Consider the following 142,168-nt stretch of genomic DNA (forward strand, 5'->3'; position numbering starts at 1 on the left):
ACGGTTTGCTCTTTTTCTCCTCTGCATCCTGAGAAGGAAGGACGTTCTCCCCATTTCGCATATGGGGAGACTGAGGCTCAGAAAAGCAAAATGCTCTTTCCAAGGAAGGAGGGAGAGCCAGTGGCTGGTGTCTGCGCGGGGCAGGTGGGGGAGGGGGTGGAGCCGAGACACCCGTGGGGGGCGGGGCGCGCCGGGGCGGTGACACCCCCCCCTCCCCCAGGGGGCGGAGCGCGCGGGATGTTGCAATCCCCGGCTGGAGCGCATCAGGCGACGGCGGATTAGCGCAGGTTTGCATCACCCGGGCCCGGGCCGGAGCCGGCTCTGGAGCCGGGAGACACTCGCAGCGGAAGCGGCGGCGGCTCCACACGTGTCCGGCTGCGGGGCCCGGGGTCCCGAGCGCAGCCGCGTCGCAGAGGGCCCCCGGCCACGTGGGAGTGCCCTGGAGACTCAGGATCCCGCCGCACGCCCGGGCAAGGTACCCTGCGGGGCCGGAGAGGGGTCGGGCCGGGGGTCGGGGGCGGACGGGTTGGAGGGTGCGGACCCGCGAAGGTAGAGCATATCCTGGGGGCGGAGGGAGCAGGGGACAGAGGTGCGAGCGTGTGGCCCCGGGAGGTGAGCGTGGGGCGGGGGAGGCGTGTGTGTGAGGGGCCCGCGGGGGACGCTGGGGACCGCGTAGGGTCTGTGTCCCTCTGGGGTGTGTGTGCGGGATCCGCGTGGGCCTGCGGGGTTGGAGGGGATGTGTCTCGGCGCACGGTCAGAGCCTCGAGGAGCCGGTGGCAGGTGTGGGCTGTGCTGGGGCCGGGCTCGGGTACCTTGGGGGCAGGTGCAGGGGGAGAGGGAGCGAGGACGCAGCGCGCGGGGTGCGGGACCCCCGGAGCGTGCGGGGCGTCGGCCGCAGGTATGCACCTGGCGCTGCGGCTGCGGGTTGCGGGCTGCACCGTGCGCGCTTGCGTTTTGTCCCTGCAGACTCTGGGGCGTGAGGAGCGAGGAGGGCCCCGGTCCGCCCCTTCTCACAGCCCTGGGGCCCAGCCTCCTTTCCTCGCCTCTCCCCCTCCCGCTGCTCGGTTTCCGCTGAATCTTCTGCCTCGGGACACCCGCGGCCCGCCGCTTCCGCTCCCACGGGAGGAGCCCGGCGGCGGCAGGCGGGGCGGGGCCGTCTAGGGGGTGGGGCACGTGTCAGACCTTGCCTGTGACCTTACAGGTATCGGTCAGTGGTGAGTGGGAGAGTTGGGAGGGCTCTGCGTGTGTATGCCTGCCCACTTGCCCAAGGACGACGAGGTGTGTGTCCCTTAATGATGTGTGTGCCCCTCTCTGCCCTGGATGTGGTGTCGCAGCTGGCCGGCTTGGACAAACTGTGTTTTTGAGGGGCGTGTGTACAGCTGTCTGCTCTGGGTTCTGTGAGTGTTTGGTGTGACCTGCCCTTATTCCGCCAGAGGCGTCAGGGAACAGCAAGAGTTAGGTGTTAGGGGCCGCCTCCATTGCCCAGGGCTACCCCTGCCAGGCCGGGTCTGGGCCAGGATTCGAACCTGGGAATGTCTGACTACAGCCACCCGCTGTTGCATTCTTACTACGTTGGGATTATGGCCTTGCACGCCATTTGAAGTCTCCCTGCCTCCCTCCCAAGGCAGCCCACCGCTCGCTCGGACTTGGGAGTAGGTGGTCCTCAGTCTGAGAACGGACTCTGAGTGATGTTTCCCCATTGATCCTGGCTCAGACCTTCGGGAAGGTCTTTACCGGGGCTGAAGTCGATCTCCCTCTAATGTCTTATACCTTGGCTCCGTGTCCCTCATCTGGAGCCGGAATGGGTAGGCAGATAGATCCAGGAGAGAACCTCCCTGCTCTCGCATGCCATTGCCCTCTCCTCCACCCACCACACAGTTATACAGCTGTGTCCCCCCACCCCCCCACCCGCCGCCCCGGAGGGGAGGGGTGGCTTCCTCCATAACTGAATGAATGAATCTTACCGCCTTTGAGAGACATCCCCTCCTTGCCTTACTTCTTACCTGATGGTGAAACTGCACTGTCTATTGTTGACTAACTCTGGACCTGTGATTCTGATAGCTTTGAGTCATCAGGCAACAGTAAAGTTCACATTTGAAAAAAACAAAAAAAGAAATACACTCATTTTTGAAATACTCAAGCCATAAAGGAGTGCAGGATCTTTATTTTAAAATACTGAAATTGAGGGGCGCCTGGGTGGCTCAGTCGGTGGAGCGTCCGACTTCGGCTCAGGTCATGATCTCGCGGTCCGTGAGTTCGAGCCCCGCGTCGGACTCTGTGCTGAGGGCTCAGAGCCTGGAGCCTGTTTTGGATTCTGTGTCTCCCTCTTTCTCTCACCTCCCCGGCTCATGCTCTGTCTCTCTCTTCTCAAAAATAAATAAATGTTAAAGAATAAAATAAAAAATAATAATAAATGAATAAATAAAAATAAATAAAAATACTGAAATTGAAAATGCCCTTGCCTTTCTACCAAATCCCTTCCTCTCTTGGGCCTCCCAGGAGGCCAGGAGCTACTGTGGCCGGTTTAGTCTGGGTCCTTCCAAAACTTGTGCATTTACATACCGACCTATAAGCAAGTATGGAGATATTTTTTTGATATGCTGGTGGCGTTTTTTACATGAATGAAATCGTCTCAATCATCTCAGGGTATATCTGTCCTATAGCAGCTTGCTTTGTGCACTGGACAACATATCCATTCCAGAGCCCGCATTCATATGTACATTCATACCTTCCTCATTCATTCATCATCCCTCCCTCCCTGCCCCAGGTAATAGCTCCCTGCACTACACCACTCAGCAGATAGAGTGCAAAGTCTCTCTTCCTCTCACCGCCAAGGCCAATTCTCCACTTTGCTTTTTTAAAATTCCACTTAACCGTTCACTCTGGAGGTTTTTCTAATCAGCACATAAGGAGTTTCTCTTTCTTTCTTTTTTTTAGGTTTATTTATTTTATTTTTGAAAAAGAGCGTGAGCACAAGTTGGGGAGGGGCAGAGAGAAAGACAGAATCCCAAGCAGGCTCTGCACGGTCAGCACGGAGCCTGATGCGGGGCTCGAACTCACGAACTATGAGATCATGACCTGAGCTGAAATCAAGAGTCGGACACTTAACCGACTGAGCCACCCAGGCGCCCCTCTCTCTTCTTTCTTTCTTTCTTTCTTTCTTTCTTTCTTTCTTTCTTTCTCTCTTTCTTCCTCCTTCCTTCCTTCCTTCCTCTTTCTTTCTTTCTTTCTTTCTTTCTTTCTCTTTCTTTCCCTCTTCCTTCCTTCCTTGCTCGCTCTTTCTTTCTCCTTCCTTCCTTCCTTCCTTCCTTCCTTCCTTCCTTCCTTCCTCTTTCTTTCTTTCTTTCTTTCTTTCTCTTTCTTTCCCTCTTCCTTCCTTCCTTGCTCTTTCTTTCTTTCTTTCTTTCTTCCTCTCTTTCTTCCTCCTTCCTTCTTTTCTTTCTTTCTTTCTTTCTTTCTTTCTTTCTTTCTTTCTCTCAGTAAGCTTTTAAAATTTTAGGTCTTGAATTTACGACCCTGAGATCAAGAGTCACACGCAGGGCACTTGGGTGGCTTGGTCGGTTAAGCGTCCGACTCTTGGATTTGGTTCAGGTCATGATCTCATGGTTCAGGAGATGGACCCCCATGTTGGCCTCTATGCTGACAGCACGGAGCCTGCTTGAGAGTCTCTCTCTTTCTCTCTGCCTCTCTCTCTCTCTCTCTCAAAATAAAGAAATAAACTGAAAAAAAAAAAAAAGTCTCATGCTCTACCGACTGAGCCAGCCAGGTGCCCCTAAAGAGTTTTCTTAATCGTAAATGGCTACAGTTTTTTCGTGTACGGATGACATAGAATTGATTTAACCAGTTCCCCAATGATGGACATTTAGTGGTTTCTATCACGTGGGTGCAGGATAACCGTGTACCGACATCATTATATCGGTGTGTACAGGGCTTGCTGGTCCCTTTCCGGGGCTGTATAATATTCCACCATGTGGCTTGTATCATGACCTTTAACCAGCCCCATACTGCTGGACGTTTGGGGGTGTTTCCTGCCTTTTGCTATTGGGTGCAAGGCTCTGATGAACAGCCCTTGACATGTTTAATTTTTTGGTGGGCATTTTAATTGGAGGATAAATCCCCAGAAGCGGGACATGCAGTCAAGGTTAAGGGTGTTTGTCACTTTGATGCACACTGCCAAGTCCTCCTCCATAAAGGCTAGGGAAGGGGGGGGGCCACCAAACAGCCTCACTTCAGTGCTTTTTCCCTTCTTCGCAGATGCGAGCCACCCCTCTGGCTGCTGCTGCGGGTGCCCCCTCCAGGAGGAAGCGGTGGGAGTTGGACAATGACCTAGACACCGAGTGTCCCATCCGGAAACAAGCGCGAATCGGGCCCCAGCCCAGGCTGCCCTCCTGCCCGCTGCCCCCGAGCCCACTTCCTGCTCCAGCCCATGCCTGTGCTGGGACCACTGCCTCCCGTCTTGGGCCCTATGTCCTCCTGGAGCCTGAGGAGGGTGGCCGGGCCTACTGGGCCCTGCACTGCCCCTCAGGCACCGAGTACACCTGCAAGGTACGTTCCCCCAGGGTCATTCTCCCCCAGCATCACAGGGGGCCTGGAAAGGGCCTTGGCTCTAGAGGATTGCCAGGGCTGAGGGGTCCTTATATTACTTTATTCCTGTGTTTGTTGGGGAAGCAGCCAGTGAGCCTCCAGCTTTCCCCATCGCCTAGGCTTTTCTGGTCAGTGTGTAGAAGGATCATCGGCCTGTCTGTAGAGGATCACCTATTCATTCATTCAACAAACCTTCACTGAGCGTGCCATGCACCCTGCTGTGGCTCTAACATAGACCGAGTCCTGCTCTCATCAAGCCGATGCTTAAGTGGAGGATATGGACAGTAAACAAGAGAATAAGTAAAATACGTACCAGGGGATCGTAAGTGCTTTGGAGAGAAAGCTGGGAGCTGAAAGAGAGGGGGACAGGGATTATGGGGGAGCAGGTGATTTTAGTCCAGGAAGACCTCTCCGAGGAGGTGACATTCAAGCAGTGACTTAAGTGAATGGGGGGAGCCAGCCCTGTGGGTCTCTAGGAAAGAGCATTCCGGCGGCAGGACAGGCAAGTTCAAATGCACAGAGGCAGGAATGTTTACCCTGACTTAAAAAAAAGTAGTCTCTGTTTTTTGAATTCTTTCTTCCGTGACACCCAGCTCTTTGGTTTTCTTTTCTTTTCTTTTTTTTTTTAAACATATGCTTACTTTTTTTTTTCTTCATGAATTAAATATGTATGCGCTTTATTTATTTTTATTTTCTGTGTGGGCATGGCCAAAATAACATGGGAAGGGTTTAAAGGCAGACAAAGTCAGTATACCAGCTCTGCCTCTGGTCAGCTGTATGGCTTCCGACAGGTGACCTTCCTTCTCTGAACATCAGTTTCACCATTGGTAAAACGGAACACACCTTTCAGGGATGTGGGGAGGTTTCCATCTGATGTCCGTAGAGCCCCGAGCACATTTTCCAACACCCTCACCACACTCACCACTGCCCCCTTCCCTCCCCTGCCCCACTCCAGCTGAACTGATCTTGGGCTGGTTTTTCTGAAGTGGCTCAAACACTTTCTTGCCTCAGGGCCCTTGCACTGCCCATGTCCCCCACCTGGAAAGCTTATCCCGTGGGCATCTCTGAATCATTCAGGTCACTTCCCCAGAGTCCCTTTTAGACCACACCTTTCCGGGTAGGTGCCCCCTTCCAAAATATTCTCTCCTCCAACATCTTTCTGGAGGATGCTCATGAGAATTTGTAAATATGTTGTCTGTTGGCTTGTTTCCTTGTCTCCTGTATTGGACCGTGGGCATCAGGAGGGCAGGGGCCACGGCCGTCAGCCAGGTTGGATCCCCAAGGCAGGCACAGGCAGCCGCCAGTGTCTCCTTGTGGAGTGAATGAGAGGGCGGGCAGGCGGTGCATCCTAGGGAACGGTATAGCTATGAGTACGGGATGCTATGCGTAAAGTGACTCGTGGGCTATCTACTCTTCTGCATTTCCACGGCCTTGGGCTATTTCCGTTTGGGTTCCCTGTCATTTCCCAGTTGCCTGAAGTTTAAGGGCGTCTAAGGTAGCAGTTGAGGGCACAGACCGTGGAGCACGGATTCAGGTCTCAGGCCTGCCACCCGCTGGCTGTGCGGCCTCTCAGCTTCGTCCGGGTGGAGCGGCTTGCTGGAGCGCGTGGCACAGTGCCGAGCACACAGTGCCTGAATGGTTGGCCGTGACTGCTTCCAAGGCCAGGCCGGGCTCCGCCGGGCGGCCGCCACCTGCGCTCACGCCCCGCCCCGCCCCGCCCACAGGTGTATCCGGCCCACGAGGCCCAGGCGGTGCTGGAGCCCTACTCGCGGCTGCCCCCGCGGGGACACGTGGCGCGGCCCGCCGACGTCGTGGCGGGCCCCCGCCACCTCTACACTTTTTTCCCACGGCCCCACGGGGACATGCACAGCCTGGTGCGCCGCCGCCGCCGCCTCCCCGAGCCCGAAGCCGCCGCACTCTTCCGCCAGATGGCCGCCGCCCTGGCGCACTGTCACCAGCACGGCCTGGTCCTGCGCGATCTCAAGCTGCGGCGCTTTGTCTTCACCAACGAGGAGAGGTGAGTGTGGGCACAGAGACCCTGCGCGCAGACACGCCTGAGAGGTGAGCCATGCTGGGGAAACCGAGGCCCAGGAGGGTAAAGGAACTTACGCAAGGAATGGAGAAGCCTGGACGAGCACCTCCGCCCGGGTCCCAGGAAAAGGTTGACTCAGACTGAATGCAAAGCCCCTGAGGTGGAGCATTGCCTCTGTGACAGTCACAGTAGCCGACGGCGATGAGCAGCTTGGCTGCCCTGTCTGACTTGGCTGGGATCCTTACGAATAGGAGGCAGGGCTAGTATTGCTTCCTCTAGGTCAGGGGACCAAACAGGCCCAGAGAAGTCAAGTAAGGCCCAAGACCCCACAGCTAAATATATAGCAGAGCTGGGAACTGACCCCAGAGGTGACTCCAGAGAGGTCCTAATTCACCTTAAACTTGAGAGGCGGGAGTCTGGCTGGCCTTACCTGCTGACTCTGGGTGACCCGGAGTCTCTGGGCCTCAGTTTCCCCATTGGTAGGGGAAAGGGCCAGGTTGTCAAGATGCTTCCAGGATGTCAGGGCCACAGACAACAAGCCAAAACAGGCCCTGAAGCTCCTCACATGGGAACTATTTCTGTGACGCTGAGGATCAGTGATTTTTGGAGGGAGGGAACAGAAAGGCACCTGGCATTCTGTCCCCTCCCCTAGACTCCCCCGGGGGGTGTGCAGGACGTGTCAGGGAGCATGCCAAGCCAATCAGGTGCATGCGAACATCCATCAGGAGCATGAATTTCATTTCAAGATTTTTTTTGTGGGGGGGGAGTGGGGGGAAGGAGGGTGACCCCATCGTACCCTTTAAACTTTTTGAAATAGTTTTAGACTTGCAGAAAAGTTGCAAAAATAGTGCCAAGAGTTTTCATATTGTTTTCACCCAGTTTCCCCTAATATTAACTTCTCAACCACAGAACAGCCATCAAAACTAAGAAATTAACTTGGGTCTAGTACCTATTCACTGAACCACGGATTGATTTCAATTTCGCTAGTTTCCCGCTAATACTCATTTCCTGTCTGGCATCCAGTCCAGAAGCCCAGCTTGCATTCAGTTGTCATACTCCTTAGTCTCCCCGAGTCTGAAACTGTTCCTCAGTCTTTCCTTGTCTTCCTTGACCTTGACACTTTAGAAGAGTACCAGTCAGGGGGCTCCTGGGTGGCTCCGTCAGTTAAGTGTCCGACTTCCGCTCAGGTCATGATCTCGTGGTTCGTGAGTTCAAGCCCCGCGTCGGGCTCTGTGCTGACAGCTCAGAGCCTGGAGCCTGCTTCGGATTCTGTGTTTCCCTCCCTCTCTGCCCCTCCTGCGCTCATGCTCTGTCTCTCTCTCACTCTCCTTCAAAAATAAATAAACATTAAAATAAATAAATAAATATTTAGAAGAGCCTTAAGGCCCCCACCCATCTCAGCCCCCTCTCCAAGGGACTACTGGGAAATGTGCTCCTCTCAGAGTCCTAGTTCGAACTGAATTGCTCTGTGGCCTTGAGAAATGACTAATGTCTCTGAGCCTGGGCTTCCTCATGTGTAAAATGAGGTCAGTCAACCAGCCTCACAGGACTGGCTCAGTTCTTTTTTATTTTTATTTATTACTATTATTTTTTTTAATGTATTTATTTTGAGAGAGACAGCATGAGTGGGATAGGGGCAGGCAGGGAGAATCTCAAGCAGGCTCCATGCCGTCAGCAAAGAGCCCGACGCGGGGCTCGAACTCACGAACCATGAGCTCACGACCTGAGCCGAGGTCAAGAGTCGGCCATTTAACCAACTGAGCCCCCCGGGCGACCCAAGACTGGCTCAATTCTGCCAAATGCCAGCAGGCACTCAGGAAGTGGGTGCCATTAAGGGTGACAGCGTGGGGGCATGTGGGGGCACGGGGGGCCCAATAGGAGGTGACCCTTCTGTCTCTCCACCTGCCACAGGACAAAGCTGGTGCTGGAGAACCTGGAGGATGCCTGTGTGCTGAACGGGCCCGACGACTCCCTGTGGGACAAACACGCGTGCCCGGCCTACGTGGGACCTGAAATCCTCAGCTCCCGGGCATCCTACTCAGGCAAGGCGGCCGATGTGTGGAGCCTGGGCGTGGCGCTCTTCACCATGCTGGCTGGCCACTACCCCTTCCAAGACTCAGAGCCTGCCCTGCTCTTTGGCAAGATCCGCCGCGGTGCCTTTGCCCTGCCCGAGGGCCTCTCGGCTCCCGCTCGCTGCCTGGTCCGCTGTCTCCTTCGACGGGAGCCAGCCGAACGCCTCACGGCCACGGGCATCCTGCTGCATCCCTGGCTGCGGGAGAAGCCGATCCCCTCAGCTCCACCCCGATCCCACCTCTGGGAGGCCGATCAGGTGGTCCCTGAAGGGCCGGGGCTGGAGGAGGCCGAGGAAGAGGAGGGGGTAAGAGAAGCTGGTCTATATGGCTAGGTAGCCCTAGACTCGCAGCTGCAGCAGTGGAATTGAGTTTGGGGTATCTCCAAGCTCTCTCCTGCCTTTTTTTGTTTTTGCACTGAGCCAAACCTTAGTGCCTTCTAGAAGGGAGAAAGGAGGCATGTGTGGAGTGTGCTGTATGCACACCTGTGTGGTTCCGCACACCTGTGCACACAGGCTTGCGCATTTAACAAATCCTGGGAGCTCACTGCGCGCCGAGCCCTGTTCTCGGTGCTGGGAGCGCCGCAGTGAACAAAAGACGAAGCTCCTGCGGACGACACATCTCCAGCCCACGGTCAGTGTCCACACTGGGCCCTCTCAGCACAAGTGTCCGCATCCACTCGTGCTGGTGCCCAGGCACTTCCGACCTGGGACAGTGCCTCTCACAAATCCCTGTGCCAAACAAAGTCTGCTGGCCTCTCCCTTGCAACTCAGGACTCCAGAGCCCAGGCCGTGCTGGGAATTGGGCTCCCAGCCGCTCTCTTCTCCGAGCCAAGGACTGGGCTGGAGGAGCCCCAGTTCAGACTATGAGGCTGGTCCTCGCCTAACTCAAGGAGCGGTTTGGAGCGAGGGCCCGCGCCTGTCCACCTCTGGCCTGAGCACCAGAGTTGGGGGATGGAGGGGGCACGGTCGTCTCCCCCTGGCCTCCTGGAAAGTCCCAAGCCCTGTTCTGGGTTTTGGACCAATACTATGGGTTTTGGATGCCAGAAGAATCTATTTTTACCTTGTGCCTAATAAAGGAGTGGTGAGATAGTTTAATTTCTCCGGGACATTTCTTCTAGCCTCTCATGGAATGGCGGCACCTGGGTGGTTCAGTTGGTGGAGCGTTGGGCTCTTAACGTCTCGGCTCAGGTCATGATCCAGCCCTGAGTACGTGAGTTCCAGTCGCGAGTCAGGCTCTGCACTGACGGTGGGGAGCCTGTTTGGGATTCTCTTTCTCTCTCTCTCTCTCTCTCTCTCTCCCTCTCCTCCTCTCTGCCCCTTCCCCACTCACTCGTGCACATACTCTCTCTCTCTCCCTGTCTCAAAATAAATAAACTTCAGGGGCGCTTGGATGGCTCAGTCGGTAGAGCGTCTGACTTCGGCTCAGGTCATGATCTCACAGTCCGTGAGTTCGAGCCCCGGGTCGGGCTCTGTGCTGACGGCTCAGAGCCTGGAGCCTGTTTCAGATGCTGTGTCTCCCTCTCTCTCTGACCCTCCCCTGTTCATGCTCTGTCTCTCTCTGTCTCAAAAATAAATAAAACGTTAAAAAACAATTTTTAAAAATAAATAAACTTCAAAAAATAAATAAAGGAAGGGGGCGCCTGGGGGCTCAGTGGGTTAAGTGTCTCACTTCAGCTCAGGTCCCAATCTTATGGTTCGTGAGTTCAAGCCCTGCGTTGGGCTCTGTGCTGACAGCTCAGAGCCTGCAGCCTGCTTCGGATTTTGTGTCTCCCTCTCTCTCTGCCCCTCCCCTGCTTATGCTCTGTCTTTCTATCTCTCTCTCAAAAATAAACACAAAAAAATAATAGAAATAAAAGAAGGAAATGTATTTCACACAAAGCGAGAAGTCAGGAGATGGGATGGGCTTCTGGGCTGGTTGATTCAGCTCTCAGAACTGTCAGCAAGGACTCTGGCTCTCCAGGCTCATTCCGTCTCTGCTCTGTTGTCCCTGGTGACTACTGGCACAATGGCTACAGCAAGTCCCAGGTGTCACATAAGCGATCCACGACCAGGGGAGGCAGGAGGGCGGCACCGTAGTACCGAACAACTCAGTATTCTGGAGTCAGGTTGCCTGGAATTAAATCCTGACTCCCGCGCTCACTGGCGGTTTGACCCTCTGTTTCTTAACCACCCTATTCTATGCCTGAGATGATTCATCTCTGCGATGAGGGCAACAGTGCCTAACTCACGGGAGTTGAGTTATTTCACGTAAAGCACTTAAACCCTCCATAAGAGTTAGCTGTTCCTATGAGCCCCACAGCTCTCTCTCGGGACGGGCAAAGTTTTCCCAGAAGCGCGCCCAACAGACTTTCCCACATAGCTCATTGGCCAGAGCTGGGTCACCTGCCCTTTCCTGACCAATCACCAGCAAGGGAAATGCAGTCCCGCTAATTAACCACGCCAATCCCCCAGCTGTAGGTGGGTACAGCCTCCCCGAGGCTCACGCTACACGTGGGAGGGGAGATAGTGGGAGAAAGCACGAGCACTGAGGTCAAAAGCCTGCTGGCTGCAGACATGCCAGGAAAGCCATCCCGGGATCACCCGGCCACCAGTCCGCAAATGCAGAGATTGGTCAGGCCGATGGAGGCCGGAAGACTTGCCCAGCTGACCCACAGGATCATGAGTTAAATAAAGTGATCGTTGTTTTAAGCCTCTGAGTTTTGGGGTGTTTTGTTAGGCGGCGAAAGCTAACTGATAGACTGGGAGACGTCAGCCTCATCTCTGTGCAGCCAGCATTCCCCGGGGCAGGGCCCAGCTGTGTTTCGGGTCTCATGGGGCAGGCAGTCCCCCAAGCTTTCCTCTTTCCCCTCCCGGCTTACACCTAGAGACCCCCTTTAATTCTCAGGACGACCCTGTAAGGTAAATGCGCCGGTCACTTTACAGGTAAGAAAAATGCGGTTTAGAGAGCAGAAGACTCGTCCAAGACGACACAACAGACAAAAAGACTCACCTGGTTTTGCTGCGAAGCAGGAACTTTTCGACAAGGCTGCTCAGTCAACGGACAGGTAAAAATGTAAAATCCACTCTCCCCGAGTAACGCACATGGCCGCGATTACAGAGCACTTCCACGCTCCATTTATACCCAGATAATGATCATCATAAAACTTTTACAGAATCAAACGTAGTGCAAGTATAGTCTGAGTATATCGCGAGTGAGGGGCTCTAGGAAATCTAACTGGGGATTTTCTCTATAACTGGGGGCTAAATACAAACGACAGTATTGCGGCCTCGCGGTATTGTATTCGAATACAGTATTGTATTCGCTCGCTTAGCCCGCCATTCAACCACTCTTATGGACGGTGGCTACAGGCCGGGCATCGTGCCAGATGGACTCAGTCTAATGGAGAAGCCATCTGTGAAACACGTAACCACACAAATAAAAAACTAATGACATCTGCGGTTAGTGAGTTCTTTGTGGCTAAGGTAGGGCGGTGGGCGTCCCCAGTACTTCAAGGGCTCCCCTAGCTGCCCTGCCCCACCTTACAATCATGTGACCAGTTCTGACCAATGGGGGGCTGTGCGTGCTTGGAAACGCCCACTGTGAGGGCGCTGAGAGCTGGTGATCCTCCACTCCTCTTGTCCTTAACGCAGGCCACCTCGAGGCCCCGGTGCCCTTAGCTACAAGTTGGAGGAGGACCACCAGCTCCACACTGGATTTTACTGAGCAACACACGAGGCTTCCTGTGTGAGATCTTGGTGATCTCGAGTTTGTCTGTTGGGCAGTTAGTGTTAATGACCGCGACTAAGGACAGTTTGCCCCAAGTGAAGGGAGGAAATTTCCCCCGCGCCCCCCCCACCCCATTACTAGGCTGTCGCAGGTCTTTGCTGCATCGCAAACCCCAAAACTTAATGGTCCCTGATTCTCTGGCTCAGCAGTTTGGGCTGGGCTCAGCTGGCTTACTCGCGCTGTGGCAGGCTGCCAATGCTTTTAAAAAACAAACAAACATTTATTTATTTTGAGAGAGACAGAGAGAGCAGGGGAGGGGCAGAGAGAGAATCCCAAGCAGTCTCATGCTCAGCGCAGCCTGACATGGGGTTCGATCTCACAATGAGATCATGACCTGAGCCGAAATCAAGAGTCGGACACGTAACCAACTGAGCCACCCAGGTGCCCCAGGCAGCTGCTGCTTAGAGGGGTGCCCAGGCTCACTCACAGCCCCGTTGTCTGTCAGTCAGCAGGCTGTAGGGACGCCCACCTGGGTGGGTCACCTCTGCTCCAGGAAGTCTCAGCCTCCAACAGGCTTAGCCCTGGGCCCCCTCCTGTCGTGCTCTTGCGTTTCAAAAAAACAAGAGAGGGCAGGGGCCAAGGTGCTTGTTGTGTTTGTGTTGCATCAGCAAATGTCCCATTGGCCAAAGCGTGCCCCGAAGCCAGATTCGGGAGGTGGGAAAATAGATTCTCCCTCTTGCTGGGAGTCCCTGAAAAGAATTTATGGCTATTGATTGATGGATTGATTTAAATACACAACACGGGATATACTTGATCAACTGACTAAGCCGACCGCCGTGTGCTTCAAACCGCCCCTGCAGGCTGTGTGTCCCTGGACAAATTGCTCCGTGTCTTTGGGCTCCAGCCTGTTCCCCTCCTCTCTGTGTGGCTAAGCCCTACCCCTCCTTGGACGCTGGACCCTCCTTGGAGCAGGACTGGCCCTGCCCTGCATCACTGACTCACACAGAACAGAGTCTCAGAGGTGGTGGGTCAGTCGCCTGCATCGGTCCCCTGGGGTGCTTGTTTACAAGGCAGATCCCCAAACTCTCTCCTGACCTGTGAGTCAGACTGCCTCGGGTGTGCGCCTTAACAAGCTCCCCGGGGCGATGCGACTGAGCAGCCAATTTGGAGAACCTCTGTGTTTGGTGAAATCCTGAACTCCTTGGGGACTCAGAGCTCATTTCGGCTCCTCGCAGAGCTTGTTTGACCCCGGGCCCAGGTATAAAATGGGTCGAAGTCCCACCCGCCTGTGAAGCCAGTCATCATAGCACTTAGCCCTACGTGGCAGGACACTCTATGTCTGGGACTTTCATGAGGCCAGGGGCTATGTTCTGTTCACCGCAGTCTCCCCGGCTCCTAGAACAGTGCCTGGCGCACGGGGCTGCTCAATAAATGTTTGTTGAATGACTAAATGAAAGCGGTTGCTATATGCCCCGAACAAAGCAGGGCACTTGTTAGGGATGGTTAGTGTTTACTGAGGTCACATCACGTGTCAGGCATGGTTCTAAGCGCTTTACCCGCATTATCTCATTTGACATGTGATGGCTGGCCTCCAAGATGGCCTCCTATGATCCTTGACACATGGAATCCATGCCTTTGTGTAGTTCCCTCCCATCCTGAGCCGGGTCGATAGGTGTAACAAATAGGATATTATGAAAATGAAGGAATATGGCTTTTTTCTTTTTCTTTTTTTTTGCTTCCCACAAGAAGTGTATTATGTCTTTTTTTTTAATTTTTTTAAACTTTTTATTTATTTTTGGGACAGAGAGAGACAGAGCATGAACGGGGGAGGGGCAGAGAGAGAGGGAGACACAGAATCGGAAACAGGCTCCAGGCTCTGAGCCATCAGCCCAGAGCCCGACGCGGGGCTCGAACTCACGGACCGCGAGATCGTGACCTGAGCTGAAGTCGGCCGCTTAACCGACTGAGCCACCCAGGCGCCCCATGAAGTGTATTATGTCTTCAAGACACTACAATGTAGGCTCTTCTCCCAGAGAAGGATCTTTCCGGCCCAGGGAGCCATCACCCAGATGAGTGGCTCGTTTGTCATTCTCATAAGCAGCCGGATTCTTCCGCTTGGCTTTCACAAACTCCTGGGTCCCCCGTGTGTAGACAGGATAAAACGCTACAAATGGCAGCACGACATCCAGGATGCATGCCCGAGTGTGGCAACGCATGCTGGGGATGGCCTTGCCGTAGTGGTGCGGGAAGGCGGTGCTCGCAGGGCAACAAGGCTGTAGGTGGTCACGTGCTGCACCCGTGTCAGATCCCGGAACTCGTGGCCCAGGGTTGCGGCAATGCCTCAGTCCCGCACAGGGGTCACTCTGCCCTCCCCGGTCGTGGGGACCACTGTCCGTCTGAAGGAGGGAGGCTGGGCCATAAAACATACCATGGCTCCTGCCTTGCTCTCCAGGATCATCTGCTCTTGGGAAAGCCAGCAGCCATGTTTCAAGGACACTCAAGTAGCCCTTCCGGGAGGCACAGGTGGCAAGGAATTTAGACATCCCGCAAAGCAGCGCCAACCAGGTATAGGAGTAGCTTTCTCGAAGGCTGATCTTCCACCCTGGTCAAGCCTTCAGATGACTGAAGCCTCAGCTAACATCTTCACTAAAACCGCTGAGAGACTTTGATGAGCCAAAACCACCTAAGAAGCTCCTGAATTCTTAAACCCCGGACACTGTGTGAGATCTACATGTTTGTTGTTGTTCTGAGCCCCTAAATTTTGGGGTAACTTGTTAGACATCAATAACCAGGAACTGAGACAGATCCTCAAAAGAGCCTTACGAAGGAGGGACCATCACGATCACCGTTGTACAGAGAAGGAAGCTAAGGCCCAGAGAGGGGAGATCTTGTCCAGGGTCACGTACATCATGAACAGCGGGCCTGAACCCAGTTTTGAATGATCAAGGAGTTTCCCCACGGGGTTGAAGGATGTCCAAAGTGACTGCCAGCTCTGCCCTTGAAGGCCCAAGGGTAGGACAAGAACACCTGAAAGAAAATATCTGCCCTCAATACACATTTGTGCAGGTAACCTCAGGGCTGAAGGGACCACAACCATCAAAAGCCAGCAATGGTCACCAGAGGAAAACAAGGCAACAGAAGTGAAAATCAGCAGAAACAGACACTCAGAGTTCAGATGGCAATATTACCAGACACAGATCAGGGCACCTGGGTGGCTCAGTTGGTTAAGGGAAATCAAGAGTCAGCCACTCAACCAACTGAGGCACCCAGGCACCCCAGTAGTATATGCTTTAGAAAAAAAAAAAAAATGAAGCCAGGAAGGAGGATCTAAAATGCTGGAAGGGGGAATCTGGGTGGCTCAGTCAGTTAAGTGTCCAACCTCGACTCAGGTCACAATCTTGTGGCTGGTGGGTTTGAGCCCCACATTGGGCTCTGTGCTGACAACTCAGATTCGGATTCTGGAACCTGCTTCGGATTCTGTGTCTCCCTCTCTCTCTGCTCCTCCCCGCTCACACTCTGTCTTTGTCTGTCTCTCTCAGGAAATAAACATTAAAAAAAATTAAATGCTGGATGTATGTGGGTATATGAAATTTCAGATTGAGTGAACAGGGAAGAGTTTTGGGTAACGACTAAACTAAAGGGAGAGAGCAAGCCATGACGATACTGGGGTTATGGCACATGCAAAGATCCCGAGGTGGAGTGTGTCTGCCTTATTCCAGGACCTAGGAGGCCAGTGGGTTTGAGTGGAGTGAGCCATGGGTTGAACATTCCTCCCGGAAGTGGAGTGGGGAATCCAGGAAGGGGAGCTCTGACAGGTACCACTGCGGAGGTCTATTACGGGAAGAATTGTCAATTACATACCCCAACAGAGTCCTCAACAGGAAAGACTCAACTACAAGCCCAACAGGGAAAAGATGTGCATTGGATCTCCTACAAGAAATTCACTACTTCTGTAACTCAGCCAGTGAGAAAGTGTCATCACCCTGAACTCTTGCTTTTCTCCAATGGACTTTGGCTCAAAACATGCCTCCCAATTCCCTCCATCTCAGTAATGTTTCTATGCGTTGTTAGATTTGCCCATGGTTTTTCACAGCTTGAATGTCCCAAACTGCAACTCTTGGCTATTCCTGAATAACCCCCCCCCCTTTTTTTTTTTTGGAAAATAACTGGCTGTTTTATTTTTTAGGCTTAAAGTAGTAAGAGGAGGGGAGGCAGTTTGCAGCTGTGGAGAGGATCTCGGTTTTTACTTTGCTATGAGAGTGTTGGGAAGAACCGGGAGTGTTTTGAGGAGTGACGCGGTTTGATTTACACTCTAGGGACTGTCTGGCAGCGGGCTGGGGCCCTGTTGGGGCCAAAAGGAGAAGCAAGGAGCCTAATGCGGATAGAGCCTCGGTTTGTGTTTCGCAAACGGAGCTGAGGATGGGGCTGACCCTCCTGGGTGCCGGTGAGTATGCAGGGCTGAGCCCCGCCCCCATACCGTCCAATCCCCGCCCCCGGCGGCCACTGCCCCGCCCCTCCCCTCCAGACCCGCCCCCCGCCCCTTCCCGTGGCGGTGCGGGCGCGGCCTGCCGGGTGAGTGAGGGTCGGGGAGTCCCGGATCAGCCCAACAGGGGTCACCCCGGTCAAGGTCCTTGAGCACCACGGACCACCGCGACCCCGGCGCAGGGCGGGCGCCGCCGGGGACTGCGTAGGTGCCAGTCGCCGCCGGGTGTGCCGGGCGGTTGAGGGGGAGGGTGTCCGGATGTCCCGACAGTCTGCTGCCCCACTTCCGGGGCCTCCACTTTCACTTTCCCTTTCGCTGTAGCTGCTCTCCTCCCCTCCCGACTGTCTGGGGCCGCCCCGCCAGGGGAGGGAGTGTGGCTGCAATCCCCGGCGCCAGGGGTGTTCCCAGAAGCGAGAAGTTGGGGGGAGGGCCCTCCCCAGGGACTAACAGCGCCCGGCTGTGCGGCATCACCCTCATCCCTGCACCAGGTCTGTCCCGCTTCCTCTGTCGCCCATTGTGGGCTTGGCTCGGTGCCCTTTGCCCTTTCACCTCCCACGCAGGGTCCCAGCCCGTTCCCATACCCGGTCTCCGGTGCTTGTGATGTTACCCGATTCCATCCGGGGACACCAAGGCATAAAGAGGGTTCGGGCCGGGCCGGAGGCCAGCGGCCGGGACTGAATTACTTGTGGTCATCCGCCCTCTCCCAGGTGACCCAGGGATAGCATTTCTCCGGAGCTGCTGCCCCCGCCTGGGGGCATGGGCGCAACCACGCCAGATGGACGAGAAGACCAAGAAAGGTGGGCACAGCCTGGAAGCGGCTGGGAAACTTCCTTTAGGCGGTGGGCCCCGGCAGGACCTGGCCTCCCCTGCCCTGAAGGGTGGGAGAGGTGGCTTTAACCGCACCCTCCCTCTATCCACCTGCCCCTCAGTTTCCTTCTTTGGGGCCTGGTTGCTTCCAGGGGCTGGTCCTTCAACTATGGCGTGTCCCTGAGGCCACCACGAGCCAGCACTGTGTTGTGATGGGGGTGGAGAGCTCCCAGAGAACACAGGAGATCTCTCAGGCTGGTGCAGGAGACAGATCTCAGTTGACCTAAATACCAGGGGTCCTTGCGCCCCCTCTTGCCCCCTCCACCCAGCATTGTAGAACATGTCAGGTCATGTCATCACCCTGCTCAAAACCCACCCCGTGTCCCTCTGTGTTCTTAGGCCAGAGCCCTCGGTTAGCCCACAGTTCCCTTCTGGCTTCACTGACCTCACAGTCTTACCCCATTCACCCCCTTGTTCATTCTGATGGAGCCCCACTGGCTTCTTTCTGTTCCCATCCAATCATTTCTGGCTCAAGGCCTTTGCCCTGACCTTTCTCTCCACCAGGAATACTCTTCCCTAACCGGGTTTGGACACATCTGGCTTCTCCTGGTCTCAGCTTCAGTGTCCCCTCCTCCTAGAGGCCTTCCCTGATCTCCTTATGCTGTTTATTTCCTTGCCAGCGTGGATCACAACCTGAATTTTTTTCTGCTGTCTATCTCCTTGCTGGGCCGGGAGGTCTGTCAGCACAGGGACCCGTTTATCTTATTCACTGCCGAATCCCAGTTTCTGGGACAGCGGCTGGTACACAGTAGGAGCTCAGTAAATCCTTGTCACATAAATGAATGGAAGTTTGGGGGCCTGGGAGTCTGAAGGACAAATAGAACTACATGAACAGGGAGGGGGAATGGGGAGTATCAGAGAAAGGGATTTTTAAGCTGGGTGCTGAAGGATATGTAGGAGTTCACCAGGGAGACAGAGGAAGCAGTAGGTGCAAGGGACCACCACCTCCCTCTCCCTCAGCTCCTGGAAAATAAACCGTGTGCTAACCTGCTTCCATTGTACTGGATTTCAGCCGAGGAGATGGCCCTCAGACTCACCCGAGCAGTGGCAGGCGGGGATGAACACGTGGCAGTGCAGTGTGCCATCTGGCTGGCGGAGCAACGGGTGCCCCTGAGTGTGCAACTGAAGCCTGAGGTCTCCCCAACACAGGACATCAGGTGAGGAGGGCACGACTGGCCTAAGTCTTAGGGCTTCCTGGAACCCAGTGGGCCGCAGTATATTCTTGCCGGTTATTCTCCTTTTAAAAAATTTTTTAATGTTTATTCATCTTTGAGAGACAGAGCATGAGCGGGGGAGGGGCAGAGAGAGGGAGACACAGAATCTGAAACAGGCTCCAGGCTCTGAGCTGTCAGCACAGAGCCCAACACGGGGCTTGAACTCATGAAACCGTGAGATCATGACCTGAGCCGAAGTCGGACGCTCAACCGACTGAGCCACCCAGGCGCCCCTCTCGCCAGTTATTCTTTTTTTTTTTTTTTTTTTTTTAAATTTTTTTTTTTTCAACGTTTATTTATTTTTGGGACAGAGAGAGACAGAGCATGAACGGGGGAGGGGCAGAGAGAGAGGGAGACACAGAATCGGAAGCAGGCTCCAGGCTCTGAGCCATCAGCCCAGAGCCCGATGCGGGGCTCGAACTCACGGACCGCGAGATCATGACCTGGCTGAAGTCGGACGCTTAACCGACTGCGCCACCCAGGCGCCCCTCGCCAGTTATTCTTAATGGCAGGTTCTGGTGTCAGGAGACCTAGCTTCAAACCCGAGCTCTGTCTGTCATCCACTGTGAGATCTATAGCAAGTCACTTCACCTCTCAGAATTTCCAGAGGTTTTTTGATTTTAAAAATGAGGCAATAATAGTAAGCCATCTCATAGGATTATTAGAAGGTGTATTAGAATGTTAGTCCTCGGAGGGGCGCCTGGGTGGCGCAGTCGGTTAAGCGTCCGACTTCAGCCAGGTCACAATCTCGCGGTCCGTGAGTTCGAGCCCCGCGTCGGGCTCTGGGCTGATGGCTCGGAGCCTGGAGCCTGTTTCCGATTCTGTGTCTCCCTCTCTCTCTGCCCCTCGCCCGTTCATGCTCTGTCTCTCTCTGTCTCAAAAATAAAATAAAACGTTAAAAAAAAAAAAAAAAAAGAATGTTAGTCCTCGGGGCTCCCGGGTGGCTTAGTCGGTTAAGTGTCCGACTTCGGCTCAGGTCACAATCTCCTGGTTTGCGAGTTCGAGCCCGGTGTTGGGTTCTGTGCTGACAGCTCAGAGCCTGGAGCCTGCTGGGTATTCTGTGTCTCCCTCTCTCTCTGCCCTTCCCCTGCTCGTGCTCTGTCTCTCTCTCTTTTTCCAAAAATAAGTAAACATTAAAAAAAAAAAACAACACATATAGAATGTTAGTCCTCATATAACAGAAAAAACATAGTAATGGTGGCATAAATAAATTTGGTGGCAGGCAGTCTGTACGTGGGGGCTGTGCTTCCTGTAGGTCCCCGGAGACTCAGGCTTCTGTTTTGTTGCTCTGCCATTCATGGGCTCCATTCTGCGGTTCGCTTCATGGTCTAAAATGGCTGTTCCAGCTCCGGCCATCCCATCAGCATTCTTGCCGGTAGGGAGGAAGGTGTGGTGTCTCCCAGCCAGATGGGGGCCCCCAAATGTGGGGCGACCCAGTTGGGTAGAAGCTGGCTGTGCAGGCGCAGAACAAAAGAGATAGAACTGTATTGAAGACACCACCAGGGAGCGGTGGGCAGGACAGCAAAGCAGGGACTGTCTGTGGGGGGCTAGAGCTACAGGGGAGAATGAGAGAATATGGGGACGTTTGGAGTTTCCCCTTTTTTGGCCACTGTGCCTGGTGTGAGTGACCCCTTTGTCAGCGGGGGCTTAGGGATATTTCGAGGTGGGTCGCTTAATGAGCCTGTTTGCATTCAGCGCGGTGATGGTCGCTGTGGCCCCTTCTGTCTGTCTTAACTCAAGTTGCCGTTCAAGCCTGTTGGCCAAAAGCGGCCTCTGCAGAAGGGAAGAGGGACCCCCGCTCCCACCCTTGAGGGCACAGCTCAGAGAGTTGCACACACTTCTTCCACTCAATTCCTGCGGACCAGAAGGTATTCTCACAGCCACGCTCTGCTTGAAGGGAGGCTACGAAACACGACCAGGCATCCAACTAGAACTCAGGGTTTCTGTTAGCAAGTAGAGGCAAGGGAGAACGGAGGCTGGTCATCTTTCCCCAGGAGACTGAATTGCTCTCGGAATGCTTAGCACAATGCCTGGCACATGTCACTCACTCAGTGAATCGTGGTGCTTATCTTCCCCCCTCCCACCTGCTTTTTCACTGCTGCCTAGTAACTTTCCATCGCCTTGTAAAGGACCGCAGTCCGTGCTTTTATTTGTAGTCTCTGCTCGTCTCCCTCCCTTTCCCCAACCCCAGCCTTAGGCAGCCGCGAATCTACTTTTATCTCCAGGGACTTGCCTAGTCTGGACATTTCGCAGAAATGGAATCATACCGCATGTGGCCTCTTGTGTCCGGCTCCTTTCACTTAGCATCCTGTTTTCTCGATTCACCCGTGTGGTGGCGCGTATCAGAACTTTATTCCTTTCTGTTGCTCGATGATAATGTATTGTACGAATATACCACATTTTCTCTATTAATCATTTGATGGACATTTGGGGTTTTCCCGCTTGGGGGCTAACGTGAATAATGATGCTGTGAACATTCGTGCCCAATCTTCTTTTTGAGTTTTACCGAGTTATAATGGACACAGGACATTGTATTAGTTTAAGGTGTTGTGATCTTGTGAACTATAATAAGGAATATTTTCTTGGTCTTTGTCCTTTCCTGGCACAGAGCTCCTTGGAACTTCTTACGTTTTTTCGAGTGGTGAAGGTGCCTTTTGTTGTGCAAATGAGGTGACCTTTGGAACCTCCCTAGATCACCTAAGGATGGGGGCCGGATGGGGGCCGCTGCTCACCAGAGAAACCAGCCAGTGTGATTAGAGGGTTGGAGTGTTCAGTCCCATCCCCCTGACCTCCTGGGAGGGGACGGGGACTGGAGGTAGAATCAGTCCCCAGTGGCAATGGTTTCATCAGTCACGCCTATGTAATGAGATTTTCATAAAAACTGAAAAGGGCGGGGTTCACAGAGCTTCTGGGTTGGTGAACACGTGGAGATCTGGGGACGCTAGAGCACTCCAGAGGGCAGGGAAGCTACCACCCTTTCCCGGATGGTATGCCTCGCACTGTGCATCTCTTCCAGATTCTTCCATCGGGCTGTCCCCGAATTATGTCCTTCCATAACAAACCAGTGGTCTCGTAAGCAAAATGTTTGAGTTCTGTGAACTGCTCTAGCAAATTAACGGAATCCCAGGAGTGGGCTGTTGGAACTCCCGATTCTGTATCCCATGACGCAGTACCGGCTTACGACTGCCATTTGAGAGGGGGCGGTCTCGTAGGACTGAGTCCTCAAGCTGCGGGCACTGCTGCTGTTTCTGGGTAGATTGGGTCAGAATTGAGTTGAAATGGAGGACGCCCTGCTGGTGCCTGAGAATTGCAGGAGCCTGCCTCTTCCCATCCACACGTTGGAAATCGAGTCTCAGAACCAGTTTAGATGCACAACATAATGACTTGGTACATGTATGTAATTGTGCAGTGATGAACACAGTAAGTTAACATCCATTGCCTCACATACTTACGTATTATTTTTTTAAGTATTCTCTATACCCCACATGGGGTTTGAATTCACCACCCTGGGATCGAGAGTCACATGCTCTACCAACTGAGCCAGCCAGCCACCCTTATTATTATTATTTTTTGCAATGAGAGCTTTTAGGATTTATTGCCTGCAGTATTCAGATACATGAGGCAGAAATGTTAACGATAGTCACCATGCCTGTACATTACCTCCCTATGACTTGCTTATTAACCTCAATACCATTATCACATCTAAAAAATTAAGAATAATCCCTTAAAATCCCCTAATACAGTTTATAGTATAATTTCCCTGATTATCTCATTGACAGTTTTTATAGTTGGGTTATTCCAATTAGGAGCCAGAGAAGATCTACACGGATCCTTTCTTTCTTTCTTTCTTTCTTTCTTTTTTAAACATTTATTTATTTATTTATTTTTTTATTTAAAAAAAAAATTTTTTTTTTTCAGCGTTTATTTTTTTGGGGGACAGAGAGAGACAAAGCATGAACAGGGGAGGGGCAGAGAGAGAGGGAGACACAGAATCGGAAACAGGCTCCAGGCTCTGAGCCATCAGCCCAGAGCCTGATGCGGGGCTCGAACTCCCGGACCGCGAGATCGTGACCTGGCTGAAGTCGGACGCTTAACCGACTGCGCCACCCAGGCACCCCGACATTTATTTATTTTTGAGAGACAGAGCATGAGCAGGGGAGGGGGAGAGAGAGAGGGAGACACAGAATCCGAAGCAGGCTCCAGGCTCTGAGCTGTTTGTTAGCACAGAGCCCGATGCGGGGCTCGAACTCATGAACTGCGAGACCATGATCTGAGCCGGAGTTGGACGCTCAACCGACTGAGCCACCCAGGCGCCCCGACATGTATCCTTTCTTAATCTTGTCTTTTTAATTCCTCCTCTTTATTTTTATGCCATTAATTTAAGAACCTTGGTCTTGGACCTCCAGAATTCCCCCACATGCTGGATTTATTAACTGCCACCTCGGGGTGTCATTTAAGTATCTCCAGTTTTTCTTGTGAACTTGTAGTTGGATCTAAAGGTTAGGTTAGTCCGGAGTCACTTTGTACATTTCCAGGAACTCGTCCTCATTTACTGATTATTTCTTGCTGTTCTTGTTCTGTGCTCTGATGTGTCTGTGTCCTTTGGGATCCAGTTCTGGTTTTTTTCATCGTAGCCCTTCCCTTTCATGCTTTTGATCTTCCAGAAATGTTGAAGGGTCCTTCCTTGAGAAAGCTGGTGTTTCTCTGGAATAACACTGGGTTGAAGTCCTGCCTCTCACAGTCTCAGTGTTACTTGGTAGCCTCAGCGTAACCTGTCCGTGCCTCGTGCATTTATCTGTAAAACAGCAGTGACAATAGTATCTACCTCCTGGGTTTGTGGAGAGGATTAAATGGGCTAAAACATACTAAGTGCTGGGGCGCCTGGGTGGCTCAGTCGGTTAAGCGTCCGTCTTCGACTCAGGTCACGATCTCGCGGTTTGTGCGTTCAAGCCCCGCATCGGGTTCTGTGCTGACAGCTCGGAGCCCGGAGCCTGCTTCGGATTCTGTATCTCCTCCTCTCTCTGCCCCTCCCCGGCTCATGCTCTGTCTCTCAATAATAAATAAATGTTTAAAAAAATTTTAAAAAAGAAACATATTTAGTGCTTTGAAGCATCGTGGCATATAGTAAATAACAACGATTGGTGGTTTGGCTAAAGAGCAAAGGAGGGAATGACAGGAGGCTGGAGAGTAGGGAGGGGCCCGGATCACGGAGGCCCTCGTGTGCCGCAGTGAGTCCGGATTGGATTCTCAGAAGAGCGTGGAGCCACCGCAGGGGTTTAAGCAGCGGGTTCTGACTCAGGAGGAAGCACAGGGCTGCGGGAATCCAGGAAAGGCCTCCTAACCCAGGCTGGGCGTCTGTGGGCACGTGCGTGTGTATATGTACACGTGCAGCTGCGTGCACAAGCGTGCAGACAGGTACGTGCCAGCAGCTGGTGGCTGAGGTTGGACCTGTGACCTTCTCCGCAGGCTGTGGGTGAGTGTGGAGGATGCTCAGATGCACACAGTCACCATCTGGCTCACAGTGCGTCCGGACATGACAGTGGCTTCCCTCAAGGACATGGTGAGTTGGGGGGGGGGGTGCAGGCGGAAGTGGAGGGGGTACACGAAAGGGAAACATCAGGGCAGACGCTTCCCATTTTACGTCCGCTTTTCTTTACTCTGGTCCTCCCTTTCCCCTCTCCCTCTCTCCATGTCCCCGCCAGGTATTCCTGGACTACGGCTTTCCACCCGTCCTACAGCAGTGGGTCATTGGGCAGCGGCTGGCCCGGGACCAGGAAACCCTGCACTCCCATGGGGTGCGGCGGAATGGGGACAGCGCCTACCTCTACCTGCTGTCAGCCTGCAACACCTCACTTAACCCTCAGGAGCTGCAGCGGGAGAGGCAGTTGCGGATGCTGGAAGGTGAGACTCTGCCTCTGAGTGGCACGGGACTCATCTGAGGTCGCAGGGCAAGAGGGAGCAGAGTCCGTGGACTTTTGGTCAGGAACTCTCACCAGGAGGACCTTATCCATAGTGCACAAAGGACACCCCCCCGGAGGGAGCCATTTCTGGAGCCGGTGGTCTGGGGGAGAGGGGCTGAGTCCAGCCCCCGGCCCCAGCATTTATCAGCTGTGTGACCTTGGGCCAGGCCCTTCCTGTCTCCACTCCTCAGTTTCTAAATCTGTAAATTGGATACCATGATAATAATAGCATTTATTCTCAATTTTTAAAATTTTTATCTGGAAATAGTTCAGACACACAGAAAAGGTGCAAAGTTGTACAAAGAATTGCATAACAAATTCCCAAGGACCTTTCGCGTGTATTCCCCCAAATATTAACGTTTCACCACAACTGCTTTGCTTTATCATTCTCTATACACAACTGTTTTTATATGCATAAATACTTCTGTTTTCTGAACGGTTCTGAAGTGCAGACATGATGTATCCCTCTCCCCTAAAAATTTCAGTGTGCATTTTCTTTAAAATAGGGTCATTTTCTTACATTACCACATACAGCTACCAAATTTAGGAAACCAACAATGATAAAGTACTGTTATCTAATCCACACATGTTACCCAGATTTGACCAGTTGTCTCACTAATGTCCTTTATAGCAGGAGACCTGGCCATGGCGTCGTGTCTCCCAGGGTCTTTCAGTCTTTGGTGCCCTAGTCTTCCTGTGACTGTCCTGATACTTGAAGACTCCAGCCAGTTTTTTGTTTGTTTGTTTGTTTGTTTTTCCGCTTTTCTGTCCGATGGCCCTTCATGAATGGTGCAGATTCAGGATTTGGCAGGAGCAGGACAGAAGTGTTTGTTCTTCTAGGTGCATAACTTGAGCATAGGAGGCCTGTCTTTAGGCGGAGGGGTTTTAAGCCGGGAGCACGCGGGAGCATTCACGGGTGGAGGAGGGACTCTGACTTTGTGGGAGCCCGACACTCAGCCAGGTCTGGGCTCACCTGGGGAACCGAGCTGGAGACTCCCCCAGGGAGGAGGGAGAAGACGAAGGAGCGGAGCTGTGCGGGACGCGCGGCTGACACAGAATGTGCGCCAAGTGGGCTGCGTGGGTCTGGCACCCCCTAAATCCTCCTCCCTAGATCTGGGCTTCAAGGACCTCACGCTTCAGCCCCGGGGCCCCCTGGAGCCAGCCCCCACCAAGCCCGGAGCCCCCCAGGAGCCGGGGCGGGGCCAGCCCGAAGCCGCGCCCGAACCCCCGCCGGTAAGCCGCCCCCACCTCCGCGCGCGCCCTTGACCGCGCGCCCCGCCCCCGACTCCGCCTCCACGCTCCCGGACCCCTCCCCGCGCCGTGCTCAGCCCCACACCCTCCGACTCTGCCCCCAGGTGGGCTGGCAGTGCCCCGGCTGCACCTTCATTAACAAGCCCACGAGGCCTGGCTGCGAGATGTGCTGCCGGGCGCGGCCTGAGGCCTACCAGGTTCCCGCCTCGTACCAGCCGGACGAGGAGGAGAGAGCGCGCCTGGCGGGCGAGGAGGAGGCGCTGCGCCAGTACCAGCAGGTGGGCGCGGCGGCCTCGGACCAAACACCTGTGGACCGGGCGGGGAGGCGTACGGTGGGACGGGAGGCACCTCCGCATTGCCGCTCCAACCCCGTGGCTGCCTTGCCCCCTCCTGACCCCCCCGCTGCTGTTGACCCCGCACTTGACTGTGGCCCGCCCTCTCCTGGAGGTCTTAAGTGCTGAGACCCTGCTCCCAGGCTGTGATCACATGCCCCGCCCCCACTTCGGCTGTGGCTCCGCCCCTAGCTTTGACACACACCCACCGTGCACACGACTGCCCCAGGCTGTGACTCCCGCACCCTGTTTCCGACCACGCTCGTATCCACCTTCCCCTTATCCACCTGTGATAGTTACTGCTCCACTTAGACATGACCTCACCCTGGACCCTGCTACTCCCGACCCCCTCCCTCCCCGTTGGGGTTCACCCCTGGCTTCCTAGGAGCCTGGACCGGGCCCTTCACTGCTCCCTGTAAGATTGGCCCCGCCCTCTGTCCTGCCCCTTCCGTAGTTATGCCCCCCGATCCTGACACAAGCCCTGATTACACAGATGCCAGACCCTGAGTGTCCCCCATTCTGATTGGGTGCCCCCCACCTGCTTTCTCCTCGGACCCAGTGCTGCCCTTGCCCCACCCCAGCCATGACCTCATTCGTGGTCTTACCTACAACCTTGGCCCAGACCCCGTCCTCTCTCCGGTCTTGCTTTGCTCTCTAGCTTTATCACCACCCCCATACCCCTGACCCACTCTTTGACCTTGACGGGCTCCGACTCCACCACCCCCCGCCCTGCTTCTGGGCGGGGATGTGAACTCTCTTAAGACCCCCAGACTACCCCCTCAGACTCCTTCCCTTCACTATTGCCATCACTCCCTCTCGTGGCTTGACCCCTGGTTGCAGCTCCAACCTGCCTCTGCCTGGCCCGCCTCCTGTCACTGGCTTCCCCGCCTCCCCTCCTGCCCTGGCCCCATCCTTCCCATCATCTCGTCTCCCGCCCACTGCCAGGCCACCTCCACCCCCACCCAGGGATCCTGACTCTCCCCCAGCTTTGCCCCGCCTCCGGGGTCTGACCTGGCCCCCTGGTCCTGCCCCCTTCCTGGTCTGACCCTCCCCCGAGACCCTGACCCGCTCCGCGGCCCCGCCCCGTGTGCCCAGCGGAAGCAGCAGCAGCAGGAGGGAAACTACCTGCAACACGTCCAGCTGGATCAGAGGAGCCTGGTGCTGAACACCGAGCCCACCGAGTGCCCCGTGTGCTACTTGGTGCTGGCGCCCGGCGATGCCGTGGTGCTGCGTGAGTGTCTGCACGCCTTCTGCAGGTGCGGCCCCCAACCCCACCCCCAGCAACGCAGCGTTTGTCGCAGCCGCCGATTACCGGAGGGCTGAGAGTGGGTGGGGCCTGTGCGCTTACATCTCATTGGACGCTCACAAAAACCTGCGAGGTAGGCGCTGTCTCCCCATTTTGCAGAGGGGGAATGTGAGGTTCGGAGGCCAGCCGCTTGCTCAAGGCCACACTGCTCAGGCATTCTGGTTCCAGAGCCTGCGCCCTTTGCCGCTCTCTGCGGCAGGCCCAGCCAAGGGCACTGAGGCCCTAGCGCCGGCAGACTGAGCCAGCCCCGCTCTCCGCCTGGCTGGTGGGCAGACCGTCCTTCTCTGAGGCTCCGCCAGGCCACCGGTCCTGGGCTGTGCAGACCATGTCCGCCTTGACCACAGCGGACATTCGCACGGCCCCTGGGTGCCAGGGACTGTGCCAGGCCTGGGGATCCAGGAGGGAACAAAGCAGCTCAGTTCCTGCCTCCTTGGAGCTTACGTTCCGGTGGAGAGAGTCTGATATTAATCGAATAATCGCTGATGGAATTGTAAATTGTGTCAAATGCTAAGCACCAGCGGATTGTGATTAGTGGATTCTGATCAAAGAACAGGGGTCCTGCTCCAGGAGCGGGTCAGGAGAGCCCCTAAGGGGGTAGCATTTGAGCAGAGACCCGAGGGTCTGCTGCAGCGGTGTGCCTGGCCTGTCTGTGGCCAAGCAGGCATCGGTGTGGCTGGAGCAGAGATGGACCGAGAGATTAGTTAGAGAGGGCAAGTCCTCAGGGCTCTTGTGAGCCGTAGTGAGTCGAGCAGGTTTGTTCTGGGCGGATCCGGATGGGGGGCTGCTGGGGACTGTGAGGCCAGTGTGTTGGGAATGGTGTCGGAGGGCGAGGTGGGCCCAGGGATCCCGGGAAGGATGCTTCTGCTCTGCTCCAGGCAAGGAGTGATGGGGGCCTGGACCAGAGCAATGGGGGGTGGCTGTGGGGTGCACAGAAGTGGACGCTTTGGAGATGGGTTTATGGGAGGGATATGAAGGAAGAGGGGAATTGAAGAGAAGCCCACCTGGGGTCAGGCCTCACTACGTGAGGGGTGGAATCCAGGTGGATGGGGTTCAGGTGACCCTAACCTCCCCCTCCCGCCCTTCACCCCCTCCAGGGAGTGTCTGCAGGGCACCATCCGCAACAGCCAGGAGGCCGAGGTCTCCTGCCCCTTCATTGACAACACGTACTCGTGCTCGGGCAAGCTGCTGGAGAGGGAGATCCGGGCGGTAAGGCCAGGGGCGGAGGGCGCACCCTGAGCTGGCAGGTGGGGATGGGGTTGGGGGCACCGGTCTCAGCACACATTTATCCGGAGCCTTCTGTGTGGGCTGCTGAGGGCCAAGCAGTGAACAGGACGGGACTTGGGGGAAGTAGGCGGTAAAGAAAGCACTCCTGGGAAGGAAAGACAGCAGAGCCATTAAGAATGGGGAAATTCTGGGGCCATTGGCCTGGGTGACCTCCGGTCAGATCCTCACCCCGTGCCTTGGTGTTCTCATCTCAGCTAGGGTCGCAGTTAGCTTCTTCGAAGGTTGCAAAGAATATATAGTAGAGCGTGTGTGTAAAAGACTTCAGAGTAATGGGTGAGCCCTCACATCCGTTTGCTTTTGCCGCCTGACAAGTTGTCCCAGACGTAGTGTCTTCAAACAACCACTGTTTATTTAGTTCACGAATCTGCAAGTGAGTCATCGGGGTTGGACTTAGCCAGATGATTCTTCTAGCTCCAGCTGGGCCTGGCTGGTCCCATGTGGGTTTAGCCGGTGGATCAGCTGTCACGGGCTGATTTATGATGGCCTTATTTGCAATGGCGGGGCGGCTGGGCCTGTTTCCGCTTTGCTCTGTCACCCACCGGCAGGCTGGCCAGGGCCTGCTCCCGGGCTGGTGGCCTCCAGGGTCCCGGAGCAGCCAGCAGGGAGCTCCAGTGCAAGAGTGCTTGCCACGCGTCTGCTCTTTTTACTTGCTGCCATCCCCGTGAGCATGCTCGAGCCCGTAGTCCCCGCGAGGGCACCATCCAAGGGTGTGGAGTCAGGGAGACACGAATAAATCGGCGCCCTTTCTCCAGCAATCCATTCCGGTGTTGCACACATCGGCACGAGTGTGTTCGCTGTTACTATTATGATTATCATCAAGATCCCAGCCCTCTTGGAGTCTCCATTTCCCCACCTGGAAAATCGACTGCTGGGCCTGATTCGTGGTTCTTAAACTGCTCGGGACTGGCCTTCTCAGAATTGGGCATCTTGGGGTTCCCAGACCAAAACATGGAGGCAGGGTCAAAGTGGCTGAGGTCCAAATGGGAGACCCCCCCCCCCCCCCACAGGCACATCCGCAAGACCTCTGTACCTCCTGCCTCTCCCTTAGGATCCTGCTTCCCAGAACGTCCCTGACTGCACCAAGTATTTCCTGGAGCCCAAGGGGTCTACCTCTGCTCCAAAAGGGGAGGCAGAAAGGGTCGAACTTGGGGAGCTTCTCCCCACATCCAAGAACAGCCTCATTTTTATCTGTTGTCTGTGGGGCACCGGGGAAGGGTGGCTCTGGGTGGTTGCTGAGGCCTTCTCACTCGGGCCTGGAAAGGCCCCCAGACATAGAGTCCTTCCAGATGTCCCGGCACCCATGGTCATCATCCAGGGGTTTTTCCCTTGAGGTCCACCCCTGCCAAGGGCATTGTGATGGGGCCAGAGCTCCTTCCAGGGGGCCGCAGGGCCCTGTGCTTCCCCAGAGGCCTTGGGAGTTGACCCAAGACTCAGAATGCTCAGGTGTGGCAGAGGGAGAAAGGGGCAGAGATCAGCAGGGTGACGCAGTGGAGTTTATCTTTACAGAAAACCTGCCTAAACCACATAGAACCGACCGGAACAGAAATCAAAGAGAAAAGTCACCCACAGCCCCCGCATCCCAGAAAATCCCCGGATACATTTTTTCCGTTTCCCTGGGTGTCTGTGGGCAGACATGATTTTATTCCTTTTTAAATCAGCTTTACTAAGGTGAACTTTGCAGGCAATAAAAAGCACCCATTGTTAAGCATGCAGTTGGGTGAATTTTGACAGACGTAACTCTCGTAACCAGCCCGCAATCAACATGGGGAACGTAGGCATGATTTTTACTTGTGACCCGCATAGATACACCTTTTGCTATGTTGCTATAGAACCTTTCTGAGGATTATTATAAATCTCTATGGCATGTGTCCTGCTTATATCTCTTCTCTTAATAATTCCAGTTTCTCAGTTTGTAATGAATGCTTCAAGAACTTTTTGAATGGTGTCTCTTCTTGTACACTGTTTTCTTGGCATAAACCTGTAGATGGGGAGTGAGTCCTAAAGGGTCAGAGAAGTTTTGTTGAAACAATTGCCACACAGCTGTCTCCCAGTGTGATGTACCAGGATACTAGTTTAACCACATCTTCGCCAGCATTGCTGGTTATTATTTTTGTTCATTTTTACTTTTTTTTTTTTAAATTGTAGAATATACATAACAGAATTTCCCATTTTTACCATTTTTCTTTTCTTTTTTCCCCCCATTTTTACCATGTTAAGTGTACAGGTCTGTGGCATTAAGTACACTCACATTGTGCACCTATCACCACTGTCCATCTCCAGAACTTCTAATCCACTTTTTGAATGAGAGTTTTTATTTTTATTTAAAAAAAATTTTTTTTCAACGTTTTTTTATTTATTTTTGGGACAGAGAGAGACAGAGCATGAACGGGGGAGGGGCAGAGAGAGAGGGAGACACAGAATCGGAAACAGGCTCCAGGCTCCGAGCCATCAGCCCAGAGCCTGACGCGGGGCTCGAACTCACGGACCGCGAGATCGTGACCTGGCTGAAGTCGGACGCTTAACCGACTGCGCCACCCAGGGGCCCCGAAAGTTTTTATTTAAAAAAAATTTTTTTTTAATGCTTTTATTTTTGAGAGAGAAAGAGACAGAGTGCCAGCAGGGGAAGGGCAGAGAGAGAGAGGGGGAGACACAGAATCCGAAGCAGGCTCCAGGCTCTGAGCTGTTAGCACAGAGCCCGAGGCAGGGCTCAAACCCACGAACCGTGAGATCATGACCCGAGCCAAAGTTGGATGTTTAACCAACTGAGCCACCCAGGCGCCCCTTGAATGGAGTTTTTAAACACTGAGCAGGGCTGGGTTGGACTTCATGGTCGAGGGCTTCCTGGAGGATATTTGGTAGCTGGGAGGGCCCTCGTCAGCTGTTCTGAACCCCGAGCAAACAAGGTTGTGGCCTCTCGGCAGCTGCTGCCCCCCGAGGATTACCAGCGATTTCTGGACCTGGGCGTCTCCATCGCGGAAAACCGCAGTGCCTTCAGCTACCACTGCAAGACTCCGGACTGTAAGGGATGGTGCTTCTTTGAGGATGATGTCAACGAGTTTACCTGCCCAGTGTGCTTCCACGTCAACTGCCTGCTGTGTAAGGTGGGGACAGGGGCCCACGCTGTCCAGTCACCCTAGTCCTGCCAGGAGCTCACTGCACCTCGGTGCTTGTTCTCCTGGGAAGGAGCTGTGACCCCAGCCTGGTCGTTTCACCATGGACAGCCGCATGTCGATGGTGGGGCCTGGTCCGGGCCCCAAACTGAGCCTAACCCTTGGACCGAGCCCTGGCTTTCGGTGGAACCTCAGCCTAGCCTGAGCCTTGGCCCAAAACTGAGCCCTGATTCTGGCCTCCTGATAGAACCCCAGTCCCAGACCAACCCGCCCCTGGCCCCAAACTGATGCTCAACCCCTGTCCTGAATTGAGCCCGGACCCCAAACCCAGACAGTCTTGCCGGACCCTGACCTCAGGCCGCTCCCCGCCCTCATCGTCTCAGTGGTTGACCGCTAACGAGACTGGTCTCGAGACCAGACGAGACGATGCCCATCTCTGGTCTCTCCAGACTGGTCTGGAGCCTTCTCACATCGAGCCCCTCGCCCGCCACAGGCCATCCACGAGCAGATGAACTGCAAGGAGTACCAGGACGACCTGGCCCTGCGGGCCCAGAACGATGTGGCCGCCAGGCAGACAACAGAGATGCTCAGGGTGAGGCAGGGTCAAGGCTGAGGCCTGGGGATTTGGGTTCTGGGAGGGTTCGGTCCGCGGGTTGGGGGCTTCTCAGCTCTCAGAAAGGGCTGGTCACTGCCATCCAGAAGCGGGACTGGTTAGGACAAGCGGTCACGGGGTGAGCAGCGGGGAGCACGTCTACAAAAGGCAGAAGAGCGTAGGAGAGTGACCCCACACCCCCAGAGGGCCAGCCGGTTTGTCCCTGCGGTGGGCCAGGGGTCAGGGAGGGCTCCGGCCGGCAGCCGCCCCAGCCCGGCTGAAGGCTGGCACCTGCCGTGCCCCAGTCCATGCTGCAGCAGGGCGAGGCCATGCACTGCCCACAGTGCCGCATCGTGGTGCAGAAGAAGGACGGCTGTGACTGGATCCGCTGCACCGTCTGCCACACCGAAATCTGCTGGGTCACCAAGGGCCCACGCTGGGGGCCTGGGGTGAGTCTTGGGGGTGGGCGGGGGGAAGCAGAGGCTGGGGAGCATGACGGGGAGGCGCCCGTGGGCCTCCCCCCAGAGTGGGGAACAGCCCCTGGGCCAAATCCAACTCCCTGCCTGGATCCATCCAGTTTGTAAAGTGAGGACGGTTTTTACATTTTTTAAATGGTTGAAAAGTATGGAGAAAAGAAGTTGTTTGGTGTGACACGTGAAAATGATGCGAGACGCGAGTTTCACGTCCACAAGCAGCGTGTTCTGGGAGCACAGCCACGTGCATTCGTTGTGTACCGTCCGTGGCCGCTTTTGCACTACAAAGGCCGAGACCCGATGGCCCCAGACACCTGATGGAAGCGGCACTTTGCAGAAAAAGTTTGCTGACCGCACCCTAGAGGGCAGTGAGTGAGGATTCAGTCTGGGCTCAGAGGCAGAGCGGGTCCCCGGCTCTGGTGCACACCGGCTGTGTGGTTAGGCTGTTCTGAGCCTCGGTTTCTTCATCTGTGAAATGGAGATGATGGCAGGCGTGTTGCAGGCTTGTCCTCAAAACCAAATGAAAGCATGCAAGGGAAGGGCTCCGCCAAAGGCAGCTGTGTTTATCAGGGCTGAGTTCCTGGGGTCGGGGGCTCGTAGTTGCATCCAGGTGGACCCTGGGACGGACGGAGGCAGAGGGAGCGTCTCTCAAGCTGCCAATGTGCTGACCCACCCAGGATTTGCAGACAGCCATCACGTCCCTTGCCTGCTCTGGGTCTAGGGGAGCACAGACTGGGACCCTGTAATTAGGGGTGCTGCGGGAGCCCAGAAAGATCTTGACTGCCTCGGCCAGGTAGCTGAGGCCAAGAAAGCCATTCGTGGCAGGCGGCCCTGCCCGAGCGAAGGGCCAGAGTGGGGGTGTGCAGGGCTTTGAGGGTGTGATGGAGCAGCGGGGCGGGCTGGGGGCGGGGCACTGTTTTCACTGCCATGACCTTCTCTCCTCCCCATCCTCTAGGGCCCAGGAGACACCAGTGGGGGCTGCCGTTGCCGGGTGAATGGGATTCCTTGCCACCCCAGCTGTCAGAACTGCCACTAGCTGAGGATGGTCCGGTCCCCACGCTGACCCAGCCCCCCATCCATCCCCATGCTGCTGTGGGACAGGGCTGGTGCTTTGGCTCTCATTTGTGGCCTGGGAGATGCCCGTTGTGCTTGGCTGAGACGGAGGCCTTGTGGAGACCAAGGCCCCTGAGCTACGTGGATGGCTTTGTTTGCAAGGGATGTTGCAGCCTGAGCTCCCAGTGCGTGTTGTCCCTGGCTGCATCTGCCCCAGTGCCTTTGCCCTCCCTCTGGGGCTTGCTGGCCAGACCTCTCAGCTCTTCTCTGTGGCTCTTCGGAACTCTGCCTGACCCAGACTTAAACACGGCCCTGGCCAGAGGTCTTGCAGGATGGAATCTCTGAGAGCCTCGTGTGAGTCCACACTCGCTTCCACCACCCTCGTCTGCTGAACACGTGTAGCCCACCGCTTCGCCAGCGGCGTTGTGGGGCCGGCTTTTCCCTGCCTTTGCGGTCAGAGGCCTGGGGCCTCTTATAGAACTGCTGCTAGTCCTGTTCAGAGCCCCGAGAGAGACCTGGCGGTTTCTAAAGCACAGCCCATTGGGTTCATCGTCCACGGCTCCCTCTTTGCTGCTGTGTAAGCTAATTAAAATGGCTTTTCAGGAAGGGATGAGTATGATGTCGTGAGAGGGAGTGAAAGGGCGGTGGGCTGGGACCCTACACGCAGGCAGGATCCCCAGCCATCTGGGAATTGCAGCAGGAAATTGATAGGTTGGCCTCTGTCAGTGGTGGAGCGAAGGCGTGACGGAGCATTGGGGTCCTCGCTCCGTCTAGGCGCCCCTGTGCCCACCTTGAGGGGCAGGAAGCTCTTGGGCCAATCGCAACTGGACAGGCAGTTTGCAGGGTGGCAAGGGTGCACAGAGCAGAGTCTGACTGCAGCCAAGCAGAGAGGGTCAGGAGTACAAACGGAGGGGTGCGGGGCTGGCCCAGGTTCCGGCCTCCAGCACCTTCCGTGCCAGCGGGTGAAGGATCCTAGATGGGCAGGCTGCAAGTGCTCCCAACTGTGGGTCAAGTGCAGATGCCTCTACTCCCAAGGGGACAGCCCATTTCCGGGGGCCCTGACCACAGACAGCCCCGTGCCAGCTCACCAGGGCGGACTTGCAACCAAACCCCATGGGCTTTGGACTCGAGCCACCTGCCCGAGGACGCAGCAGGAGGCCCCGTGGACTTGTGGGACTTGCGGGACAGCCTGTCTCTCCCAGAGCAGGGGAAGACAAAAGGAAGCCCGCTGCTAAGAGCAGCTGCTGCTGGTATGGGCAGGAAGCGGAGGATGGGCTTCACAGCCCCTGCCGGAGGCGACACATCTTCCTTGAGGGTCTGGGGCGGGCATCAAAGCCACTCGCTTAAAAGGCAGGAAGCTGGAGGCAAGCCCACAGGCCTGCTGGCTCACAAAGGCTGCTGGGCAGATCCCAGCACATGGAAGTGTGGAGAAAACACTCCGAGCAACTGGAGGGCCTTTGTAAGGACAGAAATGAAGGCTGCAGGAGAAGGCGGGGCAGGGAAAGAAGATAAAGCCAGGCTGAGCCTCAGGCCCCATGGTCTCTTGGTCGGATTTGGCAAAAGCCTCCGGCCTGTTCTTCCCTGCAGGCACCGCCCGCTCCCTGGGTGAACTTGGGGGTCCTAGCTCCGGGCTGGCTAAAGGCGTTTATGGATCAATAAACGTTCACCCCCACCGAATTAAAACACTCCCAGCGCCTCACAGTTTGTACATTTCCACAAAGCTCGTCTCATTAAACCGCCCATGTGGGATGGGACTATCCCTATTTTACTGTTCTTGACATTGAGTCTCAGGGACGGTGCAACTCAGAGCAGCTCACACTGCCAGGAAGTGACACACCAGCCATCATGCCACCATTAGCTCTCTCACACCCAGTCCCAGCTCCCTTCTCTAGGGCTCAGAGCTGTCCCTGGCCTGAACCCCAAGTCCCCTTCCACTGGCATGACCTACTTCATCTCTATAAAACCACCACACTTTTTCCCAGTAAGCTCTACACCCGATGTGGGGCTCCAACTCACGACCCCTGAGATCAAGGGCGCACGTCCTCCAGCGGAGTCAGCCAGGCACCCCCACCCACACTTTAGTCGGTTGTTGTTTTTACACTATTTCCCCCTCTACTCGCCTATCACGTGGCATTTTCTGACACCGCTTCTCCAGTTCCCCAACACCAACTGGCCCAACAATACAACTCAATTCTGACACTACCTGGAGACCTCACAGGTTAACTCGGTCCCACTTCAGATGCAGCCGCAAATGGGGTGCCCAGGCTGCCCACACTTCTCTCCGGTCAACCACAAATTCAAGGGTTTCTACAACACCCCCTCGGGTTCAATACTTTGCTAGAAGGGCTCACAGAACACTTTACTTACATTTACCGACTATAAAGGATACAACTCCCCAAACTAAAATGGAAGAGACGCAGGGGGCAAGGCTTAGGGGAGGGAGGTGCATCGCCTCCTGGCACTGTGAGGTGTTCATCCAGAAGTTTTCCGAATCTCTGAATCCGGAGCTGGTATAGCCATGGCTCCCCAGCTACCGCCCCCTCCTTCCCCCCCCCCCCCCCCGCCAGTCCCTTCGCCTCCTTGGAAGTCAGTGGGAAGGGTAAAAGTCCCACCCTCCAAACCTGTCCATTCTGGAAACTCTAGTGATCCCACCTCATCTCCTCATTAGCAGAAACTCGCAGGGAATCAAATGGAATCACTGTGAACAAAAGACGCTCCTATCGGGAAATTCTAAGGCTTTTAGGGGACAAAACGCAGTTATTTCTTCTTATGCCACACATACGCTTCCTTCAATGTTGGAAGGACCAAAATTCTCCTCTTTATATTTAACCATCAACTCTCGGGGCGCCTGGGTGGCGCAGTCGGTTAAGCGTCCGACTTCAGCCGGGTCACGATCTCGCGGTCCGTGAGTTCGAGCCCCGCGTCGGGCTCTGGGCTGATGGCTCAGAGCCTGGAGCCTGTTTCCGATTCTGTGTCTCCCTCTCTCTCTGCCCCTCGCCCGTTCATGCTCTGTCTCTCTCTGTCCCAAAAATAAATAAACGTTGGAAAAAAAAAAAATTAAAAAAAAAAATTTAACCATCAACTCTGATGAAACGGACACCAAATCTGCCTCTCAAAACAAGCTGCTTGTTCAATGTAGCGGTCTGGTGCATGAGCTCCCGTGGGCGGGGCGGTTCCCAGCCAGCCCCGTGCTCCACATCGCGTCCGGTCAAGGTCCAAGAGCTGAGCGGTGCCTGCTCCGTCTCGGGTGCCCCTCCCCTCTGGGCCAGGGAAACGCTAACGAGCATCCCAGACAACTCAGATGCTTCCTCCAGGATGGCCCCATCCTCAAGGTGGAGGCCACAGGCACCTGGCACTGCCCTGGGCCCCCACTACCCAACGGCTGGGAGTGTTGAGGATGTTGGAGGAGCTTGGCAAGAATAGCTCTCGATGGCTCCTCTGTGGCTGGAAATCACATGTGGAAATAAAGTTACATTCACATCAGACTCCAATGAAGGTCCCAAACCAAATGTCAGCCTTGCCTTTAGAGCCAAAGGCATCTCCAGAAATATGTGGAGAATAGGCAAGACGACCCCAGACTAATACCCCACGTGGCCTGCGCTGCTCAGTGGTGACCAGTGCCCCCAGGCAGCACCTGGTGTGCGGCTGAAAGAGAACCGGCGGCAGGTAATCCCCAAGCTCCCCAGGCAAGTCAAGGCCAACCAAGAGTCTGCAGACTACAGCGCAGTCCCAGGCCCGAGGTGGAAGAAGGGGGCGCCCCAAGGCCAGGTGCGTAAGGCCAGAGTCTACTCCCCACAAGTGGTATGCAGGACACCATGTCAGGAGACTGATTAGTAACCACGTATGGCTATTTATTTTATACAGGGCTCTGTACAAAATATTTACATGTATTCTTTACAGAACAGTAAACCACCTGAAGGTAAAGGATAATGCTTTCCTCTCATTGGCAGGGGGAACCCTGATGTCAGCAAAGCCACAAAACAAACGAACCCCCTCCTTAGGCCACGGCGGGAGCATATGACATTTGCTTCCTGGCATCTGAAGGCCGTGGCCCTGGGACCCTGATCACATGCCCTCCTTCCCTCTTCCCCATCAATTCCTTCCAGGCCCCAGTGCCGGGGCAGGAGGCTCCCGTGCTGCCATCTGTCCGTAAAGATGACAGGGGACAAACTTGCTGGGGGGAGAAGACTGGGACTATCTGTCACATCACCACCTCAGGGTCCTGGAAGAATTTCCTTGGTCTTCACGAATCCCCCACTGTCTAGATTAACCCACCCACATTACACTCACCCCAAGTGGGGCTCCTGCTACAGAGAATGACCCATCACTTTGACCTTCTGTTTTAAAGTGCTTAGTGTCACTTCACGTGACTTGGCGTAGACACCACTCCCCACTGCTCTGGGCCCGCTGGCTGCCTGGCACACTAAATGCCCTCCACTCTGTGGTCTGGGTACGCCAAGGGAGAGGACTTCTGGCATGTTCACGTTAAGAAAACACCTGCCAAGAGAACAGTGCTCCAGAGACCAGGGAAATGAAAGGACATTGCTGCTTCATACCATACGCCTCAACTCTTCAGAGCAGCAGAAGGCACTTTTGTTTTCAAGCCAGAGTTAATCTCAAAGAAACTTGGCTTCGCTTACGGGAAAAGCCGTCCAGGAAGGACCGAACGATCCATCTTGTCCCTTAAGTCCTGGAGGGTCCCCAAGAAGCTCAGGGCGGGAGCTGGCTGCTCTCGGCTTCCCCCAACCTCTGCAGACTGCAGTGTGTCCCTTTCTGGTTGCTGACGAGTTTCCAGTGACATCTCCAACCAGGAAGGAGAGACCAGCAGTCGAGGGCATAAACTGAACCCCCCCAAATGAAGCCAGCGTGGTGAGCGGGTGCCTACATGGGAGCAGGAAAGTGGTCTGAGGGAAACAGGAAGGAAGGAAAGCTGGGCACGTGGGCACTCCGGAGGAGCGGGGCTGTTAGCACACAGCAACTCGAGCTCAAGTGAGGTGTTAAATAACTGGGGAGAAAGGAAGTTCAGGGTCCTAGAAGCTCATCCTTCTGATGAGAACTATTTTTCCCATGAAGGAACTATCATTTTTAAAGTGAGGGCACTTTACACGTTGGGTATGTGTAATTCTAAAAACAGTAATAAAAATGTCCTTTAAAAGCAACATCATGTGGTGTGTGCAAGAGAACAGACAGGAAAAAAAGAAACGAGGCAGGCAAAACCAGTTTGTATCTGGGCCCTACAACTTGATGTCCCTTCCTGTTCGACTGGAGATGCCCAAGTGCCTTCTAGGTTGAAAACAGGCAGGATTTACCTAGGAACCTAGTTCACGCCTGTCTGATCTCTGACCAGCTCCGCCAGCTAGCAGAGCTGCTCTTGAGAGGGGCCGGTCTTGGTCCCGGCCGGCAGCCTCTGTCCTCGCCTTTGCTCCAAGGTCCGACTTCCTCAGCAGCGGCTCCCTCCGTGTCTGACCGGCCGCCGCAGACAGAACCGGAGGAGCCGCGAGGCGGGCGCTCGGTGGCCCAGCTTACTTACCACTGGGCAGCCGAGAGGGTCCCCAGGCACCAGGCCCAGTGGGTTCCCACAGCCGTGGGCAGCTCAAGAAACCCAGTTCCTCCAACACGAGAAGTGGCAGCAGGGGGGTGGGGGGGGGGGGTGGGGGCGGACGCTGAGTAACCCCCCCGGAAGGAGAGGAGTCCGCAGCCAGGCCTCCAAGTGCCGGCGCCAGATGCCAGGCGGGCTCCCCTCTCGGCCTCTGAAGCAAAGGCAAACCACAGGCAGGGAGGGAGGGCCGGCAGGAATAGAAAACCCTTGACAGAAACCCTTTTAATAAAGGAAATTCCACCCCCTCCCAATCCTTCCATGGAAGGGTGAGACCTTAATGTCACGGAAGAGGAAGCGTCCTCTCTGGCGTCTAGGGGAAGAGCTGCAGTTGAAACTTCGGGGCCCACTCCAGGGCGCTCTTCACCACGGCCAGGGCGGCCGCTCCAAGCGCCACCGTCAGCCCCATCACCGCCAGTTTCACAAAGTGGTTGGTCCTTGGTTTGGTCAGGACGTCTTTCGTTCGCTCCTCAGGCCGCAGAAGGCCCCGAAACCGCTGCCGCAGCACCGTGTCAGGCCTCTGCTGGGCCGACGCCAGCTCGAAGTCTTTGAAGGTAGAGGCTGCCGTCCTGCAGAGGGAAGGAGACGGAAAGAACGAGATGGCTCGAAAGAAGACAAGGAAAGAAAAACTGGATTATGAAGGAGGCTGAGGGCAGAGCCACCCACTGCTTCGAAGGCTCTTCTTGATAAAGACTCATGAAGACCAAAGTGGGGGTCCTGCTGGCGTAAGCTTAGATCTCTAGAAACACGGCCCAGCCCTGTCCCCAGCAGACACGGTCTTCACCGCTCCTGCTCATGTACGAACACCCCCGGTTCAACCGGAGCCTTGGCCTCACTCACTTCTCGGCCTGCTGCTGGGCAGCTGCATCCAGAGCCAGCTTGGACGGGGGAAACTGAACGAACAGGTCTCCGGCTCTACTGATCAGTGTCTCGTAGGGCAGGTCCTGAGGGATCTGGGACAACAGGTGGTGGACCGAGGCCATGTCGCAGTCGCAATCCAGGACCTCCTGCTCTCGATGTAACACGATCTGTGGGGAGCAAGGCCTTGCGTCAGAGACCAGAACATACGGGGCCTTCGCCACTGGCACGTCATTCTCCTTAGCGATGAATTTAAATTGGTGACAGACTGGGCTGGCCCTGCACCTTCAACAAAGTCTCGTGTCCATCTAGGAAGCAATAACGCACGTATCTGAGTGCTTTTCCCGGTGAGCTCGTCCTTCCTACAACCGGCAAACTCCCACCCCAAGATGTGGAAGGCTGACCAATAAAATGAGCGAGGTTCTTTCGGGGGGAAGAAGAGGAAAGGGGTATCGGGGAGATCCCTGGAGCTCCAACACGGAAGAAATGGATCAAAGCAGTAGAAAGAACAGGCTTGCTCCCCTCCCCAAAACAGCGAAGGGTTCCCGTGTGCTCCCACTTCCACTCTGACCTCCACGATCCAGGCCCTCCTAACTGGAGCCCCCACCAAGCCACGTCAGTGTCCTCTCGTCATACCGCACCTCGCCTCTTCCCGAGTCTGGAGCTGCGGTCTATACCACTTCCGGAAGACGTCAACAGGAACACTGACCATCCCTAATGCACGCGAGCGTTTTAAAGGTTCAGAGGAGACATGCGGTCAACAGACTGGTTTCACTTGGTCCAACCAAGCATTTATCAAGCCTATTTTACACAGAACCTTCGTTTCCCATGACAGTCCCATTAACAATGCACGGAACGGTGTCCAGGGACGTCAGTCTGGGAAATGCTGTTTTTCCCATCTTTCCCTCGTCACCAGGTCTCCCTTGAGGGAAAATGAACATGGACGGTGAACCTAGTTGCCGGCTCACGGCCTGTACTTACCACGGCTGCAAAGTAAATGGGCATCAGCGGGTGGCAGGCGAGGAAGAAGTCGTATAACCGCACAACGTGCCTGAAGTCAGACAGGACATGCCCAAACCAGGTGATGAGCCAGCTGAGGGCAAAGATGGTTCCCACCTCGGCACTAGGGGTAAGGAAATCCAGATGTTAGGTTCCCTGCTGGGCTGTCCCCTCCCACTGTCGGGGGTGTCTTTGTCCTCCGCGCTTATGAGAAGAATTTGAGAAAGACACTCTCTGGAAAATTCAGCCACCGAGGAATTCAGCGTCTTCTCACAAAATACAAAGTCCTTAAAACATACCCACCATCATGACACTAATACTATGATAGGGTCCTGGTTGCCTTATCTCACTGGCTGTTTTCTTAATGGCCCAAAAATGTCATATACAGGAAGAAGTAGCTGTTTTCACAATGTACCATCATTTTCCTTCTGAGAAAATCATATATCCGTCTGGGGGCACAGGCAATATACATATTCTCAGGCTTAAAGACATAATTGTATTAACTGTTCAGTTAAGAGATCACTGAAACACCTTAAGACACAGATACTATTTAAAAAAAAAAAAAAAGGTGAGGTGCCGGTCAAAGACACATTGCAAATTACACAGAAGAGAAAAAAGTCCCGTGAGATTTGCAAAGAAATATTTCTTCTCCTTGGTATCTGGTGAGTAAAACAACCCACAGCTGACTTTGTCTTTCACGCCTGGGCATCCCACAGTAGTTATGTACTTCTCTGGTGGCAGTAACCTCAGAGTCTACCTCGGCACGCGGACCTCACCGACCTCTCCTCACCAGATGTAAAGTCCTCAAGGGCCTGTGCTGTGACATCTCTTGTATCCCCACAGGAGCACGGTACCCCCCAAATGCTCCCAGAATGTACAGAACTGGATTATCCAGGTCGCTGGCAGACAGAAAGGACGACCTGGAAGAACTTAACGCTCATCAACACACGATGATGGGGACACCGAGCCAGACTCGTGGGGAAGACACACAGGCCAGGAGAAAGCCGAAGGGGTGCGTCTGTGCGTGCACGGAGGGGCGTATATACCTCTGCATGAAGTCGTGGAGCTCTGGATTCACCTGGTCGATGATGGGCATCAGACAGTTTAATATGTGCTTGGTGTTGTCCATTGTGGGGTCCATGAAATCCCTAGAGGGAGACAATGCACTGAGCTCGGTCCAACCGGACACCGGATCCGGGCTGAGGGGGCAGAACGGGGCTCCCACGCTGAAAACAATGAGCGGACACTGGGCCGAGGAGTTCTCCCGGGGGCGGGGCAGGGGTGGGGGTGGGGCTCGAGCAGAGATCGCCTTCCTCCTCTGTTCCTCTGCACCGGTACCTGAGGTGGTGGGTGGACAATTTTTCTACCAGAGATGTCGCCAGCCCCTCGCCGACCACCAGCAGAAACGTGACCACGATGTCATGGTAGCCCTGATAGTAGTGCAGCTGGGGGTTGCGCTCCAAGATGAGCAGGATGATGTCGATCAGCTCCTCCTGCAGCCCCTCCCTCTGTTCCTCTGGCATGCCTGCGGAGGGGGGAGGGGAGATGCACTTGAACACAGCAAGCAGCCTGGTAACCAGGAGGTTAGGACGGGCAGCAAAGGAGTTCCAAAGCGTTTAATTAAAAACAAAAACAAAAACAAAAAACCGAATTAGGAACAACTGGGCAACACGCTGGAATCCACACACCATCGATACCACCTGGCACACGGGAAAGAGCCAGAGAGCAGCCACCTCACGGCGGGCGAGCCCGCAGACGCCTTCCTAACCAGGTCCCCGCAGCGGACACTGCCAGGGGTGTGGCTATGTGACGGCACGAGCCTCCTGATGTGCGCACCGAGAACACAGGATCGCTTCCGTGGAATTCCCATCGAGAGCGCATAAACCTGGGGTGCCCGGGGGCTCAGTCGGCTGAGCGTCCGACCGGCTCGGGCCAGGATCTCAGGGCACGGGAGTTGGAGCCCCGCGTCGGGCTCTGCGCCGACAGCTCGGAGCCTGGAGCCGGCTTCAGATTCTGTGTCTCCCTCTCTGTCCACCCCTCCCTCGCTTGTGCTCTCTCTCAAAAATAAATAACAACAAAAAAAGCACAAAAACCTGAATCTAATCATAAGGAAATACTAGACAAGCCCAAACCAAGGGAAATTTTACAAAAATAACTGAGTCATAAAACACAAAGGAACTATTCCAGGTTAAAGAAGGCTAAAGAGAAACAATGACTAAATGGGAAATGAATGCATCTGTATCTCCTTTTCCTGGGAAGGACATTATTGCAGTAAACGGTGAGACCTGAATAAAATATACACGAGAAGCAGTATTTTTCAGTGTGTTACTGATTTTAATAAGCGCACTGTGATTATGTAAGGGCCTTGTTTTAGGAACCACACCTTGAAATATTTAGGGGTAAAGGGGCAGCAGGTCTGTAATTTATTCCTAAATAATTCAGAAAAAAAAAGTGTGTGTGTGTGTGTGTGTGTGTGTGTGTGTGTGTGTAAGAAAGACACAAAGCAATATGAAAACAGATAGTAAAATGCTAACATATAAGGAAATCTGGGTAAAAGTTATCTGAGGAATCATTTGTCTTATTTTTGCAACTTTTCTATAGATATGAAACTACATAAAAATAAAAAATTTAAGAATTGTGTGTTCCCCTTTAAGCCAACCTAAGCATCACAGGAATCTAACCTTTTTTCTTTTTTAATTTTTTTTTAATGTTTATTTATTTTTGAGACAGAGACAGAGCATGAATGGGGGAGGGGCAGAGAGAGAGAGGGAGACACAGAATCCGAAGCAGGCTCCAGGCTCCCAGCTGTCAGCACAGAGCCTGACACGGGGCTTGAACTCACAGACCGTGAAATCATGACCTGAGCCAAAGTCAGATGCTCAACCGACTGAACCACCCAGGCGCCCCCCCTTTTTTTTTTAAGTTTATTTTTGAGAGAGAGAGAGAGAGAGAGAGCGCGTGCGAACGCATGCACGTGAGGCAGGGAGAGTTAGAGAGAGAGGGAGAAAATCCCAAGCAGGCTCTGCACTGTCAGCCAGAGCCCGACACAGGGCTCGAACTCCTGAACCGTGAGATCATGACCTGAGCTGAAATCAAGAATCACAACACCTGACCAACTTAGCCACTCAGGCACTCCCCCAGGACTATATCTTGAGCTAAGATATTCCAGAAACAGGGGCACCTGCCTCAGGAGATAGTGCAGATAATGCAGCTGGTTCTGGCAGTGGTCAGTATGGCTCCTCTGCTCATGTGACTTTTATTTTTTTATTTTTTGGAAGTTTATTTATTTTGAGAGAGAGAGAGAGCTTGCATGAGTTGGGGAGGGGCAGAGAAGGAGGGGGGAGGAGAGAGAATCCCCAAGCAGGCTCCCTGCTGTTAGCTCAGAGTCTGAGTCGGGGCTCAAGAACCATGAGATTGTGACCACAGCCGAAACCAAGAGTCAGACCTTTAACCAACTGAGCCACCCAGGCGCCTCTCATGTGGCTTTTAGTATGAAAATGCCAAAAAAAGCGTCTGGGTAGCAGGGTCGGTTAAGCCTCCAATTTCAGCTCAGGTCATGATCTCTCGGTTCGTGATTTCGAGCCCTGCGTGGGGCTCTGTGCTAACAGCTCAGAGCCTGGAGCCTGCTTCTGGGTCTCCCTCTCTCTCTGCCCCTCCCCTGCTTGCTCTCTCTCTCTTGCTCTCTCTCTCAAAAATAAACATTAAAAAAAATAAAAAAAAAAAAAAGGAAAGAAAGAGAGAGAGAGAGAAAGGAAGAAAGAAGGAAACTGCCAAAACGTGGCCTTGTGAGCTGCTTTGGAGGAGTGGCCCCAGCACTGCTCTCCCACACCATTAGCCCTTCCAGTTATGACAGACATTGAGAGAAAACAGTTCATGGAAGCGCCCAAACGACCCTGAACAAAGGGTTTAAGGTAAAAGCAAATTCATCTGTTGCTCGTGTTTACACTACCTCTTCTCAAAAAGGCATACTGTAAAAGATAAGCCAAAAAGAAAATGGAGCAGACCAGCTACGATGGTTAGGGAAAGTAATCAAGGCGGAGAGACTAATCTAAACTCTGAAGTTTCAGAGTAAGAGAGGTCGGCTAAACTCAGAACAACACGGATGCGAGAAGAATATGAAAGCACGTGGAAAGGTCAGCCCATACAAAGAGCCTCACGCACCATCGGTCCACAAACGGAAGAAGCAGAAAGGGTTCCAAGGAAAAGATTAGCTGGGGGGAAATGGGGCCTTGGCCCGTGCGGTCTGATGTGGACTTGTAGCCCAGGGAAAGGGGACTGGGCCACGGGCACACGTTCTTAAAAGCTACCGGCCACACAGGGATGGCGAGTGTCACCGCCTTGGAGCAAGGCTGCAAGCGGCGAAGAAGGTGCTTTAGGGGGGAAAATCTGAGCCAGAGCACGGTTTTGGAAGAGGGAGGCAATGGGTTTAGAGGCTCTCGTCCCCTGCAGCAATTCTCCTTCCTCCCCGGACCTACGCAAAGGCGAGGCTGCCAGAGGGAGAGGACGGGATCAGAAGCACGAGGTCTGTCGCCCAGCTTCCTCTGTTGCGAAGACAGAGACCAGAGCTGGCCACTGTTCTCCTTCTCCCCAGTGTGGGAAGCAGTTTCTCAAACAGCCTCTTTAACCACGCAGGGAATGGCCTCCCTTCCAGTCCAGGGACCCAACAGAGGCATGTGGGAGAAATCCCTACTTAGAAATCCAATCGGATGAAGGTATGCCTGGCTCTTGTTAGCGCCCACTAGTCAGCCAAGCTGCTCTTTAAAGCCAGACAATGGCTACAGCGGTCCCTACGGAGTCTCTCCCGTGGCTCTGAAGGGGGAAAAACCCCTAGGGTTTTCACCCACCACCTCTAGGCCAAGAGAAAGGACTTCTGGCTCAGACTTTGGCAGTGCGGGGTCTGAAGGTGACCCAGTCGTGAGTACAAGGTCCCCGACCGGGTCCCACTGGGTGCAGTTGGGGCGGGAGCTCCTGGGGCGGCAAGACCGAGGGAGCACTTGCTTCTCACCGGGCGGGAAGCGCCGTAAGGACCGGCGGACGTCCAGCAGCACTTGCTGGTAGTCCTTGCTCACCTGCCGCAGGTCCTTCCCTGTGGGAGGAAAAGGAACGCGTTACCGCAGCAAAGTCTGAGAAGCCGGAGCAGGGACAAGAACATTCTGCTATGGCACCAAAGGCCGGGAGGGCACACTCAAGCTTTTTCCTCAAGAGGACATATGACACAAGAGACAACATGGGGAGAGGAACCCCCAGGTTAGCTCCAAACCCGCCGTTTCATTCAAGCTAAAGTGCCTGTAAGCGGAGGGACACGGACTGTCCAGGAGGCAACCCTGAGACAGAAGGAGCAGTGCACAAGGAGTCAGGAGGCCAGGGGCCTATTGGAGGCTGCTACCGTGTGTCACTGGGGGACGGCCCTGAACTTCAAGGTCCACGTCTGTAAAATGGGGATATTTCCTTCCATATGCACCTCTCAGGTCACTGCAAGGATCAGTTGAGATCGTGGATGGGGAAACCACAGACTGCTGGAGAAACTCAAACATCTGTACAGCCTAGGGAGCACTGAGCTGCTCAGAAAGGAGTATTAAGATAAACGCACACAAAGAAGTACCTCACGTCTCTTGACCCTGAAATTCTAGGACTGAGTGCAAACAGGAGCGGGTACTTGTGTTCAGCTGCCAATCCAACACTGAAAATACTGCGGCAGCCTTTAGCTGCTGTATATACGCAGCAAGCGCACACTTTCCTCAACCGAACCGAGTGTTCTGTAACAAGTGCGCACTTCCATCACAACTACAACCGAAAGCACCGAGGAGCACGTGTAACACATCCCCACATACAGACTTCATCTTATAAAGATCTGGGAAGTTTGCGATCTGAGAGAAGGACATCATCTCAGGAGTTAAGAGTGTGAATATGGTGATGTCTCTTCCTTGCAACCCACAGCTGACTGCTCCGAGGCAGCCGGTTTCAAAGAGACTAACAAGAGGCGACTTAACACCCACTCGGCTGCAGTGTGCACCGTGACACTGCGAGCTTTTGATCGGCAGAGGCTGTTTTAATCATCTCTAGTACCTGGCGCACAACAGGAGCACAAGGACCACCTGCCAAATGAGTGGAAGAATCTCCAGCACTGGACTTCTGCTATACACGGCAGGAAAGCCACCAGTGTTGAGTGAATGAAGGACAAAGTGGATTCTTTATTTCACAGTACTTTCTTCGTATGTTGTGCTATATTCCAAGAAACTCCTTCGACTGCATGGGCCTTGCAAACTAGTTAAGGAACAGCTTTTCATACAGTTACAGAATTTGAGCTTTCAAAAGAATCTTAGTATTTCCCAACAAAAAAGTTTCGTTTGGCCTTGTTTTTCTTAAGGACCGGAGAAATATTCTCTCTCCCCATGGCCTAAAGTTTCTCAAAATGGAGTTCATTTGCACCAGAACCAGCTGGGGTGCTTGTTAAAATACAGATTCCTACAACCCACCTCTAAGTGAACACAGACCAGAATATAAACTCCCCCACTTAGCCGATAAAAGCTACCTATCAACCTCGTAAAAGCTCACTCCATTTTTGAAGAAAAGTCTTATCAGTTTGGCCTTATTTTCAGAGTGGGCCCAATTTTTAGAGTGGGCCCTAAAATGGTTCAGATTTACTCATCTACAACTGGTTTAAAACGAGCATTAAGAATGAAAGATCCTGAAATTCTTTTGTCCTCGCATCTTAGACAAGTTCCCCTCACAAACATTCCCCACCATTACCTGATATAGGAGGTGGGTCATTGGTATTGACATTGAGGAGCTTGGGCCACACTTTCTGCCTGATCTCATCAGTCAGGAGCCCTCCTTCACTGATAGCCATGCGTCTAAGGGCAGCCACATCAGTGGGATCACTGTTCAGAGCCTGGTAAATCTCTGCCACTTTCTTTTTCCTTTTGGCGGTGAAGTCTGCAAAACAAAGGGGAAAAAGGCATTAGGCACGTATTCAGCATGTGTACATTTTCTGCGCAGGGCTCAATCTCCTTATTTGATTTGGGGTACAGGTAGATATTCTTAAAGTCCACCTACAAACATGTAATTAGCACATAATGTGCAAAACACTAAGGAGATATACCATGTAAGTAACAAGCAAGGAATTACAATTACAGTAAGTGCTCATTAAACTCAGGCACATCTAACATTTACTGTTAATGTCTTAGGATAAGATAGAATAGGATAGTATAGTATAAGATAGGATAGGATAGGACAGAATAGAATACAATGCTTGTTCTTTCTTAATCCCAAACTTCACAGAACATATATATCTCTTTATATAATAATTTTTCCTGTTTATATGCATATCGCCAAAATTCAATACTGCATTTTAAAATAAAACCACGAGACAAAAATTTTCCAGTTACATGCTAATACAACTGGTAACATTTCAGAATTACACAGAGACATTTTCTTTCTTTCTTTTTTTTCCCTAAGTTTACTTAAGAGACAGAGAGAGCGAGTAGGGAATGGGCAGAGACAGGGGAAAGAGAGTGCCCCCAAGCACATTCCACACTGTCAGCGCAGAGCCTGATGTAGGGCTCGAACTCATGAACCATGAGATCATGACCTGAGCTGAAACCAAGAGTCCAATGCTCAACCAATGGAGCCATGCAGGCGCCCCTTTCTTTTTTTTTTAAGCTCCACACTCAATATGGGGCTTGAACTCATGACCCCGAGATCAAGAGTTGCACAGTTTATTAACTGAGCCAGACAGGAGACCCTACATATTTTCAAAAACAGATCAAAGGGTATACTTGGGTCTTCAGTGTGGCTGGTGATAAGACAGGCATGATAGTTGCACACAAAGCAACTGTTTCCTGATGACCATATTAAGTAAGGGTGATGTTCTAAGCATCTTACATCCCTATGTGATAGTTTATTTATACACTGGCATTTTACTGTGTTTAAATTCCTTTTTAGGAAATTGGCTGAGATTTGTGGTTGATGTGTATCATATTATAATTTTTCTATTGAAAATTATGTGGAGGGACACCTGGGTGGCTTAGTGGAAGCATCCGACTTGGGCTCAGGTCATGATCTCATGGTTCATGAGTTCAAGCCCCATGCTGGGCTCTCTGCTGTCAGCACAGAACCCACTTCATATCCTCTGTCTTTCTCTGCTCCTCCCCTGCTGGTATGTTCTATCTCAAAAATAAATACATCAACTTAAAAATAAATAAATAAATAAATAAATAAATAAATAAATAAATAAATAAATAAATAAAATAAGCCATCTCCTTAAAAGAAAAAAAAAAAAAGGAAAAGAAAATAACGCAGAAAACATGCTTTCACAATTTAATGTGGAATGCCTAACTTTCGGAACTGCGAACTGCAAACGCAAGTTAAACAAGTCAATACCAAAGAGATGTTACAAAGCAGTGTACCATAATTGCCCCAAGAAAGGGATGTGCGGACACCAAGAGCTCAAAGAGACCGTTGTAGGTCAGGCTAACTTGAGAAGGCATTACCGGAGAGTGCAATTTCAAAAGGAAGGGGAGGATTTCAAGAGGCAGGGGGCAGGGTAGAGAGAAGAAAGGCCAAGAGATAAGAAACACAAGTCCCTTCCATCTAACAGTAAATCGACTCCTTAAAAAATGTTTACGTAGCAAATACAAGGTGCAAGACACTACACTTAATGTAAATGGAAGGTAACACTGGAAGGAAGTTTGGGCTTTAGAGAAGATGAACGCTGGAAGTCAGTTAGGCTTTAGAAGGGCCACAAAGCCGCTCTCTCTCAACTATAAACATTAAAATTAAAAAAAAAGGGGGGGATGCCTGGGTGGCTTAGTCGGTTAGGCATCCAACTTCGGCTCAGGTCATGATCTCATAGCTCATGAGTTCGAGCCCTGTGTCAGGCTCTGTGCTGACCGCAGGAGCCTGGAGTCTGCTTTGGATTCTGTCTCCCTCTCTCTCTAGCCCTCCTGGCTTGCGGCTTGCGTGCTCTCTCTAATATAAACATTTAATAAAATAAAAATTAAAAACAAAAAAAGGAGAGCCACAAAGCAACTTTCCTGAGTAGTAGTTTATTCTGAGACAACAGTCCACAAACTGTTTCCAGGACAAAGACGCACGTTATTAACACCAATGAACGGTGGTCCTGGTTACCTACCTACCACAGTTGTGACACACTAACCACATAAACAGGTATCACTGCACTGCGGTCACGTGCAACCGGAGGTGCAGCTACAAATGCAACACAGGTGACTCCTCACCCGGGGAAACCTGTCCTCCTGGCTAGACTGTTATTTTCACCTAGTAGGATGACCGTCTGCTCCTGTTTGTCTGAGACATTCCTGGTTTGCGCCTAGAGTCCCAGTATAATCATCCACATAAATCCTTCCTGCCAGCTGCACTCTCAGAAATGTCCCAGTTTGGATGCTCAGTTAAATGGTTACTCTACCTAGAAATCATGAAAAAACAAGTCCCAATGCCCTCTGTTAGCAGAGCACCTAGCTAGTCAGACGTTTGTTTATAAGGTGCTTCAAGTTCTTGGCTTGAGTGTGTGTCTGTCCGTCCATCCTTCCCTCCTTCCTTCCTCCCTTCCGTCTCCCCAGCCACTCATTAGTCTATCCATCCATTTATCAGTCCATCACCTAATGAGCATCTACTGGTAGTTAAGCACCACACTGGGATAAAAAGATGAATATGACCCCTTAGCCTTTGAGAGGCTCACGTTGGGGAGGAACACAATTATTATAGAACAGAATCATGACGAATTATGAAAATCCAGAGGAAGGAATGCCTACTCCTGGGGCAATCAGGAAAGGCTTCAATGAAAATATATTCTGCCACCTTCTTAAAGCAAATTTTGCACATGGAAGACTGTGCTGGAGAGCATTCCAGGCAGAGGAAAGAGTATGTGCAAAGACCTTATCACATGAGAGAAACACCATGTCCAGAAAACACAGAGAGAGTCTGTGAGGCTCAAGTGTTAGGTAAAGAGAGAAAACAGAACCTGGGAGGACTGCAGGAAATGTGGGTCGTAAATTAGTCTGGGTTTTATCCTGCACTCAAGAGGAAGACAAGGAAGGAATTTTAAACTACGGGTCAAAGGGCCATCCTTTGGAGGAGAAGACATGTAGACACGTGGAAGAAAAGAAGACTTTTTTTTTTTTAAGTTTATGTGTTTATTTTGAGAGAGAGAGGCTGAGCACACAAGCAGGGGAGGGGCAGAGAGAGGGGGAAGAGAGAGAATCTCAAGCAGGCTCTGCACCACCAGCACAGAGTCCAGTTGGGGCTCAGACCCATGAACTGTGAGATCATGACCTGAGCCGAAGTCAAGAGCCAGACGCTTAACTGACTGAGCCACCCAGGAGCCCCAGGACTTTTTTTTTTAATGTTTATTTATTAAAAACATTGTTTTTAAATATTTATTTATTTATTTTTAAATTTTTTAACATTTATTTTTGAGACAGAGAGAGAGCATGAACAGGGGAGGGTCAGAGAAAGAGGGAGACACAGAATCTGAAACAGGCTCCAGGCTCTGAGCTGCCAGCACAGAGCCCAACGCGGGGCTCGAACCCACGGACCGTGAGATCATGACCTGAGCTGAAGTCAGCGCTTAACCGACTGAGCCACCCAGGTGCCCCTAAATATTTGTTTTTGAGAGAGAGACAGAGACAGAGTGTGAGCAGGAGAGGGGTAGAGGGAGAGAGAGACACACACACAGAAATCTGAAGCAGGCTTCAGGTTCCCAGATGTCAGCACAGAGCCCGACATGGGGTTCGAACTCACGAACTGTGATCACGACCTGAGCCGAAACCAGATGCTTAATCGACTGAGACACCCAGGTGCCCCGAAAAGAAGACTTTTTATATAACAACATAGGCTGGGACGAAATATGGCAGGGATTGGATTAAGTTCTGGCAAAGAAAGAAAAAGCAGCAGATATTTTATATATATATATATATATATATATATTCCCCCCCCCCCAATTTAGAGTGCCCTTGTACTTTCTACACATCACAAACTAAGAACACTTAGAATGATAACACTGAATACTGCTTGAGGTAAGCTGACATTTAGAAATCTTGTTAACCTACTTGTTAAGAGTGTGGAAAGATTTCCTCAATTTGTTTAGATATCTATCCATATCACCCCTCTTCCCAAGTAAGCTGCTTGGCAATCTGAGGGAAAGGAAAACTGTTGCTAGTAACTTGGGGGAAATAACACTGTCTGCAATCAGCCAGATTCCCATTATGCTTTGGCAAATAATCTGCCAGAACTTTAACTAATTCGGAACCACAGCTCCAACACTTATCTCTCCTAACACTCTACTCTGATTTTGTTTTTAATCCTGCATTTCAAAATGCACTCCTGTCTTCTTGGTTTTTGGCACTCTGTGGGAACCCAACAGATATGTGCAGAATAAAATAAATAATTTAGCTCAGCCACTGCTCCTCTGGAAAAACTGGCCTACAGCAAATGACATTCTTTTTCCCCATGCTCCTGTTAAGAACGGGCTCACTGCACAACTCTACATAGGTTTCTAGACTCTTTGGCCTTTTTCTAAAGTTACTGGTACTTCCCAGAGTAGGATACTGCTCCAATGTGGACTTTAGCTGCTGTCTGTTCAGGGTCCAATATCAAAGGCACGCCTGTGTGTGCCACTCCCCTCCTTCAACAAATATTTACTGCACCTAATATATAGGCTCTCCTTGTGATGTAACAAAGGGGAAAAGAGAAAACTCAAGTGAATCGCAGATGGAGAAAGCACAGAGTGATAAGGTCAACTGCTAAGCTACACAACAAGGAAGAAAAGGTTAGTGGTGTCAGCTAAACAGCTAATTTCACCTCAGAGAGAAAAATCATAGTCCTATTCTGGGGATGTGCAGGAAAACACCGAGGTTTAACATCTACGATCTACTTCAAGAGAAATTTTATGTATGGATTTTGGGGTGAGACACACATTGCTACACTTGAGACATCTGCATATAGGTCAGAGTCCCTTGAATCCTTTCTTCTCCAGTTTCCTTTTGCCCCCACTTAAGAGAGAGATGTATTATATATATATTCCGAAGCTGATACTTCCCAAATTCCTTTACAGTGGAGGTCTTGGCTATCATAACCATGACAGAATGAACTATCCTACAACTGGCTGCAAAATGTAAGACACTGCTATTAAAAAAAAAAAAAAAAAAAAAAAAAGCCTGATATCTGAAAAGTAATTCCCTCAACAAAGGGGGAACAATGACATAAGTACTATTTGACCCGTTCTCCGTGAAAATTATTTTAATAAGAGAATTGAAACAGTGGTTCTTAACCATTCAGAGAAGGATGGCTGAACCCATTACTTTCTCACGCCTCTCTCAACTCTGGCTGCAGAACCCAGGTAAAGATCCTCTAAGCAATAAGTATCTCCCAAAACCATCTGATATATACAGATGGTATATTAAGATATATCTTAATATACAGGGAAAGGACAATGAGAAAAGATAAACACTAGCTATGCTTCCTCTAAAAGTTTCTCCATATCAGCACAATACATATTAGTGACTTAGATGAGGTAAATGATGCTAGACACTTAATAACGAAATCTGTGTGAGAGTACAAAATTCCATACCGATTATTCGGTTTAAGTTTGCATATCAAGACTGCTTTAGTCTTTTTTTTTTTTTCCCCCTAAGTAAACTCTACCTCCTCAAACTCACGACTTTGAGATCAAGAGTCTCATGCTCTACCGACTGAGCTAGCCAGGCACCCTGAGAAAGCTTGACAGTTTTTAAACAGAAGTCAAACTCAAATCAAGCAACGCTAGCCTTAATCAAAACAATGGAAGGCCCGGCCAGAGGGGATAGAGAGTCCCCCTAAACAGACACGCCCCTGCCCCATCCCTTGAACTCCTAATGTTGACACTGGAAAATAACTTAAAGTTTTATGTTTGAACTTCATATCTGTACCAGATAAAGACAGTGGGAGAGGAACGCTTTACCTTACTTGGAGTAAGGTTCCTATTAAAAACAAAAGAAAACAAAGTAGCCTCTGTTTCTGGAAGTCCTAATTAGTTTCAACAAACAGTATCCAAATTAGCAGAGATCCATTAACTACCTGAAACATGAAGACAAGTATGTATTAAGAAAGACTGCTTTACCCTAACAATAAAGAAAAAATATTCTAGAGAGTAAACCACTCTGATCGTAAAGTCTACAAAAGGGGGCTTCCAGTATTAGTAACTTTGCCACCAAGTCTCCAATAGGATTAAAAACAGAACAAAAACATTTAACAAAAACAAAAACTCTCATCTCTAAATTCCTCCCATTCATCCAGAGAAGCAAAACATCAAGGAAACTAGGTCTCACAACCTAGACACAGCCACACGATATAACAGGTCACAAAACCCATACGACTTGGGGCACTACTACGCCATGAGGACAGATGCCAGTCATACTAAAACACCAGCAAAGGGTTTACAAAGGCCAAAGAGCCCAAAGAAATAATACGAGTGAGCTCCACTTCCATCCAGGATTAGAACAGGAGAAAAAGAAAATAACAGAAAATGAGCCCAGAGAAACAAAGTGTGGACACCAGGTGCTTCACCAAAAATGTGGGTTAAATACGTGGTTGGTTCTATTCTGGGCAGCGCCCCATCAGAGGACGGAAAGGTGGGAAAGTTACCTTAGTCTTAGGGGACAAAGAGATTATTTTACTCGGTACAGAGTAAACGTGAATAATTTTAAGTGCCGTACTTTAACTGTCCGTAAAACATATTCAAAACCAGTGCACAATGAAACCATGGTTTCACAGAAATTACTGCTTGGTATGAAACTATGAAAATTTGGGAGAATCGCTTTCTCCTACAAAATTAAGTAACATTCAAATAGGTGGCACAGGATTGAGGCAGAAAGTAGATTAGTGGTTGCCAGGAGCTGTGGAGACTGGGGAATGGGGAGTGATGGATTTCTTTTGGGAATTAGAAACGTCCTGGAATCAGACAGCGGCTATGATTGCACAACACTGTAAATGTGCTAAGAACCAGTGAACTGGACATTTTAAAAGGCTGGATTTTTATGGCAATTAAAACAAATAGGTGGTACACGTACACCGCGTAAATCAAGCGGGTGAGCGATGAATGAAGTTTGGGAAACTTGCCTTACAACTAGGGAGGAGGCACCAGGAGCGTGCGGACGTGGCCGGACAGCCTCGGGCCGGGGGTGGAGGCTTGGCCTCAGTTCTCCGGGAGACCCAATTCTCTCCAGACGTGACGAAGCCGGACCAGATTCCCCCGCCCTTCCTTCGCACAGGGGACGCGAGTCTGCCAGCAGGGTTCCTGTGGTCTCAGCATCCGCTGACTCCCCAGTTCCAGGATCGCTTCCCTTTCAGACGTGACCGGGCCCATCACCCTTTTCCTCTCCCGCCGTCCCGACCCCGGCCCGCGGCGCTGGGCGCACCCCGCGCGGTCCCTCGGGCCCCTCCTGGACGCCGCCTGCGCCCGGGGCCGCTCCTCCGACAGCTGTTCCTTGCCTCCCCCCTTCTCCACCCGCAGGGCCGCCCCTGCCCCTCGCGCCGTCCCCGAAGGCCGCTCCTCGGCACCCCCGCAGGCTTCCGTACCTGTCTTCTCGGCGCCGCCGTCCCAGCGGCTGGAGGTGGGGCCGTCGCCTTGCGCACTCCGGAGGGCCATGTCCCGGGGGCCCGGGCCCGGGCCCGAGCCCCGGCTGGTGGCAGAGCCGAGAGAAGACGCGGCTATGGCCGCGGGACCCACCGCCGGCTCGGCCGGACAGGGTAGGGATCGGTCAGCCCGCGGCGCGCAAGCGCGCAGGCGCGCAGGCGTCCGAGCGGGCCCCGCCCCCGCGCCTGCACGTGACCAGCCGCTACGCTAGGCCGACGGCGGTCGGGGGACACGCGCGCGGGCGCCTTAAGCGGCGAGGGGAAGCGCGCGCCCCGGAGTTCTAGCCGAGCTATAGCGCGCGGCACACTTGAGTAGGTGTGTACGGGACCAGGTTTTGTCATTTCTTTTGCTTTTCCTATCTGTAAAATGATAATGATGATAAAAGTACTGTCTTAACCAGGTCTTTGAATATAGAAAATCCCAGAAACCGAGACTCGTGATTGAGTGTAGAGCACAGGGACACAGCTCAATTCTTGCCTGCGGGAGTGATGGGACCGAGACAGGCTCTCCTCCCCGTCACAGCTCTAGGGCTAAAGTGTGTGGTCCTAGCAAGGCTTGGGCCAACTTTGATGCTCTGTAAAACAGGGGAGTGGCTGGCTCTCGGGGAAAAGGGAAAGGGAAAAGCTACTGTCAAATGCTCAGCAACTGGAACAAGGTGTCCCAGAGGAGGTAACCAGTTCTTGTCTCAGGCTGGTTCCTCATCTCTGGGCAGCACGTTGTCTAACTACAGTTCATCACCGTGAAGCTCTAAGTGAGAGCAGGACCAGGAATGCCAGCCTCATAATTCCCCATGCCTACTCTTTTTGAAAGGAGCACTAGGTGGTGAACGAGAATGTTTACAAAGCCTTTCCGGGCCAATAGAAACCAGCCTGTCGTTTGAACATTGTGATGGCCAATGCCCATTGCCCTGTGGCCTGGGCTTGGAACCTGTAGGTAAGCCAGGGCCTGCTAGGCTGGCCTGCCACGGGGCCCAGGACACCCAGAAGTATGAGTATCTTGAAAGGCCCTAAATCACAAAATAGAGATGGAACGCATTTCTTTGTCCAACAACTATTCGTGGTCCTTACCCAGACCAGGCCAGTGTTGGGACCCCAAATAACGAAGCTTTGTTCTCTGCTCTCCAGGACAGCTCAAGTTGGTAGGGGAGGTGGACTCAACTTACAAGAGATAACAAGTTCTAGGAAAGGGGGAAAGAAGCTTAGAGGGTTATAGAAGCCCAGGGAGGGGCATCAGCCACACACAGAGGCAGGAGGGGGTGATGAAGAAAAATTTCCTGGGGTGGTGATTTCTGTTTATTTAGATGATGAACAGCAGGATTAAGTCAGTTGACGTAGGGAAGAGCGTTCTAGGCTAAGGAAACAACTAAGCAAACCATAGCCTAGAAATGAAGTGGTTTAATGTTCTTTCTTACAGCATAGTATGATAGGGAAGTGGACTTTGACCGTGGTGAGGGCAGAGAAGTGTGCATGGGGCAAGTCGGTAGGACCTCTTAAACCATACTTGAGTTTGGACTGGATGCAGTCAGCAGGGTGGGATTAAAGAATTTTCACAGTCAATGTGGTCCTTAAAGCCATCTAGATTAATCCTCATCCCCAGTGTAAGAATCACCTCCACTTATCCATACAACAAATGTTTATGGAGCCAGGTTGTGAGCTGGGATGTAGAATGACGAATATTCATTCGGTTTTTTAGCTTCTGATGGGGAAGAGAGACAAATAACCAGGTAATTGTAAAGCCAAGTGAAAAGAGGTCAGACAGGAAACAACCTTGAAGTCTAGTAGAACATGGAAAATTCCAGAAACTGATTCATGACTGAGTGTAAGGCACAAGGGCATCAGGTGTCTGTGGTATGCAGAATTCTAAAGTGGTCCCCAAGATTCCCACTCCATGGTGTACGTGGCTGAATAATCCCTTCCCTTTGAGTGTGGGCAGGACTTGTGGATATGATGGGTTTTTCTCTCATGAATACATAATGTTACATGGCAAAGGTAAAGGGGTTATGCAGACATAATGAAGGTTCCAAATCAGTTGACTCTGAAGTAGTCACAAGGGAAATTGGCCTGGGTGGACTTCATCAGAGAAGTCCTTCAAAAGAAGGTGCAGGCCTTCCTGCAGGAGAAAGTCAAAGCAGCAGAGACATTCTCTTGTTCACCTTGAAGACATAAACTTCCATGCTGCGGAGAGGGACACATGGCAGGGAGGCGAGCAGCCTCTAGGTAGGGAGGGGCTCCGTTCTACACCACAAGGAACTGAATTTGGCCAACAGTAAGCTTGAAGAGGACCCTGAGCCTCATTGGAGATCAGAGACTTGGTGGACAGCTTGATTTTAGACTGGTGAGACCCAGGGCAAAGGACCCAGCTAACCCACACTCGGATGCCGGAGCCGGAGCCGGAGCCGTGGGAAAGAGAATACATTTGTGCTACTTTGTTAACACAGCAAGTGACTGAAAATCGCAGCCCAAACAAACTCAGGCCAGAAGCCTTATTGGCTCACAGAACTGAAAGGTTCTTGCCCTTCTGTGTCCTCTCTCCATCTCTCAGCTGCTCGCCCCTTCCTGTTGACTGCACTCACCTACAGGTCTTGGGTCACAACAGGGCTCTGGCAGTGCCTCTGGAAGGGTCTCACGTACTTCTACGTCTGACTCTGTGAAATAACAGTGGATTTGTCTTTGTCCCAGAATTCCCGAGAACAGGCAGAACATGTGTCATTGGTGCTGCCACCTGCCTGGGCCTGGACCAGTCACTGTGGCCTCTACGTGCTGATTGGTTAGGCCTGAGTCTCCTGCTCCACCACTAAGCCAGGGTGGAACCCTGTACCAAACTCTGGGGCTGAGAGTGGGAAAGAGATGGAGAGACCAATTTTAGTGACTGACCTCGGATTTACAACACACCTCTTTAACCAGTTTGCCTTCAAAGGATATCCTGCTTCGTGTACAGTATAAGGCCTTAAAAAAGTGGATTCCCATTTCTTCCCTTCTGTTCTTCATGCTGTGGTCATATACTTTATTCTTTATTACTAAAAAAATTTTTTTTAATGTTTATTTTTGAGAGAGAGAGAGAGAGCGTGCGACTGAGCACGAGTGGGGGAGGGGCAGAGAGAGAGAGGGAGACACAGAATCCGAAGCGGGCTCCAGGCTCTGACCTGTCAGCACAGAGCCCGACGTGGGGCCCAAACCCCACGTGGGGCCATGAGATCATGACCTGAGCTGAAGTCGGCCGCTTAACCGACTGAGCCACCAGGCGCCCCTATTCCTTAAAAAAAAAAAATATATATATATATATATATATATATATATTTATTTTCGAAAGACAGAGACGGAGTGCAAGGAGGGGAGGGGCAGAGAGAGAGGGGGACACAGAATCTGAAGCAGGCTCCAGGCTCCCAGCAGTTAGCACAGAGCCCGACGCGGGGCTCGAACTCACAGACCGCGAGATCATGACCGGAGCTGAAGTCGGACGCACCACTGACTGAGCCACCCAGGTGCTCCTGTTCTTTACTACTTTAAATCCCTTCCTTCTCTTCCCCTTCTCCCACCCCTGGCCCCCACCCTGCACTTGCAGAGAACTACTTAACTACATTCTGTCGCTAGAGATTAGTTTGCATTTTCTAGAATTTTACATGGATGAACTCAAACAGTACCTGCTTTTGCCTGGCTTTCACTCAGAGTTATTTCAAAACCAATCCATGTTATTGGATAAGGTCATTCCTTTTATTGCTCAGTATTTCATTGTACAGATATACCACCATTCATGTATACACATTTTTTATTTTTACATATGCTATAAATACACATTCTAAAGGGTGGCCCATGAGCCAAGAATGGCTTTAAAACAATTTTAAATGATTTGGGGGAAAAAGTCAAAAGCATTAACTTGTAGCACATAAATATTACATGAAACTCAAATCTCAGAGCCCACAGTTTTATTGAAACACAGCCATGCACATCTACCTATTGTCTAAGACTCATTTCATGCCACAGCGTTAGAGTGCTTACAAGAGGACACGCAAAACCTAAAATATTTACCTGCTCCTTTATAGGCTTGCTGACCTCTTTAGACTTAAGGCAATTCAAAATTTTGAAATTTTGCTTTCATTTATTCCATTTCCGGCACTCTGCATTTCATGGTAGGCTCGCTCACATTTCTGTCTGGTTTCATATTCCTTCTGCCTGAAGAACTTCAATATTTCTTATAGAAACAGATCTTCTGGCAATGTATTCCTCCAGTTCTTTTTTAGTTAGAAAAGGCTTTATTTGTCCTTTATTTTCAAGGATATTTTCACTGGGTGTGGGGCTCTGGGCTGATAGGTTTTCTTCCTTCAGCACTGGTCACTCCATTGTCTTCTGTCTTGCATCATTTGGTAATTTTTGGCTTCCCCGGTATATCATATGTTATTTTCCCTCTGGGCTGGCCTCTAAGATTCTTTGTTTTAGCATTTTTGATATGCTTAGTGTGTGTATAGATTTGTTTGGTGTTCTCTGAACTTCTTGGATCTGTGGCTTGGCGTCTGTCCTTAATACTGGAAAATTCCCAACCTTTATTTCTTCAAGTATTTCCTTGCTTGTATGAATTCATTTGGCCTCTTGTGCTGCAACAACCCACCGTGAGAAGAGCATACCCTGGGTAGCTTCGGCATGGGTCCCAAAAGGAACCACATGGAGCAAACCAGAGTCCAAAAACACAGGAGCCCAGCCCAGCCTTAACCTGAAGCAGAGCTGTTTGGCTGAATCCAGGTTAGATCAGCTGAACTATAGTTATAGTTGACCTAGAGATCTGTGTGAAGAGTTAGTGTTTTTGGTGAAAGGAACAGAGAGCAAAAGAGAGAAAGAAAAAGTTTATAATGACTGGCTAGAAACCTGGACAGAGATTCTTGGCAGTGCAGCTATGGAAAGGCAGTCCAGGAAGAACTGGGCCGGGAGACATGGGGTCTGATCCCAGGTGCAGGCCGTGGTAGCTCAAACTTGCTCAGGCTGAGCCGCTTTCCTAACCAGCTCCAGCAGCCCTACCTCTGGGAAGGCTTCCTTGACTGTTCTCTCTGCCCCAAGTGCTCAGGATTCCTTTCTGCAGATTGAGTTTTTGTGACATTTATCTTAACCTCACCTCCCAGAGGCGACTACAGCTAGTATTTTATTTCCTTCCAATCTTTTTCTTAGGGGCAGTCTGTTTCAGTTACTACCTTGAAAGGCCCTGAGTCTGTCTCCTATCTCCCTGGGGGCATTCAAACCCTACCCCCTAGCCTCTGTGGCCCATCTGTCTCCATGCCTGGGGTCTTGGGGGTCACTGTGACTTCCAATATCCACTTACCTTCAGAATGAATGGTCTTCCCTTCTGCCACCTGGGAATTTCCATTTCTTTCTTTGAAATTGGCTATGTACTTGAAAGTAAAGTGTTATTTTAGTCAGCATCTTCATGTATTTAGAACAAGAGGCAGTTAGCTGGGTCTACTATGTTGATTGGCAATGTGATTTTTCCTGGAAACATGTTCTTTTGAGTACAGGTGCCCCATTTGCACAGTTTTGTTTCCCACTTTTCTGTTTGACAAGAACACATTTCCCCTTGGGCTTATGTCTCATCTCTTTCAATCTCCACTGTTTAGCACAGGGCCAGGTTCATGAACACCAACTAATGTTTGCTGAAGGGCCTCTCATATAAACACATGACGTCTGGAAAGACCAGTCAATCAGGTGAATGTATAAAGGACACTGGGCTGAGGGGGACGGAGCTGAGTGGGTGAGCAGGGAACGGAAGAAAGTATTTATCAGAGTGTGGAGAACTGTGGGTATGTAAGCTCCTTCGTAGGAAATTCACCGTGGGGTTCCCAGAACTGTTCATACAGAGAGAAGCAAGGTCCTCCCTTTCTGGGGACGACTACAAATCTGTAGCTGAGACTGACTCACAGGGTGAGACCAGGAAATCATTTACCAGCTGCTGCTGCTTTTCCTTTTTCTCATTAGAGAAGGCAAGAAAACTCCGTCAAAGCGGGTGATGCAAGAATGAAGTTGACTCAGAAATACCCAATCCCCTCAGGAACTTCTCCAAGAAATGGATTGGCCATTTTATAAACTCCCATCTGGAGACATTATAGCGAGACCACGAAGAATCCCTGGTGATTAGCATGGCCACAGGGAGGCAAATCCACACTGAAATTTGCTATACTTCAAGATTATTTAGCTTTCAGAAGATTAATTAAAAATTCAAAGACGACAGAATGATAGTCTTAGAGGGAAATGAGTGAGATGGGGTGGGCGCAGACAAGGTAATGCTGGCCTACATGCTAATTAGAAACGACTTCCATTGTTAAAAATCTGTCACATTTAATGCATGGATTTTTTTTTTTAAATGTTTATTTTATTTTGAGAGAGCGAGCGAGTGAGCATGAACAGGGGAGGGGTAGAGAGAGAGGGAGACACAGAATCCGAAGCAGGCTCCAGGCTCTGAGCTGTCAGCACAGAGCCTGACGTGGGGCCCGAACCCACAAGCCATGAGATCACGACCTGAGCTGAAGTCTGACACTTAACCGACTGAGCCACCCAGGCGCCCTGGATTTTTTTTTTTTTTTCCTTAAAGAAGACACTTTACAATCATCTACTGTGAAACTGTAGGGATGAATGCACAAATCTATGGCCTCCCTATACATGTGACATTGTCTTTCTGCATACGAATCTGCACAACTGTACAATTCAGAGTGGAAAGGAGCATTGAGTCCGCCTGCAGCGTGTGCCAGGCACTTTCCAAGCACTGACTGTTGAGTCTGAACCACCACCCTATGAAGCAGGTATTTAGACCTCAATTTTACAGATGCAGAAAACGTTAGGACTTCTGGGGCAGAGGGGAAGAGAGGAGGATACGATCAGGAAATAAAGGGCAACGGGGGCTTCATCTGTATTGGTAATGCAGACCTAACCTGAACGGTAGGCTCACGGGTGTGTTATAGCTTCTTTGTAACTGGCACAGGTCCAAAGTGTTATACGGTAATTTAAATCACTTGTGAAGATTCAGAGAGATTAACTAACTGACCCCAAACCATACACCCAGACAGAGCTCTTTAGAACCAGGACACTTAAGTTCTACTAGGTTATGTCTCTGGCATTTAGCACGGCATCATAGTAAGGTATAAAATCTAGAAAGTACTTGAATACGTGAAGATTGATTCCAGAACCAGACTATCTTGTGACACCCACTATACATCTATTTTACCCAGAGAACAGCCTGAATTTCCTATTACTATACACAATGGTGGAAAGCGGGACTCTCTTAGCACCCAAGTCTACTAAATTGGTAAGGATCACTGCTTAGTCTTCAGCCACTTAGGATTTCACCAAGGCCTCATTAAATAAACATTTTCTTGTCATGTTAGTTCAGTCTGGCCTGTGGCTTATAATTACAGCTGCAAACTTAAGAGCCAGATTCTTCTGATCTGAGATGCCCTTTATGCAGTAGTACTTTCATTACTTACTGTGTGTGCGCGTGCACACACGTGTGGTGGAATGTATGGGTGTGTGTGGGAAGGTGGAAGTGGGAGCCGAGGATGGAATTACCATTTACTGAGCATCTATTATGAGCCTGGTATGGTGCTAAGCATTTTCCCTGTGCTACTCTATTCAATCCTCTTCCATCCTCAGGGATATTGGCATACTTTCTGAAAAGTTTTTATGAGGATGCACAGATTAGTAAGACCTACAAGGTCAGCGGGAGTTTACGTGTAGGCCGAGAGAGACAACAATACAATCAACGTTCAGGTGTAACCAGGCAGAAGGGCAAGGGGATAGTTATGGCAGTGGGGGAAGCAGGCTGAGGGCACTTGAGATAGGGTGGAACATCTGCTCAGATCAAGGTTTTTAGACACGTGTTTTTTGAGGAGGGAACCGGGGACTTCTTTACTTCAAAGTCTTCTGGTTACTAACCTTTTCCTTAAGCAGGAAAAGGCCCCGGGGAGACAGTCTCTCTAACAAGCATGTCACCGGGGACCATCAGCCACAGTCCCTATCGCTTCGGCACAAGGTAGGAGGGGATTACCAGCGGGGGGGGGGGGGGGGGTAGGCAAGGACTGGTGACTGCACAATCACCCAACCCAACCCTAATCCTGGGAGAGAATCTGCTGGTGGGAATCTGCAGGCAGTGGTGAACAGCCAGATTTTTCCAAGAGATGTCCAACGGTCAGTTCTAATTATAACCACACTTGACAACAGGTGAGGCAAGATGAAATTTAAAGACTGAGAGGAAATTAAAATCCCCCAGTCTGTCAACCAATCTCCAGTTTTCTCAACTATTTTAGGACTATGGTAATTAGCCATACTCTGAAGACAATTTTAAAAACTAGATTGCTCTGTCTCTAACGGGCCCACTCCAGCAATTTAGTCTTCCTGTCTCCTGTATAAAATGGAAATAAATTCATGAAATGAAGTTCAGGGAAATAAAATAAAGTTCATGAAAGTTAGACATTTCAGATACAAGGTATTACACAATAGTTCCTTTCACCTAAACCACACGTTTCAACGCCCAATATTAATGACATGTGGATGTCATAAAATAGTATGCAGTGAACATTTAAAGGAAACTAGAAGTTTGGGATAACAGCACTTCCTCTGATTTCAATTTTTTAAAGTTGTGGTTAAACGAGAAAGATCGAATGGCAATTCAAATATATAATCTTACAGAATTTACTCATTGGGCAGTGGTAAGCAAGTCAACTAAATTTCACCTCTTTTACCAGCCCTTTGAGTAGTTTCTGCTTAAGCTGCCAAATATGTTCCTGTAAGCTCACCAGAACATCTTCATTCCAGGCCCCAAGACTGCAAGTTGCCTCCAGGGCTAAGGTATCTCCAAGGCTGACCTTCCACAGGGCTTACTGCCATTCACTCAACACCGATCTTTTCTGCTAATGAACAAGCTGTCTCCATGGACCTTTTTATTTAAAACATCACTCAAACCTTCTAAAATCAGTGTTAGAGCTGAAAAGGAACTCTGAAGACACCTCACCCAACCTCACCCTGACTGAACACACAGAGGTCCCGGGAGGTCCCAAGGATGGACAGTACTGTGAATCACTTGCAAAGTCAGGACCAAGGACCAATCCTCCATACCAGGGGGCCAGGGAAACTAGGTTTATCAAGGGCGTAACAGGTGCCAGATACTTGACATTTACTCTCATTCAATCCCAAGGCAGCAGTGGCCCCATTTCATAGATGATGAAACAGATTCAGAAGTTAAGTAACTTGCCAAGTGGCCAAGTATGTGACAAGGGCAAGAATGAAACCAGTCCTGTTTAGCAACAACATCACGCCCTCTTTACTGAATCTTGATGTCAAAAACTTCCAGACTTCAGTGCTCCTCAACCAATCTTAATCCATCCCATTTCACATCTCCATCAACCCAGTATTAAATTCAAAACACACGAGACCTAAGCCATCTAACACAGACGGTGTCGGTTTTTGAGAAGCATATTGCTCAGGCTGCAGGGACATTTCATGTTTAAATGTTTTTATTTAAAAAAAAAATTAAAGACCTTCATGGCACAACTTCTTCCCAGCACAGTTATGTTTTAGTTATACCAATTACAATACAATTACAACCAATAAATCAAGGGGACGAGGGGGAGCTTCTGACTTCAAACTTAAAAAAAAAAAAAAAAAAAAAAAAGAGGGGGGCACTTCAAACAAAGTTAAAAATTACTTAAAAAACCTTTCAGAGTAATTGCCAACACAACTGTCTTATACTGGCATTGCGTTTCCTGCCATCTAGTCACTGCAGACACAGGCAGCGCTGAGAAATAAAGTGTCCCAGTACAAGGTATACAGATGAGGTAATTTACAACAACACAGAAGTTGTTACTCTGTAAACCCTTGCCCCCCCACCCACCCACCCAACTGGGTCTTCTTTTTTTTTCATGCTTCTGCAGTGACTCCTTAAGTAGCATTTTAAAAACTTCTATTTATTTAAAAGGCTCTTGGGTGGCATTTCAGAGTCCTCTGCATTCACCTTCCGTCTCTTGCAAGGCCTGATGCGTGTTAGGAGGTCCAGCTGTCTGCAGCTCCCCACATCAGCCTCAGCCACAACTAGATTCTCTGAGCTACAAGGGTGGGATGTGAAGTCTCGATTTACAACCCTCCTCCCCACCTCAAAAGAAAGAATTCATTAGTCGTTAAGTGTCCTGTTCAAATCACAATCCAGTGCAAACGTAATCACAAATTGCATCTCTGGCACATCCGGTGCTTTTAGCTTCTGCACAAATTCCACATGGTAACCCCCACAGCATTCTAGGGCATAAAAGGGTCAAGAACAATAAATATCCACTGTAAGTGGCCACAAGAAAGAAAATCACCCTGCCACACTGTCAGAATGTTTTCCCTATGATCGAGAAGCATTATAAAAGGAGGCTTTAGCTTCCTCTAAAGTTTACCATTATATTCACGAAAGCCACCACCTTGATAAAGTTACTAGAGCCAAGATGGGTTATAAAGTTAGATAAGTTCATTAAATTCAACTCCTGAAACAATTATGTTTGTCTATGGCGCCCAGGCGAGAAAGGCTTATGATCTATAAAGGTAGGAGAAAGGGGAACTAAGACTTTAGGCCTTAAAATATGTTGGAAGAATTTTTCCTAGTTCCCACAAGCAGCTACTGTAATGAAAGAATAGGAGAAAATACAGAGCTGATGGTTTTGCTATTGTGCTTAAAAAACTAGGCTTCCTCAGTGAAGCACCTGATAAACTTAGGTGGTTGGATTACAGTGGAAAATCCACTTTACACACACACAAACACACAAAAACTGGCGACTTTTCCATCCCCAATCCCTGCACTGCTGAGACACAAAATGAGTTTTATGGCAAAGGATCCTTAATCCCCAGAGACGCTTTGGCTTGTGGTGCTTTTTTAAGGCCTCTCTGCCCTGCCCGGTACCATGGGTCCAATGAGGGGTGTATAAAAATGGGGGCCTTGGGAAGCCTCCACGGTACAGGGCTGCAGGCCCCTCAGATGTGAACGTGAGACACCCACCCAGCGAGACCTTTACACAGGGAACTTAAATCTAACCTTGATAAATAAAACCAAACGTTTATTTACACCAAAGAATTCCAACACTGGATCTTTCACATGTGAAGGACAAAGTATTATATATATACACACAGCAAGGGGTGGCAGGGCTGTAACAAGAGAGTTTATAGTTTTCCCACAATTACAGGTCTACCATTTCAGTTTCACTGGAGATAGTGGCTCTGCTCCTACCTCTCAGATACATTTACAAGACTGAGGGGCAGGTCTTCTCACTGGATGGCATGTGAAGGAAGGGGAAGAAAGGAAGAAAAGAAGGCAGGAAGCTTAAAATGAAACTCCGTGTGGCCACATCTTCCATTAGCTCTGAAAGAGTTGCTAGCATGAAACCTATATAGACAATGTTTGTTTCTTTTGCAAAAAGCAATAAGTTAAGCCCAGTAACTAACTGAATTCAAAATGGCCAAGTCAAAGAAAACTGGAAAAGATTTTGCCTCCCCCTCCCACCAGCTACAGAGCATGTGGGGAGATGAAGGCGGAGAGGACCAAGGTAAGGAGACTGGGAGGGAAGGTATTAACATTTTAAACTAAACTGGAACTAGAAGTCTAAGTGAGTTGGATTTAGGGCTCGGTTAATAAGACATGATTCAGATTGAAGTTTTCAGGACCTGTCTGCACTTTGGGTAGGTGATATTCAGCATCTCAATGAAACTAAGACATATTTCCACTAGATTCACCATAACAACCCCACTGAAGCACTTGGAGTAAGTGATAAAAGTGACCAGCAGCACAACGCTCTTGTAGGTTGGGTCCTCCCTTCCTTCTTCCTTCCCACCTCCCTTGAAGAAGCTACATTTTTATAATCTCTGGAGAAGAGCATGAGATATAAATCCCCCAAAGTGTGGGATGGTGGGGGAGCAATGATGGACATGGGAAGAGATCTCCACCCAAATGCAGCAGCCGGGATTGAGGCTGGTTCATCTTTGTTCTTTAGTGATGAGAAATTAAATTTAAAAGGGGGGAAAAATTTTGTCCGTGAAATATTCCACCTGCAGGTAATTTTTCAGGGAATCCCCTGAGTTATGAAAAGTTCGAGTTAAAAAAAAAAAGAAAAGGAAAAAAAAAAAAAGAAAAAAAAAAAGAAAATCAGCCTATTATAATTTTTTTTTTTTTATGACTGAACTACTATAAATCCACAAGCAACGGTTCAGACACGGTGCTTCTGAAGTATTTCACCCCTCCCCGCCAGGCGCAAGCTGCATCAAGGAGAGCGTCGACTCCCCCACCTCTGCTTAGGCATCAGGAGACAGAAGGGGCTGTTACTGCTGAGCGCCAGCGGCAGCTGGAACAGGCATCCCAAGGGGGTTGGCAGCAGCAATCACTGGTGAGCCTGCCAGAGGTCCAAGGGGTGAAGGGGTTGGCACTGAAGAAATCCCTAAAAGAAAACAGCTAACAATGAGCCAGACACCAACCATGGAAATCTTAGTCACTGGTTTTTCACAGTACCTGTTTCAAGAGTGACAACAGTTATTCTTTTTCCCTTTTTTAAGTAATCTCTACACCCAACATGAGGCTTGAACTTATGACCCGGAGATCAAGAGTCACATGTTCTTCCGACCGAGCCAGCCAAGCGCCCCAGTAATTCTTTTTTTTTCTGAAGGCCTCTACACAGCCAGATTTTTACAAATTAAATCTAATTTCAAGTTACAATTAATTTCTAAGTCAATTGAAGAGACAGGTAAAGAAATCTAAGCTGGGGGAGTTTAAGCAGTTTGTACAAAGTACACAGCTGGTAAGTAGCAACTATTCTTGAATTGAAAACTGAGGCCTGTCTCCAGGGCAGCACTTTCCAACCAAACTTTCTGCTCTGTAATCTCTGTGAATATGGTAGTCACTAGCCACAAGTGGCTAATGAGAACTTGCAATCTGGCTAGTGCAACTAAGGAGCTGTGTTTTAAACTGTATTCAATTTTAACTAATCTAAATAGCCACATGTGGCTAGTCTCGGCTCTACGGAACAGCGCGAGGCTAGAGCCAAAGCTCACGTGTTCTTACATCATGACGCCTAGTTAGCTGGCAGCTTTCCAAATTACCAAAAGTCATTTTCGGTGGGGAAATGCTAAAATGGTGTTTTAGAATTTATCTGGTTTCTTCTACTCATCTAATGACCAGAATTACCAGTTAGATTGCCTTCCTCAACCATCCAGTTAATTTTCAAATTGTTACAGATACACTTCTAGAACGGGTAATAAATTCTCATGGTTCAAAATACCAAAAGTGCAGAAGAGTATGCAGTGAAAAATTTCTCTTACCCTTTTGCTTGGCCAACTTATGGTACCATTTTTGGGGTGTATCCTTCCAGAAATATTTTATGCACATATATGAATATAATTATGTAAGAATGTGCATATAAAAATCACATATAAAAATGTGATTACGTATTCTTGCCACTCCTGGCCTTGGACATGGTGCTGAATCTTGTTTTTATTCCACATGACTATTTTGGAATTAGAGGTAAAAAAGAACATGAAACATTTATTCTTTTCTCTGGCCATATAGCTTTCCACTGAATGGATACCCCATAATTCATTTTATTAGTTCCCTACTGAAAGCTGGAATGTTTTGCTCTTACAAATAAGGCTACAATCAGCAGCCTTGGATTTGGATATATATCATTTTGCCCATAGGCAAGATACCTTGAGGATACCTCAAGATACCTTGAGTTCTAAAAGGTAGCTAGTTCTTTAAAAAAAGAATTGTGACAACAGTTCTTTGAGGGTGTCTGACTAAATGTCCTGACTACAAGTACACCCATATGGATGTTACCTACATGTCGAATTCTCAGGGGATAAGTCTATTGTTTCTTTTACAAAAGTGTGTATTCTACACACAAACTTGCTTTCAATCAAGAAGACTCAACAATAATGAAAAATCATTTCATACAAACCTTTACAATTTGCTAGGCACATGACAGATGCTCTGGGAGAAAACTGGAGAAGCATCCTTGTACACATACAGATCCATACACCTTTACCCCCACCCTCAATTTCTTAATCTTGTTTCTGGGAATCATGCAACTACTGTCACTCTAAACTGTGAGACAAAGATCTCCTTTTACTTTTCATAGTTTACTGGGACTTTCAAGCCTCTCCGTGAGAAATTTTTGGGACTCTGGCCTAGAAGCGACTGTTGATACCCTACTCGAGGCAGTGTCACTAACATAACCAGGGGTCAAAAAAACATTTGGAAGCCTGGTGAGGAGACCACACAGGTCAGTACTGTCAAGAAGAAGATAAACATTATAGAAAAGAGAAGGGCCATAAGAAATCAGGCCACAAAGAGGGAGCAAAACTAAAAATAACTGATTTCTACTCCCAGCCCCCCCCCCCCCCCGGAAAGTTAGCAGAGAACTGACCTGACATCATATTGGCGCTGCTGACAGGCGTACTGCCCCCCGGCATGCTAGATGAGCCCATTCGAGCCTGGTCCTTCACAACAGTATCTAGAGAAAACAAAAAGGGTTAAGTTCTGTTACACTTGAAGGTAATGGTCTGGGGCCTTAAAGCAGCCATCCTCATTCTCTGTATGTATTTTATTTATAGTCCATGTTATTCCCAGAAGAACATAAAGTGGCAAGAACCTTCACCATGAATTAAACAACTAACATGAAATAGGATTATCTTTCCTATCAAACTGTGGTAAAGGCCAACTCTTAAACCAAATGGAAGGAAGATGTGGTCATTATCCATAGAAAAGCTAATTTAAAACAAAATGATCCTGTTAGTTTTTTTTTGTTTTTTTTTGGATCTTGTTAGGTTTTAATGAAACAATACAATCTAACCTGGCCAAGACAGTAATATTTTATCAGAGTAAATTGCTTTTATTTCAGTCCGCAGCTCAGCTGGTCAAGCATGGTGCCAAATGGGCAAAAGCTACAGGTTTGTGCAGGTTGATGGTATTACCACAGACCTCACTCTCCACCTCAATCAGCCTGTCCATTTGCGTCAGGCACAGAAGAGTGGGCAAGATTATAATCAGTTCACTATAAAACCATCCCACCAATCCCCAAGGAGTGATCCAACGTTAAGGCTAATGTCACAGTGAGGATGGGGTGGGACTAAGTGGCATTTACATTCAGAACAGCACAGTTAGCTATGCTCACAAACCCAGGTCAAGATGTTCATACAATAAGATACTCAAACCTCCTTGACTCTCTCCAGTGAATGAGTGCCAGACAAGGCCAGATAAAAGGTTGCTGTTCTAATCCAACTACTCCAGACTAGCCACTGAGAAATATCTCCCACACAGGAAGTAAAGCAGTTTGTTTAGGAGTGATCACGGGTCAAGTAGCCTGTGAAACAACCACGGTCTTCCCAACAATTCTGCAAGACTGTTGCCATTACTGTCCCCCATCTGAAGAAACCGAGGTTCACCGTGAGTCAAGTAACTTGAAGGCAAGCTACAGGCAGTTGGGATTTCAATTGTTGGGCCCAGAGCTTTCTTCACAACATATATTCTCCCCTGCCTTGTACAGTCTCCTGGGTGGGCCTGCACAGGCTCTGTGGACTGGACAGTTAGACTCACAGAAATAGGGGTGCTCCATGGCCTCTCTTGCGGTAAGCCGTGACTGGTGGTCATATCGCAGCAGCTTGTCCAAGAAATCCAAGGCCTCGGGGCTGACAAGGTGCTGGTTTTCACTGTGGACAAAGCGTTCCCATCGCTTACGGGAGTGTCTGTAGAGCCAAAGTGGGAATGAGAAATAGACCGAGGGGCACAGAAGCCAAACATTTCACTCCTACATTTTCTTTAGTGGCTAGGAGCCCAGCCAATAGCAAAGAGAGATCAGAACTCAAGAGAGTAGGTCATGTACCCTCTGCCACTAGGGAGACAACAAAGCTAATTGGAGAGACTGGAAATAGCAGTGTTGCAGAAAAGAGAAATCTGGGTCCTCACGATTCTACAAATCATAATTCAGGTTACTTGATAGGATTAAGGGCTCCTGTCCTGTGTAGCAAAGAGGTCAGGTGGCTGGGTCACCAGGCCTCTTTCCCACCCCCACAGCAATTCCTGGCATCTCTGCCACTTGGCCAGCAGAAGCCTTTTTTTCATCAGGCAAGTCCACCTCCTCCAGTTAAGTGGCTAATCGATTCGTATTGTGTCTAATTCCTATTGTCAGCGTACATGGTTTGCAAATCAGTCTTGAAGTATGCATTTCCTTTTCCTATTTCTCCCTTAGAGAGGGTTTTTGTCATTTGGAGAAACAAGCTAAATCAAGAGATTTTGGTTTTTGACTCTAAACATTTCATTCACTTGACAGGAATCTGTAACCATAATCTCCACACTCAAACTCCTGGTAAGTGAATCTGGGAAATAGGCCATTTGGTGCAATCCTTTTACAACAGACCCGTTCATGCAGCACCCTGCATGGCCAGACCACCAACATACTTGCAGAGAAAAGTGTGTTGGCAAAGAAAATGTAACTATTTTGTTTTAGGACTTACCTGCCCAAGATATCATTGAAACGTGGATCTAATTCAATGTTGTATTTGTCAATATAGTCATATAAATCTTCTGTCCCCAGAACCTTGGCTATCCTCACCAACTAGGATTGAAGAGACACAAAAACCCACACCACAAACACATTACATAATTAAATCAACCGGCTTTAACTGAATTAACAGAAAGGGGTCACCATGACTACAGGTATGAATACTAACTTCTAACAATATATTTCAAATTTTTTGCATGGCAGGAATGGATTTCCATACAAAATTCCCTAAATTATCACTCAATGTGAAGGTGTCAGGAAAAAAGCAAGAAAAAAAATTTTTTTTAACGTTTATTCATTTTTGAGGGATAGAGACACACAGAGCGTGAACGGGGTAGGAGCAGAGACAGAGGGAGACACAGAATCCAAAGCAGACTCCAGACTCTGAGCTGTTAGCACAGAGCCCGATGTGGGGCTTGAACTCATAAACCATGAGACCACGGCCCGAGCTGAAGTCGGACACTTAACGACTCAGCCACCCAGCCACCCGAACAAATGGTCTTATAACCTGCTTCCTTCCCCTTGAAATGTCTCCTTGATCAAGCACTGTCCTGCCTCACAGCCCAACTGAAGATGTCCCTTCTTCTGGGAAGCTGCTCTTGTACATTCAGACCACTCTCCCACCACAACTGCCTTTTGTACCTGGTCTATGATTCTACTCTGACATTTATGACTGTAACTTATTTCCTTATATGTTCAGTTCCCTTACTGGATAGACTATGAACTATTTGAGAGAAATGACTATTCTTTTTTTCTGTATTGCTTGGACTGCATGGTCCTGAGAATAGGGTTACTGATTTTTAACTGAATTCAGGTGGTATTCTTTGACTCATTAAAAATGGTCATTGTGCTCAAATAAGGCAACAGTACCTTCCACAATGTCCTAGAATCATTCCAGGTTCTTCTGAAAGAAAAGGCCCCTTGTTCTTTATGGGGAAGTGAAGCTAGTATAAAAAATATCATCTACAAACATCAGCTTAATCCGTATAAAGAGACAAAAGGATCGCAGAAACACTACATATAAACCCAACACGTTGGAGGAAACATTCCCAACATGTTGGAGGAAACAACTCTTTAATGAAAGGTTACACTAGGAGATTCTCAGGTAATGTTCTATTTCTTAAACCAGTATTCTTTTAATTGTATATGTTTTATAAAATAATTTTCAGGGGCACCTGGGTGGCTCATTCGGTTAAGCATCTGACTCTTGGTTTCGGCTTAGGTCACAATCTCATGGTTTATGAGTTCAAGTCCTGTGTCGGGCTCTGTGCTGATAGCCTGGAGGCCGCTTGGGATTTTCTCTCTCTCTCTGCCCCTCCCCTGCTCACACTCTCTCAAAATAAGTAAACTTATAAAAACAAAAAAATAAAAAATTTACACGTATATCTTGCAATAAAGCAAGCACTGCAAATTAAGACGACTAAGAGAAAAACTCTGATTTCAAAAGGCTCCCAAAACACCAGTCTGAAAATCAATGTCAGTTTGGCTGAATAAGCAATGAATTGAAAATATTGTAGGGCCCCCCCCTGGAGATTCTGAATTAACAAGTCTCAAGTGGGGGCTGGTCATCTGTATTTTAGCAAGATCCACAGTAGTTTCTAAATGGGTAGGCAGATCTAGCCATCATTAAGTTAGACCAGTAAGTTCCCTAATAGGAACAAAATTATCACCTGATCGTAATTGTCATGTCCATGGAAAAATGGCTCCTTCCGGAAGATCATACTTGCCAGCATACAACCCAAGCTCCACATATCCAAACTATAATCATACATCTGCATTAAAGTAAAAAAAAAATTAGTTATCATACATGAAATATCTTGTAATTCAAAAGAAAATACTGCTCTTTACTATTAAAAATATATATCACTCCACTGACCCAAAAGTCCAAAAACCAGTTAACACCTTTATGTATTTCTTTTCAGTCTTTTTTCTATATACCGGCCCCACCCCCGTTTCAAACCAATCTGTATACTATTTGGAATTTACTCTTTTCACTTACCTAAGAAGGTCCCAAACTGTTACAGGCCATGGAAACCTTTTAATGTGTAGCATTATTTTAGTGCATAAATGTTTCAGAATTTAATCTTTAATTTCTCCTATAATTAGATAGTGTTTTGTTTTTCATCACCATTATAAACAATGTTGTGAAGAATATTTTTATGCATAAAATGTGTTTTGGGCTCTGCATTATAGCTTCAAGATCCCAGAAAAGCCATTTCTAGGACAGAGTTTGAACTTCTCAATGTGTCTGATAAAAACACCTGCGAGGAGCGGGCATGAAAGGTACTCCCAAGGATTTTGTTCCTGTGAGGAGAAAGAGGGCTTTTGTTCTTTTTTGGTCAAGGGGAAGGTCTTTAAACTACAATTTAGGAAAATCACAAGAGAACATTTTTGAGTTTATTTTAAGGTTGGTTAAACCTTACAATTCTCAATTTGACTCCAAAAAGTATCTCTGATGTACCTTCTCTTCAGTTAGGATCAAATGCAGATCTATTCATATTCTCCTGATGTTATGAAAATAAGAACAAGTTATGATGGATGAACTGAAGTGATTCATGTTTTACATTCATATAAAAGGGACAGCCATGTATGTGCATAAATGGCCTACTCAAATGCACAAAACGACATTTTTACAAATTATGTGCAAAACACAGGACCGAAATTTTATCCGCCCTTCTCTTCTCACCTGATAGTCTACAAGTAGCTCAGGACCTTTGAAGTATCGGGAAGCAACTCTGACATTGTATTCTTGGCCAGGATGGTAAAACTCAGCCAAACCCCAGTCTATTAGTCGTAGCTGAAATTAAAAAAAAAAAGGGAAGAATAAATCATGAGCAATTTTATCTTTCATGCTACCCCACACACTGCCATCAGAATACTCTTAAAAGGGGCGCCTGCGTGGCTCAGTCGGTTAAGCGTCTGACTTGGCTCAGGTCATAATCTCGCAGTTGGTGGGTTTGAGCCCCATGTTGGGCTCTGTGCTGACAGCTCAGAGCCTGGAGCCAGCTTCGGATTCTATGTCTCCTCCTCTCTCTGGCCCTCCCATGCTCATGCTCTGTCTCTCTCTGTCTCTCAATAATAAATAAACGTTAAATAATAATAATAAATAAATTGGGGGAAAAAAGAATACTCTTAAAAATACCAGCCATGTCACTACTGAAACCTTTCCAGTGACTACCTATTTACAGCATTTAGAATGAAAATCAAACTTCTTAGCTTGGCATACAGGGTTCTCCATGATCTAGTTCCTGTGCTCCAGTGAGACTTCTAGTTTCCGAAAACACCATCTATTCTGCATTTCTGCACAATTTCTCAAACTGCTCTTCTGACTAGAATGTCTTCTGCTATCCAACCTAGACTCCTACTGAACATATCCCTATTTTTTGAGCTATTTAAGTTAGCCCTTCAATGAAGTCTTTTCTAATTATCCAAGTAGAACTAACCCATGCCTTTAGTCCCCTGAACCCCAAATATATTTCTTTAATAGAACCTACAACTCTTTACTGTATATTCATTTTCTATCTTTCTTTTTCAATATGCACTGTAATCTCCTTAAGGGAAGAGACTGTGTAATTCACTTCTGCAATTTTTAGAATGCAACATAATGCCCAGTACACAAAAGAAAAATAAAAAATATTTGCTGAGTGAACGAAGTAAGGGAAAAGCCACACAAACCATTCTGACCAAACTGTATCCTCAAAATGGAAAAAGCAGTAGGCAAGCCCAAGAGGCAACCTTATTTGCTCACTGTGCAAAGCATGACCATGATCTCAAGTATAAGCAGTAGGGCCTGAGTAATGCCCGATCACTCTGGCCCTGTCCATGTAAGTTCACTGTTAACTAGGTACAGCGTTTACCTTGTATCAGCAATGAGTGGAAACGTAATAAAAAGTACAAAAGAAAGCATAACCTTTTTACGCTTTTTCTTTTTAACCCCTTAACATTAGTGCCTCAGAGCTCTCCTTGACTTTTTTTTTTTTTTTTTTTTTTAAATCAACAAGTACTTCCAGATGACCATTTCTGGTCTATGGCTTCACACACAGCACCTCAGCCTTTCCCCCCTAGACTCCCCAGCCTGTGCCTCCTGCCAACTGACTCTTTTAGCCACCCAGTAGACATATCAAACAAAACCTCTTGAACACTCCCTGCAAAACCCGCTTCACCCACAGCCTCTCCCCTCTCAGTTAACAGTAATTCTATTCATCCTGTCGTTCAGGCCAAAAATTTTCACCCTGGGTTCTTGTTTCCCTCACACCTCACAGCAAATCTGACAAATGGCTCTACCATATTCTGACCGTGATCATCACATCCACTGCCACGACCATCTCTTGTTTGACTTCCTGGAACAGTCTCTTTTCCTAACTGGTCTCCTTGCTTTCACTCTTGCCCTGCGCCTCTGTTCTCTGCTTTTGAAAGGCAAAAGCTTTTCATTTAAAAATGATTATGATTCAGGAAGATCTCATTTTTCAGTTTGATATGCATGCATTTGTGTGTAGTTCTTGCAATTTTATCACACGTAGGTTCATGTAACTTTCAGAAGACATTGACCTGTTTAATCACCACATACATCCCTTGTGCTATCCCTTCCCCTCACTTCCTAACCCCTGGTGCAACCCCTGTTTTCAAGCTCCAATTTTGTCATTTTGAAAATGGACCCATTAATGTAACTTTTTGTGACTGCTTTTTTTCACTCAGGATGAGATTCACCAAGTTGGTGCATTACCAGTAGTTCTTTCCTTTTTTAAAAAAAGATTTTATTTTTGGGGCGCCTGGGTGGCTCAGTCAGTTAAGTGTCCGACTTCGTCACAGGTCATGATCTCATGGTTCGTGGGTTCGAGCCCCGCGTCGGGCTGTGTGCTGACAGCTCAGAGCCTGGAGCCTGTTTCCGATTCTGTGTCTCCCTCTCTCTCTGCCCCTCCCCTGTTCATGCTCTGTCTCTCTCTGTCCCAAAAATAAATAAACGTTGAAAAAAAAAATTAAAAAAAAAAAAAAAAGATTTTATTTTTAAATAATCTCTACAACTAACACAGGGCTTGAACTTACAACCCCGAGCCCAAGAGTCACATGCTCCACCAACTAAGCCAGCCCCAGGAGCGCCTAGTTCTTTCCTTTTTAATGCTGAAGAATACTATTTAGTAATACTACCACATAATGTCACAGTTCAATTACCCGTTCACCCACTGAAGGACATTTGGGTTTTTCTCCATTTTGAGCTATTACAAATAAAGCTATGTTCATATATAGGTTTTTGGGTGGACCTAAGTTTTTTGTTGCTTTGGGATAAATGCCATACTCCCGGACTGTTTGGTAAGCATACGTTTAGCTTTTTAAGAAACCAACAAAGTAGGGGCATCTGGCTGGCTCAGTTGGTTGAGTGGCCGACTTCGGCTCAGGTCATGATCTCGCAGTTTGTGAGTTCAAGACCCACATCAGGCTTGTTGCTGTCAGTGCAGAGCCTGCTTCAGATCCTCTGTCCCCCTCTCTCTGCCCCGCCCCCCCACCCCCGCTTGCATTCTTTCAAAAATAAATAAACGTTAAAAAGAAAAAAAAAAAAAGAAACAAACTAAGAAACAATAGTCTGATATTTTCCAAAATGGCTGGGCCACTCCATGTTCCTGCTGGCAGTGCATTAGAGATGGAGTTTCTCTGCATCCTTGCCAGCATGTGGTATTGTCACTATTTTTAATTGTTCTAAAAGATGTGTAATGAATTTTTAAAAATTTAAGTGACAGCATGTCAACCCTCTGCTCAAACCCTGCAAAAAAAGCTCTGCATCTTCAGAGAAAAGGCCTGACAACGATCTTTAAGGTTTTACATGATGTGGTTCTCTATCTCTTTGATCTCATTTTGTTTCGCTCCCCCCTGTTCATTCTATCTAGCTCTATCTATCCAACATGCCAGGCACATTCTTGCCTCAGGGCCTTTGCACCTGCCATTTCCTCTATCTGGGACACATTTGTTTTTGAGATTACATACATGGCTGGTTCCCTCCAAATGTCATTCAAGTGTCACCTTCCCAATGAAACCTTCTCTTTTACAACCTTATTTAAAACCCTAACACCCTTTACGATTCCCTATTTATGATTTCTCTTCCACATCACCACAGAGACCATCAGCAGGGGAGGGGCAGAGAGAGGATCAGAGGAAACAGAGGATCCGAAGCGGTTTCTACGCTGACAAGTAGTGAGCCTGATGCAGGGCTCGAACTCATGAACTAAACTGTGAGATTATGACCTGAGCCAAAGTCAGCACCGCCTGGGCCACCCAGGTGCCCCTCTTCCAGGAACATCACTATTAACTTTCTATCCCCCCAGCCTCCTGCAAATGCAAGCTCCCTACGGACAAGAATTTTTTTGTCTATTTGTCTCACACATATATCCCCAGCCTCTAGAACAATACTTATTAAACAGTGTGAGTCTAAATGGATATTAGTTGAATGAATAAATCAACTATGTCCCCAAAGTACACAACAGATAGCTATTACTGCCTATAAAAGGTGAGCTTGGTCACCTTAAGAAACTGATTATAAAGTCATGTGGTCAGTGCAGCTCTCATTAAAAGCATTTGTAAAGTTCGGGGGCCTCATGACACTCGCTAATAAGCAGCAGCATTTTCTGAATATTTTATCTATGTCACAGCCGTGTATACTTAACTCTCATAATAGCCTAGTGGCATGCAGAGCAATTATTATTATACCCATTATAAAAGAAAAAGGAGGTAAATGAGTTTCCCAAGAGATTAATTATTTAATAAATGAAACTAGAAGCCAGCTTCCCTGCCCAAAGTTAATGTTTTGCCCACTAATCTGTTGTTGTTTTTCTAATGTTTATTTCTTTTTGAGACATAGAAAGACAGAGTGCAAGCTGGGGAGGGTCAGAGAGAGGGGGAGACACAGAATCCAAAGCAGGCTCCAGGCTCTGAGCTGTCAGCACACAGCCCCAGGAGAGGACCAAAACCATGAACCATGAGATTACGACCTAAGCCAAAGTCGGACGCTTAACCGACTGAGCCACCCAGGCGTCCCCCTCCTTTTTTAAAAGTAATCTCTACACCCAACATGGGGTTTGAACTCACGACCCTGAGATCAAGAACTGCATGCTCCACCTACTGACTCAGCGAAGGCGCCCCAAATCTATTTTCTTCTTGATAGTATTCTTAGGAATATGATAGTGGTTTCAACATTATGATTTGTTAATGAGTTCATTCATCTACCAAACATTTATCAAGTGCCTAAACTCTATCATATTGATAAATAAGACTTGTTGGTCTATCGCTTTACCTTTCTGTGCTCGTGATCAATCATGACATTATGGGGCTTCACATCTCTGTGCATAATTCCCATGCTGTGACAATAATCCAGGGCCTGTAGGAGGAACAGATAAGAAAGAAAGAGTTAGCCTGCTTAAGAGTGACTTTCTTAAAGTCTTCTACTTTTTTCACCAGAGGTTTTCTTGTAGCCTCACAAAACCCCTGTGAGTCAAGAACAGGACAATCACTCCCACAGCTCTTCTTCAGAGACTTCCCCAAGATCCCATAGTCAAGAAAACTCATAGCCTCTGAACTTCAAGTTCTGTCCCTACACTGTTGGTTCAACATCCTTTCTGCTGAAAAACACCGAAAGTATATACCAATTGCAACACTTCCAGTATCTCCCCCTTACCCAAAGGCTGGATCATTTTCAGAAACACAGGCCCCTCAAAACAAGAAAACCGGTCTGTTCTACAAACCTCTCATTCAAAGAACAATAATCTTCTAGCAGCTAAGAGCACACAACAGAGGTTGGCAAATCACAGCCCATGGACCAAATACGGCCTGCTGCCTCTTTTCGTGAATGTTTTATTGGAACACAGCCACACCAATTTGTTTACGTATCATCCTAGCTGCTTTTGTGTTACCACAGGGATAGTGTGAGAAAGAACCTATGGCCCACAAAGCCAAAAATTTTATTGTTTGTCCTGTACCTGATTTATTACATCAAATCTGATTTGAAAACCATGTCCAATCTCAAACTAAGGTGAACTGAGTAGCATAACCTTTGGGGTTTGCTAATCCCAGCCTTTAAGCCAGCTGATGTCATTGGCTAAGTTCTTGTCCTTCCTGAAGGGCAACTTCGGTTCCTATGGTTTCCAGGGCTAGACAAGTATATCCTTTAACTTTGTGAAGTCACGCTTGTCACAATACTGCAGGAGCCAATGGAGAGATCAAATATCTCTGTTGGGATAGCCTCTTTAGGGTGCTACTAAAATTCAAATGCAGGCTTTATAGCAACCCTCATTTAGTAAGAATCTTTAGCCACCTCTTCACAATTTTCTCATCTATAGAGATGATCTTAATGCTTACTAGGAGCAAGACAATTGGTGATCTCATGTTAGAAATCAAAGTCCACTCTAAATCAGCAATCTTTGAGCAGAGATTTACATAATCCTTAGGACGATGACCCTTTGGGGGCTGAGTTGGAGTTTACTGTTTTACTTGTAGAATTTTAAGTAAAATAAAGTATACCACAAGCCAGCGTATCAGAAGTTATTTTTGTTGAGTTTTGACAATCTAATTGTAACTTTCATAGGAGTACGATGGAGATTACAAGTATTTTTTAAAGGGGCCCCAGCTCACTTCCAAATACCATTTCCAAAGCATTCTAAATTACATTCCTACTAGACTCTATTCCGTAATGCTTACATTAGCACAGGGTTCTGATGCTATTAACTAACTAAACACTTACATGAAGAGGCCCCTTCTTTCAACATACTTTCCAAAGTTAATTCACTGGCTTCTCCACAGTTAACTGGACCATTTAACAAAAGGAAGAGCAAACTAAAGATATTTAGTATCCCAGGTTCCCTTACCTTCAGAATCTCATACATGTAAAATCGAATATCATAGTCTGTTAACGTCTGGTACAATTGCTGTTAAAGACAAATGCAACATATAAGCCGTGAAATAATGCTGATAGGAAGGCAATTTCTCATCTTTGTTTGTAGTAATTCAAACCAAGACTTGGCTCGTTTGCTACAGTTCCGGGATGTGTCTGTTCATCAGTCTCTACTTCTCCAACAGAAACTTACTTTTTAAAAGAGATACTTTGGGTATTTAACTCTATATGCAAAAGCGAAGACTTAGTTAAACTTGTATTGCTTAAGCTATAACCCACTGTTGGGAACGTACCAATTTACATATGCAACATGCACTGATACCATACATTTGAAGTTTAGTCTGCTTTGCATTTATCTCCAGACCTTCCAATATAAGGAATTTTGGCAAATACACACCTTCCTTAGTAGGGAACTAACCCACCTTTGATGTATAGAGTTATATAGGCACTATGGGTCACCAGCTGGTATGCAAGATGGCTTCCCGCCAAATCTGTCAATTTGACAGAACTATTCCCATCCCAAGTTGAAAGTAAACTCTGAACTGTTGTGTATCCTTTCCAGGTTCCAAGAAGCTGCAGATTTTTTTTTTTAAATCTATGTATCATTCAGCTGTTAGTGATATCCTGACAGTTTTCCTTGAAGTTATCATTCTGCTTCTAAAATACTTACTTTCCTTTTTTTCATCCTCCCAGCAAAGGGTTCACAGGATTCACCCATTTACTGATACATAACATTCTTACTACAGGACTGTGAAAAGGCAAGTCAAGTACCTTTACAGCTTGTAACCCAAGAGAGTGCCCACATTCCTCTGCTGTACTCGAATTGAGAACTGTTTGAAATAAGGAGGATACCAGATGGGCTGGAAGTCAGAGATCTGTTGTAGAGGTCTGTATTATACCAGAGTTTGTACCATGCTTCTCTACCCACCCCCTTTTTAAGATCTATAGCCCAGAATTTCTGAGGGATCCCAAGGTATAAGCAGTCCTTGCTTGTACACACACAATGTATGCCTTCTTGAATACAGTTGTTTTAACGTGAAATGCCCTACAGCCAGATCCTGACTGAACACGTGCTGTGGCTTTTATTAGGTTTGACATCTGTAGAAACTGTCAAATGAATGGTAAAGGTGGTGAGAAGTAAATGTATTGGTAATTAAAAAGAGCACAAAACAAACAAAAGAGTGAAATACCAAGATGTGGAAAGCAGACATTGCTTCTATGTGAGTTTCTCTATCTTAAAATAAGGATAAATTCTCTATCTTAAGTAAGGATGAAAAGCTCTTTTTAAGCATGTTAGAAGGAAGCTCTTCTAATAGTAACATTGCTAAAAGGCTTTCTATGTGGTCTAAAAACCCAACACCTTGAAATGGTTGGTTATATATTATACCTTGAAGTCTGTGTTGTTTACGTGTTCAAAAACCAAGGCAGGGGTTCGTGACTAGGGGAAAGAAAAAGAAAACACACATTAGCAATAGCCCTGGCAGCTTTAGCAGGCACAATGTTCGCAGATACTACGTGGTGAATTTGGTAGTCCTTGCCTCAGTAGTAGGAAACCCTCTATTGCTACGAGCCCTCCCCACTCTGATCACCACCACACTTAGGTCATTTTTGGGATGGATTTCAAACAGAAGACATGGAGCTGAAGTCTCACCAGGCTCTAGGCAGCCCGACAATGCGCCCATCGCCCATCGGCATCGGACCTGAGTTTGCAAAATGGATTAACACATTTCAGTTTCCAGTGCTATCAGTCTCTTAGCCTAGAAGAATAAGAAATAGTCTGTGGGTGGAGGTCTCTTTGAAAGAAAGACCCAAGCTAGTTAAATGGTATAACTGATTAAGCACTTTTAAAGCAGGACTTAACGGTAGAGGGGGAAAATAAAGAGGCCAGTTGTGCTCCAGGTCAAACACCACCTCAGCCCTGGTGGGCCTTGCCAGCGCCTACCATACTCACCACAGGGTCTTTTACAATGTCTGCCAGTGTGATGATATTGGGACCGCCTCGTAAATTCTCCAAAATCTTTATTTCACGCTTGATTTTCTTCTTCTTTACTGGCTGAAAGGGTAAAAGTACATCAGTGAAATTATTTCAGAGTATTTCAACATGTAAATAAATGTAATACATAAATGGCTATTTATGAGCTCTTTGAAGGAAAGGATATGTGTCCATCTCCTCTCTGAATCCCCTTCTCCTAGCCCTGTGCCAGGGATTCTGCAGGGACTCAGCAAATGTTGAGTTGAAAGAAAAAAGAGTTCATCCCAGAGAGCAAACCTCTGCAGAACTAGCATTTAATTCATCATCAATCATAGCATGTTAACTTTTTATTTTTTTAAATTTTAAAAAAAATTTTTTTTTTTAATGTTTTTATTTTATTTTGAGAGAGAGACACAGTGTGAGCGGGGAAGGGGCAGAGAGAGAGGGAGACACAGAATCTGAAGCAGGTTTCAGGCTCTGTCAGCACAGAGCCTGACGCGGGGCTCGAACTCACAAACTGTGAAACCATGACCTGAGCCGAAGTCGGTCGCTCAACCAACCGAACCACCCAGGCGCCCCGCATGTTAACTTTTTAAAACTATACAAACTAGGACTGTAAGTTGTTAGTAATACTAAGACATAGCCTGTAAAAGTCTCTGACAATTAGGATGAAACATGGGCTCTTTCCATTCCTTCCTTTAAGTCTATCGACTTCCCCCACCCTACAGAGGGGAAGTCAGGACCAACAGCAAGGATGACCAAATCATTTTTGTGCAGCATAACTTTGTGGTTAAATGTGGGACTTGGAATCAAACTACGTAACGTGAATCTTACATTCGTTGCTGGCTGTGTGACTAGGGGCAAATTACCTAAGTTCTGTAAGCCTTTCATTATGGGTAAAAATGATCAAGAGCACATATCTCAGAATATGGCTGGGACACAACCCATAATATCTGCCTAGCATTATCACCCATATTCCTATAAATGAGCTGCTGCGTCCATTTAAAAAAGACCACTCGGCAGAGTCCCTTGAGTATATCTCCCATGTGCCTTTGTCCTCACCCATCACTTCTACATCGGTTCCCGTACAGAAATCCTTTTCATTTTTCTGGGGAGGGCTTTGGTCCAACTGCACTTCCTCCACAAAGCCTTCCTTCTAAATAGTCTAAAACAGTGATAGTCCAAAAGGAATACAATACAAGCCACATGTGTATTTTAAATGTTCTAGTACCCACATTAAAAAAGTAAAAAGAAACAGACCACGTTAATTTTAATATATTTAACAAAATATATCCAAAATCTTATCATTTCAACCTGTAAATCAACATAAAAATTCCAATAAATAATTTATTTTTTTTTTGTGCTAAGCCTCTGGAATCAATTATATTTTATCCTCACAGCATATCTCCATTTGTACTAGCCACATTTCAAATGCTCAAAAGCCACACGTGACCCGTATCTGCTACACTGGACCACGAGGTTTTTCGCAGGGCATCAGTCACCTCCGACTATTGATATTCTGCATAGAATTCTTAGAAATTGTTTTAAGTATGTTTTGTCTCTTCATCAACAAGATCAGTGGTTACCAAACTTCATGATCAACAGTCACCTGGATTTTTTTTAAGTTTGAGAGAAAGAGAGCAAGAAGAGGAGAGATGGAAAGAGAGGGAGAAAGAATCCCAAGGAGACCCCGCACTGCCAGCACAGAGCCCATTACGGGCCTCGAACTCACAAATGGGGAGATTGTGACCTGAGACGAAATCAAGAGTCAGACTTTTTTTTTTTTTTTAACGTTTATTTATTTTTGAGACAGAGAGAGACAGAGCATGAACAGGGGAGGGGCAGAGAGAGAGGGAGACACAGAATCTGAAACAGGCTCCAGGCTCTGAGCTGTCAGCACACAGCCCGACGCGGGGCTCGAACCCACGAACCATGAGATCATGACCTGAGCCAACGTCGGACGCTTAACCGACCAAGCCACCCAGGCGCCCCAAGAGTCAGACGTTTAACTGACTGAGCCACCCAGGTGTCCCTAATAGTTACCTGTGTTCTTAAATATACAGATTCCCAGGTCCCACTTAGATCTGCTGAATCAGAATCTTGAGAATGGAGTTAGAGAGCTATTCTTAGATACTTCCTAGGTTGATAATCCAGGTCTAGGAACTACCAAACCATACTGTAAATTAACCTTGTCTTAAGTTCCAAGCAGGAGCTACAGAAACAAGCAAGTCTTGGAAACAGACCATCCTCAAAATCCAGCTTTGTAGTTATGCAGCTTTGGGAAAAGCACTTAAATGTATCTGAAATTTTTTTTTTTTTTTAATGTTTATTTACTTCTTGAGAGAGAGAGACAGAGTGCAAGCAGGGGAGGGGCAGACACACACACACACACACACACACACACACACACACACACACACAGATCTGAAGCTGGTTCTAGGCTCCGAGCTGTCAGCACAGAGCCCCACATGGGGCTCGAACCCACGAACCTAGAGATCACGACCTAAGCCAAAGTAGGATGCTTAACCAACTGAGCCACCCAGGCACCCCAAACGTATCTGAATTTATAACTTGCCTTGTAGAACTGTTGTAATGTAAATATCACAGACAGAATAGGGCCCAATGCAAAGTAGACAATATATGGAAACTGTTACTAATAGAGACTCTCATGGTCTACATTTAATTCAATCCACAGCTTTTAGCCTTGCTTCTGTTAGAACTCAGTACACTGACTGGGAAGCAAGCTGATCCGAAGTTTCCTCTTTTTGCTTCAACTACCAGATCTTTGTGATCTGCTAGAGTATCTGGGAGATCTACTTTCCAGGGACTAACCCATCAATCTATCACCTGTTTTCCACTAAATCACTATTTCCCAACTGCCAGCTATAGCTAAGGCTTATAGCTAAACTTATAGCTAAGGCTACTGGTTAATGAAATTTTTTTCCTACAGAATCCTTAAAATCTGTGAACTTACAAAGCTGGTTTGTGATAGACCAGGCAGGTGACTTAAACTCTAATTTAATGTGATCAATGCAACTATTTTGTCTTAATAAATAGGTAGATCAAAATTTTAAATAGAGTTTATGAACGAACTTCATCTATATTTACAACCATCTTTCTATATAATTACAGTGAAATATACAGTACAGTTAGGAAAAGACTGGAGTACAAAAAAAAAAAAAAAATCTTTCCAAACCGCCCTTCACTCAAAATCATCAATGACTCCCAACAACCTAGAAGAGAGAAAAATCACGTTACCTTTTTCTTTTTTCTTTTTTTTTAAAGAAAGAACGAGAGCATGCACAGGAGCAGAGGAGGAGGCAGAAGGAGAGGCAAAGGGAGAGAGAGAATCCCAAGCAGGCTCCACAGAGCCTGAGGCAGGGCTCAATCCCAAGACCGTGAGATCATGGCCTTGGCGGAAATTAAGAGTCTGAAGCCCAACCTACTGAGCTACCTTTTAAGACTTGAAGGAAATGCAGAGATTATCTTTTCCAGCTGACCACCAATTTAACTTTCCTTTCCAAGTTCACCTTCCATGCATGGTCACTCAACATCTTCCACAGGAAACATTTCTCTCACTTATTTCTTCCTCTTTTCTTATCTTGTGGATTCTTCCCTTCTCTACTCCCACCCATACCTATCCAAATCCTCCCCCCATTCAGAGCCTGAAAACAGCTCCTGGGAGCTTTCCCTAACCACCAGCTTCTTCTGAACTGTGAGACCAACTATTTGTGCCTTTTATGACACTAGATAACACCTCACTTTATTTTACCATATCCCTTTCCACATACGTATCATCCTACAATTTACACAGAATTTCAACCTCTAAAGTATATTTCTATATACAAATTTTTTTTTAAGTTTACTTATTTATTTTTGAGACGGGGGGAGGGGCAGAGAGACAGGGGAAGAGAGAATCCCAAGCAGACTCCGCACTGTCAGCAGAGCTCAATGCGGGGCTCAAACGCACAAACCATGAGATCATGACCTGAGCCAAAACCAAGAGTTGGACACTTAACCTACTGAGCCACCCAAGTACCCTCTATATAATTTTTTATTTGATCCCCATAACAACTGAGAAAGACAGAGAAAGCAAGATTATCTCATTTGCACAGATGAACAAAACATCTTAGGTTAAAAGGATTACCAAGGTTAATTACTTTTAGAGTTTGGGTTAGAATCCACATGTTCTAATTTCGGGCTTAGTTCTGTTCCTACATGTGACATAAGACAGATAAACTTTCCGGTTCCCAAAAGGTATGCCAAGGCATCCCCCACAAATTCATAGGGGTTCTGTGAGATTTTTAAGTTTTGAGGGAAATATCAATTAATATCCAAATCCGCCAGGGAAGGAGTATACTACCAACCTGAGGTTGTTCTTAGTTTCAACATTAGATTGCACTACATTCCTTTTGATGGTGTATTTTTGCAAAGCTGGGTTTTCAACCCTTCCTGTGACAAAAAGTAAGTACTACACAAAAACCAATGTTGAAAAGGAAATGAGTCTATTAGTGTCCAAATGATTCCAACATTCGAGAAGCTGTGCAGTGATCAACAGATGTATATATCCCAAAGCTCATCAATTATGGTCATATAAGCATAAAATAAGTTATATTTTCTTTCAATTTCTGTGTATAACAGTTTAGTTTTTAAAATTTTTATAAAGTTATTTATTTACTTACAGAGAGAGCGAGCGAGCGAGCCAGGGTGTGCATATGTGCTCGAGTGAGAGAGAGGGAGAGAATCCCAAGCAGGCTCTGTGCTGTCAGTGCAGAGCCTAACTTGGGGCTTGATCTCATGAACTGTGAAACCATAACCTGAGCCGAAATCAAGAGGTGGACACTTAAATGACTGAACCATCCAGGTGCCCCAGTGTATAACATTTGAAATGGCACCCAAGTTAAACATTTTTTTGTTTTTTGGACTTAACTACTTAAAAGTTACTGACACAATATGGGTGGCTATAAATTGATGAAGTCTGGGAACCTTTGCTTCTCAGTATCAAATATGGGAAAGTTCCTATAGCAAGGAACTATATGCTAAGTTCCTGGCATATGACAGTGCACAGTACAGTCGTAAGTAACTTCCAAGTTGCATGTGGGTAGCCCACTGGCCAAACCTGGCCTACACAGTGTGTGTATATATGTATTTGTTTATATATTTATTTTAGAATGGAAAAGAGCAAGTGGGGGAGGGGCAGAGAGAGGGAGAGAGAGAATAACGAGCAGGCTCAGTGCTGTCAGCTCGACCTCACGGACCAAGAGATCATGACCTGAGCCAATATCAAGAGTCAGATGCTTAACCGACTGAGCCACCCAGGCACTCCTGTAGTGTTTTTAAAAACTCTTGAGGGGCGCCTGGGTGGCGCAGTCGGTTAAGCGTCCGACTTCAGCCAGGTCACGATCTCGCGGTCCGTGAGTTCGAGCCCCGCGTCGGGCTCTGGGCTGATGGCTCAGAGCCTGGAGCCTGTTTCCCATTCTGTGTCTCCCTCTCTCTCTGCCCCTCCCCCGTTCATGCTCTGTCTCTCTCTGTCCCAAAAATAAATAAACGTTGAAAAAAAAAAAATTTAAAAAAAAAAAAAAAACTCTTGAGCCAACATTTAAAAATCAGGGGAATTCATATATAAATACAAATTTTTACTTTCTTTTTGGAGAAGCGTATCAAGCAACACTGGACCTGCACTACTGCGAAGTAATTACCAGCCGGAGCTAGAGCACACACAGCAGTACCCGTCGCAGGCACTTACATCACACTAGCTGCACAGATGGCAACTGCCTGCCATTTAAAGGCCTGCGTTTGGACTCCTTTTCCTCACACAGAAAAGGTAACAACTTATTGAAAACAAAAGGATGGAATATAACTGAAAATATAGGAAATCAGTATTAGGCAAGATGTAGGAGAGAGAAGATTGAACCTTTACTCCCTTCCTCTGCCACAAACTCGCTGAGCTGTATGACTTGAGCCAAATTGCTTCTTTTGCTTCAATTTCCTGACCTGTCAAATAAAGACAACCTCTTCTGGGCGCCTGGGTGGCTCAGTTGGTTAAGCACCTGACTTCAGGTCAGGTCATGATCTCACAGCTAGTGAGTTCGAATCCCGCTTCGGGAGAGCCCCACTTCTTTCTCTCCCTCTCTGCCTCTTGCTCACTTGAGCCCTCTTTCACAACAACAACAGATAACCTCATCTATCAACTTCAGAGAATACAGTACAAAAGTGTTAAAGCATTACAAAAAACTTTTCAAACGCTACTTTAAAAAAAAGTATCATTATTACTTAAAAATCTAAATCCCAAGTACTTCTGAAATTATAATCTCTTTCTTCTTATACTCACCTTGAGAATTTTAACAACAACTTTTTCATTATTTGTGATGTTGATGGCTTCAAATACTTCACTGTATTTACCCCGGCCTAATTTTCGAACGAGTTGGTAGTCATCTTGATTACTGTGAACAAAAAAAGTCAAAGTCACAACGATTTTAAAAGTTCAAACTATAAGGCACTAATTAACTTTAAAAACTCTACTACCAGTAGGAGTAAAAGAAATAAAAGGCATTTCAAATAATTCCCAAATTGGTTTCTCTGTATTTTAAAAATCGGGCCATTAATTAAAAATGTGTGTTCTAAATCCTAGAATTAGAAAAGTTTAAGCCTTTCAATTATTCTTTCAAATCACACACTGTTTACATTTCTACTGGCATGCCACACATAGCTACCTTATATTAGGGTTTGTTATGTGTTTATATCCAACAACAGACAGCTTTCCCTTGGAGGATAATTTTTATATATCTCTGTCCTCTCGTGCCTGGCCCGGTGTTGGCACCTAGCAGGAAGTCAATTCATGTTGTAAGAATATTTCAATTCAGCCACACATTAGAAGCAGATTTTTCATGGACCTTTTTGCAGGTAAGTGGCTTTCAAACATATAGGCTTGACTTCCCATTTGCCCTCCAAGGCAAACTCTGAGGACAGTCCATGTAAAAAGTTTGCAAATCACACTACAGATCATGGAGCATAGTTAGGGGCCCCTTCCTCTATTTTTACCCATATTCCATGACCATTAGCAACATCAGAGGTAAAAAAATAAGGGAAATGCCAACATTTTATCCCTGCCTCTGATTACAATTTAGATGACTTTGCTTTAAAGAGTAAGTCAAAATTCCATTTACTCCTGCTGGGGGCACTGAAAATCCAACATGTAACAAATTAGCCATCCATTGTCCTCAAGCAGCCAAAAAGAAAGTGAAATGAACAGACAAGGCAGATGGTACTAAGGACAAGGGACACTGTATTAAGGCAGGTCTGGGGGAGGAGGCTCTTAATTCTGGTGGAGTTCTCCCGTGGCAGACACAGAAAACAAATGCATGTGAGCCAAGAGTGCCATGCCAAACCTCGGAAGGGCTGTTTAGTGCTATTTAAGCAGAACTAAGTGCAAAGCACTCAATTCAAAGACAGTGGTTCAAATTTTGTTAGCAAAACACAAGTATTCCTAGAATTTGAAGCCTGTGACAAGTGAGGAATTGTTAGGTTATCAATAACAACATTTATTGATATTGTACCACTGGTTCTTGATGGTTATCTATGAAGCACACTGTAACTCCTTGTGCACAGGCAATGCATTTACTGTTAAGAATCATGGCCCAATCAGGATTACATACCCCCTTATGTCAATATTGGGAGACTATCTTTAACCACTTACAGGTTATATACATCACATGTGAATAGATATAAAATGTAGCATGTGGGAGCTACTGCTTTATGCATTTCCAAATTGCTTTCTTTTGCACTGGATGTCAAAATGCTTTTATCACAGTTAGTATGACCTGATCAATTAAATACCTACATGTTGGGACAAGAGATACAAACATCCAAATGAGACTGCAGAGAGAATAGGGGCAAACACAACTACGGAGGTAGACTGCAACTGTTCAAAATGGAATTGGGGCTTAAATCCACGTTACTCATGGCTTGCTTCATGGTAAGAGTAAACGCTGATAAGGGTTTAATTTTGTTTCTATCAGAAAGAGGACATCTTTCTGGAGAACTGTTTCATCCTTCAGTATCATCATGGGACAACATTCTCTGACCTCAAAAATACTTTACATAAGAGTATGGTTTTAAAATCTCTCAAGTATTAATTCTCACCTAACTACAAAGCCCTTAGGTGAGACAAGCTGACATGTAACTCTTTGTTACCAGCCTTTTATCCAGAATATGTAAGTCCAAGGAAAGAATAAGAGACAGAAGTAATTTTTAAATGGTAAGCCCAACAAAACTGTTAATTTGCCAAAGCAATACGTTGCTTCTTCACTGCAGAAGAAAACACAAATCAGGTTTTAATCTTGAGGTTTATAAATGCAGTCAGGAAGGATTCCTAACACAAATTACTCAACAAGTACACAAGAATCAACCCTATGAGTGAGGACAGTGAAGTAAGAGGAAATAATTACCCCCACTCCACCACATGTGACTCATAATCCCAGTACTCTCGGGGTCTGTGCGTATTAACATCTGTGTAAACTCTGGCCCTGCTTGGCACGGGTCCCGACATGTCAGACAGGTTGGCGAATGAAGGTGGACTTGATGTTTGGAGATCTGGCAGTCAATGTGTTCAGAAGCAGCTGGGGGTATGACCTTGTTTCAGACCTGTTTTCTTCAAACTGCAAACACAAAATGCATAAAGTCCAAGGAATTATTTTTAAAAAGCACGTGTGAAGAAAAAAAAAAAAAACATCTTATAATAATGGCCTCAAATATACCTCTGACTCTGGGAAAGCAAGCTGGTGCAGCCATTCTGGAAAACAGTATGGTGGTTCCTCAAAACACTAAAAATAGAACTACCCTACGACCCAGCAATTGCACTACTAGGCATTTATCCATGGGATGTAGGTGTGCTGTTTCGAAGGGACACGTGCACCCCGATGTTTATAGTAGCATTATCAACAATAGCCAAAGTATGGAAAGAGCCCAAATGTCCATCGATGGATGAACGGATAAAGAAGATGTGGTATATATGTGTATGTGTGTGTACACACACACACACACACACACAAAAATAATATAGAAAAAGAGAGGGGGACAAAACAGAAGAGACTCATAAATCTGGAGAACAAACTGAGGGTTACGGGAGGGGTTGTGGGAGGGGGGATGGGCTAAATGGTTAAGGGGCACTAAGGAATCTACGCCTGAAATCATTGTGGCACTATATGCTAATTTGGATGTAAATTAAAAGAAAAATAAAAAATACAACAAGCTAAAATAAAAAAAATATATACCTCTGACTCTTCTACCTATTAACCAATGACTAGATCCCAACTGTGTCAACCACAGTGTTTCCTATTACCCAGAAAGTAAAAGAAAAAGAAAAAAAGAGAAAGAAAACAAAAACAAAAAACAAGAAACATACTTAAAACCATGCTGGCCCTAATTCTATTCTGCATCATCTAAAGTTTGGATGCTCTTTATAAGACAGCCTGGAAGGGAAAAATGGCATTGAGGACAGACCTATCAACATTACTACCATTTATACATTCCACAGAAATCATTGGCAAGAGTAGCTTTCCATAGCTCAAGTAGGAGTGCTAAAAGACTAGATAGAACAGTGGCAAAGCCGGGAGTACCAACAGTTAGCCTGACTCTAATGGTTATGAAACCAGGAAGGGAATAAAGACATACATCAAAGTTCAATGTCTTTTTGTAACAATCCAAATCATTCAGGAATCTTGCATAATAATCAGTAGATCCTTAATTATAGATCCTTAATCCTTCAAATTGTGCCATTTGAAAGTCATACTTGATTTCATTAAATTTAAAAACAAATAATTTCCTCCTGATTTATTTAATACAGGAGGAAACTTAATAGAAACTGGTAGAAGACAGTAATATATGTTACCTGAAGTAATGCAAAATTTGACATAAAGGGAAAAGTGGTAAACTTTTAGAAACACGCTTTCTACCAAATCAGTAAACTAAGTCTACATAATAGGTAAACTGTGATGTCTTCCCCTGACCATTCCAATCTATTTATCTTTTCAGAGAATCCTACAGCATTTGCTGATCCCCTTTACTCTGCATTTAATTAAAAATGTATTGAGTCTCCAGATTTTATAACCTGAGAACGTATCACTTATGTAAGTTTCTGGCTAAGGTTGTGTAACCTCAACTTAACTACAAGGAAACATTGGACAAACCGAAAATGAGGAAGCTTCTATTAAAAAGGGGCAGTGAGGGAATGGGGCACCTGGATGGCTCAGTTGGTAAAGGGTCAGACTCTTGATTTCAGGGTCATGCGTTCAAGCCCCATGCTGGACGTGAAGCCTACTTTACAAAGGTGGGGGGAGGGACACTTGGGTGGCTCAGTGGGTTAAGCACCTTACTTCAGCTCAGCTCAGGTCATGATCTCACAGTTCATGAGATGGGTTCTTGAGTTTGAGCCCCATGTCAGGCTCTGTACTGACAGCTCAGAACCTGGAGCCTGCTTCGGATTCTGTGTCTCCCTCTCTCTCTGCCCCACCCCTGCTTGCACTCTGTCTCTTTCTCAAAAATAAATATTTAAAAAATTTAAAAAAAGGGGGGGATACACTATATCCTCAAAAATGTCAATACAATAAAAGAAAAAAAAGAAGGCTAAAGAGACATGACTATATACAATGTTCTACCCCTAGACTGTATCCTGTACTGGAGCGGGAGAAATGGTATAAAAAAACAATACTATGAAATCAAATGATAAAAACATTTAGATGGTAGATTATGTGTGCACAAGAGTACAGTCACATAACAAAGCAAATGGTGTAAAAAAAATATTACAATAGGTAAATCTGAGTAAAGGGGATACAGATGTTCTTTGTACCACTTTTGTTTTTTGTTGAAATAACGTGATTTATAAAAACTGGTAAAATACACATAACATAAAACTTACCAATTTAACCATGTTTTCTTTAAAAAAAAATACAAGAATTGCAGGAGCTATAGTTAACTCCCAGCCTCAGAGGGCCAATCATGGGTGGACATGACATCACAAAATGAGACCTCATTTTTTTCTCTGGGAAATCACCTGAGTCACGTGGAAAACATTCCCCAGTTCCCATTTACTAGTCCATGTATCTATCAGTCTTATCACCCAGTCTTCCTCTGCTTTCTTAAGGCCTTGGCATTCTCTGTTAAGAGGAGAGCAAGACTACTCACTAATGAAACTCCTGAGATTCTCAAGTACTTGTTTGACCCTTGCAGCTTTGTGCCTCATCAGTTGGGACCTAATTAATGAAACGGTGGACTTGATTCTCCAGTGGGAGGACTGCTTGCAGTTTTGCAACACCGGGAAGAGGTGCTTCACTTTACTATCATGCATACCAAATAATGTTTATAGTAAGACAGTCATTCACAGGAATTTCAAATGGTTGGCTTTCATGAACTATATAGGGAGAAGAAAAGAGAGAGTCCTTGAACTGTACCTCAGCAACCTCAGATAAATAAAATGGCACAAAGAGGGACAGAAGATCAGTGACAGGCTGGGGATAAAGAGGGGAAGTGAAAAGATAGGAAAGAGAGCTCATTAAAGATAAACATTTTAATTAGAAATAGTATTTCACTTGCAACCTCTGTAAATATGTATGTATGTTCATATACAGCCTAACAAGAAAGAAATAAAGGGACAGCCTAATTTTCTCAATTACTGATTGGTTCTTTCATACATTCCTTCCTTTGTCCATCCCTTAAGTATATGAGCATCAACTATGAAAAAACATCCTGCTAGTCCTTGGAAATAGAATAACAAGCAAGGAAGAACAAGGGTGAGACAAAAATGCCTTTAAGATTTTATCTGCAAACTAAGGATAATGGAAACTCATTGAGGAGTTGTTTTTTAAGTAGGTTACATTCATGCCCAATGCAGGGCCTGAACTCAGGACCCCAAGATCAAGACCCAAGCTGAGATCAAGAGACAGACATTTAACTGACCAAGCCACCGACACACCCCTCACTGTTGAGTTTTAAGCAGAAAAGTGACCCATGTGTACATTTTGAAGAGTTCACTCTGGCTGGATGTGGGACAAGCAGAGGAACAGATTTAGGGAGAAAGAAGACTGTTAACAGTGACTTATGCAGGAGCAATGATGAAAGCTTGCCCAATTGTGGTAGCAATGGAGATAAGTGCACAAATTTGAGGAACAAAATTCGTGGTGTAAAATCAATAGTTCAGGGTCATCTAGATAATGGGGTAAAAAGTGGGAGGTGACTTTTAGATTTCTGTTGATACCATTTATGGAGACAGAAAACATTCTGGAAGAGAGCTCATTCATCAGGTTTTGGACTTAAGGTTAAAATGGAGGAGACATTAAAAAGGATACTGAACAAGCAATTAGATATTCCAAGTCTGGAGCTAAAAGAGCCTCTCAGCTTTAAATATCTAACCCTCCCAGCAATTCTATGAGGCAGGCATTTCTCTCCCTAATCTACAGATAGGAAAACAGCCTAAGTTTAGTAGCTTGGCCATAAATATCCAGGAGAGAGTTGGGATTCAAAGCGAAGGTGGCCGACTTACAAGGTTCAAGTGTTTTCATTCCCATAGAACTGGTCACTTTGTATCTCATATACAATAGTCTTCAAACCTTAACTTCCTTGGGGCACCTGGGTGGCTCAGTCGTTTAAGCATCTGATTTTGGCTCAGGTCATGATCTCAGAGTTTGTGGGTTTGAGCCCCATGTTGGGCTCTGTGCTGACAGCTCAGAGACTGAAGCCTGCTTCAGATTCTGTGTCTCCCTCGTTCTCTGCTCCTACCTCACTTGAGCTCTCTCTCTCTCAAAAATGAACAAACATTACAAACAAACAAAAAAACCTTAACTTCCTTATTAGACACTTAGCTCTCTGAAGTCAAGATGCATGTCTGATTTATCTTTTGACTTTACAGTAGCCAGTTCAAGGCTCTGCATTTTGTAGGGTGTTCATGAAATATTATTTGTTGACCAAATCAAGGCTGTTTCTTTTCAAAAAATGAAATGTAATGAAAATGAAATTTGCCTCCAAAAGGTAGGGTAGCCCTACTCTGGCTATCTGGTACAAAGCTAGGAGAATTGGGAGACGAACTCAAGGGTTCCTGAGTTGCTGTTCCCTTTGCATGCACGTTCTCTCTCAGTATTATAGTTTCCTCTGTTCATAACAGGGCCACAGTTAAAATTAAGAGAATATTGGAGAAACTTGATGTTAGCAATTTTTACAACAGCTTGTTTAGAAGTTGGTGAAAGTACCTGAGTCCTAGATATCCTGATGATCAATCGTCCTACCTAGTGTTCATAATACAAGCATATCCTAAGAAAATCTGACTTGAAGAAAAAGTATTAACTTTCTTAATAATTCCATTTTAAATGACTTAACTTCATCCTTACTGTCTCATATGATTGCATAAAAGGAGGTGTAATTTTAGCTGATAACAATTTCATAGGACTAAAAAGCCTTCAGAATGACTCTGAATACATGGCTATGTTTTGTTTGCTCATGCTTAGCCTAACAGAAGCCAATTAATCAACTGAAAAATTATCTTGTTGGTAAAATTTTCTCTATTAAAGTCAGACCACACCTACAACCAAAGCCAGTTATATGGCTCTGTTTGACCTATTCTTTAATAAAATTCAAGTCAATGAAAACTCCATCAAACTATGAGGCTAAAACATGTACTGCCAAAATCATAGGTTTATCAACATAAATGGAATATAGAACTAATTAACTTCTATTAAAAACTCCTCTCGCCTTCCTCAATCTCTCCTTCTAATCTCTTCTACTCCATGTGATTTCTGTTTTTCAATCTGGCAACTAAAAAGAAAACTGGAGGCTTAGTAAATGATCCCAAACCAGAAAACTGCATGTCTGATTAATCATCGTACCAATGTATTTTTATAAATAAATTTCCCAGCAGAACTGGAAAAGATTATTCTGGAACCTTAAATTTAAAAAGTTAAGTCCATTTTCAAACTTCAATACAGTTTTACACTAATGTTTATGAGGGTCTCCATCTTAAAAACAAAACAAAATAAACCCTCCCAACCCTAGATAAGCCATAGTGAATGAGTAATATCTCATAATCATCTAGACGGCAAAGATTTCTATGGTAAAAAATGAGGAATGTGCTTATATTGCACTGACTGCATGATTTAAGAATGCTTGTTCAGAAGAAAAGCAGTTGTATAAGGAAAACAACACCTTTTCAGCACTGCTGCAGAGAATCAACTCTTCTTCCTAGCAATCAGGCAGCATACACTGCAAAGAGATGATTTGTGGAACAAACTCAGGAAGAACACAACTAGATACTTGTGACTTGGAGAAGCAAAGACAAACAGTCATAGAAACTTGCCTTTTCCCCTTTCAAAGTGGCTATGAAATGAACACAAAAAAGCAGGAGTTAATACAATCGGAATTACTTGTTTCGTATGTCCATAGTTCCCCTTAATTTCCCATTCTCTCTTCCTTTCAAATCAAGAGCAGAATGTCCACTCAGCAAGCATTTATTAAACAATTATTATGTATCAGGAAATGTGTGCCTATTGCTGGGAAGGGATTATTTCTCTAGGCCTTGGAGAATAAAGAGAAACTATCTCTACCCTTGACAAAGAAAACAGACCATCATACTCTCAAGCGATTAGTGCTTGAAAGAATGAAGTCTAAGATGCTCTGCAGGAATTGAAGGGAATTTAAGTCACCCACCAACCCAGTGTCATTCATTCAAATATTTATGGAGTACCTCAAAGTCTGGGGAAAGCTGCCAGGGAAAAAATAACATCTAAGCTTAGTTTTGAAGGATGCACAGAAATTACTCAGATGAAAAACAGTAAAACAAGAAATTGAAAAGCACAAGACTTTAAACAAGCTAAGAATTTTAACGACCTGTAACGTTATACCCTAAAATTACCAAAGGCTGGCATACCTTGTCATTCCCTATAAGAAGCACACCAGATCAGCATTCCTTTTTTTTTTTTTTAATTTATTCTGGGGGTGGGGGTGGGGGCGGGAGGGCGAGCGGGGGAAGGGCAGAGAGAGAGAGAGAGAGAAAGAAAGAGAGAGAGAGAGAGAGAGAGAGAAAATGAATCTTAAGCTCCACACTCAGCACAGAGCCCAACACAGCCCAACGCAGGGCTGGATTCCATGACCCTGGGATAGTGATCTGAGCCAAAATCAAGAGTTGGATGCTCAACTGACTGAGCCACCCAGGCACCCCTCAGCAATCCTTTTATATCTGGTTTGAAGAACACTAGAGAACACTCTACTCGACTATTACTATGTGTGTCTTAACAAAAAATTATTAACTCATAACCACTGCAGTTCAGATCTCATTCTCTTCCTTTCTCCACTCATACAAATAAGTTCTACTACAGAGGTCACAAAGCAAAATGCCTAGAAAGGACAAATAAAGAGCTAGCGGGTGTAGATCCACGAAAGTGTAATTGGAGCTTCTCAAAGTAAGAAACCCAGATTTTTGCAGGTAATTTCCCCGTCTTCAGTAATGGTGGGCTAGGTTATTTGGGTCAATCTTTCCACTGAGAACAGCTAAAGAGAACGGATTAAACACACACACAAAACACTCTCTCTCTCTCACACACACACACACATATATACACATTCTTGTTTTCTCTCTCTTAAATAAAACAGATAAACAATTATAGCCTACAGTGAAGAGAAAATGAGAACCCAGAGAAGCAAGCAAGCCCAAAGGGTCTTTGTTGATCCCTGAAAATTAGAATTTTGTTCTGACAGGAACCAGAGCACAGGGCCCTCAAAGGGTGGAAGTCTAATAGGAGACCTTCATAATAAGCTGACTTCAGAGGATTAAAACTTTAGGGTGAGAGTGAATGAGAAGTGGAAGATCCAGGAAAGAAATACAATTCTATGGAGGGAATATCAGATTAAAAAAATTGTTTTCAGGTGGTTCCTGGACCTGTAATGTCCAGATACCTGACATGAACAAGCTCTCTGTGGGGGGAAAAAAAAGCACCTTGCTATTATAGGCCTCGAATGATTCCTACAAATAATTTTTCAAATAGAATACACAGCCTGTACTCAAAGATAACTAGGTATTGACGGAAAAGACTACAAGGGTAAGACCTGGCAGAAAAAAACCGAGAAAAGACATACAGAGACTTCTGATCTTATCAAACTCAAACCAACCACGTTGATGATCTCACGGTTTGATGATGAGTTTCAGCCCCACATCAGGCTTTGCACTGAACACACAAAGCTTGCTTCAGATTCTCTGCCTCCATCTTGTTTGCGTGTTCTCTCTCTCAAAAATAAACATTAAAAAAAGTTTTTTTTTAAAAATTAAAAAAAACATGTTGATTATGCTTATAGAAATATGAGATAAGGGGCGCCTGGGTGGCGCAGTCGGTTGGGCGTCCGACTTCAGCCAGGTCACGATCTCACGGTCCGTGAGTTCGAGCCCCACGTCAGGCTCTGGGCTGATGGCTCGGAGCCTGGAGCCTGTTTCCGATTCTGTGTCTCCCTCTCTCTCTGCCCCTCCCCCGTTCATGCTCTGTCTCTCTCTGTCCCCCCCCCCCAAAAAAAATAAATAAAAACGTTGGAAAAAAAAAATTAAAAAAAAAAAAAAAAAAAGAAATATGAGATAAGCTTCAGAATACTAGCAGGGAACAGGATACTCTAGAAAGTAACAGATTTCAAAAAGTGAAAAGAACAAAACAGAATGTTTAGGAAGAAATAAAAAATAACAAGTGAATTGATTTAAGAGTAAATTCAACAAAGTTGAAGACAAAACTAAGAAATTGGAAAACAGGCCAGTAATTATCCAAAATATAGCAGAAAAGTCAAAACTATGGAAAAGCAAGAAAGGAATAATACTGTGAAATGGCTTAATATACTTTTGATCAGTACCAGAAGAAATTGAGAAAATGGTAGACAGCAAGGGCAATATATATTTGAAAGAGGTGTAACAGCTGAAAATTTCCCAGAAGCAATCAGACACAAACACATTCCAGAAGCCAACAAATTCCAGACATAAATAAAAAGAACTCCACAACTAAACATACAATAATAAAACAGCAAAGACAAAGACAAATCTGAAAAGCAAACAGAGAAGTTAGATTACATTCAAAGAAGCAACAGCAGAACAGCTGATTTTCCAAAAGCAACAATGAAGCCTAAGACAGTTTAATACCTTCAGCGTGCTAAGGGAAAATATCTGCCAAATTAAAATTCTACATCCAGCAAAGATCTCTAAAGAAAGAAGATAAAAAATAATCCCGGGAAGTCCGCGTGGCTCAGTTGGTTGAGCATCCAACTTCGGCTCAGGTCATGATCTCACAGTTCATGAGTTTGTGCCCTGCGTCAGGCACTGTGTTTACAGCTTGGAGCCTGGAGCCTGCTTTGGATTCTGTGTCTCCCTCTCTCTCTGCCCCTCTCGACTCATGCTCTGTCTCTCTCTCTCAAAATTAAACATTAAAAAAAAAAATGGGTATATATAAGTACACACACACACACACACACACACACACACACACATATACATCCATCCCACTTGGAAGGTCTGTGTTGAAGGAGAAAGAGCAAAAAAAGAGAAAAACTATGGAAAAGTTCAAACAACCTTTGACTATTAATATTAGACTTTGGTTAATTATGGCTCCAAGTTTAATACCTACAATGGTATCTACTTATATAACAAAAATACCATGTATTTCAAAACTAGAAAGGTGGGAAATAGAATGATAAAAAGAACCAAAAAAAAAAAAAAAGGGAAGAAAAAAGAAGAAAAACCCCAGAACATAAACAGAGAAAAGTTAAACTGAAATATGACTAATTATATTCAATATAAACAAAATAAATTATCCAGAAAAAAATAAAGACTGTCAGACTAATAAAAAAAAATACATCCAAATGAACTAGAATAACGAAAACAGTTCTGAGAAAGAAAAATAAAGCTGGAGGAATCACACTATTTAAGTTATTTACTACAAAGCTACAGTTATTAAAAGTGTGGTAATGACAAAAGGATAAAACAGTGGAGCAGAATGAAAGTGCAGAAATAAATCCCTACAAATATGGCCAATTGATTTTTGACAGTGGTACAAAAGCAGGTCAATGGGAAAAGGGTAATCTTTTCTCTAAAAGGTTTTAGAACATTTTAACATCCATATGCAAAATCATGAACTTGACTCTAAACCTCACACACCTTATACAAAAAACAATTCATAACAGAGGCACCTGAGTGGCTCAGTCGGTTGAGCATCCGACTTGGGCTCAGGTGAGCTCCAGGTAGGGCTTCGTGATGATAACGCAGAGCCTGCTTCAGATCCTCTGTCTCCCTCCCTCTCTGCCCCTCCCCTGTTTGTGGGCACTTGCTCGCTCTCTCAAAAATAAACATTAAAAATAATTCATAATAGATGGTGGATCTAAATACAAAACGAAACATTTTCAAAACTTTAGAAGAAAATATTGTGATCCAGTGGCCAGGAATTAGGATTAGGCAGAGGTCTTAAAACGTAACAGCAAAACACAACCCATAAAAATAAAAATTGATAAACTGGACTTTATTAACATTAAAGTATTTCTCCTCTGTGAGAAGCACTGTTAATGGAAAAATAAGCCAGATGGGGAAAATACATTTGCAAATCACATATATGATAAAGGACTTATATGCATAATATATAAAGAATTCAACAATAAGAGAACAACCCAATTAACAAACAGGCAAAAGATCTGAACAGACATTTTGCAAAAGAAGATCTACGGATAAGCATATGAAAACATACACAATATTGTTAGTCATTAGGGAAAGTCAAATTAAAGTAAAAATTAAATACACTACAGACCTACTAAAATGGTTCAAATAAAAAACTGAGAATACCAAAAGCTGGTGAGGATGCAGAATAACAGAAACTAATTCATTCCTGATGGGAACACAACACACTATATAGCCATTTGGGAAAACAGTTTGGTTGTTTCTTACAAAACTAAACACTTACCATACATTCTCTTAGGTATTCCCACTCTTAGGTATTTTATTCAAGTGAAAACCAATGTTCACACAAAAACCTACAGGTGAAAAGCTGATAGCAGCTTTATTCATAATTGCGAAAAAATTGAAACAACCAAGATGTCTAACAGGTGAATGGATAAACGAATGGTGGTACAAGCACACAGTGGAAAACAAACTACGATTTAAGCAACATGGATGAATTTTAAATATATGTTTCTAAGTGAAGAAGCCATATCCAAAAAGCTACATAATATATATTTCCATTTGTAGGGCATTCTAGAAAAGGCAAGCCATAAAGACAGAGAACAGAGGAGTGATTGCCCCAAGCAACAAAATTATTCTTTGTAATACTGTAGAGGTGGATTTATTGCTCTAAGCATTGTCAAAACCCACTGAACTGCGCACCACAGAAGAGTGAATATTACTGAATGCAAATTCCTAGCTCTGTCCACTGACAGCACCTAGAAGCAGTGTCAACAAGTAGCAATGACAATGACTACGCCCAATCTTGGGTTTCTCAATAATTTTCTCCAATAAAAGAAATGACAGCTCCTTGGAGAAATGGCTGATTCAAGAATGGGGCAGGAAAAATAGCCTGGCAAAAAGATAGCCTGGCAAATCTTGTGGTCGAAGGGACATGAAAACCAATGTGAAAGAGCATCATTGCCAAAGCTTGAATGATAGAACGATGGAATTCGATCATAACCCTAAAGAGTAAAATAAATATCCATGAGTCCGCCCTATATAAATAATTAAACAAATTTTGAAAATCTTCCCTACATAAGAATCCCAATTTATATATACATTCAGGAAGAAATAGAAAATCACCATTAGGACCAGCAACAGTAAATTACTGCGGCCAAGATCCACTGACAGATGCTTAACTTGGGGAGCAAAACTTTTAGGAGAAACAGGATTATCTGCATAGCCTCTAAGTATCTCCTCATTAATCTCTCTGGTGGTTTTAACACAGTCCACAAATATTCCCTCAAAGAACTGGAACTTAACGTTTCTCCCCTGGAAGTTGGGTTGGACTTAGAAAAGACCTTCTAATGAAGAAGTATGTAAGAAGGAGAAATAATAACTCTAGAGTAGAGAAACATGGCAGACGCGACATAAACATCACTAAAGATAAGTTACGTTGGCATCATATAACCTTGATGCAATGTGATAAGAAAGACACGCTGTCTCTGTGGTATTCTTAAAAATTCATAACCATAATCTAATCATGAGAAAACATTAGTCAAACCTAGACTGAAGGACATTCTACAATTTTACCAGTCTTTTCCAAAAGTGTCAGTCTTGAAAATCAAGGAAAGACTGAAAAACTGTCACAGACTGGAGAAGACTAAGGAGACATGACAACTAAATGTAATGTGGTATTCTGGATTGGATCCTGGACCGAAAAAGCACATAGCTGGTAAAATCCAAATAAAGTCGTTTAGTTAGTAGTATTGTACTGTAGTTAATTTTTTTAAGTTTATTTATTTATTTTGAGCGTGCATACACCAGCAAGGGAGGGGCACAGGGAGAGGCAGAGAGAGAATCCCAAAGCACCATGGAAGCCTGACACAGGGCTCGATCTCACGAATCATGAGATCATGACCTTAGCCAAAAATCAAGAGTTGGACACTTGCTCAACTGAACCACCCAGGTGCCCCTTGTTAACGTCTTAGTTTTAATAAAGTGTCACAGTTGTGTGAAATGTTAACACTAGGGGGAACTGACAACTCTTCTGTAAATCTAAAATTATTTCAAAATCAAAAAAGTTAAATACTGGGGTGTCTGGGTGGCTCAGTCGGTTGGGCGTCTGACTTCAGCTCAGGTCACGATCTCCCCTTTTGTGAGTTCGAGCCTCGCATCGGGCTCTGTGCTAACAGCTCAGAGCCTGGAGCCCCCTTCGGCTTCTGTGTCTCCCTCTCTCTCTGTCCCTCCCCTGCTCATACTCTGTGTGTGTGTGTGTGTGTCTCTCTCTCTCTCAAAAATAAACATTAAAAAAAAATTTTTTTTTTAAGTTAAATACTGACAATACTTGATGTTAGAAAGGATGTGAAACAACACCTCTCAGAAATGCTGATGGGAATGCAAAATGGTATAGTTGTTCTGGAAAACTATTTGGCAGTTTCTTATCAAGTTAAAATTACATTTTTCAGATGACTCACCAATCCCAATCATAGATATTTACCCTAGATAAATAAAAACTTATGGTCATAATAGCCCATACATGTACATTTACAGCAGCTCTATTCATAATCAGCAAAAAATGTTAACTAAATGGATAAACTGTGGTCCATCCATACCATGGAATACTACTACTCAGCAACGGAAAGGAACCATTGATCCAACTTCAATGAAACTCAAAAGCAACAATGTTGTGTAAAAAACAAACAAAAAAATCCAGTTTCAAAATATTATACATTGTTTGATTCCATTTATGTAACATTCCTTTTCTAAATTTTTAAAATAATTTTTACAAATGTTTGTTTATTTTTAAGAGAGAGACAGAGCATGAGTAGGGAGGGATAGAGGGAGAAGGAGACACAGAATCTGAAGTAGGCTCCAGGCTCTGAGCAGTTAATACAGAGCCCAACATGGGGCTTGAACTCATGAACCATGAGATCATGACCTGAGCCAAAGTCGGACGCTTAGCCACTGAGCCACACAGATACATTCATATAACATTCCTGAGAAGATAAAACTATAGTGACTGAGAACAGAATAGTGGCTGCCAGAGAATACAGGGGGGTGGCTGGGAGTGACTACTGAGGGTACATGACGGAAGTGATAGAACTGCTCTATGTCTTGGTTGTGATGGTGGTTACCTGAATCTCTGTGTGTGTTAAAATCCATTGAAACTGTATGCACAAAAAGGAATCAATTTTACTTATACTGATATTAAAAATAAAAATTTTTAATGGGTAAAATATCATATGCTGTATACTAAAACAAATTTAACAAAGCATTAGTATGAACAACTTTATGCCAGTAAATTTGAAATTCTAGAGGAAAAAGAGTTACTAAAACTAATACAAGAAGAAACGAAAACCCCAAGTAGTTCCATAACCAGTTTAATCAGTTACTGTAACTGTAACTGGTATCAGTTTACAACCTCTGTTCTAACGTCTTTTTTACTATTGTTTAACATTTCTAACACTTTTAAAACGTTAAAAAAACTTGAGCACCGACTTCAGCTCAGGTCATGATCTCACGGTTTGTGAGTTCGAGCCCCGCATCAGGCTCTGTGCTGACCGCTCAGAGCCTGGAGCCTGCTTCAGATTCTGTGTCTCCCTCTCCCTCTGCCCCTCCCCTGCTCACACTCTGACTCTGTCTTTCAATAATAAATAAACGTTAAAAAAAATTTTTTTTAAGTTAAAAAACTTTTAAAATGTTAAGCAAATGCGTACTGAATATGCTTTTTCCTCCTTCTCTGTGCCTGTAATTTTATGACCTCCAATAATGCTGGCTAGGAGAAACTCTACTCACCCTTCAACAATCAGCCAAGTTTTATATCCACGATGAAGCCTTTCCATGCCTCTCCCAAACAAGCCAAACGTTCCTCTATTAGACCAAAGCACCCCCATATACTCATTACATTATCACGTGTTTTGTTTATGCAATTCCCTCTCCTCAACAAATTATAAAACCGAGAACCTAGACCATAATTTATTTCTCTTGGTATACGCCTTATATTTATCAAAATGCCTAGCATGGTAATGTATTCCATACATGTTTGGCAGACTGAATATTAGGACAGTAACAAACAATATTTTGTCAAAAATCAACTTTGTTTGCGTATGGACCTGTTCATGCTCAAAATCGAGGAAAGAAGTTTGGCTCATCAAATATGATGAGTATTTGATCTACAGCTAATTTTATTTTTTAAATGTTTGCTTATTTATTTTGAGAGAGAGGAAGAGAGAGCATGTGAGTGGGGGAGGGGCAGACAAAGAGAGAAAGAGAGAGAGAGTGAGAGAGAGAGAGAGAGAGAGAGAGAATATATATATCCCAAGCAGGTCCAAAGCTGTCGGCACACAGCCTGCCATGGGGCTTGATCCCATGAACATCATGACTTGAGCCGAAGAAAAGAGCTGCATACTTAACCGACTGAGCAACCCAGGCACCGCTACAGCTAATTTTAAAGACGCTATTTAGTCTTACAGAAATCACATCCATCACCAACACCAAAGGTAAAATAGTAATACTATTATTTCCCAATGAGATATGAAACCAGTCAACGTGTGTGAGAGATGTTTCTTTGGAACCACAAGCTTTTATGAGGCTGTGTGTTACCCATGTGATGAGCACAGTGCCTGACAATCTGTGATAGATGGAAATAGTTATTACTGAAAGACCCTAACTTTGGATTTACAAGGCACCATGAGGTTACAGAAAGAGCGAGAACACTGGAACCACTAAGACTAAATATGACCTTGGATCTATCATTTAACTTACCTAATTTCAGGAAGGAAGGTGCAGAATGTAAGGAAGAACACTGGCTGGCTTCCAACTCTCAAGATATGTGAATGCTGTTTCTTAGAATTTATATTTGTCACTTTTAAACCTAACAAGTCCAAGACCTAGGTAATATCTTCCCCATTTTACAGAAGGCAAGTCAGAATAATCTCTATAAAGTCACAAAGAGATGGGGATTTATTGTCTAGATTCACAGCCTACTCATTCTGTTCTATAGCAAACGATGTCCCATTTGGTTCACACAGTATTTTTTCCCCCAATTTTAAAAACTGATATAAAATCCACATGACAAAGGTCACCATTTTAAAGTGCACAATTCAGTGGTTTTTAGTAAATTCACAATGTGCAACTATCACTACTATCTGATTGCAGAACATTTCTATCACATCAAAAAGAAACCCAATACCCCATAGCAGTCATTCCTGATGCCCACCTCCCAACTAATCTGTTTTCTATCTCTATGGATTTGCCTATCCTGGACATTTCATATAAATGGAATCAATCCTATAATGGGACCTTATGTGTCTGGCTTCTTTCATTTAGTATGTTTCCAAGCTCATCCATGTTGTAGTTTCTGTCATAGTAATTTATTACTTTTTATGGCTAAATCCACCGTATGGAAGCACTACATTTTGTTTATCCATTTATCAGCTAATAGACATTTGGGTTGTTTCCTCTTTTTGGCCACTATGAACAATGCTGCTATGAACATTCATGTACAAGTTTTTCACACAGTGTTTTAAAAAAGCAATTAGCTATCGAGTTTAATTATGTGTTAAAATTTTTCATTATAAATACTTAAGTGTGACTTGGCTGCCAACACACACACACACACACACACACACACACACACACACAAATTAACCTTCAATTTCTCAAAAGAAGGAAGATGAAAAGGTAGGTAGATCTGTCTGATAACAATAATCCTGTATTCTCGAGCTGATAAAATCACTTGGCTAGGTACGCTTGGGTGGCTCAGACAGTTAAGCGGCTGACTTCGGCTTAGGTCGTGATCTCACGGTTAGTGGGTTCAAGTCCCGCGTCAGGCTCTGTGCTGACAACTCAGAGCCTGGAGCCTGCTTCAGTTTCTGTCTCTCTCTCTCAAAAAAAAATAAAAAATAAAAATAAATAAATAAAATTAAAATTTTTTTTAATTTTAAAAATTAAAAAAAAAAATCACTTGCCTCAGCTACGTTATCCAACAATGGGATCTAAACCCAACCATTGGAGATGCCACAGGTAAACCTGGACAACTCTATTCATTTATCTTACTGGTCTGATTCCTGTAGGTATTTGAGTTAGCAATCCCTGCTCTATACTAAATACATATATAAGATTAGAAAATTAATCAATACTACGTATTTTACAAAGGTAACTGGGGGGGGATACAGACAAAGAAAATGTTCAGCATTATTACATGCAATGGCAAGCACATTTACGTTCTCAATTTCAGACCATTTAGAATTCCAATTCACGAGACGCTTTTTGCCAATTAAGAAATGCAGAACCAGGGCGCCTGGGTGGCTCAGTTGGTTAAGCACCCAACTTCTGTTCAGGTCATGATCTAACCCCATGTTGGGCTCTGTGCTGGCAGCTCAGAGCCTGGAGCCTGCTTCTAATTCTGCATCTCCCTCCTCTCTGCCCCCCACCTCAAAAATAAACATTAAAAAAAAGAAAAAAAGAAATGCAGAACCAAACATGGATTTACAGAAAAATTCTAATGGTCGACGCCCTTCCTCTGCACTTCAACAGCACTCTTTGCTTACCCCTTCCATCTAGCATGGTCATCGTACACATCTTTTTAGCTAAACAAAACTCCAAGGGCAGAGAATAGTGCTTCTGTATCCTCAGGAATCTAACACTAAAGCTGACATATGGTCTAGAAATATTTGTTGAAAGACTAATAGTGTGACAAATGATAAATCAGGTAAATTGGTTACAGTACTAAAAATAATGAATGAAAAGGCGAAACTTATTTGGGCTACATAAATTATGGCATTGAAAATGGAGTCCATCAATGAGATCAGAAGTAAATGAAACTCCTAAAAGTATATACAAAATAGCATGTGCAGGTATATTTTTGTGAAGAAAAGGTCTGTAGTTTCTATTACAGGCCCAGAGGAATCTGTAAACCCCAGTAGAATTAATAATTTCTGAGTTAGGGGCCCTGGGTGGCTCAGTGGGTTGAGCATCCTGACTCCTGATTTCGGCTCAGGTCATGGTCTCACAGTTCATGACATCAAGCTCCATGTAGGGCTCTGTGCTATCAGCTTGGGATCCTCTCTCTCCCTCTTGCTCTGCCCCTCCCCTACTCACTGTCTTTCAAATAAATAAATAAAACTTAAAAAAAAAATCAGAGACAAAAGGTAATGTCCCCTTTAAACACTGTAAAATATACATTTAAAAAGGTTAACTTGATAATTTTCATAAGTATTAAACCATTAAATTTCTCAAACTAAGTACAATATATTATCCCACTCTTTCCTGAAGGGAGAGAGGAAGACAATGTATCCTAGGCTCCAATTTATGTTCTAGCAGGAGACCTATGCTTAATGAATGATTAACAAACTGTCAGTTTCAGAAAAGATAAGGTGGTATTCAGAGTCAGGTGAGGACAACAGTTCTAAGCAAGGACACTTTAGTTTTGCTTCACTGTATAAAAAAGTAAGAACCAGAATTTTTTTTTTTTAATTCTTAATGTTTATTTATTTTTGAGAGACAGAGTGCAATCAGGGGAGGGGCAGAGAGGGAGACACAGAATTCCAAGTATGCTCCAGGGTCTGAGCTGTAAGCACAGAGTCCAATGTGGGGCTTGAATCCACGAATCGTGAGATCATGACCTGAGCTGCAGTCAGTTGGAAACTTAACCCAGGTGCCCCAGAACCTGAATTTCTTTCAAATGTCTAAATTTGAGCCGTTTATGGTTGTTCATTTGTTCATTCATTCAGAGAAAGAGAGAGAGAGAGAGAGAGAGAGAGAGAGAGAGAGAGAGAGAGAGAAGTATGCCAGCAGGAGAGGGAGAGAATCCCAAGCAGGCTATCAGTGCAGAGCCCAAGGTGGGGCCAGAACGCATGGGACACACGTACCATGAGCTCATGACCTGAGCCAAAACCAGTAGTCAAATGCTTAACAGACGGAGCCACCCAGGGACCCCTAACTTTTAAAAGTGTATCTCTTCAATTGTATGTGGAAAGAGAATTACTTTAGATCTGAGAGATACTTTAAAATAGTCTTTTCTAAATTTAAAGCCGAGATTATCTTAAGATTGGCGGCCTTTTGCGTCTTAAAACTGTTAAAAAACTCAATTACCAAACTTCTAAATCAGTGCTTATTGCCTTTTTAAAATTCAAAACACCAAGAGAAAGTAGTATTTGTATGGCACACTGGGATGAGTGATCAAGACTTTTGGACCTAAAGACATTGGCTTGGATGCCCTGTATGTAGCCTGCACAAATGGCCAGAGGGCTGAGGGGACCAGTACCTCAGCGCATCTGTTAACTCACGCTAATACAGGCTAATATAGCACACTGGCTGAAAAATCCAAGTTTAAATAACATACAGAGATCACAAGCTGAAACTGTCAGAATCCATGCAGTAAGTTGAAAAAACTATTACATTAACTCCCCTTGTTTCAAGGGATATACATATTATCATCTTTTCCAACCTCTTAATTCAGATATAACCATTAATGAACAATGACTTCTTCTGAGAGACCACCTACTTGTATGTAGGTCATTGGCACAAAAACCAAAAACACACACAAACTAAACCTCCTAATCTGAGTCACCTGGCTGGATCAGTCAGAAGAGCGTGCAACTCTTGAACTCAGAATCGTGAGTTTGAGCCCCATTCTGGGTGCAGAGATTAATAAAATAAAATAAAATAAAATAAAATAAAATAAAATAACATAAGCTTCATAACCCTAACTTGGAAGAATTAGCCAAAATAAACAAACAGGTTAATGGTAAACATGAATGTAAGATTAAATGAAGTTACCTTTCCAGCTCCACTTTATAATGATTCTACTTTCTTATCTCAAGGTCATGGACAATATTCTCTCTCATCTATCAAGCTAATGCCATGTAAGTAGTGGTGTTTTGTTTCTTAAATTGGGGGAAATATAGACAAGGTTAACAATTAGCTCCTTGACAGTTCCCTTAACCCACTCTGACCTTCAGATCCTAAGACTCCAAGTACACACCGAATAAGCAAGAACTACCCATTCAAAGTCAACAGCCTAAGTTTCTTCTGGCCCTGTTAAGGATCCAAATTTGAAATATAAATATTCACAATAATACTCAATAACTCACATAGTTATTGCTTACATAAACCTGCAGGATATTTAAGACATTACAATCCTAACACAGTATGGGGCCTCCTGTCTTTATTCCCATCTACAAAATTTACAACATTTCTGTTTTAAAAGGCAACACACTCAAGCTTTCCCATAAAGCAAACCAGCAAGTATGAAATAACAAAAAACATTAGCATTTGGGCTCTGTGTGAATTTCATTTCTCTACCTTTAAGCCAGAAAAAGAATCAAAGTGTCAATGTTACATAAATAACATAGCAACAGTGGGAGGTCTTCCAATGAAGGGAAGTATCATAAGAAAACCCAAGCAGTTTGACTTACTTGAATTAAGGCAGCTGTACCTCAAACATCTGACATAAATTTGAAGTCCAGTACTGTCTCCAATAATACAGAATAAATGATGGACAAAGAAGTCTTCATCTGTATATCATTTTACTAGGCAACACAATCAAAATAAAGTCACAATCTGAAACTTTGTTCCACTGGCCACAACCCTCTGGAACCCAAAGACAGAAAACTTCATTTGAGATCTAAAGTATAATCCAGCTTTGTGTATGTAATAATAACTACTGCTTTCCATTTGAATGCCTCTTATAAACCAAGCATGGGAGGAAATGTTAACTCCCATTTTAGAAATAAACCGGTTCAGGGGCGCCTGGGTGGCTCAGTCGTTAAACATCTGACTTCAGCTCAGGTCACCAACTCACAGTTCATGAGTTTGAGCCCCACATCGGGCTCTCTGCTGTCAGCACGGAGCCTGCTTCATATCCTCTGCCCCCCTCCCCTGCCCCTCCCTGCTTGTGCTCTCTCAAAAATAATTAAACATTAAAAAAAAGAAGAACAAGAAGAAAGAAAAAAGAAACAGGTTCAGAGGTTATACGACCTGCCAAAGATCAAAGGATTACTAGATGAAGGAGGCCAGATTTTAATCCCACTCTGTTTAGGATTCAAAGCGTAAAATAGGTTATTTTCACTAATTAAACACTACTTCCCTAATTCTGCACACTGATTTAATAACAGCCTACGATACATACTACAACGAAATGGGTTGCTTTAAATTTGGAGGCAAGGTGAAGGGTGGAGGATGTGAGTTTTAACAATCAGGAGCCTTCATTAGTCTCTTATCTGAATGGGATGGTCACCAGGAGACAATGGTATAAAAATCGGGTTTTAAAAGATGGAAGAGGCAGCTGGGTGGCTCGGTCAGGTGTCCAATTCTTGATTTTGGCTCAGGTCGTGAGATGGAACCTCGGGTCAGGCTCTCCACTGGGTGTGGAGCCCGCTTAAGATCTTAAGGTTCTTTCTCTCCCTCTCTCTGGCTCGAAGATATAAGACCAACTCCAAAGCCAATGGCTATATATATATTCAGTCTATATAGTCATAAATACGTAGAATGACTTATGTACTTTAAAGTACTGATAAAGATAGGTTCCTGCTTTGCCTACCGAGTGTCTGATTACAAAATTCAGAGCAAACAAGAAAGTTAAGATCATACCTGAGAGAATAGGACATAGAGAAAATGTTAACACAGGAAAAAGTTCTCCTCCAAACATATTCCTAACACATAATACGCAAGTACAAGTAAACTATGATCAAACCACTGGGGAAAAAGACCTCTGATCCAGGTCCACAAGGCTACAGGTGAGCAAACCTTGAACTTTCCCTGAGTATGAGCTAGGCAGATTCACTTCTCTACCTAGAAGAGAACCCTAGATTCACCAAGACCAGATAACCACTCTGGCAATGTATGCTGTACCCGAGCAACCGAGGCAATCTACACTGGGTGTAACTTACATACCCAACCCACCCCTAAATAGCAATTCAGTACCTCACTCACCCAGCAGGACACACCAGAAACAGGAAGTACGGGTCAAAAGGCCTCATTAAAAAATAAGAACTCCTGGCAGCAGAAAATGAAAATAAAGAGCAGTAGCACTGCAATGAACACATGGTCTTCACTGACAGCAAAGAGAAAGAACTCACATTAGTCAGGGATCCAGTATTTTATAAAATAACTCTTCATCCTCACAGTAACTCAGAGAAAACATTAGCTGGTACTTTAGTTCTTAATCCTCACAAGAACATCTGAGGTAAGTACTACTAACCCCCATTTAAAGATGAAAAAACTGAAGGTTAATAAATGGCTCAAGGTAGCTGCTACCCTAATTGGATAGCAAAATCCAGGTTTGAGAGGTTAAGTAACCTCCAAATATGGTCATCTCACTCCAAAGATGGAGTTCTTTCCAGCTATCCTGTTGCGCCCCCCCACCCCCTCCCGCAGTCTCAGTTAAAGAATTCCATTAAGAATGAGAAATTCTCAATCTCTCCCCCACCCAGATTTCTGTGTCTATACCTAAGATACAAAGCCAGTAGGAGTTTTCACAAGGAAACATTTCAGAAAGGTACTACATTGTGGAATGATATAGGATTACAAAATGTCATTCAACTGTAAGCTTCGGAACAGGGACAATCTAGAAATTCTTAGGGGCACGTGGGTGGCTCAGTCGGTTAAGCATCTGACTTTGGCTCAGGTCATGATCTCACTGTTTGTGGGTTCAAACCCTACATGGGGCTCTGTGCTGACAGCTTGAAGCCTGGAGCCTACTTGGGATTGTGTCTCCCTCTCTCTCTGCCCGTCCCTTGCTCACACTCTGTCTCTCTCTCAAAAATAAATAAAATACTCAATTTTTTTTTTTTTTTAATTTTAGAAATCCTTATGATAGCACCTACCAGACATGTAGCAGGCATTCAGGATCTGCTGAACAAGTAACACCTTTTCACTGGTTATAAATTCAATAGCCTAAAATGGCTATTTTGTATTTTCTGATATGACATGATTCAATTTTTTAGGAAAATAATTTACCCACTCATTTTTCACAGGGTTGCTTTCTTAAAATTTATAGCACATTAATGAGATAGCTAAATTGAGAAATGCCCATTAGTGCATTAGTCATAACTTCAGAAAAATTCCAAGTGTTCACTTTTCCAAGCAGATTAAAATGTTTCAGCTAGTAAAAACCTGTCAGAATAATCCACAAGATCAGAAAGTATAAAAGGAAAAGAAAAAAGTAGCCAATACAAGGGCATTTAAGATGTGACACATATAAATTATAAAAGATTATTCTAAATGTATCTTGGTATTTAATGCTAAAACCCTCACTTCAGATAACCCGGTATCTTCTATGCAAGAAAACACTATTACCACTAATGTAAAAAAAAAGCTTGCCCACCATAGCAACTGTTGCTAAGTAGGCTTCTCATGTCTAAGGCTGAATGACACAGAATTTGTAGAAACCAATGAAATACCACTCCTAGCAGGGTTCTGTGAATGCTTTCACCTTAAACTTTTAAAAAGACTCAATCCTTGATTTCTATGTGGGAAAAGAAAGGTATCTGGTCAACAACTAGGTCTGTTGAAATCTATCCCAGAGCATATCAAATATTTAAGAAAAACTACCAATTGTCTATAACCCAATACTATACCAAATGTCTATAACCCTATACCCTTTGTTACAATGACAGCAATTCCTTTTCCTTAATCCTGAAGGAATTTCTTTGTTTGAAAAGCTAGCTGGCCCAGATTTCTATTAAAAAATAGCTAAATGATATACCACTTTTGAAATTATCCATCTTAGGAGTTCAAAAAAATTTAGGTGTACAAACACACTAATACTCTTGGGAAACAAACTTGGCCCAGGTCACTCAATGAATTTAACAGACCAAGGATCAAATCCAGTTTCTCATTCCTTTTTTTAAGATTTTATTTATAAGTATGCTACACCCAATGTGGAGCTCCAACTCACAACCCTGAGATGAAGCGTTGCATGCTCTACCGGCTGAGCCAGCCAGGCACCCCAACCAGTTTCTCATTTTAAATCAAGTATCACAAACATTATCATTCCCTTAAAGTGCTAAGACCTTATACCTAATCCAGTGCTACACTTCACCAGTTCTGTTTCTAAATTTATACAAACTAACGGCATTATGCAGAAGTTGTCACATAGTTGCCAAAACAACTATCATAAATGTTACAACAGTTAACATCCTTGGGGCACTTCATATGGTAGGTACTGTTAAATGTGTTACACTATCTCAATTCTCACAATGACTCCACGAGGAAGGTGAGGCAGAGAGAATCTATCCAAGGTAAAACCTAGAAAAAGGGCAAGGCAGGGAGTGCACAAGGAATACAGTTCAAAAGCCATGTATCTCCACTGCCTGGACCAGGATTCTAGGCCAGCTCCAGGGCTGATACCAGGTTGAGCTACTTAACCTTCATGTGGCCCAATTTCCTTTACTCTAAACCCAAAAGTCAAATACATAATCTTAAAAAGGCCTTCATACCCTGAAATGTTCTAATTTTGTAATCATCTTTCTATTCAGGTAACTAAATTGAAAAGAAGTGGTCTCCTTTCCTCCATCCTCTGAAGTCCCCACTAAAGTTGAGAGTCTACATTTTATGAATCAAATCAGCAGGATACTGCGGCAGGACAGCCTTTCTTAAAAGTTAGAACTCCATACTGCAATTATAATTCCCAAATGTGACTCTTAACCTCAAATGACAAAGACAGGGAGAAAAGACGTTACAACAACTTCGGGTTGGGGTGGGAAGGGTAAAAAGAACAGACTACTGTATATAGGTGGTTATCAATTCACAAAAAAAGATCACCCATTTCCATCTCCTCTAAAAAGTTAGAAATAAGTCTTTAAAAGGCTGTCATATAAACTTATTGCTTTATTCAGCCAATAAAAATTAATGAAGAAATTATGTCATTTAATTCAAGACATTTATTATAGGCAAGGAAAAGTCATCAATTCATAGAAATCCTACCAAAATGGCCTAGAGCTCTAGAATCCACATTTTTCAATGCTAGTCATCTAGCCAATTCCAATTGTATTTAAGGGCAGTAACAGGATATTTAAACACTAAGGAAAAGGCATAGGTTCTACTCAACACAATTACTCTGTGAAGTCTTCTAGAACCGAATCACTTTGCAGAATAATCTTTGCTACTTCTGTTCTTTAGAAAATCCCCCTAGGGGCGCCTGGGTGGCGCAGTTGGTTAAGCGTCCGACTTCAGCCAGGTCACGATCTCGCGGTCCGTGAGTTCGAGCCCCGCGTCGGGCTCTGGGCTGATGGCTCAGAGCCTGGAGCCTGCTTCCGATTCTGTGTCTCCCTCTCTCTCTGCCCCTCCCCCGTTCATGCTCTGTCTCTCTCTGTCCCAAAAATAAATAAACGTTGAAAAAAAAATTTATTATAGAAAATCCCCCTGAAATTTTCTTTTTTTGTTTATTTTTTTTAATGTTTATTTATTTGTGAGAGAGAAACAGAGCATGAGTGGAGAGGGGCAGAAAGAAAGGGAGACACAGAATTGGAAGCAGGCTCCAGGCTCTGAGATGTCAGCACAGAGCCCAAAGTGGGGCTCGAACTCACAACTGTGAGATCGTGACCTGCGTGGAAGTCAGACCCTCAACCAACTGAGCCACCCAGGCACCCCTATCCCCCCGAAAGTTTTAAATAAAATCAGCAAAAGGCCTCTATTCGTTTTCTACTGTTGCTGTACAAATTACCACAAACATAAAACAACACAAATTTATTATCTCACAGTTTCTATAGGCCAGAAATCAGGTGCACTTGGCTGGATCTTCTGCTTAGGGTCTCCCAAGACCAAAAAAAAAAAAAAAAAAAAAAAAAAAACAACCTCAAGATGTCCACCTTGCTCTGTTCCTTGCTGACACTTGGGGCAGGGACAGGAATCTGCTTCCAAGCTCATTTAGACTGCTGGCTGAGTTCAGTTTCTTGTGGTTGTTATGATGGATGCCCCCATTTCCTTGCTAGCGGTCAGCAAGGGGCTGTCCACATGCTTTCCATGACGCCCCCTCCAGTAATGGCGGGTTGAGTTCCCCTCATGTTTCAAATCTCTAACTTCTGACCCATCTCTCTGACTCCAGCTGGAGAAAGTTCTTTGCCTTCATGTTAGATTGGCCCCACTCAGAAAATCCAGGATAATCTTCCTATCTTAAGATACTTAAACCATAATTGCATTTGCAAAGTCCCTTTTGCCATATAATGTTAACATATTCAGATTCCAGGATTAGGGTACAGACATCTTTGGGGGGAGAGGGAAGGCAGGGTGTCATTTCATCTACCACAGCCCACCCTCTGACCTCCATTGATTCATATCTTTCCCAAATGCAAAATACATCCATCCCATCCTAAGGTCTCATTCCATTATAGCATCAACTCAAAATCCCAAAATCTCACCTAAAGGTCATCAATTAAAAAATCCCAAATCTCATCATCTAAATCAGGTGTGGATGAGGCTTTGTGTATAATACAATAAGAACTCCTGGGGCACAATTTCTGAAAACAAAAACCAAGCTACCTGCTTCCAATACACAAGGGTGGGACAGGTATAGGGCAACAGTTATAGAATTCCCAGTCCAAAAAAGGAAAATGGAAGAGAAAACAGATCCATTGGTCCAAAGCAGTTTCAAAATCTGGGCAAACTCCATTCCATTTCAAAGGCAGGGAAAAATCCTCTGTAGCTTTCAGCTCCACCTCTCTGGGCTCTTGGTTCCAGCTTCTGAGTCACCCACATTTTAACAAAAAGCAGCACACTCACACCTGAGTTTACCAGCCCGTTTCCTGCCTAGACTTTGGGGGGTTTTAACAGACCTCTTTAACTTTCATACTATGTCTTTCAATCCAAGCTGGCATCGTTTTTGTTAGTATAAAATCCTCGAGGACCTCATGGACTTTACGTAAATTTCATAGGGGTTCACTGTTGTTAGTCCGACTCACAGGCACAAATACATCAGGCTCCACCTTCCACACTTTGCTTGGAAATCTCCACTGGATAGCCAGGTTTATGACTTACTAGTTCTCTTTTCCACATAACCACAGGATACAATTCTAAACTTACTTGCCACTAAGTAACAAGGATTCTCTTTCCTCCAGTTTCTAATACCTGCCTCATTTCCCCTGAGCCCTCCCTAGGAGTCAACATCCATATTTCTACCATCTGTTGTAGGTCTTTTCTACCATGCTCCTCAAAAATTTTCTGGCCTTCATCCACTTCCACATTTTTAGGTAACAGTACCCCACTCCAGGTACCAAAAATCGATACAATGTTCTACTGCCGCTGTAACAAACTGCCACAAACAGGAGTGGCTTCAAACAACAGAAATTTATTATCTCAGGTCACAGAAGTTTCTGTAGGTCAGAAGTTACGCGGGCTCTGGCTAAGTCTTCTGCTTAGGGCACGAGGCCAGAATCAAGGTATATTCCTTGCTGGAAACTCTGGGGGAAGAATCCACTTCCTAGCTCATTCTGGCTGTTGGTCACAATCAGTTTCTGGTGGTTGTAGGACTGAGGTCTCCATTTCCTAGTGCCGGCTGTCAGCTGGGGCTGGTCTCTGCCACTGGAGCCGACCATATTCCTTCTCATGCTTTCCCTGTGGCCCCCTCTAGCAACAGCAAACGGAGTCCTTCTCACGGTCACAATCTCTGTGCTCACCCTTCTGCCCTCCCTTGACTCCCAGGTGGGGTCAAGTTCTCTGCTTTCAAGGTCTCGTGTCAGTAGATTGGGTCCATCCATGAAATGCAGAATCATCTTCCTATTTTCAGATTCTTGACTCTAAGGAGATCTGCAAAGTCCCTTTTACCATGTAACACATTCACAGATTCTGGGAATTAGAGTATGGACATCTTTGTTGGGGAGGGTATCATTCTGTCTACCCCACACCCAAACCCTAAGGGAAGGCTTTCAACTCAGTTCCTGGAGAAAATTTCCCCTTTCTCCAAAGGAGTATGTGAAGTAAAGGTATCTGTTCAGAGACAGAGACAACAGTAAAATCAAAGACTCAGCCTGTAGCAGTGGCTAGGCAACAGGAGAACTAAAAATACACTGTGGAAAAGAAGCTGCCACTTGTTTCATCCCCAAACAGCAAGGCAAGAAACCCATTACACAGAAACTAACCTAACGTTCCCCTTCAACGTGTGCTTCTCTTCGCTACTGTATTCCATACAGGAGGACATAACCGGGCATGTCGGGGTTTAAAAAAAAAAAAAGAAAAAAAGTTGCCCCAGGGTGACCTAACTTTGTAATCAGTGGATAAATCAACCCAAGCAAACTTCAAATCTTTTCTTTCTTCAAGTTGTACACCCTCCCCCAATAGCAAATGAAAGTCAAGTATTTCAAAGTCACAGAAGGATGAGGGTGCCCAGGTCAAACAGCAACTGACGTTTTTTGGTTTTTGGTTTTTTAAATGACACGAGGGAGACCTGCTATTGGCCCTGGTCTTTCAAGGGCCCTCCAAGCCAGTTACGCCAAATCGACTTACAACGAAACAAAACACTGCAGCAATTTCCACAAGGGTAATATTCTGAAGTCTCGCCCACCGTTTGGTTCCTGACCACACATTTTACGTAGAACAGAGGACCCCTAAATATAGCAGCTGGTCCCTTTAACCTATCAAGCGCTTACTACCTGCCAGGTACTGCGGTAAGCACTCGACACAAAGTATCCTTTTTACAGCTCACCGTAAACGTACGACCTAGGAAATACTACGGCCCCCACTTTACAGATAGGAAAACCAAGGCTTACAGAGATCAGGGCGCACAGCTAAGTAGCAAAGGCACTGACATTTGAGAACCCAGGCCCTCTGGTTCCTTAGCCCTGGCCGACACCGCCACTCCTTAGGTGTAATGCAGCCTAACTCCTGCTGAAATCGTCCCCTTCCCGTTTTCTTTGCACGTCTTCTCCCCGTGCCCCCTTCCCACAGACCTCAGCAGCTTCAAGGCAACCGAGTCCTTCCCAAGTCAATGCACCACCTTCGTTTCGGAACTCTTCCCTCCCCACAATAGCCAAGAGTCAAGAAGCGACTTCTTCCCACCCTGACTTCGCTTTCCAAAAACAAACTACCGAAGCTCCACCCATCACCTGCTTAGACTAGAAACGTTCCGACGCTGCAAAACAACAAACAACAACAACAGCAGCAGCAAAAAAACAAAATAGAAGTCCTACTCTTTCGAAAGGTCACAAACTAGGCTGGATACTGCTGGCCAACCTTCCATTCTACATACTTCTCTACCACCCAGGCTCCCAACTAACGCTGAACTCCCAACTCCACCCATTCTGCCCCACTTCGCGGTCCCTTCCCCCCTTTCTTCCCAGCGACCTCGCGCGGGGTTCCCTCCTCTTTGCACCCCAGTCTGCAGGTGGGAAGCCCGGCCCGGCCCACAGGGACCCTTGGAAGGCCCCCACTCCAGCTGCTCCGCTCCCCGGGAGGGTTCACCCCACCCTACCCATCAAGCACCACTCCCCTAGGCACCCTCCCCCAGCATCCCCCTGTGGCCCCACCCCTCAAGCTCCCTTCCCCCTCGGGCGACCCCCTCCTCCAAGTTGCCCCCTAGTCCCCGCCCCAGTCCAGCCCTCTCCCCCGCCACAAGCGGGCCTCCAGAAAGCCAGTTCCCACCCTCACATCAGCCTCTGCCCCGCAAGCCTCGCTCGCGATCCTGAAGGGTGGCCCCAGGCCTCCCCGATGGGCTGCAGGGGCCTCGGTTGGTGTGTGTAAGGGGGGGGGGGCAGGGGAAGGCGATGGGCCGTTTGGGAGTCCGCTGGGAGCGCGAGGGCCGACCGCGACCCGTTGTCCTATCCCGGGCCCACCTCCACACACCAACGACCTCGCCTGGCGGCTCCCACAGTACCTGTGGTGGAAGCGGCAGCGGCGGCGGCCGCTCTCCCCTCTCCTCACACAGACAATATGGCGGCGGCGGAGGAGGAGACACACGGCTCGGCCGCCAGCCGCAGGGACCAGAGCGAGGCTGCAGCCGCCGCTGCCGGAAGCGGAAACCCCCTTCCTACCAGGAGGCGGGGCGGGACCGCTTCCGACTCCGCCCCACGCAGAATCCGGCAGAGTGCGGCCATGCTGGGATGTGCTAAGGAGTCCCTGCAGGTGCCGTTCCGGACTGGGGGCGCAAAATGGGAGACACTGTCGCCAGAAAGCATACTAGTGAGATTTGCAGCGATTAAGCGCGTTTTGTCTCAGCACCTGTTAGGAACTGACGACAGAAAGAAGACGAAACTCCCGTACGTGTACAGTTGGTTTGCCCCAAGCTAAGATGGCGGTCCCTATGTTTCCCGCACTTCACCCAGCTGACGAGTCGCCCCAGTGGACGAGCCAGCCGGCGTTTCCTGAAGCATGCGCGACCTGCAGAGCTGTAAAGCAAAGCATTTTGGGAGTTGAAGTCGGCTGCTCGGACCCCTCGTCTAGGGTTAGGGTTCCAGCAGTACATTTTGTCTACTCAAACTTTGAGTTCGCGACAAACGAACGGAAGTTGGACCCTCGGGGTGGTGTGATGCAGGAGTGGAGCGAGTGACGATCCAAGCCCTGTAGAGGCTGAGACCTTATTCCTGCCTCCTGCAGGAGACCTATTTAGACCTATCTATCTAGAATGAAGTGTATTCTCTCCCTTCAGTCCGCCACCCGTCATCCTCCCCGCCCGCCTGGGCAACTTCCCCCAAAGCAGCTACAGGGCACTTTCTATCTTGCAAGCCTGATCACGGCGTCCTCGTGGATTAAAATCTTCCAGGTCTCTCCTTTGGTGCACCAAAGATAGCCCAAGTTCTCTTGACATCCGAATTCCCGCATAAATTGGACAGCCCCAATTCCCCACCTTTTTTGACACTGCTCCCATTTCTAGCTTCCTATTCTGTGCCTCCACTCTCAGATTTCTGATGCTTCTACCCACGAAAGCTTGCAAACTATTCCTGCAGCTCATCTGTGTTGCCTCTCTCCCTTTGCACTGGCGGTTACTTCTGTTACTGTCACCTCCTGAACTGGCTAATCAAATTAATTCAGGGGTCCTTTTTTCTGGGGATCATCCCTCCCTTGAACGTCCCCAGACGTAGGTGCGGTCACTCTGCAGCCAGCCTGACAGGTCCCTAGCCTGCCTCCTCCATCAGACTGTGAGCCCCCAGTGGACAGGGCTGGGTCTGATGATCACTGTCCTCTGCGCAGGCCCTGCTAAAACCTCGTGTGTTACTGAGAGGAATTCAAGTGTTAGCCTCACCTCTAGCAGGGCAGAGGTGTGAGGGCTGCAACAAGGGTGAGGAGACTGGGTTATTTTCGTAGCAGCTATTATCCCTGAGCTGCCTCAGAACAGCTGCCTGGCCCAGGAATGGGCCTTCCCACCCTCTCCAGCCCTCCTTTCACAGTTTGTCAGCTTACTGGCACCTCTGTTCCCAAAGAGATGATCTCCTCCCCTATAGGATGGGGGTGGCCACGGCTTCAGATGTACAGCGATGGCCTCAAGGAGGTGGCTGTGACCTTCTCTGGGCCTCATTTGCCAGACAGGTCTGCAGCATTTGACCCCAGTGGGCTGGGCATCTATGGTAATGGCTTTCTGGGTGCTCTCAAGTGGGCCGATCTGTTATCTGGGCCTGTTTCCCCACCTGTGGACTGAGAAGGTTGGAGAAGCTGATCCCAAGATTTTCATGAAGACCTTTTTTAGGAAATGACTGCCTTTCCACTTAGCTCTTGGACCATGGTTTTTGTTTTTTGTTTGTTTGTTGGCTCTCATGGCTCCTTTGTTCACATTTATTCAGTTCACAGCTAGCTATTCATCACTTGTTCTGAGCCAGACAGTGCTGGGGGTGGGGTACGAGCAAGACAGATACCAATTCCTTGTGGAGCCCACTTTCTAGAGTGAAAAACAATACGCATGTAAGCAAATGAACAAATGTAGTTTCACGCAACAATAATTGCTATGAAGGAAAAAGATAAGTAGCTGTGAAAACAAATAGAAGTGGGAGAGCCATAGCATGAGTGGTTCAGAAATTCCCTCGGAGAAGAGAGCAGTGAGTACAAAGATCCGCGAGCAGGAAAGAGTTGGATAAGTTTGAGGAAGGAGGCCAGGATGGCTGAAGTGCAGCGAGTGAGGGGGAGAAGGGGAGGGCATATGGCGGGAGAGATGGGCGGGGCCTATGCCGTCCAGGGGGAGGAGTCTGAGATTTCACGTTGAGAAGAATGGGGATATTTCCCAAGGCTTAGCCCTCACACCCTTCCTATGGTCTCAGGCCCTCCTACAGTGTCAGTTCTTGGTTCTTGCACCCAGTTCCAGCCTCCACCCATGACCTCACACAGAGGGCTCACCCAGGCACACACATACAATCCTTGGCACTAAGCAGGGCAGAGATGAGCGCCAACCGCTGCCATCTTCCTGGCCAGCCTGATATAGATCTCTTGTCCCAAGTCCCATTCTCCCGTGTTCATCTAGTTATGGAGCCTCCACAGACCAGCTCAGTTATCTTCGTCACTTACTCTTCCTGGCACCCCACATTATAACCATTCAGTGTAGACTCCCTGCAAACAACAAAAGCAATAATCACAGTTAAGAGTTGAAGTACTTAAAAAAAAAAAAAAAAGAGTTGAAGTACTTGCCCTGAGCCTCACAGTGAATGTTCATCATCTCATTGAATCCTCACATCAGCCTGATGAGGTAGGAACTAAAGTATTCCATTCTCAGATGAGGAAACTGAAGTGAAGAGAGGTTATAAGACGTGACAAAAGTCACTTGCATCCCAACATGGGTCGTCCTCTCTGCACTAGACCTAACTGTATCAGCTTTCTGTTGCTGCTTAACAAAGCACCCCAAAACAGAATGGGTTAGACTAATAATTATTTATTTGCTTGTTTATTATAAGAGCAGAGAGGGGGAGACACAATATCCGAAACAGTCTCCAGGCTCCGAGCTGTCAGCACAGAGCCTGACGCGGGGCTTGAACTCACAAACTGTGAGATCATGACCTGAGCCGAAGTCAGACGCTCAACCGACTGAGCCACCCAAGTGCCCCTTTACTGAGTGTATTGGCAAGCCGGCTGGCCCAATACAGGCTCATATACATGTCTGACAGTTGACTGGGCCTGTTGGCTTAAGGGCCTTGGTTCTTCTTCATGTGGCTTCTTCAGCAGCTAGCTCAGGCTTCCTCACATGACGGCCTCCAAAAGGGAAAAGAACAAAAAGCAGCAAGGCCCCTTGAGGCCTAGGCTCAGAAGTGCTGGACCGTCACTTTTGCTGCATTTTATTGAGCAAAGCCCATCACGTGGCCAGCTCAGAATCAAGGAGAGTAGAAACAGACTCCATCTCTAGATGACAAATGCACCGAAGTCATATTGCAAAGAGTCATGCGTACCAGGATGGGAGGAATTGTTGTGGCTGTCTCTGCAAACATACCACACTAAGTGACCGTGTGGGTGGAACTGGTTAAATAAATTATCATGCAGCTAAACATGGAGTTATTAACAACAAGGGTTACTGTTTTTTTGAGTGCTTAGTATGTGTCCGGCACTATGCAAGATGCCTTGTATGTATGAATGCATTTAATTCTCATAGTCACCCTGTGGGACCACTACATTTTATTTTATTTTATTTTACTTTATTTTATTTTACTTTATTTTATTTTATTTTATTTTACTTTATTTTATTTTACTTTACTTTACTTTACTTTATTTTATTTTATTTTACTTTATTTTATTTTACTTTACTTTACTTTATTTTATTTTATTTTACTTTATTTTATTTTACTTTATTTTATTTTACTTTATTTTATTTTACTTTACTTTATTTTATTTTATTTTACTTTATTTTATTTTACTTTATTTTATTTTACTTTACTTTACTTTATTTTATTTTATTTTATTTTATTTCATTTTAGTGCCACTACATTTTAGCCCCCAGTTAGAGATTAAGCACACCAAGATTCAGAGAGGTTAAACAACCTGTGCAGGGTCACACAGCTAGTCTGTGACAAAACTGTTAAAAAGAATGACAATGTAATGTCCTGATGTGGAAAACTGGCTCTGTCATACTGTTATGGGATGAAAAACAAGAGATGAAACGAAGATTTAGGGAGAACACATTTTATTTTATTTTTTTTAACTTAAAAAAATTTTTTTGATGTTTATTTTTGAGAGACAGGGAGAGCATGAGCAGGGGAGGGGCAGAGAGAGAGGGAGACACAGAATCCAAAGCAGACTCTGTGCTGACAGCAGAGAGCCCCATGTGGAGCTTGAACTCACAAACCATGAGATCATGACCTGAGCTGAAGCCGGACTCTTAACCGACTGAGCCACCCAGTTGCCCCTAGGCAGAACACATTTTAAAAGCACCTTTAAAAATGGATAGATGTAAGAGTGCCTGGGAGACCCCGTCGGTTGAGTATCTCGCTCTTGATTTCAGCCCAGGTCATGATCTCATGGTTATGAGATCGAGCCCCTCCTTGGGCTCTGGGCTGAGGGCAGAGCCTGCTTAAGATTTTCTCTCCCCCCCCCCCCCCCCCCCCGCTCTCTCTGCCCTTCCCCCACTCACGCGCTCTCCCTCTCTCTGTCTCTCTCGAAAATTAAAAATAAAATAAAGTCAAATAAAAAAATAAAAATAGTAGATGTTTGTGTGTTGTATAGTTGCAGACAAAGTTCAGGAACGATTTACCACAAACTATTAATGGAGCTTATCTCAGAAGAGAGGAAGAGGAGGGAACTTTGAACGCTTCCGTCTGCACTGCACGAATTTTTTTGCTTGAATTTTTTTTTTGGTAACAAACACAAATGTTTATTTCGACACTCTGTAAAGAAAAAGTGTTTTTAAAATGTCCTTCAACTTGTCTCTCACCTCTGTCTCCTTCTATTTGGTTTTGACGTTTACTGTTCCCCGCCCCCCCCCCCCTTTTTTGACACTCAGTCCCTTATCAGTTCTGGCCTGAAGTTTTGTAACTACCTCCAGGAGCCCCTCCTCTCTCCCTCTCCCACACATCCTGCACACGCACTGCCACTGGAGGAAAGTTTATTAACCACTATGTTCCTTTCTTGCTCAAAGGTTTTCAGTGGTATTTCATTGCCTTCAGAGTAAGTCCAAACCGCTTGGCCTGGCAGCCATGACATTGATAAATTTGACTCCAACTTGGTTGGGTTCCAGCTCTGTCACTTACTAGCAGTGTAACCTCGGACAAGTTATTTGATCTCTCTGAGCCCTAGTTTCCTCATCTGTTTAGAAAGAAAGGAAGAAAGAAAGAAAGAAAGAAAGAAAGAAAGAAAGAGAAAGATGGAAAGGAAGAAAGGAAGAAGGAAAGGAAGAAGGAAAGGAAGGAAGGAAAGAAGAAAGAAAGAAAGAAAGAAAGAAAGAAAGAAAGAAACAGAAAGATGGAAAGGAAGAAAGGAAGAAGGAAAGGAAGGAAGAAAAGAAAGAAAGAAAAGAAGAAAGAAAGAGAAAAAGAAACATGGAAAGGAAGAAAGGAAGAAGGAAAGGAAGAAGGAAAGGAAGGAAAGAAAGAAGAAAGAAAGAAAGAAAGAAAGAAACAGAAAGATGGAAAGGAAGAAGGAAAGGAAGAAAAGAAAGAAAGAAAGAAAGAAAGAAAGAAAGAAAAAAAGAAAAGAAGAAAAAAGAGAAAGAAAGAAAGATGGAAAGGAAGAAAGGAAGAAGGAAAGGAAGGAAAGAAGAAAGAAAGAAAGAAAGAGAAAGAAAGAAAGAGAAAGAAAGAAAAGGAGGAAGGAAGGAAAGAAAAAGAAGAGGAAGGAAAGAAAGAAAGAGAAGATATAGCATGAAATATGGCAAATTAGGTTACTGTTCTGTGACTGTCGTGCTCCCCCCCCAGTGAGGATTGGTTACACTCCCTACTCCATTGATACTAAGCTTGGCCATCTGATTTGCTTTGGCCAGTGCAACGTAGATGAAAGTGACCAAGTGCAAGTTCCAGCCTGGGCTTAACAGGTTTCACCTTTTCACTTGTCCCCCTGGGAATCTCCACCTCTATCACAAGGATGGGGCTATCAACAGTGCACTGTGTCTTTTGAAACAGCGTCCCAGTTGAAGGTTCTGTAGGAAAGTCTGGGTGAAGAAAGTTTTGTGTTTTGGTATTTAGTTGTATTAAACTTTGAATTGTTTTTCTTTTCCCCCCATCAACGCTATCACTTTTGAATGACAGAAAGCTAAACAGCCGGGACGAGAATGTTCTGTGTGTGTTTAAGGAACCTAGAGCTTCTATCCAAATCCCCAGCACCAAGCAGACTGGTGTAGAGGAGTGGAAGAAATATATAGCAGACGTGACATGGAACCAAACTCAGCAGAGCCCAGCCAAGCTCAGCCAAAGCCCAAATGACAGCAGGCAAGGGAGGGACAAATCAATATTTGCTGCTGTAAGCCCCAGACTTCGGGGGGGGGGGGTGCTTTGCTATGCAGCATTATTATAGTGATAGCTGACACACCCAGTTCATAGGGCTCATGTCAGAATTCAGTGACTAAATATAATAAAGCCCTTAAAAATATGCTCCTGGGTGGCTCAGTCGGTTAAGCGTCCAACTTCAGCTCAGGTCACGATCTCATGGTTTGTGGGTTCAAGCCCCGCATCGGGCTCTGTGCTGACAGCTCAGAGCCTGGAGCCTGCTTTGGATTCCGTGTCTCCCTCTGCCTCTGCCCTTCCCCTGCTCGCACTTTGTCTCTCTCTCTCTCTCTCTCTCTCTCTCTCTCTCTCTCTCTCTCTCTCAAATAAATAATAAAACATTTTTAAAAATTAAAAAAAAATACGCTGGAACACAGCAAGGATGAGCAAGGATGCAATTAACGTGAGCGGTCACGAGTGGGGTGTTACCGTGAACAAAACAAAGGCCCCGTTTTCACCATCTCACGTTCCTTGGAGAGGTGTGTGGCACATCAGACGGTGACGAGCTCCGTGGAAAGAAAGAAGGCATGGGGGGGACAGGGAAGGGCTGCGGTGCTGTTCAAATAGACAATCAATGGAAGCCTCGCCGGGAAGGTGGTTCTCGGGCAAAGAGCTGGAAGAGGTGAGGCAGGGAGGCTGGAGGGTGTGTGGGAGAAGACTGTTCCAAGCAGAGAGAACAGGGTGGGCCAAGACCTTGAAGGGGACTTGTGTCTGGTGGGTTTGAGGAACGGCCAGTAGAGAGGATGCTTGAGCTGAGCTGAGCAGGCAAGGGGGAGGTGATGTCGGGGAGACTCCCCTGGGGCCGGATCAGGCACAGCCTTGTGCCTGGTGATAGGGACTTTGGCTTCTGCTCTGCATGAGATGGGGGTTGTTGGAGGGTTTTGACCCGACGGAGGACAGGCCCAGCTCTGCCTTTTTACAGGGTCTTGCCAGCAGCTGGGTGCAGAATAAATGGAATGGGAGCGAGGGCCGAAGCAGGGAGACCAGGTAAGAGGCCACTGCCACAATCCAGACCAAAGATGGCGACGCTCTGAATCCAACTTAGACTCCGGGGTTATTTTGTTTTTTGTGTTTTTTTTTTTTTCAACGTTTATTTATTTTTGGGACAGAGAGAGACAGAGCATGAACGGGGGAGGGGCAGAGAGAGAGGGAGACACAGAATTGGAAACAGGCTCCAGGCTCTGAGCCATCAGCCCAGAGCCCGATGCGGGGCTCGAACTCACGGACCGCGAGATCGTGACCTGGCTGAAGTCGGACGCTTAACCCACTGCGCCACCCAGGCGCCCCTCCGGGGTTATTTTGAAATACGTTGGGGGTGGGGTTTTGAGAAAGAAAATTGATTGAGGTTGATCCCAAGGTTTTAGGGCAGAGGAATCGAAAGAAGGAGTTTGCCATTAACTGAGATGAGGGAGGCTATGGGAGAACTTTCTCAGGTAGGGAAAGGAGGGAGGGATTAGCAGTTCTATTTGAGACTTGTTCAGTTTGAGGCACCCATCAGACTTCGGAGTGGACATGCTCCGTTAGAAGTTGCACGCGCGGTGGGGCGCCTGGGTGGCTCAGTCGGTTGAGCGGCCGACTTCGGCTCAGGTCATGATCTCACAGGCCATGAGTTCGAGCCCCGCGTCGGGCTCTGTGCTGACAGCTCAGAGCCTGGAGCCTGCTTCGGATTCTGTGTCTCCCCTTCTCCGTCCCTCCTCCACTCAGGCTCTGTCTCTCTCCATGTCTCAGAAATGAATAATTAAAAAAAAAAATTTTTTTAAAGGAGAGAGTGGAAGAAGATTTAAATGCGTACATACAGGAAGATGGAAAGGAAGGAAGGAAGGAAGGAAGGGAAAGAAAGGAAATTAAAAGAAAATTTTTTTTAACGTTTATTTATTTTTGAGAGAGAGAGACACAGAGCATGAACGGGGGAGGGTCAGAGAGAGAGGGAGACACAGCATCTGAAACAGGCTCCAGGCTCTGAGCTGTCAGCCCAGAGCCCGACGCGGGGCTCGAACTCACGGACCGCGAGATCATGACCTGAGCCGACGTCGGATGCTTAACCGACTGAGCCACCCAGGCGCCCCAAAGCCCTTTTTAAGAGTAGAAAGTCGACTAGTAAATGGGGAAGAGTAGGAATTAGAAAATCACCATCTGGCAACTCCTATAGAATAATTATTTCAGGGGAAGAATCATCAAGAAATGCTACCATCACGGATCGATGTTTGACAAGAAACAGGGTATTTCCATAGCCTTAGTCTCCCCTCACAAGACACTTTGAGTTCCAAAGGGCGAGAGAGTAACTTTCCAGTGGAGGAACTCAGCAGACGCCCCATCAACCAAGTGGTCAAAATAAACATCCCTCGTATTGGGGCGAGTGCCTCCCCGTATGATGCACTGAGAGGGACACGGCATCGTATGTCTGCCAGCGATGTTTGACTGAAGCATTTGACTCATGACTGAGCGCTAGACGAGCCCAAAGTGAGGGACATTTCTACCGAATGACTGGCCTGAGCTCTTGAAAAACGTTAAGGTCGTGAAAGCCAGGCAGATGAGCAGCTCTGGACTAAGGCGTCCAAAGAGGCATAAGAACTAAATGCAGTGATGTGAGATTCTGGACCAGGAAAAAAAAAAAAAAGTTGTTTTCACTTTACTGTGAAGGGTATCAGTAGGACAATTTGGGGAAACTTGAATGACGTCTATAAACTAGATAAGGGTATGATATCAGTGTAAAAATTCCCGACGTGGGGTATCGTAGCAGAGTGCCTTTCCTTTAGGAAATACGCACTGATTTTTTTTTAGGAATAAAAGGAATCCTGTCTGCAACTTACTGTAAAAGAGTTCAGGAGGAAAGGAGAAGGGAGGGGGGATGATAAAGCAAAAATGGTAAAATCTGGGTGATTGGTCTTTTAGCATTCTTGGTACTATTTTTATGCCTCTTCTGTAATGGAAGGAGAGCAAGGAGAGATACTGAGGCAGCGGGTACAGACGACTTTTTGAGGTGTTTTGCTGTAGGACTGAGGATAGGGTGGTAGGTGGAAAGCAAAGCGGGATCGAGAGAAGTTATTTGAATGCAGAAATATCAGCATGTGTGCGCGTTGGTGAGAATGATTCAGTAGACCGGGAACAATGATGACCCGAGAAGAGGCTGGCATACACAGGAGAGGGTGTGACCATGGCTTGGAGCACAGATGGCCCATCCGTGGTCATAGAAGACAGAGCGGAGTGTTTGGGGACCATTGAGGGTAGTGGAAACTCCTGGAAGTATTTTCCGATGCCTAGAATTTCCCCTGTGAAATAGGAAGCAAGGTCCTTAGCTAAGAGTGAGGATAGGGGGAAGGCGAGGGTCATTTGAGAAGATGGGGAGGAACCGTCTGGGGAGACAGCGGGCCAAGGGATTGTCAGGCAGCACCAAAGACCCCATTGAGGCTAGCCATCATATAAATACAGTGAGACCAGTGCTCATGGTGGCCGCCATGCTCCAGCCCCCTGCGTGGGAACAAGCCCAGAGGGACAGAGTTGGTGTGAACCAGTGCGTATTTAGCCAGAGAGGGGCAGGGGCACCTTGGGGACGGGGTGCAGTGCATGGGAATAATGATGCCCGTGGGCTTTAACTGGCAAGGTAGGGGGGGGGGGTGGTGAGGACATGAGGGAAAATGTGGTAGGTTCCATGGATTAGAGGTCCCAGTGGGACTGAAGGACTGTAGGGGTTGGGGTACCAGAGAGAGTGAGCTAGAAAGATCGGAAGTGATGGTCACCTAGTTGGCTGCTTGAAACTGAGATCATGGAAGGGGTGAAGGTAATAAATGTAACAGGTGGACTGCCCGGGACCACCATGGTGGAGAAGCCACATGTTGGTGTCCCTGGCCAACGGGCGGCCACTGAACCTTCAAATAACCACAAGCTTGGCCAACATCTGACTGCAACAAAGCCAGAACTGCTCAGCTATTCCTTTCCCAAATTCCTGACTCGCAACGGTGAGGGGGAAAAGGGTTGTGTGAGGCCACCAAGTCCCTTGGTGGGACCAAGGCCACTGGTTCCCTTGGTGTTTCAATAGTAGGTTAAGTCTTAATGCCCTAAGGCTGGAGTTTTCTTTAGTGAAGTAACTTCTTCAATTCTCCCATTTGGTAGTTGGGGACATCAAGGTTCAGAGACGTTCAGTGACTTGCCTACACTTGCACAGCTGGGCAGGGTGGCCCAGACCTTGTTTTGTCACTAGCCTAGCATCCATATGCCGTCCCCCCAGGGGGTAGCACAGTGTCTGGGCATGTGTAGCCTCATGCTGAACAGTGAATTGAATTGTGCCTGGGATGCCCTCTGCCTTCCCCCTTTCCCCCCGGGTTCCCCCTCGGGCTTGTCCTGGAGGTCTCGGTCCACTTGGTGGAGGGAATGGGCCCTTCCCTCCCTTCTCTCAGGCTTCCCTGAGCACCTCTTCTGGGGCAGACACTTCTGGGTTCTCAGTACACGGCAGGAAACACAAGTCAGTGTCTCTGGTCCCGGTGGGGCTCAGTCAAGCTGGGTAGAAGGTGATCAGACAAAATCTGTCGTTGCAAACTGGGATCATTGCCAGGGGAGATAAGAGGGCAAGGTATGAACGTGCGTGGCAGGAAAAGCTGTCTCGGTGGAGGGAAGGAGGGAAGGAGGAAGGAGGAGTTTGTTCAGCGAAAGCAAGGACAGGGCTGTGTATGGGCTGACCAAGGAGGAGGGAGAGTGTTGGCACAGGTCTGAAGATAGGAACATGGCTGGTGCATTCAAGGCATGTGGTTATTTGAGAGAGAGAGAGAGAGGCACCGCAAAGTGGGGGAGGGGCAGAGAGAGAGATGGAGAATCCCAAGCAGGCTCCGTGCTCACTCATGAGCGAGTGGGGCTCGAACTCGCGAGGCCATGAGACCGTGACCTGAACTGAAACCAAGAGCCGGACGCGTAACCGACTGAGCCACCCAGGTGCCCCGTGGTTTTACATTCATAAAAGATCTCCCTGGCTGTTGGGTGGGGGAGTGAGAAGTAGGGAGGCAAGAGGTGATTATGGCCGAAACTGGGGTGGCAGTGGTAGGAGAGATGGAGAGGAATGTATTGATCTGGGATCTGTTTCGGAGCTGGAGTCGAGTGCAGGGAAACTGAGGCCTGGTGCTTCCGAGGACAGCACTCCCCAGCCTTCCTGGCTCTCAGATACTTCGGCACTATAGGAGTCACGTGAGGGTGGATGGAAGGAGGAGTGGCAAAGTGACCCCTGACCTTTGCCTAGTGTCCTGTAAATCTGGAATTGGGCTTTGAAGGAGCCTCGGGGACCTACTAGGTAATGGAGTGTGTCCTTACCTTAGAGGACCATTCCACCCCCCACCCCACCCCCCATTTAACAGTGGGTACGTCACTTCTCCTCTATGAGCCACAGCTTCCATATTGGTGACATGGAAAGGGACAGTACCTACCACACTTTTGGTGACCCATTTTACAGATGAGACCACCGGGCCTCAGAGAGGGGGGAGTGTCTGTCTCAGGGTCACACATGACACAGCCAAGATTGGAACCCAGGCCAGAACCTCTGCCCTTGACTTCTCTGCCCTCCTATGTGGGTCTCCATACCTTCCGGGGGGTATTTAGGCCTGGGGACGCTCAGCTCACCCGACATGGTCTTTCCAGGAGCCCTAGGAAGTCCAGGGCTGGATGCTGGGTGGTTAGGAGAGTGGGTTGAGATTCAATTTCCAGCTTCATCCAGGGGACTTATTCAGTCTGCACCTCAGTTTCCCCCTCTGTAAAGTGGGATAGCCTACACATAGTGTAGCACCGGGCAGGGGAACTGTGCTTATGTACTCATTCTCATGTGAATCACTCAGCCAGCACGGTCCCTTTTGAGGGGCTGGCTCTCCCACCTCTGTGACTGTCCTGCGGAGAGACCCTGGGGTGACCCCTGTGGGAGCCAGTGTTCTTTGTAACAATTACCGTGCTTGTTTTCTTTTCTCCGTTGACATTCATAAATGACATAACCTACCAAGGCACATAATTTTTTCAATGTTTATTTACTTTTGAGACAGAGAGAGACAGAGCATGAGCAGGGGAGGGACAGAGAGAGACACACACACAGAATCCGAAGCAGGCTCCAGGCTCCGAGGTGTCAGCACAGAGCCCGACCCGGGGCTCGAACCCACGAACCATGAGATCATGACCTGTGACGAAGTCGGACACTTAACTGACTGAGCCACCCAGGCGCCCCCCCCCCATAACTTTAAACAAATAATACCCTCACTGTAATATAAAAGAAAATAAATAAAATGAAAATAACTTAGAGTACATGAATATGTAAATATTCGGGCCCAATCCATAGAAAACATCACATGGCTGAGGGTGGGCTCACCTCGAATCTGGGGGCTGCATGAGCACCGCGACTGCGTGACGGTCCCAGATGCGAGCAGTTCTAGGTAAAGTTCAGAACCGAACACAACCTGGCCTGTTCCCAACTTAGGTAGAGGTCGTTCTCCTGGCAGATTCACTGTGTATTAGAACTGAGCAAATACACACCGTGCTGGAAGAGGCAAACTTCTAAAGACAATAAAAAGATCAGTGGTTGCCAAGGTTTTGGGAGGAGGAGACCGGGATGGGTAGATGGGGCGACAGGCATTTTTAGGACAGGGAAACACTTCCCTGTGATACTGTCGCGTGGGTACGGGGCATTGTGCGTTTGACACAACTATAGACTTCAGTTAATAATGTATCGACGTTGGTTCATCGGTTGTAACAAATGTATCAGGCTAATGCAAAGTGTTCATCACAGGAGAAGCTGTGGGCGCTGGGGAGAGGAAGAAGAAGCGTGCTGTGTAATTGCTGCACAATTTTTCTGCAAACTTAATACTGCTCTAAAAGATCCAGTCTATTAAAAATTAGTAAAAACAAACCCCCTCCCCCCCCCACACACATCGTGTTTGCATGTGAAACAATTCGGTCACAGGCTCGGATCATTAAAAACAGGATTTAACACCTTTGCTTAATTACCAATGAGAGATCTGAACACCTCGTAGGACTTAGGACCCCTTGTAAGATGTCTGCATTTGTGCTCCCCTCCTGCTGTCTACCCGGGCACCCCCGTCATCACAGGGGACTGCCCGACGGACGCTCCTGGTGGTACCGCCCCATTTATTAGGATCACAGCACTGAAGCACCTGGGTGGCTCAGTCCCTTAAGCGTCCAACTTCAGCTCGGGTCATGATCTCACAGTCTGTGAGTTCGAGCCCCGCGTCGGGCTCTGTGCTGACGGCTCAGAGCCTGGAGCCTGCTCCGGATTCTGTGTCTCCCCCTCTCTCTGCCCCTCCCCTGCTCATGCTCTGTCTCTCTCTGTCTCAAAAATAAATAAAAACATTAAAAAAGATTTAAAAGAGCATCCTTCAGGCCTCACAACACCCTGCTTGCTGATCTTGGGTGATGGAGACGTGGCAGCCTGATTGAAAAGTCTCCCCGGCCTCAGGGACCCCAAGCTGCCACCATGGACACAAGCCCACACCTCAGCTTCCAGAACTGCTATTTCAAATCTAGATCCCAGCCACTCACTCACTGTATGAACTTGAGTGAGTCGCATTGCTTTGCTGAGCCTCAGTTTCCCCATGGGCAGGAAAGAGGGTGATGATACCTGCCTCACAGAGTGTATTCATTCAGTATGTATCTATGGAGCACCTGCTGTTTGTGCTGGGGATATAACGGTGAACAGAACAGACTATCATCCCTGCCTCATTGGAACTTACAGTCTTATAAGGAAGATAGGCAAAAATCAAATAAATATGAAATAATTGGGGATGAAGGGGATGAAGAAGAAGAAGAAGAAGACAGGGCCATAGTCAGGGAGTGGGGCTGGTGCTCCTTGGTGAGTGTAGTCACGGAAGGCTTCCCGGAGGGGGTGGCATTTGAACAGCGTTCTGAATGAAGGGAAGGAGTTCGCCATACACATTTTGGGGAAAGAGCATTCCAGGCAGAGGGAACAGCCAGGAAGCAGCAAGGAAGCCAGTGTGGCTGGCAGGGGGGGGTGTGTGAATGAGAGGAGAGAGATACAAAGAGAACAGGCCGTGTGAGAAATCTGGTGTTACCCCAAGTGTCGCGGGAAGAAAACTTGAAGTTTATCACTGGGGAACCCCTCCTATGTTGTGTGCCCTTGCTTGTGAGAAAAGCGGACAGGCACACTCTAAAGCCACCCTCCTGTCCACGAGCGTGCTCTGGGTCCTTTCCGTGGAAAGTGGCCTTGGGGGCATCAAAAAGGGCTGCTGGTTAGAGGCGCCCAAGCTGTATTCCCGAGAAGTAACACCAGGTGGCGACTCTGGGTCGCGTTCCTACCAGAGCCGTGGTTCCCAACCGTGCAGCATCCTCATCACCTGGAGGGCTTGATAAAACACAGATTGCTGAGCTAGACTCTCAGAGTGTCTGATCTGTTAGGTCTGGGGTGGGGCCCAAGAGTTCCAGGTGATGCCGGACCACACTGAAAACCTCTGCCCTGAGGCAGAAACCGGGACCTCCATTTCACAGGTGGGGATAAGGGACGTGTCTGACCCAAACACCCCATGTCTTCCTATCATATTTAGAATTAAGTCTAGGTCCCTTGCCAGATCACCCTCCACCCCTACTACCCCGACCACCATCCAGGTCCTGCTGACCTCCCTCACATCATCTCCTGCCACTCTCCCAACAATGGCCGCACTGTTTCTCCCTGTTCCTTGAAACCTGTTACTGCCCCCAGGGCCTTTGCACATGCTGTACCCCCTACCTGAGATGCCTTTCTCGCAGCTTTTCCATCGGCTGGCATGCTCTCATTCCTTATGGCTGAGCTTGAACGTCCCCTCTTCAGGGAGGCTTTCCTCCGCTGGCGAGGAAGCCAGTGGCCCTGCCGGTGTTCATTCCTGTTCTTTGCCTTGTAGGTGCTTGTGGTGATTTGTAATTATTTAACCTCTGCATCGGCTAATTTTCTGTCTCCTGTCTAGATTCTAGGCCCTCCAAGGCAGGGATTGGTTTGCTGCTTCACACCAAGAGCCCGGGACAGTGCGTGGCAGCGATTAGGCCCCCAGGAAATCATTGTTGAGTAGATGAAACTACAAAGACTTGTCCAGGCTGTCCCAGAGAGTCGGCAGGTCAGGGGGGCACTCCAAGTAGAGGATACTTATGGATTATGTCACATTCAGCAGCACCTACCCTAGCGTCAGGCTTATTGATTAGAGTGCTCTGGAAGGAAATAAAAATTAATAAGATCACGTCTACAGACAGTTTGCAGTCTTGTGAGTGTCCCTAGCCCACTGTTCACGTCACTTGGTTAGTGTAGGGGCTCCTGGGAGGGACTCCCTCAGAGGGCTGGTTGTGGAGGGTGGAGACACGACTCAAATAAGCAATGAGACATTCGGTACTTCAAAACTGATAAATTGCAGGGGGCGCCTGGGTGGCTCCGTGGGTTAAGCGTCCGACTTCTGCTCGGGTCATGATCTCGCAGTTTGTGAGTTCAAGCCCCACAATCAGCTCTGGCTGACAGCTGGGAGCCTGGAGCCTGCTTCGGATTCTGGGTCTCCCTCTCCCTCTGCCCCTCCCCTGCTCGCACTCTGTCTCTCTCTCTCTCTCTCAAAAATAGATGAAGATTAAACACATTTTTAAAAATTGATAAATTCCTCCCACCTCCATTATCTCATTACATCCTCGGATTTAAAAAAAGTATCCAAAACTTGGACATCACGCAGGAGGAGGACTGTATATCCCATCGGGAACGTGCTGGAGCGCTGTCCCACAGGCCTGCCCCAGGGGGACCCAACTCTCTGGGGGAAGAGATCTTTGTTTCACATGTCATACACTAATTTTTAGGGCCCAAGCATGGGGAAGTTGTATGTTCACTCGTAGATATAAGTCGCAGGTCATTTCTCGCCAGTGGAAAAGATCGCCCCAAAGGTTACAGCTCTTTCGTCCTGTAGGACATAACCAGTTCCATAGTCTTAGCATTTTGTCTTTTGTCACCTATCAACATCTCAGCCTCTCTTAAATGCTTTGAACTGGCTTCACCGTTCTCTTGATGGGTTCGTGCTAATGAATTGCCCGTGATTTGGGCATGTGCTCACTTTTTATTCACTTTTTGTTGGGGAGAGGGGCTGATCATCCCTGTTTTCTAGTTGAGTTCAGTGAGGCTCAGAGAGATATGGAGTAATTGTCTCCATGAGCAAAAGTGGCAGAGCTGGGATGTGGCCCTAGGTCGGCCTGACCTCAGAGCCCCTAGTCCCTCAGCGATGCCTCACCCGTGTGCCCAGTGTTGTTCTGGGCACTTTATAAACTCGTGCAATATAATTCTCACGGCTCAGCAGATCTCATGAATTCAGTGTTACTCTTCCCATTTCAGAGATGAGGAAACTGAGGAGTAGAGCTGGCAATGCAGTCACCCAATGTCACCGAGTGCTTTGAAGGCATTTGGAAGTCAGACGGACCTGAATTTCACCTCTGGTTCACGCTCCCCCCCAGCTATGTGACCTCGGGCGAGTTGCTCACTTAATTGCTCTGAGTCTCACTTCAAGGTGGGGATAAGAGCCCACCCTGTGTGGTAGCAGTTAATATTTATGAACTCATCTCGGCCTGGGGCCCCCAAGGCCCTCAATGACACCAGCCTCTGTTGTTCTGGAATCAGGAGGGAAAGTGAGGTTGACCTGGCATCGGCCGCTCCCAGCCTGAATGGAATCAGAAGGACCCTGGAAGGGCGGGCAAGTGCCTGGAGAGAACTAGGGAGACGAGTTTCTGAGCAGAAGTCTTCAGGGCTCTCAGGTGGGCACAGTATGGAGGGCTGGACAGGAAGCCCTGTCCCAGGGACTTCAGACAGGGACTCCAGTCTGTCAACCGGGGATAGCAATGAAGCCTAGGCTTTGGGGTCAGGCAGCCTGAAGCTCTCTGGGTTCCAGCTTTTGAACCTGTAAACTGGAATTATAATGACTCTTCCCTGTTCTGAATTACTGTGAGGTCCCCTGGGGGCTGGTGGGCTTCGCCGGAGGGGTTCTATTCTAGAATGTTCCCTGGGACCTTCCCCCGGTCTTGAAGGAGATGGACCTTTGACGATGGCCTTTCTCAAACCTGAGGATGTTATTGATAATGTAATGATGTAGTGATAACATCTGGAATAGATTAGGGGCCACTGGAAGGTTCTCCCTCAGTGTTCTGGGTTTGTTGGGTCAGAAACGTGGTACAAATACACGGCCGAGGGTGGTTTAGGGCTTTGCAATTTACAAAACTGTTCCACCTCATTGTATTGCATCCTTGTATTAAGATCAATTCTGACACACAGAGAGGTTAAGTGACTTGCCTAAGGCGACACAGCCAGTAAGTGGCCTAGTGGAGACTGGAGCACAGCCTTCCTAGTTCCCCCGCTGGCCTCTGAGTGGAGAGATGGGTCACACAGCAAGTCAGAAGCTGAGAGGCCTGTCGAGGGACCCAGGTCTCCTGCCTGGTCCCCGTTCCCAGGATCTGTCCCCTGGAGGTGGCTGGAGGGGTGGGGAGAGGCTGGGGTGGGGTGCTGAGCCTCAGGGGGAGGCTTTAGGGCCCAGGCCAGGAGGGTGGGGAAGGAGAGCATGGAGGGGGAGGTACTCGTACTCCCCAGAGCAGCTGAGGGGAAGATAAAGGCCAGAGGAGATGTAGCTCAGGCCAGAGGAAAAGGAAAGGAAGAGGTTGTTAGAACAGCTGCAGGGGGAGGAAGAGGAGTCCAGAGTCCCACGGGAGAGGGCCAGGGATGGGGTGGGGGCCAGCCAGGACTTTGGCCCGGGGTTCTTGTCCCAGACCCTCCTGCCACTTCAGACTCCCCAGGAAGCGGGACCCTGAATGGGGCAGGGGCCTTCCCTCCACAGATGACCCCATCATTCCCGTGCTAGGTGATACTGGGGCAGCTAGGGCGAGCCCAGGGTCCCCGCCCCTGGTGACTCACACGTGCCGAGCCCAGCTGAATGACCAGATAAGCACTGCCCAGGGCATGCCTTCCTTCACTAAAGATCTATGGAGGGTTCACCCTGTGCCAGGCTGGGCTCCCAGGAGGAAACAAAGTCCCTTTGAAGAGACAGGAAGGCTCCCATCTCAGGGGGAGATGGATGAAACATGGAACACAAATCAGTGTACGATATCACATCAAGGTTGTACAGCCAGCGAGGGCAAGGTGAGTGGCTGGAGCAGAGCAATTTTATGAGGGGAGTCAGGGAGGGCCTCCTCGAGGAGGTGACATCTGGGCAAAGACCTGAAGGAGGTGTAGCAGCATCTGCGTGAATCGGGGAGAAGAGCATTCTGGCAGAGGGAACAGCCAGTGCAAAGGCCCTGGGGCAGGAGCATGCCTGGCATGGGGGCGGGTGGAGGGCAAAAGGCAAGGAAGCTAGTGTGCCTGGAGACTGGCCAGTGATGGAAGGTGAGGGCAGACAGGGGGTGTCAAGGGACAGGTCATGCCGGGCCCCAGCTATCTCTCCCATGACATGGGGAAGCGTTGGAGAGTTTTGAGTAGAAGAGTCCCTGATGTGACCTGGGTTTCTAGGATACCCCATCCTTCCGGCTGCCACTGGGAAAAAGATGGGGACGTGGGGCAGGCAAGAGCTGAAGCTGGGATCCCAGGAGGAGGCTGCTGCGGCTGGCTGGTCACGGAGGATGGCAGCTTGGCCAACAACCGGGGGCGCTAAACAACAACCAAAATAAAAACATGTCGCATGCTTCCCCGGGGTCAGGCACTATTCTAAGTGCTCGCCATTTATTGCTTTTTTCATCCTCGCTGCGAGGATTAGGTAGATAGCCGGTTCCTGGATGTGTATGTCCATTTATATCCACACAGATGATCTCTCTTTCCTCCTTTTTCTTTTTTTATTGAGGTGAAATTCACAGAACATAAACCTACCCACTTAAAAGTGTATCATTCAGTGGCATTTAGCACATTCACATTGTTGCATGACCGCCACCTCTTATCTGGTTCCAAAACATTTTAATCGCCGAAAGAAAACCCCCCACGCAGTAAGGGGGACCAGTATTTTCAGTCCTCGCTTTACAGATGAGCACACGGAGACACAGGCAGGTAGAGGCACTTACTTGCCTCGGGTCACACGGCCAGGAAGTGGAAGAAACCGGCTACAGGTGTTGGACGGAACACGTCCACAAACTCCCACAAACCTCTTCGGGCTCCCAAGATCACAGCAGCAAACTGCCTCCTAAGGAGGGTGGTGCCCACACCCCTGCTAGGCTTCTGTTTCATGGAAGGGGCGGGGGAACATTCGAGGCCAGAAAAAAGGGGACCCCTGGGAAGGCCGAACGGTGGCTCCAGCACCCTCTCTCCCAGAGCAGAGGGTGGGGAACCGGGGCTCCGGAGGCAGGCGGGGTTCAAATCCCCCTTCTCCCACTTGCCAGCGATGTGCTCTTGAGCCAGAGCCCTCCCCCTCACCGTTCCCTCTTCTGTGAAGTGGGGCTAAGAGCGCCTATCTCACTGGGTGTTTGGGGGCATGTGAGTTACCCACGCACAGAGCTCAGTGCTGTCCACACTACGTGCTCCAAACACAGCAGGCTGCGTTGCCTCCACGGTGCCGTCTGCTCCCAGAAATAGCCAAGGCAGATACCTGTAATGCAGCCTGAGTGTCATGCCTTTGAACCTTCTGAGAGGAGGCACCCTCCGGTATCAGAAAAGAATGCAGTCGGACTTGTAAGCGATCGTACATTCTCCAGGTTGACAGGAGGGTGCCAATTTTAAAAATCAAGGGTATCAGGATGTAATTAACATAAAATCGGAGGTACCCAAGGTTATCCACTTTAAGTGTATCTTTCCATGAGTGTTGACAAGCATACGCCCTGTGTGACCACCGCCCAATTAGGATGCAGAATCTTTCCATCACCTCCCCCCACCCCCCAAAGCTCTCTTGTGTCCTTCACCCATCAGTCCCACCTCCTGGCCCTAGGCCACCACTAATCAGGTTTCTGTCACTCTGGCTTAGTTTTGCCTCTTCTAGAATTTCTTGTAAGCGGACTCAGACAGCGGGTACTTGTGGGCCTGGTTTCTTTCACTCATCTTAATGTCTCTGGGATTCATCTGTATTTTTGCATGGATCTGCTGCCTGTTTCTTCTCATTTGCTGAGCAGCGTCTCGCCATCCAGTGCTTGAACATCTCCAGGGGGTCACTTTTCATTCTGTGCAGAGCCTGCCCCACCCCTCCCGCCCCCATGCACGTCTCCAGAACCCCCCTGCTTTCCCTGATCGTTGGGTGTAGTTCCATCCCGCGTGAAGGAGAACCCATCCCTCCAACCCCACCACGCCCTTCGTCTTTCAGCTGGACTGCTACGGCACGCTCGTAGATACCAGTTTCCAACTCGAGAGCTGGTGCCCGGGGGCAGGTGGGGGCTGGTGGGGACACAGCTGGGGACCCCTGGTCTAGACACGAGTGCTGCCTATGCTGCTGCTCACTGAGTGTGATCTTCAGTCAGTGATCTTCAGTCCTTCCCTAGT

General features: G+C 47.1%; 4 protein-coding genes across 9 annotated transcripts; 2 read left to right on the top strand and 2 right to left on the bottom strand.

Annotated features, from left to right (window-relative positions):
• Positions 1-305: 305 nt before the first annotated feature.
• On the top strand, positions 306-9,875 carry TRIB3 (tribbles pseudokinase 3). Its single transcript, XM_047069734.1, has 4 exons — positions 306-475; positions 4,255-4,545; positions 6,309-6,601; positions 8,528-9,875. Exons 2-4 carry the CDS (start codon positions 4,255-4,257, stop codon positions 9,018-9,020), a joined length of 1,077 nt encoding a protein of 358 aa, XP_046925690.1. The 5' UTR covers positions 306-475; the 3' UTR covers positions 9,021-9,875.
• Positions 9,876-16,933: 7,058 nt separating this feature from the next.
• On the top strand, positions 16,934-34,924 carry RBCK1 (RANBP2-type and C3HC4-type zinc finger containing 1). 5 transcript variants are annotated; one of them, XM_047068448.1, is made up of 13 exons: positions 16,934-16,965; positions 17,584-17,673; positions 18,756-18,900; positions 24,424-24,517; positions 24,660-24,858; positions 26,029-26,150; positions 26,273-26,446; positions 27,596-27,756; positions 28,901-29,012; positions 32,012-32,191; positions 32,694-32,792; positions 33,098-33,241; positions 34,221-34,924. In XM_047068448.1, the coding sequence occupies exons 2-13, from the start codon at positions 17,652-17,654 to the stop codon at positions 34,299-34,301; spliced, it is 1,533 nt and encodes a 510-aa protein (XP_046924404.1). In that variant the 5' UTR covers positions 16,934-16,965; positions 17,584-17,651; the 3' UTR covers positions 34,302-34,924. The 5 variants fall into 5 exon arrangements, with proteins under 5 accessions (XP_046924404.1, XP_046924403.1, XP_046924406.1 ...); XM_047068447.1 differs by lacking the exon at positions 16,934-16,965 and adding an exon at positions 16,980-17,080; XM_047068450.1 differs by lacking the exon at positions 16,934-16,965 and adding an exon at positions 17,157-17,364 and having other exon boundaries at positions 33,137-33,241.
• A 3,224-nt stretch (positions 34,925-38,148) lies between these two features.
• On the bottom strand, positions 38,149-56,514 carry TBC1D20 (TBC1 domain family member 20). Its single transcript, XM_047068510.1, has 8 exons — positions 56,343-56,514; positions 48,522-48,707; positions 46,777-46,857; positions 43,110-43,296; positions 42,818-42,919; positions 41,754-41,895; positions 40,755-40,942; positions 38,149-40,483 (listed from the first exon to the last, which is right to left on the bottom strand). Exons 1-8 carry the CDS (start codon positions 56,410-56,412, stop codon positions 40,228-40,230), a joined length of 1,212 nt encoding a protein of 403 aa, XP_046924466.1. The 5' UTR covers positions 56,413-56,514; the 3' UTR covers positions 38,149-40,227.
• A 10,918-nt stretch (positions 56,515-67,432) lies between these two features.
• On the bottom strand, positions 67,433-121,298 carry CSNK2A1 (casein kinase 2 alpha 1). 2 transcript variants are annotated; one of them, XM_047067892.1, is made up of 13 exons: positions 121,245-121,298; positions 92,229-92,438; positions 90,113-90,224; positions 83,761-83,862; positions 83,197-83,247; positions 81,784-81,843; positions 80,217-80,300; positions 75,624-75,734; positions 74,608-74,709; positions 72,891-72,991; positions 71,974-72,122; positions 70,805-70,891; positions 67,433-68,824 (listed from the first exon to the last, which is right to left on the bottom strand). In XM_047067892.1, exons 2-13 carry the CDS (start codon positions 92,327-92,329, stop codon positions 68,709-68,711), a joined length of 1,176 nt encoding a protein of 391 aa, XP_046923848.1. In that variant the 5' UTR covers positions 92,330-92,438; positions 121,245-121,298; the 3' UTR covers positions 67,433-68,708. The 2 variants fall into 2 exon arrangements, with proteins under 2 accessions (XP_046923848.1, XP_046923849.1); XM_047067893.1 differs by lacking the exons at positions 83,761-83,862; positions 90,113-90,224; positions 92,229-92,438; positions 121,245-121,298 and adding an exon at positions 83,461-83,702.
• Positions 121,299-142,168: the final 20,870 nt, after the last annotated feature.

Source organism: Lynx rufus, unplaced genomic scaffold (assembly GCF_022079265.1).
Source record: "Lynx rufus isolate CCGP_SWC_20201006 ecotype Redwood Valley unplaced genomic scaffold, mLynRuf1.p SCAF_8, whole genome shotgun sequence".
NCBI classification, from domain to species: domain Eukaryota; kingdom Metazoa; phylum Chordata; class Mammalia; order Carnivora; family Felidae; genus Lynx; species Lynx rufus.

Bases quoted from the DNA above. Each gene is read 5' to 3' on its own strand.
- TRIB3 (XM_047069734.1), top strand. From the start codon at position 4,255: ATGCGAGCCACCCCTCTGGCTGCTGCTGCGGGTGCCCCCTCCAGGAGG. The intron at 4,546-6,308 runs GTACGTTCCCCC...CCCCGCCCACAG, and splicing joins GCACCGAGTACACCTGCAAG to GTGTATCCGGCCCACGAGGC. The intron at 6,602-8,527 runs GTGAGTGTGGGC...CACCTGCCACAG, and splicing joins GTCTTCACCAACGAGGAGAG to GACAAAGCTGGTGCTGGAGA.
- RBCK1 (XM_047068448.1), top strand. From the start codon at position 17,652: ATGGACGAGAAGACCAAGAAAG. The intron at 32,192-32,693 runs GTGGGGACAGGG...CGCCCGCCACAG, and splicing joins TCAACTGCCTGCTGTGTAAG to GCCATCCACGAGCAGATGAA. The intron at 32,793-33,097 runs GTGAGGCAGGGT...GCCGTGCCCCAG, and splicing joins AGACAACAGAGATGCTCAGG to TCCATGCTGCAGCAGGGCGA.
- TBC1D20 (XM_047068510.1), bottom strand. From the start codon at position 56,412: ATGGCCCTCCGGAGTGCGCAAGGCGACGGCCCCACCTCCAGCCGCTGG. The intron at 43,297-46,776 runs GTGAGAAGCAAG...CCCCCTCCGCAG, and splicing joins CTTACGGCGCTTCCCGCCCG to GCATGCCAGAGGAACAGAGG. The intron at 41,896-42,817 runs GTATATACGCCC...CCTTACCCCTAG, and splicing joins CTCCACGACTTCATGCAGAG to TGCCGAGGTGGGAACCATCT.
- CSNK2A1 (XM_047067892.1), bottom strand. From the start codon at position 92,329: ATGTCGGGACCCGTGCCAAGCAGGGCCAGAGTTTACACAGATGTTAAT. The intron at 70,892-71,973 runs GTGAGTCTAACT...TGTTTTCTCTAG, and splicing joins CATGGAGCACCCCTATTTCT to ATACTGTTGTGAAGGACCAG. The intron at 68,825-70,804 runs GTCAGTTCTCTG...GTTTTCTTTTAG, and splicing joins CAGCGCCAATATGATGTCAG to GGATTTCTTCAGTGCCAACC.